Here is a 112,509-nt window from a genome sequence, read left to right as displayed (position 1 = left end):
CCTTAGGGGCCTTTTACACAAAGTTATTTCCTTCAAATAATCGTTCAATTGTGCAAAAATTAAGGAAAATCATTCAGCATAAACACGGCCAATGATTGAACGGAGAACGATAATTCCTTTGCTTAGTGTTCATCATTCATTTTATAAATCGTTTGTCACTTGCGTGTAAAAGGCGAGCGTTCAGTTGTTCACTCACCATTTCCAGACTTCCCTGATGGACAGAACCATCTGTCATTAAAAAAAGGAAAGGATTGAAAGCAAATGACTCATTCGCTCATTCAGCGATTAATTGCTCCCTGTTAAATGATCCTCAAAGGGAGGCTTCATTCGCACGAGCGCATATACGGTGCATTTTTACGGCTGACCGACATACGCGACCATCTGAGACATTGGTCTCCAATGCATTCGTTCACACGGGCGAATATACGGCGCGTAAAAATGTTGCACTGTAAAAAATGGAACATACGCAACCGAAATACGGCAGCAGCAAATATACGGTGGGTAAAAAGGGAGGTCTGGTTCTTTTGACCGATATACGGCGGTGACTCCCATAGACTCCTATGGGAGCTGGGGGAAAAAAGGAGGGGGAGGCAGTTTAACAGCGTCCAATGCTGCAAAAAGCTTACAGGTGCCTCGATATAGGCATTGGGAGGCTTCCCGAGGATTTATGCCGACCAATGGTTTTCCGGGGTGTGACTATTTTTCGCTAAAAACATTGCTCAAGGTCGTGTGAATGGACGAGAAAACGCTAATTATCTCAGGCCGTGATAGTGAAAAATCGTCCATTCATGCGAATTTACAGCGCCAAGAGAACATAAAAACAGATACGCTCGTGTGAAAGAGCCCGGAACCTGTCGTCATGTTTGAGCCCTATAAACTATGTTATGGGACTCAAAGGTATCGGAACGGGGAGTCTAAAGTGCTTCATACTCACTGGGTGCCCCTGTTCCTGCACCATGTCCCTGTGAAGTTGGCGTGCGCAGACAATATGACTATTCAAACAGCGCTGTGTGCACGCTGATATATATCACAAATCTTAAAGATGACACACTACGTTACTTTAATGGGGTTTTCCAGAGAAATACTATTGATGACGTATCCTCAGAACAGTGTATCCAGAGAAGAAAGTACTGTGGCAGCAGTAGTACTAGTAGTATGGTGTGAGTGGAAGAGTAAAGAAACTTATTTAAATTGCATCACTGCCTGCTGCCACAGTACCTTCTTCTCTGGATACATTGTGCTGGGATCCAGCGATCCGGATCCCTTACTGAGGAGTGCAAAAGGTTGGTCCCACCCTGTGGGTATGGTGGAGTTGTGCTGTCCTGAACTTCTTTTACGTATCCTCAGAACAGGTTATCAGTAGTTGATCAGCTGGGGTCCATTGCTCGGGCCTCGGCTGATAGGGTGCCCGCCGTCAGCACCGCAGTACAAAGAGGTCGGAGCGGAAGCTGCTGGCGCTTGTGACTGCAGGCGCAACTCCCACTGATTTTAATGAGACCCTATCCTGCAATTACAAGTAGCAGCCACTACACAGGGGCCGGAGCAGCAGCTTCCACTCCATAGCCCTATATGTAGTGGATAGGAGAGCAATAGTATTTATCGGGAAAAACCCTTTTCAATCACCAAGCACCAACTATATGTAATTTGGAGATTCATGATATCCCTCTGTTTTATTTATTCCATGTGTAATGAAGAACTATATTTGGTGTTGAATAACTCTCTTTAGATAACTCCAGTTATTGCACCTTGGATTTAGTAAAGCTATTGGGCCAGTTTCAGATGAGCGTCTTACGGGCACATTACTGCGTCCATAATACAGGCATGTATTCCGGGCCGAACGTGGGGTTTACTGACCATAACGCAGATCATCATAAGGACCTATGGCCAGGGTGGGGGATGAGGACCCCCGGGAGACTGTGATAAAATAAAATAATGCTAATTCATACATTTGTTTCAGGTATACACGCCTGTCCAGTTCTGAGCGACAGTAGCAGGCCATTACGGTATGATTCTCTGATATTGAATACTTCTGACACTTACAGAAACAACATAGCACACCAGCTAAACTTTTCCCCGTATTCCTGACCCCCACTGGCCTCTACATACAGACAGATATTTCCATAATTGTCTGAGAAGGGACAAACCCTTTACTTCTCCACTACTTTATCACCAGGAAAACTTTAATCAGTATGGAATATATTTTTAATTTTCCATGTACTAACCCGAACTCAGAGCATCATAGGTCACTGTTGTACTCTGAGCTCGGAATTATTAGACCCATGATCAGCCCAGAACACTCATCTGTACTGAATGCATCCATGATATGCTAAGGTGGTGAATAGTTCATCCATCTTATGACAGGTTTATTTGGGGGTGTACAAGAAGGATAAATACTATGAGATACTGTTACCACTCCCTATCTTTATTGGCCTATAATAGCCATATATGTTAGATATTTATTCTACAAAGTGAAAGCCTGCTAAAGATTAACTGTGTATTAGATATATCCCTCTGGTGTAAAGGTTAACTCGATTGTTCACTCAATACAAAGGCACAAAACTGTACAACACGATAACTACTATAATACTACCTCCTATGTACAGGGCCATAACTACTATAATACTGCCCGCTATGTACAAGACTATAACTACTATAATACTGCCCCCTATGTACAAGACTATAACTACTATAATACTGCCCCCTATGTACAAAAATATAAGTACTATAATACTGCTCCCTATGTACAAGAATATAACTACTATAATACTGCCCCCTATGTACAAGAATATAACTACTATAATACTGCCCCTATGTATAAGAATATAACTACTATAATACTGCACCCTATGTACTAGAATATAACTACTGTAATACTGCTCCTATGGACAAGAATATAACTACTATAATACTGCCCCCTATGTACAAGAATATAACTACTATAATACTGCCCCCTATGTACAAGAATATAACTACTATAATACTGCCTCCCTATGTACAAGAATATAACTACTATAATACTGCCCCCTATGTACAAGAATATAACTACTATAATACTGCCTCCCTATGTACAAGAATATAACTACTATAATACTGCTCCCTATGTACAAGAATATAACTACTATAATACTGCCCCCTATGTACAAGAATATAACTACTATAATACTGCCCCCTATGTACAAGAATATAACTACTATAATACTGCCTCCTACGTACAAGAATATAACTACTATAATACTGCCCCCTATGTACAAAAATATAAATACTATAATAGTGCTCCCTATGTACAAGAATATAACTACTATAATACTGCTCCTATGTACCAGAATATAACTACTATAATACTGCCCCTATGTACAAGAATATAACTACTATAATACTGCCTCCTACGTACAAGAATATAACTACTATAATACTGCCCCCTATGTACAAAAATATAAATACTATAATACTGCTCCCTATGTACAAGAATATAACTACTATAATACTGCTCCTATGTACCAGAATATAACTACTATAATACTGCCCCTATGTACAAGAATATAACTACTATAATACTGCCCCTATGTACAAGAATATAACTACTATAATACTGCTCCTATGGACAAGAATATAACTACTATAATACTGCCCCGCTATGTACAAGAATATAACTACTATAATACTACCTCCTATGTACAAGAATATAACTACTATAATACTGCCCCCTATGTACAAGAATATAACTACTATAATACTGCCCCCAATGTACAAGAATATAACTACTATAATACTGTCCCCTATGTACAAGAATATAACTACTATAATACTGCCTCCTATGTACAAGTATATAACTACTATAATACTGCCCCCTATGTACAAGTATATAACTACTATAATACTGCCTCCTATGTACAAGAAAATAACTACTATAATACTGCCCCCTATGTACAAGAATATAACTACTATAATACTGCCCCCAATGTACAAGAATATAACTACTATAATACTGTCCCCTATGTACAAGAATATAACTACTATTATACTGCCCCCTATGTACAAGAATATAACTACTATAATACTGCCCCCTATGTACAAGAATATAACTACTATAATACTGCCTCCTATGTACAAGAATATAACTACGATAATACTGCCCCCTATGTACAAGAATATAACTACGATAATACTGCCCCCTATGTACAAGAATATAACTACTATTATACTGCCCCCTATGTACAAGAATATAACTACTATAATACTGCCCCCTATGTACAAGAATATAACTACTATAATACTGCCCCCTATGTACAAGAATATAACTACTATAATACAGCCCCCTATGTACAAGAATATAACTACTATAATACTGCCTCCAATGTACAAGAATATAACTACTATAATACTGCCCCCTACGTACAAGAATATAACTGCTATAATACTGCCCCCTATGTACAAGAATATAACTACTATAATACTGCCCCCTATGTACAAGAATATAACTACTATAATACTGCCCCCTATGTACAAGAATATAACTGCTATAATACTGCCCCCTACGTACAAGAATATAACTACTATAATACTGCCCCCTATGTACAAGAATATAACTACTATAATACAGCCCCCTATGTACAAGAATATAACTACTATAATACTGCCCCCTATGTACAAGAATATAACTACTATAATACTGCCTCCTATGTACAAGAATATAACTACTATAATACTGCCCCCTATGTACAAGAATATAACTACTATAATACTGCCTCCTATGTACAAGAATATAACTAGTATAATACTGCCCCCTATGTACAGGAATAAAGAACTGAGCAATCCTTTCCTCCTTTTGGAATGTATTACCAGTGACAGGATTACATTGGGTGATGTACAATGTATGTGAGTCACATAATTGTGAACATAAGGATCAAACACAGTGTAGCCCATCCTAGAATATAAATATGCAGACATGACTAATGTAAATCCTTAGCGTTTATGGTGACTGCAGTGATCAGGTAATGCAACCTGGAGATTGGGCTGGAAATGAATCTTTGATTCATTTTCGATGTTTCTTGTGAGCAGTTAACATGCAGTGCTTCCCCAGGTGAAATGATGTATTACACTGTTTCCTTTACCATCAGTATTGAACTGGCCTCTCTTTATTGTGCATATATTGATTAGATGCTATTATATTGCATAGAGAAGGCCTGAATTGTACAAATAGTTGTGCTATCTAGAGACCTTTGGCTGCTTTCTTATTTATTATATGGTTTCTACACCAATATAGAAGGGGATTCTTTACTGTAAGAGCAGTGAAACAATGGAACTCTCTGCCTGAGGACGTGGTGATGGCGAACTCACGTAATGTTCAAAAGGGGCTCGGATGTCTTTCTTGAGCGCAACATTTCTAGCAGGGCAAATTTTGGACATTTTTCTACTCTTCGACCCTCTAGTGGACAAAATACGCCCCTACAGCAGCCGTCCTGCCAGAATATAAACATGTATGTATGTATACACATACAGACGCACATCCTTGTAAAAAAAAAAATCCTGTCCCTAGAAGAAGTTGTCGTTTTGCTGCAAAACTCAGCATGCAGTTCCATCTCAGGCAGATATGCAAATGATTACAGTTGTTGCATAATTAGATGAACGGTCTTGTCTTGTGAGACTCTAGAAACACTTCCACCCTTGGCCTAAAACAAGGCTACTACGGTAATTTCACACGAGAGAGTGTGATATTGGACTGTGAAATTCGGCCAGATATTGTGCTTGGGAATGTGTGATTTCTCCGCGGAGGCGTGGCGTTTTTGTGTTAAGAACGCCTTGCATTACTTCATGGAAGTAGAGATCCTCGCCAGTATTTCGCCATTGTTTCCAATGAGAAATATAGTACACCGTGCAATGCTTTGCTGGTCCCATTAAAAATAATGGAGGCGTTCTGAGGGAATGCCCAAAGATAGGACATGCCGCAATGCGAGAAAAAATAAAAACCGCTCATGTGTATGACCCCATGGGTTCATGCACAAATCTCGCACAATTTTCTTGGCTGTGTGAAAGTGGCCTTAGAGGCTCCTTGTGTGTAGTGACCTCTTCTTCCACTTGTGTGGAGCTTGTTGACCACTAGACTCCTCTACGACGCAGAGAAGAGATTTCACCCCGTTACCAGTCTGAGGGGGGCGCATTATTGTGATGGGAGAAGCTGGATGGTCATGAATTGCCCACCATTTTGGCCATTCTGACCAGACTCTTAGGAGGTGTTGGGACCAGTAGATGTTTGAGGGCACACAAGGCGACCGGGCTCAGGACCCCCGACAGACCACCAGTTCGTCCAACAAACACAAGTGGCTCCAACTGTTTCATTGTCCGCCATCCAGAGACAGGTGGCGCCATCGTTACTGGCCCCTAAATCTGTCAGAACCATTTCCAGGCGCTTGCCTGAAGGACATTTGGTCTCATGGTGCCCATTACATGTACGGCCTTTGACACCCACCCTCAATCGCCTCCATTCGCAGTGGTGTCATGAACAACGAAACTGGAATGCTGCGTGGTGAAACCGGGTTGTCTTCAGCAATGAATCCAGGTTTAGTTTGATCATTGATGATGGCCATGTTAGTATCTAAAGACCTTGAGGTGAGCGTCTCAGTTCTGCCTTTGCTGTATCCAAGCTAGAGGCGATACAACAGCATACTAGAGCCTCCATGCCCATCCGTATTACATCTTGTATCCAAGATAGAGGCAGCCCAACAGGGTACTAGAGCCTCCATGCCCGCCTGTATCACATCTTGTACCCAAGCTAGAGGCGGTACAACAGGGTAATAGAGCCTCCAAGCCTATCCGTATTATATCTTGTATCCAAGATAGAGGCAGTACAACAGGGTACTAGAGCCTCCATGCCAGCCTGTATCACATCTTGTATCCAAGCTAGAGGTCGTACAACAGGGTAGTAAAGCTTCCATGCCCATCCGTTTTACATCTTGTATCCAAGCTAGTGGCAGTACAACAGGGTACTAGAACCTCAATACCCGCTTGTATCACATCTTGTATCCAAGTTAGAGGTGGTACAACAGGGTACTAGAGTCTCCATGCCCCCTACATCACATCTTGTATCCAAGCTAGAGGCAGTACAACAGGGTACTAGAGCCTCCATATCCACCTGTATCACATCTTGTATCCATACTAGAGGTGGTTCAACAGCGTACTAGAGTCTCCATGCCCCCTGCATCACATCTTGTATCCAAGCTAGAGGCGGTACAACAGGGTACTAGAGCCTCCGTGCCCGCCTGTATCACATCTTGTATCCAAGCTAGAGGCAATACAACAGGGTACTAGAGCCTCATGCCCACCCGTATCACATCTTGTATTCAAGCTAGAGGCGGTACAACAGGGTACTAGAGCCTCCATGCCCGCCTGTATCACATCTTGTATCCAAGCTAGAGGCAGTACAACAGATACTAGAGCCTCATGCACGCCCGTATCACATCTTGTGTCCAAGCTAGAGGCGGTACAACAGGATACTAGAGCCTCATGCCCGCCCGTATCACATCTTGTATCAAAGTTAGAGGTGGTACAACACGGTGCTAGAGCCTCCATGCCCCACGTATCACATCTTGTGTCCAAGCTAGAGACAGTACAAAAGGGTACTAGAGCCTCCGTGCCTGCCCGTATCACATCTTGTATACAAGCTAGAGGCGGTACAACAGGGTACTAGAGCCTCCATGCCCGCCTGTATCACATCTTGTATCCAAGCTAGAGGCAATACAACAGGGTACTAGAGCCTCATGCCCACCCGTATCACATCTTGTATACAAGCTAGAGGTGGTACAACAGGGTACTAGAGCCTCATGCCCGCAAGTATCACATCTTGTATCCAAGCTAGAGGCGGTACAACAGGGTACTAAAGCCTCATGCCCGCCCATATCACATCTTGTATCCAAGCTAGAGGTGGTACAACAAGGTATTAGAGCCTCATGCCTGCCAGTATCACATCTTGTATCCAAGCTAGAGGCGGTACAACAAGGTATTAGAGCCTCATGCCTGCCCGTATCACATCTTGTATCAAAGTTAGAGGCGGTACAACACGGTTCTAGGGCCTCCATGCCCCACGTATCACATCTTGTGTCCAAGCTAGAGGTGGTACAACAAGGTACTAGAGCCTCCATGCCCAACGTATCACATCTTATATCCAAGCTAGAGGTGGTACAACAAGGTACTAGAGCCTCCATGCCCCACGTATCACATCTTGTGTCTAAGCTAGAGACGGTACAACAGGGTACTAGAGCCTCCATGCCCATATGTATCACATCTTGTATCCAAGCTGGGGGCAGTACAACAAGGTACTAGAGCCTCCATGCCCCACGTATCACATCTTGTGTCCAAGCTAGAGGTGGTACAACAGGGTACTAGAGCCTCCATGCCTGCCCGTATCACATCTTGTATCCAAGCTAGAGGTGGTACAACAGGGTACTAGAGCCTCCATACCCACCTGTATCACATCTTATATGCAAGCTAGAGGTGGTACAACAGGGTACTAGAGCCTCCATACCCACCTGTATCACATCTTATATGCAAGCTAGAGGTGGTACAACAGGGTACTAGAGCCTCCCTTTAGGTGTTCAGTTTTCTGGAACAATTTTGCTCTGATAATGTAATCACTTATAACAATCACACAGAAAGTTTCATTCAATTCTGACAACTTCTAGGGGAGGGATTGTTTTTCTTCAATGAGTATGTATGCGTGTGTATATACATATATATGCACCATAGAGGTATGTTCACATGCTGTGGAAATGCTGTGGATACTCTGTTGCAAAATCCACAGCAGTCAAAATTTGCACCAATGCAGATCTGCAGCTGATTTCGGCCCGCCGCTCCTATCACCTTGCAATCAGCAGCCCCTTACTGCAGTGCAATCAGCAGCCCTCACATCTGTTACCCATCAACCGCTACTAAGTGCCACGGCTACAAGTCAGGTGATGCAAAAGTGGCATCACCTAACAGCGGTTTGGCACTAACTGGAGGGCGCGCTGAGAGCGCAAGCATTGCAAGATGAGGGGAGCGCTGTATCTGCCAAAATCAGCTGCAGATCTGCAGCTGATTTCAAGTAAAAATTAGCACCCATGTTGTGAATTTTGACTCTGTTTTGGATGCAGATGTGCTGTGGAATTTTCAACTGCAGACATTCCGCAGCATTTCCGCCCTGCAAATTTTGGTGAGTAATTCGCAGCAGCGATTTTCAATCTTGGACTCTTGGTAAGAAAGAAAAATCACTCATGCAAATTAACTCATTATAACTAATTGCAATTGGACAGAACTCGCGCATGAAAATCGTTAGCGTGAACAAGTGTAGGCGTATTTACATTCGCACGTGCGCAGCGTTTAATCGCCGGAAAGAACGTTTTTCGGCGATCATGACCAGAGCTAGAAAGCATATTATCGTGTGTCATTACGTATTATCTTTTCGGCCATCGAATATGCGTTGGCGCGTATTTCGGTCGCATATGTTCCGTTTTTTTGGGGGGTTGCCGTTTTTACGTGCCGTAAAATCGCCCGTGCGAATGAATACATTGGAAACCAACGCCTCAGATGGTCACGTATATATGATTGGGCGCACAAACGCGCCGCTTATGCGCTCGTGTGAACGCACCCTAAGGCCTCCGACCCACTCACTTATTTGGGACTGTGTGCTGTCCGTGTTAATTCAAGGACAGTACATGCACCCATTATAGCCTATGGCACCAGCACACTGCGGTTTTTATGCAGAAAGAGTAATCGAATGTCCTATTCTTGTCTGTATCATGGACGAGAATAAGGACATGCATGAATGGGCAGCCCATATATTGGGCAGCACATGGACAGGTGCCTGATGCATGTTGTGCCCGGGCCTCTTGGACGCAGCTTGGACCCGCAGCAAGTGTTTCAGAGGCCTTATACAGCCTCTTTCCATAATATAGTGCACCACTCTTATTTAACCCCCCTTTTCTTATATAGCGCCCTTCTCCAATAAAGCACCCCCATCCCCTGCATAATACAGCCTGCCACTCTTATGTAGCCCCTCTCTTATACAGCCCCCGTATATAGTAGAGCCCTTCTGACTCATGAAGCCCCCTCCCTATGTTAGTCGATGACCGCCGAAGAGCTGAATTCTGGTCCCGACAGTGTTAACAAGGGGGAGCATTATGAGCGGTGCACAAGATATATTCTGTCAGCAGCACAAATTGCTTGGCAGTCAGAAAATCAATAAACATCCCAGTGACAACACTGAAATGAGAGTTATTTTCTCTGATCACTATCTTCACGGCCAATATGTAGTTAGGGCAAACAAAATATATCTGGACATGTTGTGGCAGCTGATATCAGGCAAAGAAGTCCGCTCCACCTGCTGCTAATATAGTCATAGATCAGGAGGCTGCGGGACACATCGCTAATGTCTCTTTCCAAAATGTAGGAAAATGGGAAATCTTGATTAATTTCATATCTCTAAGGGAGTTTTTCTTTTCTGATACAAAGCACCAAATTCTCTGCTACATGAAAAGATACAATATTTGCTGCCTGCAGCCACCACTAGAGGGAGCTCCCTGCATAGTCATTTATCATTGAATTTTACGTGAACTATATCAATCAATTCTTAATGAGCGCCCTCTAATGGTGACTGCAGACAGAATTATTTTCATTTACCACTCCGTATCAGGAAAGTGGCGTTCTGACCATGGACCATGCAAGCATGCCCCCTTTTATTTATATGGACAATTAAGTTTAATATGGGCTAATTGGTGCATAATACGACCAAAATGTGTGCGCAAAAAATGCAGGTGTCCAAACGCATTGAAATCAACGGGTTCTATTTACTGCGTATCGGGCATGCAAAATTTGAGGCTATATACACAGGCAGATTTTCACATGGACCAGCGGTCGTATGAAAACCAACTGCAGCATGTCCCATTTTCATCCATATCAGGGCTGAGAAATGGACATGCATTGTTCATTGCCCGCAGGGGTCAGACAGCACACAGATGGGTGTCAGCAGCTTAGTAGAAGGTTAACATAGAAAAAAGCACCTTCTGTCCAAGAAACTGAAGGTCGGTGATGTCTGGAGCACAAATAGCAGAGCTTTAAAGAGAAGAAGGCCGAACTCAGTGAGTTCTAGCTTTAAGTCAGATGGTACCCTACGGGGAAGTATATTTGGCCCCCCCATCATAAAAAAATGCATATAGAGTATGTTGTACTGATAGGCAGTCAACCTGCATTCTGTTTGTACAGAAAGCAGCGACATAACAGCATACCCACATCCGAACAGCTCCAGGAATAGATATTGTAACAGAACCAAGCTCACAGCATAAATGCAGCATCAGAATCAAGATCTGTACCATACATAGATAAATTACCAGAACCAAGCTCAGTATGTAAATACAATACTATAACCAAGCCCAGTGAGGGTGGCATGTAGCTAAGGCCGGCCATGCACCCAGTGAGGGTTGCATGTAGCTAAGGCCAGCCATGCACCCAGTGGCTAAATATTAGGATTTATGGTACAGGCACAATTTTATATTTTAATCTGGAGGAATTTACCAAAGGGTCCTGCAGAGTTATTATCAAACCTCTCCTGCTTGTACACGGCCATTTTTCATATTTAGAAATCATTAGTTATGCAATTACTCAATATAACTTAAAGTGTTTCCCAAAGTGTAACGTCCCATTTAAACAGTACAATACGCAAGGGCATCTAGTTAACTTGTTAGGGGCTTCTAGTTTTGTCTTGTGCAACTACAAATCACAGAATTGCAGACCAGCTAATCCTGAAAAGATCTGCAGAAAATCTTTCATCTTTGAATGAAGAAAGTTCTACACATTGTCCACTAGATGTCAGCACAGAGCCATGAATGGAGTCACTGCTGCGCCTCGTCCAGCCTTCTGTATGATAGAGGAAAACCTGATATTCATTTTGTATGAAAACTCCAAAAAAATAAAGACATGGAGGTAGTCGGATCATTTATGGGTGCCGCACTGCCGGCATATGTTCACACCAGCAGAGTATATAGAAAGGATGGGGCCTGCGAAAACTTATGGTGCCCAGTTTTGCCATTTCAGAACAGGAGGGTGTCTGTTGCCCATTCCATGCCCTTTATAATGACCCATAGAGAACAATAGGCCCTTTCACGTGTAATATGCAGCAAATTAGAACATTCTGTGAGTGAAACAGCGCAAGACGATATATCTGATTGCCTGCTAATTACCATGTATCACACGCACGTACATCGTACACGTAATAAGCTGTAAACTTACGCTGGTGTGAGCCCGTCCTAAGGATCATTATAGACAAGCCGATTATTGTTTGAACAAGTGAATGAGCGCATGACGTCATCGCCGTCTCGTTCGCCTTCATGCAGCCTGTTGATGCATCGTTGGCTCGTTCAAAGGCGAATCATTCAGTCTTTCGCATTCCCTGTATAAGTGAATGAGAGGGACCGAATGAGCGCTGTTTAAACCGAATGATAAGTGAATGATGATTTTTATGCCTGCATATAATGAACTATTATCGTTCGCCATTCGGCCATTGGTTTGCGATTTGACCAAACGATCATCACTTTTGCTCTTTTGAACAGTAATTATTCCATCTAAATGTACCTTAAGCGAATGAGAAGGACTGAATGAGTGCTATTTAAACTGAATGATAAGTGAATGAGCCAACAAGATTGGATTATTAAAATAATGTGTATGTTCATTGGACTTAAATATGTTGAAGGGACAGTCAACTACGTGTATATGGAGAACTTTAAACAGGTAACGTAGTTGTGGAGAAGGGGGCGTCACTCAGAACCTTTGGAGAGCTGGGTAATGATCTGTATGGATGCTTCCACCCATCCACATTCAGAAAGACTTCAGAATACCAAGTGACAGGTCTGTATATAATATGAAGTGTTGGGAAATAAAATTGGGTGGAGTTTCCCTTTAAGTGAACTTTTTGTATATTAAAAGCCCCGCGGCTCCTAGGGAAATATTCACTTGTTTCCTTTGAGGGTTTTTGTGCAGAAAACATGGAAGAAACTGCTCATTTACATAAGAGAAAACACTTAACCTGCTCAACTGGTGGAGAAATGTATTCAAGGCAGAATTAAACATGCAAATGTATGCGTAATGTATGCAGAAATATGCATCAGAGATGTAAAAGTATGCAAATGCTTCCAGTCCCCGCTGCTCACTGTCTCTCAGTCATAAGGACAAGACTTGGTGGAAATGACTGCAGCAGCGGAGTATGAGGGCCACGAGGATGATGAGCATCTTTAAGGAAATGATAAGAGCCTTCCCCTAAAGGTTTCAGAGGCTCCCACAGCCGTCCCACGGAGTGCTGCCCGACTATCGCTTCAAGTAAATGGTGGCGGGACGGGAAGGGGATCATTCCGGGCCGCCCGCCTCCATTCACAGTATACAGGAGTTGCTGAAACATTGAGTGGCTCCTACTTAGACGGACGGACAGATCAGTGATTTTTCACTCAGTGCCCTGTTGGTGGCCACATGTACCCGGGACAATTATTGCCCAAATTCAATGTTTCCATTGCCCTGTGTAAAGTACCCTTAAAATATGAAACTTTTCCACTAAATAGTCTTCAAGTCGCTATTATAAGTTGGATAACAACCAATGAAAATATAGCTACAGATCCAACAGAAGTTGTCACTCGGCCTCCCAAGGATACTCATATGTGTCTTTCTATGGCATTTATGTGCCACCTAGTTAGCTGTGAAGTGGGGTTCAGGAAGCTATCAACTAGACACACTTGGGAAACTGAGTGGGAACTAATATAGCTGTCGATATACCAATTATCCATCTGTCGCTGCATAACTAAGCAGTAATCAGTGTGACAATACTAACAGGGACAGTACCGTTTCCCCAAAAATAAGAAATTCCCAAAAATAAGTCCTACCCTAATTTTTTTCGAGGATTTTTGGGGAGACTTAAAATATAAGCCCTACCTAGAAAATAAGCCCTAGCTGCATTACATTAAAAAAAGGAGTACATTACCTAGCAGGCACATTTCAAGTCCCTCCCGCTGTTCTCTGGAGCTCTGATGTGCTTCTTGCAGTCCTCGGCCAACAACAGAAGATCACTTCCTGGTTATGGGATTCATAAATCCCACCTCCAGGAAGTGATGGCTCTGATTGGTTCATCGAGAGCTGTATTGATTGGCTGAGCAGCGGTCGAAGAACCAATCACAGCCATTGTGTTGTGGAGGCGGGACTTATGAATTGGCCAATCAATGCTACGGCTCAGTATGTCGGAGCTCCAGAGAGCAGCGAGAGGGACCTCGCTAGGTAAGGGCGCCCACCCACTGGCGTTTTTTTTACCTGCGTTTGCGTTTTGCGTTTTTCCTGCACAGGCATAGAGATAACATGTGTTCCTGTCCACTGGCGTTTTTTTTTCGGTCCGTTGCGATTTTTAACATAGGAGCTGTCAGTTGCATATGTGTCCTTATTTTTCTCTTAATGCACCCATGAATGGCAATGGAAATTAACGGAAAAGCCGCGAAAACGGCGCGAAAACGCCGCAAAAAACGCGCGGAAAAATCGCGGAAAACGCTGCGTTTTTCACGCACGGAAATCGCAAACGCCAGTGGGTGGGCGCCCTTACTATGATAAGACATCACCTGAAAATAAGACCTAGCGGCTCTATTGGGGCAAAAATATAAGACAGGGTCTTATTTTCGGGGTATCACGACAATAAAAGCCATATTGGTTGTCACCCAACTTTTTTAGAACCTGAGTCTCTCTTAGTCCCGCTGCTGTGACTGAAGTAAGGAAATCTGAGTTGAAGTGCCGTCCTCCTGCTACCATACATGCATGGAGCCGTTGTTGAACTTGTGTTCATTCCAAGGACTCTCAACACGGATCAGTGGCTGCATCACCCATAGACAACAGTGGATGACTTCCTGGATGATCGGCCCCATCGTAGCAGAAGGAGGCCACTTCCAGGACACTTTCCTTTAGTCATAGCAGCGGCACTTATAGAGACGCAAAAAGTGGGTTTCTGCTTCTCACATGCTACTCTTCAACTTTGCAGTTGGGTTTTACTCTCTATCTCTTACAGGGGCCACAACACTAAATTGAAATCCATGTCCCGGGGCCCCCAGGTGCCTGTGCGCTATACCATCGTGTAGTGTATCCATGCCTACTTATTCAAGTACTCTATTGTTATATCGGTATAGGACACCAGTACTGGGATATAGCGCTGGATCCGGCTTTTTGACTCCACCCTGTATAGAGGTTGTCACCCAGCTTTGGACTAAGTAGAAAGGTACAATCTCTATAGGCAGCTGTAATGGTTGCCACCCAACTATCCCAGACTCCTGTATGGCAAATCTGCCTAGGTATGAAGTGATACATTTAACACTGGTCTGTCGCTATATATCTAAGCAGAAAGCTGGGTCACAATTCCTATAGGAACTATAATGGCAGCTATATTAGTTGTCACTAGAGATGAGCGAGCGTACTCGGATAAGCACTACTCGCTCGAGTAATTTGCTTTATCCGAGTATCGCTGTGCTCGGGTCTGAAGATTCGGGTGCCGCTGCGGCTGACAGGTGAGTCGCAGCGGGGAGCAGGGGAGAGCGGGCGGGAGAGAGGGAGAGAAAGATCTTACCTCCGTTCCTCCCCGCTCTCCCCTGCAGCTCCCCACTCCGTGCCGGCACCCGAATCTTCAGACCCGAGCACAGCCATACTCGGATAAAGCAAATTACTCGAGCGAGTAGTGCTTTTCCGAGTACGCTCGCTCATCTCTAGTTGTCACCCAGCTTTCCCAGACACTGCAACAACAAATATGCCTAGCAATACTATAAGATTGGGGTCACACGGGGCGGGTTTGCCGCAGAATTTCCCTGCAGAGTTTCGCTGCAGCCGCTAATCCCTAGATTAGCCAGCCATGTGGACAAGACACGGGGTCGGCGAATCCGTCGCAGCAAAGCCAGCAGAGGCCTGGGCGGGTTCCCGGGACGCAGCATGTCCATTCTTTTTTTTCTGCCGTGGTCGCGCTCTTCTCTATGGAAGCGCCGGCCGCAACAGAAAAACATGCGGCGAAGCTGCTCCAAAACCTGCAGCTAAGTGTTGTTGGTTCTGAAGCTGTGCTTTCCCGGCGGAAATCTCGCGTTTTTTCACTGCGGCAAAACTGCGAGATTTCCGCCCAGAATACAACCTGTGTGACCCCAGCCTTAAGGTGCTTTCCAAAGGGCAGAATTATCCTGCATATTCAGCACCAAAATCTGCAGCTCTGTGAGCGGATTTCGATGCAGGAGTGAAATGGCTTAAATCAGTTTGCGATTCTACATCAAAATCCATAATGAGACTTGCGGGTGTGGATTTCGCAGTGATGGAGTAAACTGCGGATTTCGGGGCAAAATGCTAAATAATTCCGTCCCGAGTGAAAGCACCCTAATGCCCCCTCCTTCCAGCCTCAAGTCACTTCCTCAGGAACCTACCAAAGAAATTAAGAAATTGCATAAGTAGCAATCCCCTAATATAGTGTTATTACAGGAGTCATATATTACACTGCACCACATGTGAGTATAGTAGAAAGATATTAGGGAATTGCTTGTTATGCTATTCCCTAATTTGCATGTCTATCAATTTCATTAACTTTGTTGCACCCAAGAAAAAATGTGAATTTTTATAAAAATCCTGTTATAAAACTCTAATTTCTGTCCCATGTCCTTGTTTATATCCGCGCTATATATCCGCCGCACAGTGTGACCTCATTATAGAGGAGATAACTGATTACAAATGTAGAGGTCGCTGTGATTGCTGCGCGTTATCACCAGGCTGACACATTACGGGACGCAGGGCGCTTGTTATCTGCTTGTATGGTGGGGGAAGGGGCTCTGCCTCTATTTATATCAAATAATGCTTCTCCAGCCGACTATGCTGTTCTGAGACCACAACAGACCCAAACTCATATCACACGGCTTTGTGTGGCCACAATACAGGGTCTGATAACTGACACGATATTTCCAGTCACTACTAATACTACCACCAGTGATGGAGTAATTATCCAGAGATCTACAGGACTGTGCAAAAGTTTTAGGCAGGTGGGGAAAAGATGCTGCAAAGTAAAAGTTTTTTCAAAAGCAGAAGGTGTCTGATTGGCTTCAAATTGTATTCAGCAGCCGGACAACAAAGCCAAACATCCAGCTAATGTAATCTATATACAAGAATATAACTACTATAATACTGCCTCCTATGTACAAGAATATAACTACTGTAATACTGCCCCCTATGTACAAGAATATAACTGCTATAATACTACTCCTATGTACAAGAATATAACTACTATAACACTGCTCCCTATGTACAAGAATATAACTACTATAATACTGCCTCCTATGTACAAGAATATAACTACTATAATATGCCCCCATGTACAAGAATATAACTACTATAATACTGCTCCCTATGTACAAGAATATAACTACTATAATACTGCCCCTATGTACAAGAATATAACTACTATAATACTGCCCCCTATGTACAAGAATATAATACTATAATACTGCCCCCTATATACAAGAATATAACTACCATAATACTGCCCCCTATGTACAAGAATATAACTACTATAATACTGCCCCTATGTACAAGAATATAACTACTATAATACTGCTCCTATGCAAAAGAATATAACTACTATAATACTGCCCCCTATATACAAGAATATAATACTATAATACTGCCCCCTATATACAAGAATATAACTACCATAATACTGCCCCCTATGTACAAGAATATAAATACTATAATACTGCCCCTATGTACAAGAATATAACTACTATAATACTGCTCCTATGCAAAAGAATATAACTACTATAATACTGCCCCCTATATACAAGAATATAACTACTATAATACTGCTCCTTTGTAAAAGAATATAACTACTATAATACTGCCCGCTATATACAAGAATATAACTTCTAGAGATGAGCGAACGTAGTCGTTTCGAGTAATTACTCGATCGAGTACCACTATTTTCGAGTACTTCAGTACTCGGGTGAAAAGATTCGGGGGGCGCCGGGGGGCGGGTGGGGGCCGTTGCGGCGCGGGGAGTAGCAGCAGGGAACAGGAGGGAGCCCTCTCTCTCTCCCTCTCCCCCCCACTCCCCACTGCAGCCCCCCACTCAGCCACGGCGCCCCCCGAATCTTTTTGCCCGAGTACGGAAGTACTCGAAAATCGCGGTACTCGGGCGAAAAAAGGGCGTGGCCGAGTATGCTCGCTCATCTCTAATAACTACTATAATACTGCCCCTATGTACAAGAATATAACTACTATAATACTGCTCCTATGTACAAGAATATAACTACTATAATACTGCTCTTATGTACAAGAATATAACTACTATAATACTGCTCCTATGTACAAGAATATAACTACTATAATACTGCCCCCTATGTACAAGAATATAACTTCTATAATACTGCCTCCTATGTACAAGAATATAACTACTATAATACTGCCCCCTACGTACAAGAATATAACTACTATAATACTGCTCCTATGTACAAGAATATAACTACTATAATACTGCCTCCTATGTACAAGAATATAACGACTATAATACTGCCTCCTATGTACAAGAATATAACTACTATAATACTGCCTCCTATGTACAAGAATATAACTACTATAATACTGCCCCCTATGTACAAGAATATAACTACTATAATACTGCCTCCTATGTACAAGAATATAACTACTATAATACTGCCTCCTATGTACAAGAATATAACTACTATAATACTGCTCCTATGTACAAGAATATAACTACTATACAACTGCCACCCATGTACAAGAATATAACTACTATAATACTGCCCCCTATGTACAAGAATATAACTACTATAATACTGCCCCTATATACAAGAATATAACTACTATAATACTGCCCCCTATATACAAGAATATAACTACTAGAGATGAGCGAACGTACTCGTTTATATACTGCCTCCTATGTACAAGAATATAACTACTATAATACTGCCTCCTATGTACAAGAATATAACTACTATAATACTGCCTCCTATGTACAAGAATATAACTACTATAATACTGCTCCCCTATATACAAGAATATAACTACTATAATACTGCCCCTATGTACAAGAATATAACTACTATAATACTGCCCCCTATATACAAGAATATAACTACTATAATACTGCCCCCTATATACAAGAATATAACTACTATAATACTGCCCCCTATGTACAAGAATATAACTACTATAATACTGCTCCTTTGTAAAAGAATATAACTACTATAATACTGCCCCCTATATACAAGAATATAACTTCTAGAGATGAGCGAACGTAGTCGTTGCGAGTAATTACTCGATCGAGTACCACTATTTTCGAGTACTTCAGTACTCGGGTGAAAAGATTCGGGGGGCGCCGGGGGGCGGGTGGGGGCCGTGGCGGCGCGGGGGGTAGCAGCAGGGAACAGGAGGGAGCCCTCTCTCTCTCCCTCTCCCCCCCACTCCCCGCTGCAACCCCCCACTCAGCCACGGCGCCCCCTGAATCTTTTTGCCCGAGTACGGAAGTACTCGAAAATCGCGGTACTCGGGCGAAAAAGGGGCGTGGCCGAGTACGCTCGCTCATCTCTAATAACTACTATAATACTGCCCCCTATGTACAAGAATATAACTACTACAATACTGCTCCTATGTACAAGAATATAACTACTATAATACTGCTCCTATGTACAAGAATATAACTACTATAATACTGCTCCCTATGTACAAGAATATAACTACTATAATACTGCTCCTATGTACAAGAATATAACTACTATAATACTGCTCCTATGTACAAGAATATAACTACTATAATACTGCCCCCTATGTACTAGAATATAACTTCTATAATACTGCCTCCTATGTACAAGAATATAACTACTATAATACTGCTCCTATGTACAAGAATATAACTACTATAATACTGCTCCTATGTACAAGAATATAACTACTATAATACTGCCCCCTACGTACAAGAATATAACTACTATACTACTGCTCCTATGTACAAGAATATAACTACTATAATACTGCCTCCTATGTACAAGAATATATCTTCTATAATACTGCCTCCTATGGACAAGAATATAACTACTATAATACTGCCCCCTATGTACAAGAATATAACTACTATAATACTGCCTCCTATGTACAAGAATATAACTACTATAATACTGCTCCTATGTACAAGAATATAACTACTATACAACTGCCACCCATGTACAACAATATAACTACTATAATACTGCCCCCTATGTACAAGAATATAACTACTATAATACTGCCCCCTATGTACAAGAATATAACTCCTATAATACTGCCTCCTATGTACAAGACTATACTATAATACTGACCCTATGTACAGGAATATAACTACCTTAATACTGACCCCTATGTATAATACTACCAACTATCTTCAGTGTAAAACAGAACAAAGAGTCCTGGAAGTGATTATATGGCCCAACAGAGTCCTGATCTCAACATCTTCCAGTCTGTCTGGGATAACAGGAAGAGACAGAAGGATTTTAGCAAGATTTCATTCACAGAAGATCTATGGTTAGTTCTCCGAGATGTTTAGGAGAACCTTCCTGCCGAGTTCCTTCAAAAACTGTGTGCAAGTGTGCCTAGTTGAAATGATGTTGTTTTGAAGACAATGACTGGTCACACCAAATATTAATTTGATTTATATTTCTTTTTTGTTACTTCACTTTCCATTTTGTTATTCGACAAAAAACATTAATAGTTCATTGTCCTGCTGCAGAATTCATTTTGAAGCCAATCAGATGCCTTTGATTTTTCTAAAATCTTTCCATACCTGCCTATAACGTTTGCACTTCCGCATATGGATGAAACTACTAATGTACTGCCTCCTATGTACAAGAATATAACTACTATAATACTGCCTCCTATGTACAAGTATATAACTACTATAATACTACCTCCTATGTACAAGTATATAACTACTATAATACTGCCCCCTATGTACAAGAATATAACTACTATAATACTGCCCCCTATGTACAAGAATATAACTACTATAATACTGCCCCTATGTACAAGAATATAACTACTATAATACTACCTCCTATGTACAAGAATATAACTACTATAATACTGCCCCCTATATACAAGAATATAACTACTAGAGATGAGCGAAAGTACTCGTTTATATACTGCCTCCTATGTACAAGACTATAACTACTATAATACTGCCTCCTATGTACAAGAATATAACTACTATAATACTGCTCCCCTATGTACAAGAATATAACTACTATAATACTGCCCCTATGTACAAGAATATAACTACTATAATACTGCCCCCTATATACAAGAATATAACTACTATAATACAGCTCCTTTGTAAAAGAATATAACTACTATAATACTGCCCCCTATATACAAGAATATAACTTCTAGAGATGAGCGAACGTAGTCGTTTCGAGTAATTACTGGATCGAGTACCACTATTTTCGAGTACTTCAGTACTCGGGTGAAAAGATTCGGGGGGCGCCGGGGGGCGGGTGGGGGTTGTGGCGGCGCGGGGGGTAGCAGCAGGGAACAGGAGGGAGCCCTCTCTCTCTCCCTCTCCCCCCCACTCCCCGCTGCAACCCTCCACTCAGCCACGGCGCCCCCCGAATCTTTTTGCCCGAGTACGGAAGTACTCGAAAATCGCGGTAGTCGGGCGAAAAAGGGGCGTGGCCGAGTATGCTCGCTCATCTCTAATAACTACTATAATACTGCCCCTATGTACAAGAATATAACTACCATAATACTGCTCCTATGTACAAGAATATAACTACTATAATACTGCTCTTATGTACAAGAATATAACTACTATAATACTGCTCCTATGTACAAGAATATAACTACTATAATACTGCCCCCTATGTACAAGAATATAACTTCTATAATACTGCCTCCTATGTACAAGAATATAACTACTATAATACTGCCCCCTACGTACAAGAATATAACTACTATAATACTGCTCCTATGTACAAGAATATAACTACTATAATATTGCCCCCTATGTACAAGAATATAACTACTATAATACTGCCCCCTATGTACAAGAATATAACTACTATAATACTGCCCCCTATGTACAAGAATATAACTACTATAATACTGCCTCCTATGTATAAGAATATAACTACTATAATACTGCTCCTATGTACAAGAATATAACTACTATACAACTGCCACCCATGTACAAGAATATAACTACTATAATACTGCCCCCTATGTACAAGAATATAACTACTATAATACTGCCCCTATATACAAGAATATAACTACTATAATACTGCCCCCTATATACAAGAATATAACTACTAGAGATGAGCGAACGTACTCGTTTATATACTGCCTCCTATGTACAAGAATATAACTACTATAATACTGCCTCCTATGTACAAGAATATAACTACTATAATACTGCTCCCCTATGTACAAGAATATAACTACTATAATACTGCCCCTATGTACAAGAATATAACTACTATAATACTGCCCCCTATATACAAGAATATAACTACTATAATACTGCCCCCTATATACAAGAATATAACTACTATAATACTGCCCCCTATGTACAAGAATATAACTACTATAATACTGCTCCTATGTACAAGACTATAACTACTATAATACTGCCTCCTATGTACAAGAATATAACTACTATAATGCTGCCTCCTATGTACAAGAATATAACTACTATAATACTGCTCCCCTATGTACAAGAATATAACCACTATAATACTGCCCCTATGTACAAGAATATAACTACTATAATACTGCCCCCTATATACAAGAATATAACTACTATAATACTGCCCCCTATGTACAAGAATATAACTACTATAATACTGCTCCTTTGTAAAAGAATATAACTACTATAATACTGCCCCCTATATACAAGAATATAACTTCTAGAGATGAGCGAACGTAGTCGTTTCGAGTAATTACTCGATCGAGTACCACTATTTTCGAGTACTTCAGTACTCGGGTGAAAAGATTCGGGGGGCGCCGGGGGGCGGGTGGGGGTTGTGGCGGCGCGGGGGGTAGCAGCAGGGAACAGGAGGGAGCCCTCTCTCTCTCCCTCTCCCCCCCACTCCCCGCTGCAACCCCCCACTCAGCCACGGCGCCCCCCGAATCTTTTTGCCCGAGTACGGAAGTACTCGAAAATCGCAGTACTCGGGCGAAAAAGGGGCGTGGCCGAGTATGCTCGCTCATCTCTAATAACTACTATAATACTGCCCTATGTACAAGAATATAACTACTATAATACTGCTCCTATGTACAAGAATATAACTACTATAATACTGCCCCTATGTACAAGAATATAACTTCTATAATACTGCCTCCTATGTACAAGAATATAACTACTATAATACTGCCCCCTACGTACAAGAATATAACTACTATAATACTGCTCCTATGTACAAGAATATAACTACTATAATACTGCCTCCTATGTACAAGAATATAACGACTATAGTACTGCCTCCTATGTACAAGAATATAACTACTATAATACTGCCTCCTATGTACAAGAATATAACTACTATAATACTGCCCCCTATGTACAAGAATATAACTACTATAATACTGCCTCCTATGTACAAGAATATAACTACTATAATACTGCTCCTATGTACAAGAATATAACTACTATACAACTGCCACCCATGTACAAGAATATAACTACTATAATACTGCCCCCTATGGACAAGAATATAACTACTATAATACTGCCCCTATATACAAGAATATAACTACTATAATACTGCCCCCTATATACAAGAATATAGCTACTAGAGATGAGCGAACGTACTCGTTTATATACTGCCTCCTATGTACCAGAATATAACTACTATAATACTGCCTCCTATGTACAAGAATATAACTACTATAATACTGCTCCCCTATGTACAAGAATATAACTACTATAATACTGCCCCTATGTACAAGAATATAACTACTATAATACTGCCCCCTATATACAAGAATATAACTACTATAATACTGCCCCCTATATACAAGAATATAACTACTATAATACTGCCCCCTATGTACAAGAATATAACTACTATAATACTGCTCCTTTGTAAAAGAATATAACTACTATAATACTGCCCCCTATATACAAGAATATAACTTCTAGAGATGAGCGAACGTAGTCGTTGCGAGTAATTACTTGATCAAGTACCACTATTTTCGAGTACTTCAGTACTCGGGTGAAAAGATTCGGGGGGCGCCGGGGGGCGGGTGGGGGCCGTGGCGGCGCGGGGGGTAGCAGCAGGGAACAGGAGGGAGCCCTCTCTCTCTCCCTCTCCCCCCCACTCCCCGCTGCAACCCCCCACTCAGCCACGGCGCCCCCTGAATCTTTTTGCCCGAGTACGGAAGTACTCGAAAATCGCGGTACTCGGGTGAAAAAGGGGCGTGGCCGAATACGCTCGCTCATCTCTAATAACTACTATAATACTGCCCCCTATGTACAAGAATATAACTACTATAATACTGCTCCTATGTACAAGAATATAACTACTATAATACTGCTCCTATGTACAAGAATATAACTACTATAATACTGCCCCCTATGTACAAGAATATAACTACTATAATACTGCTCCTATGTACAAGAATATAACTACTATAATACTGCTTCTTATGTACAAGAATATAACTACTGTAATACTGCCCCCTATGTACAAGAATATAACTACTATAATACTGCTCCTATGTACAAGAATATAACTACTATAATATTGCTCCTATGTACAAGAATATAACTACTATAATACTGCTCCTATGTACAACAATATAACTACTATAATACTGCCCCCTATGTAGAAGAATATAACTTCTATAATACTGCCTCCTATGTACAAGAATATAACTACTATAATACTGCCCCCTACGTACAAGAATATAACTACTATAATACTGCCTCCTATGTACAAGAATATAACTACTATAATACTGCCCCCTATGTACAAGAATATAACTACTATAATACTGCCCCCTATGTACAAGAATATAACTACTATAATACTGCCCCCTATGTTCAAGAATATAACTACTATAATACTGCCTCCTATGTACAAGAATATAACTACTATAATACTGCTCCTATGTACAAGAATATAACTTCTATAATACTGCCTCCTATGGACAAGAATATAACTACTATAATACTGCCCCCTATGTACAAGAATATAACTACTATAATACTGCTCCTATGTACAAGAATATAACTACTATAATACTGCTCCTATGTACAAGAATATAACTACTATAATACTGCTCCTATGTACAACAATATAACTACTATAATACTGCCCCCTATGTAGAAGAATATAACTTCTATAATACTGCCTCCTATGTACAAGAATATAACTACTATAATACTGCCCCCTACGTACAAGAATATAACTACTATAATACTGCCTCCTATGTACAAGAATATAACTACTATAATACTGCCCCCTATGTACAAGAATATAACTACTATAATACTGCCCCCTATGTACAAGAATATAACTACTATAATACTGCCCCCTATGTTCAAGAATATAACTACTATAATACTGCCTCCTATGTACAAGAATATAACTACTATAATACTGCTCCTATGTACAAGAATATAACTTCTATAATACTGCCTCCTATGGACAAGAATATAACTACTATAATACTGCCCCCTATGTACAAGAATATAACTACTATAATACTGCCTCCTATGTACAAGAATATAACTACTATAATACTGCTCCTATGTACAAGAATATAACTACTATACAACTGCCACCCATGTACAACAATATAACTACTATAATACTGCCCCCTATGTACAAGAATATAACTACTATAATACTGCCCCCTATGTACAAGAATATAACTACTATAATACTGCCTCCTATGTACAAGACTATACTATAATACTGCCCCTACGTACAAGAATATAACTACTATAATACTGCCTCCTATGTACAAGAATATAACTACTATAATACTGCCCCCTATGTACAAGAATATAACTACTATAATACTGCCCCCTATGTACAAGAATATAACTACTATAATACTGCCCCCTATGTTCAAGAATATAACTACTATAATACTGCCTCCTATGTACAAGAATATAACTACTATAATACTGCTCCTATGTACAAGAATATAACTTCTATAATACTGCCTCCTATGGACAAGAATATAACTACTATAATACTGCCCCCTATGTACAAGAATATAACTACTATAATACTGCCTCCTATGTACAAGAATATAACTACTATAATACTGCTCCTATGTACAAGAATATAACTACTATACAACTGCCACCCATGTACAACAATATAACTACTATAATACTGCCCCCTATGTACAAGAATATAACTACTATAATACTGCCCCCTATGTACAAGAATATAACTACTATAATACTGCCTCCTATGTACAAGACTATACTATAATACTGACCCTATGTACAGGAATATAACTACCTTAATACTGACCCCTATGTATAATACTACCAACTATCTTCAGTGTAAAACAGAACAAAGAGTCCTGGAAGTGATTATATGGCCCAACAGAGTCCTGATCTCAACATCTTCCAGTCTGTCTGGGATAACAGGAAGAGACAGAAGGATTTTAGCAAGATTTCATTCACAGAAGATCTATGGTTAGTTCTCCGAGATGTTTAGGAGAACCTTCCTGCCGAGTTCCTTCAAAAACTGTGTGCAAGTGTGCCTAGTTGAAATGATGTTGTTTTGAAGACAATGACTGGTCACACCAAATATTAATTTGATTTATATTTCTTTTTTGTTACTTCACTTTCCATTTTGTTATTCGACAAAAAACATTAATAGTTCATTGTCCTGCTGCAGAATTCATTTTGAAGCCAATCAGATGCCTTTGATTTTTCTAAAATCTTTCCATACCTGCCTATAACGTTTGCACTTCTGCATATGGATGAAACTACTAATGTACTGCCTCCTATGTACAAGAATATAACTACTATAATACTGCCCCCTATGTACAAGAATATAACTACTATAATACTGCCTCCTATGTACAAGAATATAACTACTATAATACTGCCTCCTATATACAAGAATATAACTACTAGAGATGAGCGAACGTACTCGTTTATATACTGCCTCCTATGTACAAGAATATAACTACTATAATACTGCCCCTATGTACAAGAATATAACTACTATAATACTGCCCCCTATATACAAGAATATAACTACTATAATACTGCCCCCTATGTACAAGAATATAACTACTATAATACTGCTCCTTTGTAAAAGAATATAACTACTGTAATACTGCCCCCTATATACAAGAATATAACTTTCAGAGATGAGCGAACTTAGTCGTTTCGAGTAATTACTCGATCGAGTACCACTATTTTCGAGTACTTCAGTACTCGGATGAAAAGATTGGGGGGCGCTGGGGCGCGGGTGGGGGCCGTGGCGGCGCGGGGGGTAGCAGCAGGGAACAGGAGGGAGCCCTCTCTCTCTCCCTCTCCCCCCCACTCCCCGCTGCAACCCCCCACTCAGCCACGGCACCCCCCGAATCTTTTTGCCCGAGTACGGAAGTACTCGAAAATCGCGGTACTCGGGCGAAAAAGGGGCGTGGCCGAGTACGCTCGCTCATCTCTAATAACTACTATAATACTGCCCCTATGTACAAGAATATAACTACTATAATACTGTCCCCTATGTACAAGAATATAAATACTATAATACTGCCCCTATGTACAAGAATATAACTGCTATAATACTGCCCCCTACGTACAAGAATATAACTACTATAATACTGCTCCTATGTACAAGAATATAACTACTATAATACTGCTCCTATGTACAAGAATATAACTACTATAATACTGCCTGCTATGTACAAGAATATAACTACTATAATACTGCCCCTATGTACAAGAATATAACTACTATAATACTGTCCCCTATGTACAGGAATATAACTACTATAATACTGCTCCTATGGACAAGAATATAGCTACTATAATACTGCCTCCTATGGACAAGAATATAACTACTATAATACTGCCTCCTATGTACAAGAATATAACTACTATAATACTGCCCCTTATGTACAAGAATATAACTACTATAATACTGCCCCCTATGTACAAGAATATAACTACTATAATACTGCCTCCTATGTACAAGAATATAACTACTATAATACTGCCCCCTATGTACAAGAATATAACTACTATAATACTGCCTCCTATGTACAATAATATAACTACTATAATACTGCCCCCTATGTAGAAGAATATAACTACTATAATACTGCCCCGTTTGTACAAGAATATAACTACTATAATACTGCCCGCTATGTACAAGAATATAACTACTATAATACTGCCCCCTATGTACAAGAATATAACTACTATAATACTGTCCCCTATGTACAAGAATATAACTACTATAATACTGTCCCCTATGTACCAGAATATAACTACTATAATACTGCCCCCTATCTACAAGAATATAACTACTATAATACTGCCTGCTATGTACAAGAATATAACTACTATAATACTGTCCCCTATGTACAAGAGCAGGTTGGACTTTTTGGACCTTCGATATATATTCTCATGTCCTTGCAGTTGTTGGTCGACCATCTGACCACCAATGAGCCTATACACCTCTGGACCTGTTAATTTCCTGGCATTGTCTGTGTTGGGTATGGACTGACATAGTGTCTGCCCCTTCCCCCTCCTGTGGTCTCCCATGCCTGGCATTCCTTGTGAGGACTCATAACAGCAGCCAATGCATGCCTGCTACTAATTTTAGAAGACTCTGTAAAAGTTTGGTGTGAGTCGTCTCCTCGCCCTCCCTCCGTGCTCCAGCACATCTCCTCAAGGGTCTTCACAGACGACCAGGTAAATGTTCTTCTTTCATGATCTGCTTATGTTTCTGAATGTCACCCTGAGCTCTAAGGTGCCAGTTCCTGAGAATACGTGGACTTTAATGCTGTTATATCAAGACCTTGTCCGCGTCCTTCTTGCTTGGTTAGCTTGACCACCTGTCTCCTGCTTTCAGAAGCTTGTCACATCCAGCTGGGTCATCACCAGCTATGCTTCCTCGACTCAGTCCCAAAACGCAGACTGGATTCAGTTGATATCGCTCTTATACCTTTATGAGCTTGGCGCGATGCCCACACCTACTGTTCGAAATTGGCACTAGGCTTTGGTGGAAGGTTTTAAGAGCGGCTTCTGAGATCTGGAGAACTGTAGAAGCTCTTATAGCAATTAGTAACGTATATTCAGGACTATAAGATCATAGTGTAGCACTTTGTCGACTTTTTGACCGCTGTTTATGTGCTTTGGTTACTGCTGCTTTTTTCTTTTGCCTTGTTTAATCCTAGGAAATAATGCGGAGTATTAATCTGTCAATCCTAACGTTTTGTTTTGGGAACTGTTGGAGAGAACTGTTGGAACATGGTGCGAATTACGGGAGCATTATAATATATATGGGGGGAGGGCGTAAGACTTCTGACTCACGCTGTATCGTACTATTATTGTTACTGTTACTATTAGGTTTGTAATGTATAAAATGTATTATCAATCAGATATTTCATATTCCCGATTATTGAACCCTACTCTCGTACGATCCGTTGGGATTGTTTACATACTTCTCCATGGATGTGATATACGCCCGGAGGTGACGATGTATGCATTCCGTCAAAGGAGCCCTGGTTTACATAGCCTTTATTACAGGTGTCCTTATTTATCCTGCATCTATATTTTTATGGTATTCAATGATTACTTTATATTTTTTGTTAAAGGGGTTTTCTGGGACATTTAAAAAGTTATACGGCCTTAAAATAAAATAAAAAAAATTTATATTCACTTATCAGGTATTGGATATAACAGAGTAGGTCTGCCCACCCTTATCTGTATAAATACCTACCTGTGCTGCCATAACCATGTTCACTATTTATGGCATAGGGATCCTATTTCTATTCTATACTTCCAATGTTTTGGTATATTTCCCCTTGACTGGTGTTATATCACTTTCTCTGCCCTCTGACGATTGCCTGTGTAGCACCCACAGGCCGGCGGGTCCACAGAGTGGGGCCGCATATCAGTTTTGTCAGCAGCGGTGGCTCTGTTTTTACCCCTCGCACATACCGCGGCTGCGGAGAAACGCTGCAGTGTTAACGGATGTCTGTGTTTTGCGTTGGGTGCAACCTGCGAAGTCAGCAGGGTTGTTTGTCAACTTCGTGACGCTAGGCCGTATGTAAGCCAAAACCTACTCCAGACAATTTAATTATAAAATGGGAAACACTCCCTCCTGAGGTGTAGTGTGGTACCTCAGTGCAGACGTTGTAGGTGGTGGGAAGGGACTCCAGGAGACAGGATTTAATGGTAAAATAATGGGACATTTTATTGGCAGAGCGAGAGATCTTCACTTTGAAGTAGTTATACAGATTGCATTACATTTACTTGAGACAGAATTACACTTGGTTACTAGGATCATTCCTTTCTACATTTGAAAGACATGAGTTGGTATGCACCTATGTCCATCTTGCTTTACACGCCAGCTTTGCTTTCTGGGACTGACTATAATGGTTTCTTTCATTCTTTATCCAATTTCTGGTTTGCAATTCCTTCTTTCTAACCTCCCTCAGGCTAAACCTCTCTCCTGCTGACTTTCTGTCCTTTGAACATAAACGAGCTTTAATACTCACACTTATTCCACTTCCCACCACACTGGCTTTTTTCTTCTCCTTTCTTCCCTCTTCATTTAGATCCTGACTTCTCCTCTGCCTAGATCTTTTCTCCTTTAAAATCCACCCGCTCTCTCCATTTATACAATCACTCTAGCCCAACCTGTGTGGAAGACTCATTTCCCAATCACAGGCCCTCTTTACCCTTGTTACCTGACTAACCACTCCCCATGCTGTTGTTAGGTGACCTGAAACCCAAAGAGGATGGGGGAACCTGTCAGTGAACAAGACAGAGCTGTGAATAGAAAAGCATATTAAGAGCATAAAACTTAACTTTGGACACACACAATACTAAACATATTTTAACCATCAAATAACCACAGAAGTGCTGCAGTGACCCTAGTCCAGGGCTCTACACCTGGTACGAGATCTGGCTTGTAATTGTAGATGTAATGGTTGGCATGTATATACAATATGCTTATTTATTTAGTTCAGGTAGTTACATCCTGCCCACTTGGTTAATTCATGCGGCTGTCTTCTTAAGGTGATTTCACATCTGTGGTGGAATCACCATTTGGAGGTTCTGTTGCAGTTTTGGTTCCAGTAAAATGCCGGGCAGCTGAGCGGAAATCGAATGAGCCCCATTATAATCTATGGGGTTCGTTTTCTGCTGTTCGGTTCTGTCACAAAACGGACCTGTTCAGCTGTGGGTGTTTTTCTCCTTTCCTGCTCCCTGAATGCAGCAGGAAAACTGAACCTCCAACGCAGATGAGAAAGCAGCCTTACTTATTGCGGGTACAGATTTTCCCTTTTTCCCAGGGACATGAGTGGAAGACTCCGACTCCCTCCTCAGTTTAGGAAAATACTTGAAATATATGATCACAATGAGGGGCAAAGGATCAGACATAAGAAAAAAAATGGGAATAATCATCAGGTGATGCACCCAAATGCAGGTGCAAACTGCCCTAAGCTCCTTATGAACCAAGTAGAAGACTCAAACTCCCTTCTTGGTATCAAGGGGAAACATTAAACAATAACTCATGGCAGAGGGCAAAACTCAGCCAAACAAACTGTACTAAAAATACCTCTGTTAGGATACATTCACACAGTGTTACGTTGTGCTGCTGGGACCTGTAGTACTAAGGTTTCTTGTAGCACAGCTCCACAGGTTTGGTATGATAGCTGGCTGGGTGTGGAGATCTCCTACTAGCCAATCCCCCGGGTCTTTGCTCACATATAAACCTAGTTTCTGTCTGTGTCTGTCTGGTGTTTAGGGTGAGCAGTCATGTTACTTCAGCTTGCTGTGCGACTTGTGTCCTGTTGTCTGTCCTGTACAGCTTGCTGTGTGACTTGTGTCCCGTTGAATATCCTGTGCAGCTTGCTGTGTGACTTGTGTCCTGCTGTCTGTCCTGTACAGCTTGCTGTGTGACTTGTGTCCCGTTGAATATCCTGTACAGCTTGCTGTGTGACTTGTGTCCTGTTGTATATCCTGTACAGCTTGCTGTGTGACTTGTGTCCTGTTGTCTGGCCTGCACAGCTTGCTGTGTGACTTGTGTCCTGTTGTCTGTCCTGTACAGCTTGCTGTGTGACTTGTGTCCCGTTGAATATCCTGTACAGCTTGCTGTGTGACTTGTGTCCTGTTGCCTGGCCTGCACAGCTTGCTGTGTGACTTGTGTCCTGTTTTCTATCCTGTACAGCTTGCTGTGTGACTTGTGTCCTGTTGTATATCCTGTACAGCTTGCTGTGTGACTTGTGTCCTGTTGTCTGGCCTGCACAGCTTGCTGTGTGACTTGTGTCCTGTTTTCTATCCTGTACAGCTTGCTGTGTGACTTGTGTCCTGTTATCTGTGCTGGTGCAGTTTGGTGCAGTTTTGTATTGGAACCGAACTGCCCCGTGTGAATGTGTATTTCGGTTTGCGAATATGCAGCATATTGATGGGCCAAAATACGCTGTTGCCTTGAGTTTTTCTGCCTTTCGGCCGTCTTAATATTTGCGTGCGTAAAAAAGAAGCACAAGCTCCCATTGATTTTGTGCGTAAATACGCAGAGGATATACGGGTTTCCTGCCTATTAGCGCACACCGATTGATTTCAATAGGCTATTACGATGCGTAATATGCACCAAGATAGGTCGCATGAAAAATATGCAGCTATGAAGGAACCCATTGAAATCAATGGGCTATATTTGCTGAATATTAACGTATATAAAAAAATACATGTGTAATACGCTGCGTATTTAAGCTTGTGCGGAATTAGTCTGTACTCCGCACCATAATGTAGTAAATTCTGCGCCAAAATCCACACAGTTGCCTGTAGATTTTGATGCAGAATTAAAAATGGCTTAAATCTGCCTGCAATTCCACATCAAAGTCTGTAGTTAACACTGCAGATTTTGGCGCATAATTCTATAGCAGCAGCAGCTGACGCCGCGTTTTGCTGTGCGTCCTGACGGAATAATTTGCTTCTACACGGGCTGATAATAAGCTTATGGGGACGAATGATTGCTATTATGATCGTTCTTCCCCATAGGCTGTCTGCACATCTACCTGTTCACGCCCAATAAGCGGCCCATGTAAAAGGACCGTAAGTTTGGTATTAGCTAAGCAACGATTCCTTAACATAGGGTGCGTTTACACGTCACAGATTTTGGTGCAGAATTGCAGTAGATTTCACCTTTGCAGTTGAAATCTGCAGCAGATCTGTGAGGTGTGAACACACCCATACCCATAAGCCTCTCAGTAGCCAAGCCAGGATCCTACTTGGCTTGTATAAAGAGTCTAACTTTGGCTTGAAGGAATGCTGCCTTCCAATAGGTGGCAATGTGAAGGCATGATTCAATCTCCCTTATTTGCATATTACCCAGAGGAGCATGAATGGCCTTTTGAGTCTCCTCACTCACCATCTAGGTGCTCTCCCTAAGTTCCCACTGATGAGGAGCAAAACCCCTGAAAAGCTGTCAGTGTATGGATTCTGGCTTGATTTTCAAATCATTGATTTGAAGGAAAGCTGCCATCCAGTAGGTGGCGCTGCAAAGGTATTGTTTTATCTTCCTTATTTGCATATTACCCAGAGGAGCATGCATGGCCTTAGAAGTCTCCTCACACACATTCTTGGTGCTCTCCCTAAGGAGAGATGTTTCCCATCCTGACCCACATCCATAATGTTATTACTGGAATTGCACATGGCGGCCTGCTGTAAACAACTGCAAAGCTTAACCCATAGATAAAAATGCAGAACCTCCCCCCCCCCCCCCCCCATGTATAAATGGTACCTAGGGAGGAATTACTATTTGGGTAATTAGTGTCATCTAAAAAGTGGCATAAAGTTTATCCGTCACTTTAAAATGGAAAAAAAACCCCTAAACTGAGGATTTCATGGCGGCTGGCGGCTCCATAAGTGCTGTTAGTAATTACATACCTGAATAAATGTGGTTTATATAGAGGTAGAGAGCGGGATCAGCGGCAGATCAGGATGAGATCGCTGCCTGGAAACACCAGAGCCCCTAGCAACCTGTACTTAGAGGCAGCGTGCCTGAAATGTACAGGGTAAAAATAACCATTGCTGCTCCCGTGACTCTCGCCGCGCCATTTACTGCAATGACTGGATTATGATAGATAATAGTATTTTTAATATATTTTTTATATTCATCAGGGTAAGGCCTCTCTCACACGAGCGTTTTATAAAACGCCACCTGAAAATCGCGACCATCTCATGGATTCCAATGCATTTGTTCAGATGGGCGATTTTTCGGTGCGTAAAATCGGCCAACCGGAAAAGATAGCATATAAGGTGCGCATTCCGGTCAGCCGTTTTTACGCGACGTCAGAAAAGATAGGACGTGTCCAATCTTTTGCGGGAATACACCGGCCGTTCCCATAGACTCCTATGGGAGCCTATGACAGCCATCAGAAAAGGGAAGGGAGAGGGAGTTTAGCAGCAGCTCCATCCCCCTTCGCTTGCCTGCAGCTCCCATAGGCTAGGGAGGAAGGGGGAGGAAATGTAGCGTGGCAAGCGCTGTTAAAGTCCCCCCCCCTCCCCTGGCTGGCAGCTCCCATATGCTTTTATGGGAGCTTCTATTGACACTATCTGCTGGCAAGGGAAGGGGCAAGGTCTTTCCCTCGGCCACAAAATTCCAGGCTGCATCGTATGTACGCCACAGCCCAGCCGTGTGAATGGGCAAGAAAATGGGAGATTTAGCCGCAACCATGTCGTGACATTCTCCCGTTTATGCGATGTTCGGCTGTAATACAGGGGGTCAAAAATCGCAACGCATTTGTGTAAAAGAGGCCTAAGGCCTTATTCACATGACTGCTATTGTAGCTGTGACCATCTGAAGTATTTGGGCGTGAATGGACAAGAAAACGCCAATTAAGATTGGGACTCGATTGCGGCTATTCTTTCACGTGTTTTTTGGCCGTGATCTGGCGAGTGTAAAAACGCACTTGGCCGTGTGAAAGAGGCCTTAAGAGCCATTTACACAAAGCGTTTGCCTGCAAGCAATTGCCTCTAATAAAGGTGCTCATTATGACTTAAATTCGTCTGCATACATAGCAGATCACTACCAGAAACTGCCCGCAGATGCTTCTGTAAAGCCTCGTTCACATGGCTGTAAGCATTTTTACCATGTGCGCTGTAAAGTCGCATCAATGAATAACTGCCGTGATCAAGTCTCAAACTTTAAAATTGGTGACTGAAAAGCAGGCTGCCATAAACAGCAGTGCATTCTGCTAACAGTGCCTGCAAGGGGTACTGGTGCAATATGTCTCCACCGGGACTACGGGGTGGAGACATGGGTGGCCCTTGCTCAGTGACAGGAAACGGGCAGGTTAGCTGTGGATTGGTTGCTCCCCACACACAGTATGTCCGGTCCCCGCTGTTTTCCCCCATGATTGTGTGCACGCAGCATCCTCAGCACTTATGTCGCCCAGCTTATTGCTGCAATCACTGCAGCTGACTGCTGGCTCGTCTTTTTTGCTGGAGGTTGTAAGTAAGGCATTCCTCCGGCCCCAGCTCTGCAGGCTTCTCTAGCCCCATAAAGTTGTTTTAGAGACTTTGAGAAAAGCTGTATTTCCGGCCCCCTCTCTGCTGACTCCAACACCCCGACAAGGTCTGGTTTCTGGCTTATAGGCAAGTGCAGTTTTTGGTGCAGAATCCAGGGCCGAGATATTCCGCAACTCTGTTGCGGAGTAGTCCGTCTTGTGTTAAAGGTCTCTTAGGGCTAATTTGAGGGATTTGGGGGCTGTGGAGTTACTGCACTGCAAAACGCTGCAGCCAGCTATGAAAAACCGCGAAAAATAGCTGCAACTCGGTCACGGCTATTCTTCATTCACGCGATCATAAGCTCTGATAGCCGTGATTTTTTTAATGCGGCTATCAAAGTGTTAAAATGATGTTCATCTGAAAGAGGCCATATAGGGCTTCTGCCAAGATAGACACTTATCACCTATTCATAGCATACTGTAGGTGATCAAAGTCTGATCAGTGCTGAGACCCCCACTGATGCTAAGAATTGGGGTCCCTTTTGCCCCTCTCCACTATAGGCTCGCTGCATCCACCCACAGTGACCTGGAGATTGACTGAAGCGGTGTTCATGCGTGCACAGTAAGGCTCCATTCAACCTCAGTAGGGCTGATGGACATAGATAATTTTTTGTACTCCGCTATTTCTGTCAGCCCCATTAAAATGAATGGAGCGGTGCTGCACATGGTCGCCTCTCCATCCAGTCTGATGTCACTGTAGCGAGGAGGCTGTAACGAGACAAGAGGGACACAGGTCCCCCATTTTTGGATTGGTGGGGGTCTCAGCGGTAAGACCCCACCGATAAGAATATCCTGAGAATATCCCTTTAAGACACCGCAGTTTGACGCAGGAAGATATTTCTGATATATTGACCCTAATGATGTTGAGAGAGTATTATTTTTCTATTGGGGTCTTTAATGCTGCACTAGTGCCCCCGCATTACCATATTGCTTCTTGTATTCCCCCCAGCATTGTGAAATGATGACATTCGCTTCGCCTCCAGCTCGCTGTCTGCATTGGCGGCAGTTATAGCAAACGCCTGTGCTCAGCAGTCCTCCGCTAACCATTACCAGGGGCCGCATTACATTGCTATTCACATTCTGCCTGCAATCTAGTGCCAGGAATGCTTTCCTTTGGGGGAGATTCGCTCTGCCGCTCGGCGTTGCGTCTGCTCTGACAAGTATTTATGAATCCTCTCTGCCCTGTTTTCCTCTGACATTCCCTCTATGGTCGTTCGGCATACACAGAACGAGGCCCTCAACTTATAAGAACAGCTTGACTTAACATCCCAGAGCTGGAAATGAGTCCCTGCAATGTGTCACTTTGAAAACCATCCTTTCTGTCTCTCCAATGGCTCTTCAGATGTCTCGACAAAGCACGGCCTCTCGCTGGAATGGCGCCGATCGCCTGTTAAAAGCCCTGCGGCAGAAGAAGGCCCAGGAAATACGTGGCGCCACCGCTGAATATCTCATGACCGGCTTGGGGTTGAAATGTAACGGAACTTCAAACTGAAAAATAAAAAGCCGTGTCTGGTCTGCGTAAGAGGAGCCGAAGCGCGGCGAGGCACCTGCGGGGACCGGCTGGAGCTCACTCCGCACGAGCGAGATTGTTAATGGAAATGAACAGTATTAAATGACAAAACAGAAAGAAGAGAAGTTGGCGCAGCGGCAATCGGAGGAATTAGAAAATACAGGGCTCGTTAAGAAATACAAAAAAACGAAGGGGAGGGTACACAGAGGTGTTCGCGGGAAGGCGAGGAAAACCGTGAAGAGCACTGACTGTTCTTAATGTCCCATTAGGCTTTGATCACATGGTCATTGCGAGCCTCTGCTGTAGTGATATTACTACTGTCAAACTGACTAAATGTTGAGGGAAGCCGTTATACGTCAATGCGGTCTATCAGGCGCAACTTGGAACCGACGCAGAATGAATTCGGCACAGAGTAAGGGGTTAAACAAAAGCCTCGACTCCAAAGCCTGAGGTCCAATGCACACGGGTGGATTTTTTGTGCGGCGGGGGTCTGGCCAGGGATTCCGCAGCAATGTCTGTCCATAGCATGCAATGTAAAATGATTCTTCCACACACATGAGCGGAAATCACTTGCGATTTCCGCTCGCAGAGGAAGAATCGCCGCATGCTCTATTTTCATGCAGGACCGCACGGGCAGGTTCCATTGCAGTCGATGGAGGCCGTTCGACCAGCAGCGATTTCAAAATGTCAATTTAGAAATCGCTGCAGATCTGCATCATTGCTGGCATGATGGCATGGCATACTCTGCACTGCGCATGTTGGTGCCGGCCGGCACATCCGCAGCTTACCGAAGACCAATCTGGACAGGTACGCGGAGGGTCACCGGCCAGAAGAGGGTCTGATTCCGCTGTGAGATCCCACATGCAGAATCCTCCCACTCCCGACCCTGAACACTGCTGCAGGATCTCTTGGGTCGATAGGAGCGGTGACTCTTATGCATAAAACCGTAAGTGAGACTGGCCTCAGCTGAGACTTTAGGTGTGTACACCAAGAGGAACAGGAATAGCTGTCCAGTAGGCCTGCTGCACCAAACCCTCCTGGCATTGAGAGTGCGAGTTGTGAGAGACATCTGGCACACTTCATATCTCGGAACGAAGACACTGCAGTACATGGGAAATAGGAAACAATTGTATATGTCTTCAGCGGGAGAGACTGTGTGTTGTGCTTTGAACTCAGCATTCTATTTCTACCATACCAGCCCTTGAAAAGCAGATATTGCTTAGAGGGCATTGCTGCGTTCTGGTTGATACTGCATTGTGTCTAGATCATCTAGGGGGAACATTCAATTCTTTATATAATACTCCTCCATTGTTCGCTTTTATTTTTGAGTTCCTAAATAACTACTATATACTCTGGTTACTCCATCTGCTGCATCATATCCTGAATCTTGTTTCACCATATCTTGAACAGTGAGAAAGTATTGCCATTAGCATAATAATCATCAATAACCTTCATCGATTACTATCATTATCATCCTCAAACATCGATCATCATCAGCAATTAGGCTGTGTTCCCACACTGCTAAAGATGCTTGGGGCTGACACCCCGCCCACCAGTGGCCGCCAATGGTCACACAATCGGTCTTGTCGGCAAGATTGTGCGCTATCGACAGACACAACCAGGAGGGGTTTCAGTCGCAAACGCAGCCTTACCATGACCAATTATTGTCCTCCACCATCCTCAGTTACCATCATTAGTTAATTATCAATCATCATTATTATTCTATTATCATTATCATGCTCAATCATTAATTATAATCATCAATTCCCATCATCTATTATCATCCTTAATCATCAGTTACCTTCATTGATCATCGGTTAATATAAATTATACTGTAATTTATTGATAATTCATAATTGTATTTGTAATTAATTATCAATACCACCTTAATCATCATCAGCAGGGGCAATGTAATAATTAGCATCAGCCATTTTTAGGCTGCCTGAATATACTGCGGGTTATCTGCGGTAACCACATGCGGATCGCTGCTAATTCCCAGGCTGCATCAAGACTTGCCAGTTGAAACAATACCAAGTCTAGGAGCATTCCAGCAATTACAGATGATCCGCATGCAGTTATCCGCAGCACCCTCATAAACCTCAAACAATATCAGTACAATCACCATAATTACCGGCAATCATCACTCTCAATCATCATCAAATTTCATTTGCAATCATCAATATAATCAATTATTAATACAATGGCGCATTAGAGAGCAACATTTTTGCCCGTATTTTCCCACCCCCTAGGTGTCTCCACACACTTTTTGGATGCTGTCCTTAATGAGAGACAACAGCCCTCTTAATCCACATCATGGGCCTCTTACCAGCCAAGCCAGAAACCTACTGCACACTGATAAAGGGCGAAACACCCCGAAACAGCTTTCTGTGTATGGTTTTTCTGGCTTGGTTTCCTATTCCCAATCGTTGTTTTACAGACTTGTTAAAGAGTCATACATTGATTTGAAGAAATGCTGCCATCCAATAGGTGGCGCTGCAGAGGCACTGTTCCATTTTCCTTATTTGCATGAATTACCCAGGGGAACATGCATGGCCTTATAGGTCTCCTCACTCTCCTCTCAGGTGTCTTCTCACACCTCTTCTGGGTGCTCTTCTTGGGGAGAGATGATGCCCTCTTCCCCGACCCACTTACCCCTTAGTGTCAACACACACTTTTTGGGTGCTCTCCTTAAGGAGAGATAACATCCCTCTTGACCCCTCCCTGTATTTACAAATGCATTGTAAAGACAAAACACATTTTGCATTGCAAGTCACTGAGAATAATTAACATTTATTAAAAACGTAAAACAAATTTGCATTTTTAAAAAACGCATACGTTTTTACATACATTTTTCAAAGAGCGTGTAGCGTTTATGGCGCCAAGTTTGGTATGGAACCACAGGTGTAGTTACCATGCAGGTCTACGGAGTAGTTAGGTGGAAGCCAGAGGTCAGTATCAGGTGGTCTAAGGTTCGCAGTACAGTGAAGGAGGCGGGTATCGTTGTTTGGAGGAAAGCCAGAGTTCAGTATGAGGTGGTCTCAGGTTCGCTTGTTGTGGAGGAGGAGAGAAGCCTGATCAAAGCTGAAGCCTAATTAGGAACAGAGGTGGGGTCAGGACAGGGGCTGGGTTTGCAGGAACAAGTCAGAGAGTCAGGTGGGGATTGGATGGCTCAGTAGTGAGAGTTGCTGACTGGAGTGCAGGAGGTCCCTGGTTGGATTCCTGGTAGTGTCCTTTGGTACATTTGTAAATACAGACCAAAATGCTCCTGCGTAGCAACCTTACTTTTAGTAATTATTACCATGATTCGCTTGTTTCTGGGCAAAGCTAATAATTGCTTAGTGCTAACAAAGGTGATAATCAATGACAAAACTGGTGCTTACGATTGATTATCAATTGTGATGCCATACGGTGAGTTCCCAGAGGCCCGTATGGCCGAGTTCACCTGCACATTTCCAATTTACTGTTCTGTCATAGGACCAGAAAACTATTAATGATAGAATGGCGAATCCATCATATGATTAACACCAGGGGGGCTGGATGGACCCTGTTGACTATAATAGGGTCTGTCAAGGCTCCGCCATGCCAGGGGGGCACAACATGCAACCCACAATGCCATTCTGTGCTGCCCCAATCATCTGGACACACAAATATCTATGCGTGGCTGCCCAGATGTTTCTATGTCAAGGTGAAAAGGAGTGTCACATAGCAGGGCAACAGGAATGGACAAATACGAAGGGTGCACTGTATAGCCATATCTGGGTCCCCTATATATTAGGACAAGTACTAAGGGTGCACTGTGTAGTTGTTACGTTCGCTCGGTGCACTAAAGCGCCACTCCTCAGAACGGGCGCAAGTGTGCATTTTAAAACTGCAATCACACACATAGTATTGCACTGACAAATTGCACCTCTCCAGGTAAAAGATGGAAGGAACCCTGTCCCTTACTAATCAGGGAAAGTGGGGAATCCCTGCCTAAAAGCGGGGTGCTCGTCCCAATAAGGTTGGCCCCACTGTCTTCATCTGGGACCTAGCTATCTGTGATCAGGAGCCTGGAGAGATGCACTATACAGTGAACACACATAGGACACAACACTGTTCACACACAATGAACACAGAACAGGACTGCACATACAGCACATCTGGCCACTTGTACAGACACACAAAACACGTCGCTGTTCACACCAACACATAATGTAATGCAAACCACATAGAACAAGACTGCACATAAAGCACATGTCTGGCCACCTGCACAGACCTATACAACATATAACAGGAACCCCACCCAGAGCTCACATGCATAAAGATGGACAACCATAGCTAGTCCAAGTGTCTTCACACCAGGGAAATAGAGAGCCATGCCAGGCTGACATAGGGAACAGTGTCAAGCATCACCCATCTGACGCACACATAGGACATCAGACGTCTGGGGGCCACGCCTGCCCAGGGACAGGGAGAAACCTGTTGGTCAGCTACACCAGTGTGGTCACCATACCACACACTACACAATGCATGCACCCCAGACCGCAAGGAGGGGAGGGACAGCAGGTGTCCAGACCGTCTTCAGGGAAGGAGAGAGGAACACTACATACAAGCATGCAAACATACTAGCTGTGAGTGGGCTCAACACAGAGTAAAGCACTAAAATGGCCAACAATCTCTCACAAGAGTTGCTGGTATTTATCTGCTTCAGACAAAGGGGATTGGCTGGTGGAGAATACCACACCCAGCCCAATTAACTCCTACCTGAGAGAGTGTGCACAAGGAAGCCTGTGGAACCACATGTCCCAGATGCACAAACTTAACAATAGTCATGTCTGGGTCGCCTATATATTAGGACAAGTACTAAGGGTGCACTATGTAGCCATGTCTGGGTCTCCTATATATTAGGACAAGTACTAATGGTGTCCTGTGTAGTTATGTCTGGGCCCCTATATATTAGGACAAGTACTAAGGGTGCACTGTGTAGTCATGTCTGGGTCCCTATATATTAGGACAAGTACTAAGGGTGCACTGTGTAGTCATGTCTGGGTCCCTATATATTAGGACAAGTACTAAGGGTGCATTGTGTAGTCATGTCTGGGTCCCTATATATTAGGACAAGTACTAAGGGTGCACTGTGTAGTCATGTCTGGGTCCCTATATATTAGGACAAGTACTAAGGGTGCACTGTGTAGTCATGTCTGGGTCCCTATATATTAGGACAAGTACTAAGGGTGCATTGTGTAGTCATGTCTTGGTATCCTATATATTAGGAAATTATAGTACCAGTGTCTGTGTTGTGTTTTTGCACCTATGTTGCTGCTCTACACTATTTTTTGTTGACACACAGCACATTCTACACACTGCTCTGCTACATGGTTCATCCATTATGATCCCCACATATCACACACACAACTCTACTACATCCATCCTGACCCCACACATTACACACACAGCAGATGACACACACAGCTCTGCTGCATCCTGATTCCCACACATCAGACACACAGCTTTACTACATCCATCCTGATTCACATACGACACACACAGCTCTACTCTACTCTACATCCATCCTGATTCATACACATGACACACACAGCTCTGCTACATCCACATCCATCCTGATTTCCACACATCACCAGACTCTTGGATACAGTGATGAGCCCTTGGTCATGTGATCCCTGACTCCACCCACACAGGTGATCACATGATGGTGATGTCATCACAGGTCCTGGTAGTAGCTGCTGTTGGTTTATCCAGTATACAGTACTTTTTACCAAACTGCACAATGGCTCCTCCCAGAGCAGTGATGTCACCACAGGTCCTTCAGCCCACCGGATCTCTGTGGTGATGGTAGGTCGGTGTCTTCTGTCAGGACCGCTGAGTTGTGTCTGAGATAATAACGGCTTAGTTGTATTTTCATTTTGTTATTTTTTTGTCCTCCCTTTTTCAAGAGCCCTAACTGTGTTGTTCTTCTGTCGGTCAGGTTCTGTGTTTTATAAGTGTCGTAGGACCTTCGATGACATCACCAGAGGTGGAGCATCAGAAGCACTCACATACTAACTGACAAGTGGTCGATAGTAGTTTAACAAGTACTAAGGGTGCACTGTGTAGCCATATCTGGGTCTTATATATATTAGGAGAATAACGTTTTTTGACCTGTTTGGCACTCCAAAAATGAGTATATGGGTTAGAGACATTATATATACATGCAGCAGTCTACATTGTAGTTTATAGGACTTATGAAATGCCAGACCGTGACCTCATCATCTACAATGGAGAGTACCAATTGCATTATCTCCTCTTCTGTGCAGTGCTGATTGCGGGGGAAGATGACCCCTATTCTCCCATCAGGTGGGAGTCCTGGAAGTGGAACTTACTTCTTTTTATTATGGTATATACTTAGGATATACCATGAATGTTTCAGATTGTAATACCCTGGTGGCCCTTGCAAGCGGTTCAGTATGGTAATGCGGCCCTCAGACTAGAAAAAGTTGTGTACCCTTGCGCCATGGTGTTAGCCATTTGGTTGGGAAGAGTGATGTACGCTGCAATGTGTATTCTTCCCATCAACGTTCGATGCAAATGTGAGCTCGGCATAATGCTGACTCCTCAGGATTGGGTATCAATTTCACATTTGTGGGGGATCAGCTGTTTGGAGGGGCTGTAGCAGTTTGGTGAGCAGTGTGGCATCTTTATTGTATTCTGAGCACAGTGCCATACACTGTGCAGTATCCTGGTATTGCAGCTCAATCCTATTCATTTGAATGGGACTAAGCTGCAGAGAAGTCATGTGACTAATGAATGTGACATAACAGGCCAGAGAAGAGGCTGAAGTGCTCTCCATGGCTCATTCAACTAGTTGGAAGGGGGTCAACTTCCTTCACAATCACTTAAAAGCTCATGAGCCGCAGTTCAAAATCTGTAATCGGACCCCCATCTACCATGTATCATTTATAATACTGCTGACTTCTTACGTGATGGAGGGATCTTTGGGTCCCCCTTAAAGCATCAGCAGCTGGCGCAATTGATTCCTCTGCACCCGTGTAATACATACATATTATCCTGGAAACCTTGGCAGTGTCATACAGTCTGTATTACAGCAGCATCACAGAACTGTCAATGGTATTACTGATCCAAATCTACATTTTTGTAGAACACTATAGTGATCTGAGATTGGTCCAGCCAAACTGTTGAAGGAAGGGAGAGAGCAATAGCTGAGGAGCTGTTTGAATTGAATCCTATGACTACACTTCGACCAACCTAGAAAAACAATGAAAAATAATCTATTAAAGAAGTTCTATCAAAAGCAGCTGTGCAGTACCCCCTATGACCACAAGATGGCAGTGTCATTCATGTGATCATTCAATAAGTGGTGGTCAGAATATTCTGGGTTACTATAGACTACATCTCCTGTTTCTTGCTGCTCGTGTTGTGATTTTTTTTACCCCCTGCAGTCGCATCAGAGTCATGTTTGTGGCCTCCAGCAATTATGAACCTGAGCATGCTGGGAGTTGTAGTCTCACGACCTCTGCAGAGCCACAGGTAGGAGACCACTGGTGTACATTATGGTTACCTTTCAGCTTCTTCCAATGTTTTATTAATTTCTCTTTTCAGTGAGCCGCCATGGCGTCCGGACAAGACCAAGACAATGAGCAAGTGGTCCCTGATAAGGGTGACGAGGATGATGATGTTCTGGCCGTTCAAGCCCGCTACCTGCGCAGTCCATCCCCCACTAAGTGAGTAATATATACATGTTTGTGGCTGCAATTTAAGATTCAGCCTTATTAACAACTAACATGAAAAATCTAGCAAGGCGTAGCGACCATGGAGAATCTATGGTAATGGCACGACCCAGTGGGCATCTTCACCGTGTTGTGATTTCTACTGGGCAAGCTTCGAGCAGAAAGTCAAATGGGTTAACCAGGCAGCGCCCGCCGGCATACACTGAGGTCAGATATATAGATAAATCTGTATGGGAAGCCACACCCCCTACCAACAACTCCCACCCATTATTTAATTTTTTTTTAAACAAGTGGCGCAGAATGAAGAAAAGTAGCAAATTTTTGTGCAAAGACTGGCTTGCGCAAAAACTTTTGAGTTTTTTTTTACGCCAGAAACTGGCGTATAAATGAGCCCCAGTATATTGTGATATGTGGGACTTTATGCTGATTGAAACAGTACCTTTAATTTTCTGGCACACAGGCTCCTATGGAAATATATGGCCCTAATAACCATTCTTTTTGAATCACCCTGTATAGCAATGAACCTTCATCACTGATACGTTCTGCAATTCTCTCCTATTCCTTGCTTGTTATGTGTAAGACCTCTGCTTGCTGTCACTAAGAGCGACCTAATTCATCTAATGTATGGATATGCCATACATGTTGGAAATACCCCCTTAAGCCAGATTTACACAAGCGTATGGTAACCTGTCCATAGTATGAGCGTGTTACAGATGACATTACAACCGTATGTCATCAGTATTTGCTTCTGTATTTACTGTCATTGGTTTTATATCGCGCTGGATAAATGCTGATCCCTATTTACCCTATAGAAAATATCAAAGGAAGCAAAAACGGACAAAAATAGTGTATTTTTCGCTTTTAAAAAACGGCCATGAAAAATTTGGCCATGTAAATAGATACATAGATTTATATCAGCTCCACATTACGGACCTAATATGGAGCAGAAATATACTTGTCTGAAGGCGGCCTTAACCCTTTTCAATCCAATTTACATCCTGGTTTTCCTGGGGGGCTTGCTCTTTTTCTGCCATTATACAACGGCGCTATCTGCTGGCTAAAGCCAATACTGCATGAGGTGACACGTTGGATAGGCTCTGACAGCAGAGAGGCTGGCAATATATAGTAAGGGAACCCCGACGGACGTCTTCCAACATCGGAGCCATACAGCCTTAAATCATAATGTCTTCAGAGGTCAGACAGTGGATTGGAAAGGGTTAATCTCATTGTGTGCAAAACTGTAGTTGACACGAGTGGTTTCATGCTGCAGATTCCTCTAAGGATCAGTAGTATACCGGAGCCCGGGGTGGGGGGCTCGGCAGAGTCTGGATTTCATATTAAAACCAAGACAGCTCAATAGGGAAAAAGAGAGATAAGGAAAATGAAAATTTATGTCACCGTCCATTTCAGACAGAAAACTCTCATTCTCAGTTTAATGCTGCAGCCCTGAGAATGTTTTTCATTTTCTCCCTGCCATAAAGCGCTTCCCCCGATACCTTCCACGTAAAATATTTAATTATTTGTCTTATTATGAAGCAGAAGCTGTGTCTTAAGACCTCATTCCAGTTTTCTCATGTCTTCAAGGGGAAAGGGTTGTCCAAATAAGTCACCCCTTTTTGATCAGCTGTTATAAATGCTGCCTGCTAACCCTTTTCAATCCAGTGTCCGCCTTGGTTCAACATTAAAGGGGTTGTCCCGCGCCGAAACGGGTTTTTTTTTTTTCAACCCCCCCCCCCGTTCGGCGCGAGACAACCCCGATGCAGGGAAGTAAAGAAAGTTTACCGGAGCGCTTACCTTAATCACCGCGCTCCGGTGACTTCAATACTTACCGCTGAAGATGGCCGCCGGGATCCTCTGTCTTCGTGGACCGCAGCTCTTCTGTGCGGTCCACTGCCGATTCCAGCCTCCTGATTGGCTGGAATCGGCACGTGACGGGGCGGAGCTACACGGAGCCGCTCTCTGGCACGAGCGGCTCCATAGAAGACTGCTGAAGACCCGGACTGCGCAAGCGCGGCTAATTTGGCCATCGGAGGCCAAAAATTAGTCGGCACCATGGAGACGAGGACGCTAGCAACGGAGCAGGTAAGTAAAAAACTTTTTATAACTTCTGTATGGCTCATAATTAATGCACAATGTATATTACAAAGTGCATTATTATGGCCATACAGAAGTGTATAGACCCACTTGCTGCCGCGGGACAACCCCTTTAAGATTTCCCTCCATAGCTCCGATGTCCGACGCGTGTTTCTAACACTATGCAGGACAGAGCTCCGATGTTAGAGGCTGTTCTGCATATGTATGCTACAGTATACAGGGCAGCGATCCGATGTAACATACATATGCAGAACAGACTCCAACATCGGAGAGCTGTCCTGCATAACTTTAGAAACATGTGTCGGCCCTTGTTTCGATATTGGAGCTATGCTTGGAAATCTTAATGTCAGACAAAAGGATGAAACTCAATTGCAAAGAGTTAATTTTCAAAAAATTGCTAATAAAATCATCATGACAGTACATTTTTATGTGTTTCTGTTAAGTAATTCCACGGAATCCACAACAGGCTTTCCCATCCAAAATAAATATGGGCTGGGGAGCGTGCGGGTGGCAGGAAAATTGGGTTGGGAAGGGTTAATTCTGTATAATATGGCAGATACTGAATTGATTGTAGTATAATGACTCATGGCAAGTTGTCTAGAGCGATAGCAGGACTTCCTCTTACAGGGGGTCCTGAGCATGGGGTCTCCTTTAAAGGGATTTTCTGTGACTAAGATATTAATGATCTATCCTCCTCACCTCAAGATAAGTCCTTACTATCTGATTGGTGGGGGTTCGCACTTGGGAAACCCGACGATTATCTGTTCACTGGGCTGGTATGTTCAAGCACTTCCCTGATTTCTGCAGGGAGTAGCCAACTCCATTCCCACTCCGGAGGAGCTGGAGGACAAAGAACTGCCCCAAAAGGACGAATATACACTCAATCACTAACGTGGAGAACAAAAAGTAAGAAGTAAAACAAAACTAAGGAGGGGAATGGGGAAAAATGCACCCTAAGATTCTAATACAAGAAAAACCCTACCTAAAAAGCGAGGTAATCGTTCTGACGAGGATAGACCCACTTACAGAACCTGGGGAAACCTAGACTGTCCCTAGGTGGTGACGAGGAGGGTGATAATAGACAGATGTAAATCATGATTACCGCAAAAGTCCAGAGATGAAAATGCTAACCAATAAGTACTAACACTGCAAGCTTATCTGATGGAGGTTTACACCAGGAGAATGCGGCACCCTCTGGGAGGAGGGGCTGGAAGAAATATACTATAATAATGGATGATTGGCTGGCTGGGGTAACCACCTCCCCACCAGCCAATCAAACCCCACATAGGCAGATGTATGTTAATGTCGGTGTCAGTGCCGAATGACAGAACACATGCGACGGCGCCGCAATCGTGCACAACCTTCAGATTGTGGCCGGCATCACAACAGGTGAAGCTTGATATTGCAGACCAAGTTCCCATTAATTTCAATCAGCTCAGTGCAAAAGCGCACTGGCCCAGAGAACAACTGATTGCTGATAATCTCTGGTGATGACTTCACTGTTTAGCAGGCACAGCGCCGTACATTCCCTAGTGGCTGTGTATGGTATAGCAACTCAATCTCATTCACTTGAACGGGATAAAACTGAGCTGTTCTTAGGCCATATGACCAATGAACATGATACTACAGGCCTGAGAAGAGGCTGCGGTGCTCATCTGACTGCTGAAGCCTCTTCAAACAGCTGTAGGTCTGGGTCCAAATAGCAGAACCCCACTGGTCGGATATTGATGACTTATTTTGGCCATCAATATTGGAATCCTGGAAAACCCCTTTAATGATGCCCATTCTTTTTCTCTTGAGAACTTATCTGACCTCCAAAATGAAATGAACATCTGATGATGGCTACTTTCTCATTCCGAATTTTGGATTAGCTCATTTGCATCAGTGTGATTTGTAGGTCTTTGTAGGGTAAGATGCGCATTAGTAATACAATGTCTACATATACACATAAATGGTTTTACCTCATTTTTATAGATCACTTCAGTGTTTGGTTGATCTAGGAGTCAACCAACCTGCAGTGATCGCTGGGATAAATCTTGTCCGGTGACACATTTTCTCTACAGTGACAGCTAAAGGGAAAATGTAGAATGACTTGGTGGTGTTCATGCAAATATATGGCCTCTTACTTAGCAGCACTACCTTTGACATCCGTATGATCTAATAGTATATATAGAACAGCATGGTCTTTATAATAAGCACAGAGCTATTGAAAAGGTCAATGCTCTGGAAGACCTCTGGCATTCTTGCATTACATGAAGCCTATTGATTTTAATGGATGCCATATAATGCTTTTTTTCCACCTGCAGTGTGCTGAGCAGCGGGCGCTGGAAAACTGGCTGGCTATACCCCTTTAATAAAACATGCATATTATAAGCTGGAAACCCTACATCATTTATGTGGTGGTTCAGGGGGCAGTATTAGTTATACCTGCATGATATACAAGGAGAGACAGGGAGGCAGTACTGTCTGTGCCTACATCCTTTACCAGATGAGATACTGAGGCAGTGTCTTCTGTACCTATATCATTAACAGGAGGAGGCAGGGATACAGTACTACCTGTGCCTACATTGTTTACATGGCAAGACAGGCCGGCAGTGCTATCTGTGCATATATCATTTACATGGAAAGTCAGGAAGGCAGTACTTTGTGTCTGCATCACTTACAAGGAGAGACAGTGAGGTAGTTCTAGTGTATGTGTACTTACATCATTTACAGGAAGAGACAAGATGGCAGTACTATCTGTGCCTATATTATTTACAGGGAGGGACAGGAATGCAGTAATATATATTACATATATCACTTACAGGGAGGCATTTCTATCTGTATCTACAGAATTTACATGGAGAGACAAGGAAGCAGTATTATCTAAATGTTCATAATTTAAATGAAAAGTCAGACAGGCAGTACTCTCTGTGCCTACATCATTTACAGGGAGAAACAGGGAGGCAATAATATGTGTCTGTATCATTTACATGGAAAGTCAAGGAGGTAGCACTATCTGTGCCTACGTCATTTACAGGGAGAACCAGGGAGGCAGTAGTGTCCAGGAAGAGACATGACGGCAGTACTATCTGTACCTACATCATTTACAGGGTGAAACAGGGAGACAATAATGTGTGTCTACATCATTTATATGAAAAGACAGGGAGGTAGTATTATCTGTGCATATACCATTTACATGGAAAGACAAGGAGGTAAATAATTCTAAGAGACTTACACAACATTTACCATTTACTTCTACTCAACTGTGAGTCAAAACTCTCATAGTATGATTCCTACACTATGACTCAATGGTGGGCAAGATCTTGTGGTTGGAAGCAGGGAGTAGACATGTCAAAATCCCATTAAGGAGAAGCTCTGGCCATACAGAAGCATCTTGTCTGCCATGGTCTCCATCCTTGTTCTGGAGTCAGCGTTTATTGCTGCAGATTATGGCAGTCACTAGTACTGATTGCTTAACATCAAGTGGAAATGTTCCTAGTTCACATAATTCACAAGTAAAGGTTACCGCGACTATTATGTCTGCACTGAAGTTTTATGTGAGAAGGTGGAAGATACAATTGAATCATAAAGCATCGCTGCAGGCATTCTACTTGAAGGTTGGTGTTTTTGAAACTGCAGGAAGCTCATATAGTATTCAATCTGGGTTACACTGCCTCCTAGTGAGTGGAAACGAGAAATGCCAATACAAATTCCAATCTTCATTGCTCATTAGTGTCAAATCCCAGTTTGCAGCCTTCAGTACAGATACAGCATGTAGATCTTTTGTATACATCATGTATGTTATAGATAAGGTAGCACTTAAAGGATCTGAACCAAAATAGACTTTTGTTACCTACCCATAGGATACGTGCTAAAAGTCGGATTAATGAGGATCTCACTGCTGAGACCCCCACAAGTCTTGAGTCCCACTCACTGCACCCTCCCACAGTGACGTGGAGATTGAATGGAGCGGTGGTCGCACATGCTCAGTGCTGCACCTATCATTTCAATAAGGCGGACAGAAATAGCCGAATACAAGCACTGAGTTATCTCCGGCAGTCCTATTGAAGATGAATGGAGTGCTACTGCCACTCCATTTAAGCTTCTTCTCACTGTGGGGGGTGCATTGAGTCCGCAGTAAGTGAGAGAGGGGGGACTCAGGAGCAGTGGGGGTCTCAGCGGGAGATACACACAGATTAGACTTTTATTACCTATCGTATGGATAGGTAAGAGTCTATTTTCATACATCCCCTTTAAGTTGCGATGTAAAAGTGAAGTGTTAAAATGGACTGAAACATTAATATACCCCCCTAAAAAAATGCATACAGATATATACTGCTATACAGTCCTATTAATTACAGAATAATCCATTTTATGGAATAGTCAACTTCCAGTTTCTTAGCCCCACAGGAAAGCTTTTTCGATTAGAAAGTCCCTGCCTTCATTGCTAAATGATGGATAAATGAATGATTGAGGCTGCAGCAGGTCTCACACAAGTGGAGGCTGGGAGGCATTACTTAAAGGGAGAGACAGGGTGGCAGTACTATCTGTGCCTGTATCTCTTAGAGGGAGGCAGTACTAGCTGTGCCTACATCACATGTAGGGAGAGACAGGGAGGCAGTATTATCTGTGCCTACATCACTTACAGGGAGGCAGTACTATCTATGCCTATATCACTTACTGGAAGAGACTGGGAAGCAGTACTATCTGTGCCTACATCATTTACATGGAAGCAATACTAACTGTGCCTATATCACTTACAGGGAGCCAGTACTATCTCTGCTTAAAGACAGTAGTATCTCTGCCTAAAGACAGGGAGGCACTGTTATCTGTGCTTACATAACTTCGAGGTAGAGACATGGAGGTAGTACTATCTGTACCTTCATCATTTACAGGGAGGTAGTACTGTCTATCTGTACTATATAATTTATGGGGAGATATATGGAGACAGTAATATATACCAACATCATTTACAGGGAGAGACAGGGCGACAGTGGTATCTCTGCCTACATAACTTACATGAACAGGCATGCAGATAGCATTAGCCATGCCTAAATCATTTACATGGAAAGAGCGGGAAGCAGCGGTATACTTGATTCATCATTTCTATGGAGAGGGTAGCGGTACTAGCTTTCTAGCTTGCCCATGGAGATTACATGGCTGTATACTTTATGCACCTACAGGTAATTAATATATATATATATATATATATATATATATATATATATATATATATATATAAAATATATAACTACCACATGTATTTATTGTATTCTTTCACTAAGAAAAAAAGCTATGCAGTACCTCCAGTGTCCACCAAGCAGTGCTGCAAAGACCTTCTATTCAACACTATTTGTACTATGTAATTTGTATACTAGACTGGTATAAAATCTATATATAAACAGGAGGTCACTTTATTTTGGAGTGGGAGATCACAGAAACTCAGTAGTTTGGGCACCAGCAACCATTGTTCATCATATTAAAGTGAACTATCCTTTTAAGAAGAGATTGTGCGGCACAGACACATCTATTTTTAATATAATTATATCAGCAGCGTATGCGAGGAATGAATGAGTCACTGGTGTCAGTCACTGCGCTATTTTAATGCTGCACCTTCATCACCGTTCTGCAATTTTACTACAACAGTCAAAAGAACAAAGCAATTTGCTCAGGGCCAGATATAGAAATTATGTATGCAAATATATGCATATTATTCATAACAAATGTATTCAAATGAGAGTTGTACATGCAAAGTTATGCAACTTAGATATGCAAAAATCTACCTAATTAACCTATTTAACTTATGGTGAGTGGATGGGGAAGTGTTTCATATGCAGAAATATGCTGGTTGGGGCATTTGCATATGCATGCCTGCAAATGTATTTGCATATATAAACACTAGCATAATTTTGCATAGATCGATTCAGAATACTTTCTGTGCTTCACTTTACTTTTACTTTCCTTGACTTATGTTAAGGTTGAATTATGTGATTTTTATTTTAATGACTATCTATCTATCTCATATCTATCTATCTCATATCTGTCCATCTATCTATCATCTTCCTTTCTACCTGTCTGCCAGTTTTAACTACCCCATTTCCCCAAAAATAAGCTCTACCATGAAAATAAGCCCTTCCCTGATTTTTCTGGATTTTCAGGGAGGCTTGAAATATAAGCCCTACCCGGAAAATAAGCCCTAGCTGCGTTACATTAAAAAAAGCAATACATTACCTAGCAGGCTCGGTCTTTGTCCTTCCCGCTGCTCTCCAGAGCTACGGGAAGCATCCTGCAGTCCTTGGCCGCCCACAGAAGATCGCTTTCTGATACATAAAATCCCGCTTCCAGAAAGCGATAGCTCTAATTGGTTCTCGAGCATTGCTCAGCCAATTAATGCAGCTCTCAATGAATCAATGCAATGGCTGTGATTGGTTCATCCAGTGCGGCATTGATTGGCTGAGCAGCATTTGAGAACCAATCAGAGCCATTGCTTCCTGGAGGCGGAATTTATGAATCCTGTAACCAGGAAGTGATCTTCTGTGCACAGCCAAGAAATGCAGGAAGCCTTCCGAAGAGCAGCGGGGGGACAACGCAGACCAAGGCTGCTAGGTAAGTACAATAAGACATCCCCCAAAAGTAAAACCTAGTGCCTCTTTTAAGGCAAAAATTAATATAAGACAGGGTCTTATTTTGGGGGAAACACTGTATTTCTACTGTCAACAAATAGATAAAGATTAGATAGATTAAATAGAATGAGTAGAGGAAATACTATTGATGACCTGTCCTCAGGATCGTTTATCATCAATGGATGATCGCCCGTGGTCTGCCACTTGGGATCCCCTTAATCAGCAGATCAGGCGCCTGCTGTCAGCGCTAAAACACTGCTCCGACGCTTATGTAGTGGCCAGCGCTTGTAACTGCAGGCAGATCTGTCATTACGCTTAATGACAGCTGTGTCTGCAGTTTCAAACACTGACCACTACACAGGTCAGAGCATAAGCTTCCGCTTTGTTTCCCTGTGTGTTGTGGCACTGACAGTGGGTGTCCAATCTGCTAATCAACTGGGATCCCAAGTGGCGGACCCTAGCCAATCAACTATTGATAACCTATCATGAGGACAGGTATTTCCTGGAAAACCCCTTTTAATTTCCTCCTGGGGCTTTTTCACAATTAAAAATGTAAGTTTTGCAATTAATAAATGGGTAGCTAAACTTCTAGAGAGACAAGTAGCCTGGAACCGTGTTAGCACGAAAAATCTATGTGATGGTAAATACTCCTGAAGAAAAAAATACAAAACTATTATAGAAGTATCACTTCTTCTGTGATACTTATCTCTTTTTTATGCAAGAGTATTTATTATAACATAGACAGATACATACAAAGACATATGTTTACTAGAGATGAGCGAACGTACTCGGTAAGGCCGATTTCGCAATCGAGCACCGAGATTTTCGAGTACTTCACTACTCGGGTGAAAAGATTCGTGGGTCGCCGGGGGGCGGGGCGTGGGGTGGTGGAGCGGGGGGTAGCAGCGCGGAACAGGTGGGAGCTCTCTCTCTCTCCCTCTCCCACCCACTCCCCTCTGCAACCCCCCGCTCACCCACGGCGCCCCCCGAATCTTTTCACCCGAGTAGTGAAGTACTCGAAAATCGCGGTGCTCGATTGCGAAATCGGCCTTACCGAGTACGTTCGCTCATCTCTAATGTTTAACAACAATGTCTCCATGTTTGACAGTTTTTTGATATATAGATAGGAGATAGATAGATAGATATAAGATAAATAGATGTTAGATAGATAGATATGAGATAGATAGATAGATATAAGATAAATAGATGTTAGATAGATAGATATAAGATAGATAGATAGATAGATAGATAGATAGATAGATATGAGATAGATAGATAGATAGATAGATAGATATGAGATAGATAGATATGAGATATATAGATAGATAGATAGATAGATAGGAGATAGATGGATAGATATGAGATAGATAGATAGATAGATATGAGATAGATAGATATGAGATAGATAGATATGAGATAGATAGATAGATAGATAGGAGATAGATGGATAGATATGAGATAGATAGATATGAGATAGATAGATATGAGATAGATAGATAGATAGATAGATAGATAGATAGATAGATAGATAGGGGATAGATAGATATGAGATAGATAGATAGATAGAGAGATAGATATGAGATAGATAGATATGTGATAGATAGATAGATAGATATGAGATAGATAGATATGAGATAGATAGAAAGATAGAAGATAGATATGAGATAGATAGAGTAACCAGGAAAAAATACACAATAATATCCCATAGATGTTGCCCTAGTTGGTCTTGAACCCAGGACCACAGTACTGTGGCTCCGCAGTACTAACCATTGAGCCAGCTTTGCATCAGTAGCAGTAAAGTACTGTTATGCACCCATTCTTTAGTGAGGGTCATGTGTGTATTTATGGCATACAGAGTGATTGAATCCTCCATTAGTCTCCCCATCTTCATTGTAAGTCAATCTAATTGAAATACCTGTTCCTCACAGCTGGGGTCATCCATAACCTTTTTTTTATTTGTCCTTCTTTGCCCTTTTTATTAATTCCAAAAAATACATTTATGGACTAGATGGTAAAGCTGCTGCTGCACTAGTGCTTTACAGGGGAAGGCCACAGAGTTATTTATTAAAATACATATTGTAATCACTGCCATTAATCCCTGCTCCCAGTGCTGTCAGTTTAATTTCCCTATTCTTTACTTTCTTATGGTGGTCATACTATGGCAGATGCTTCGTGGTCGATATCCGTATACCCCTTAGGGAAAGATTGGATCAACACAGGGAGATTCTATAATACTTCCTTGTGTGCTTTTGAGCACTTCTGATCACCAGAAGCGCAACATCTCGCCCCCTACGTGGATCTTTTCATGATAAGAGTGCCAGAAAATGTAAAACTGAGGCTGGTTATAAAATGACGTTTCCTCTAATGTGTGGCAACAATCCTCTAGCTCTAGATGCAGTAGATATAATCTATCTATCTATCTATCTATCTATCTATCTATCTATCTATCTATCTATCTATGTCATATGTATCTATCTTATATCTATTTATCTCATATCTATCTATCTAAGAATCTCATATCTATCTATCTATCTATCTATCTATCTATCTATCTATCTATCTATCTATCTAAGAATCTCACATCTATCTATCTATCTATCTATCTCATATCTATCTATCTTATATCTATCTAAAAAATCTAATTTCTCAGGTCCAGAGTGCAAATTCACAATTTTCACAATTTTTTTCATTGTTTAAAGCAATTTTTCAATTAGTTTGGATTTAGTTTTCTGCTTTTCTCTACATAATGATAACTATGTAAAACTTGTTTACTTTTATTCATCACTAATCATGTAAATCAGAACATATCCTACATACATTTCTACAAAAAGTTGACTCCCTCCCTATTTTCAATTTCTTCTATGCCATTATACAGCCAGCGGGCCTTTCAACATTAATTTCTTCAAATATCATCTACTGATCAGTCAGTAAAGAATAAAGCAATGATTTGACCTCTTTTACATATTCTGAAGGTCCGTGATAAAAAAGTTTTCTGTAAATTGTTTCTGCATAGTCCTGAGAACCCGCAGGACCGTCTTCAGTGACTAAAATGTTGCATTTAATATTTTACTTTTTCACTTATTTTTTTTATTCATTTTCATAAAAAAATTCTAAACTCACTTTTTCACATTTTTTAATATAAAATGTTTTAATTTAAATATAACCCCGATCATTACTCTGAAATGGCACAGTGTAATCCAAACACTTCTGCGTTGTCTCTTTTTTTTTCCCTTGACCGGTATTTGACGGAATGCTATTAAGCAGCTGTTATTAGCCGATACAATGTTGCACACAGAGTGGCTGATATAGGACTGGCTGTGGAGAGATGTTTTTCACGCTTTTTATTTTAATAAACTCTAAGTACAGGTTTACGCTAAACATACATAACACTTACCGTACATCTGTACTTGCCATTCCGTATCATGAACCAATTTGTGTTCTTTTTTGGGGACGTACTGTATCTTTATAAATGTTGTGTCCATTCCAGAATTGTTTCTGCCTCTTCTTACATTTTATAGCTGACCGTTTTGTTTGAGCAGAGCAGATAATATTCTTCTGAACCCCTCATACTAAGCATTAAGGATAATAAAGCAGAATAGGTTCTCCTTTTTTGGTTTTTGTATTGTTCTTAGATTTATTCTAGAATTTCTAAAAATAGGTTAAAAAATCTCATTTACAATTTTTAGCACAAAATAGCATTTTTTTTCATCTACATGATTAAACAAAAAACATTTTTTCCCCACAATTTTTACAATTGCTATTTTATTTAGTGTCATATAGCACCATAATAATAATAAAACAGCCCCATGAGAGATTTTAATTTTAATGTTATATATATATAGATATATATAGATAGATAGATATCTATATATATATAACAAAAGGGAAAGCTTTCCTACTGCAGAAGAAAAAAAATTGTGGCATTTTCTGCCCTTTTATTCTCTTCTGAGAAAAGCAGGGCTAAAAACGCAAGATGAGGCGTCCATCTCATAACTCCCAGAATGCTTTGTGAATGACATGAAAAACACAAGGCTTGATGATCCTTCCCTCTCGACCTGTATCCAGATGGCTACCCTGGTATCGATCCGTTGGTAATATATAACATGATGAATGTAGAGGGCTATTTCTGTCACCTTGGATACGGAAACCACCAGCGCTCGCTGATTGAATCCCCTGCCATTATTTTCACTGCAGAAACAGGTTTTTGTTTTTCCTTTTTTCTTTTTAAAATTTATCCTTTTTATATATATTTTTATACTAAAGGTTGCACAAACCGGCGACGGGTCTGGCGGATGTATAATTGGGATTTCTAGAACATCGCTTATTGGGGAAAAGATGATATAAATAAATAAATTACATTAGAAGGGAAGTGATGCTAAAAAAAAAATAACTAAAATTACTGTGAGGTGTAAGCGACAAATGGAGTCCGGTGCTATTTTTTTTATTAACCCTTTGCTGTAAGTAACGGCAAAAAAATACTACATTGAAAAAATTATACATATATGTATATATATATATATATAAATATATATATTGATGTGTGTATATATATATATATATATATATATATATATGTGTGTGTGTGTAAATATATATATATATATATATCAAAGCTTATATATATACATATATATGTGTATGTATGTGTGTGTGTGTATGTGTATATATATATATCAAAGCTTATATATATATATATATATATATATATATATATATACATACATATATATATATGTATGTGTGTGTATGTGTATATATATATATATATATATATATACGTATATATATATATATATATATATATATATATATATATGTATATATATATATATATATATATATATAAGCTTGCAACATACATATATCACATGTTTAAAAAGGCTATAAGCAGGTGTTTACCTAAAACTCGGCATCTGCTTCCTGCACGGTTTCAGCTTTCGATTTTATCATCCGCTGCAGCTGCTTGTGTGGTAGAGAAATACTAAAATGGAAGAAGATTGTGCAAGGTTGGAGCTTGAAGATAGAGAAAACAAGATGACCCTGGTGAAGCATGATAAAGACAGCCATAACGCTGGTTTCACACACACAGACGTTTTCGCAAAAACGCCACGTTTTTGACATTTTGATGCAGCTGTGTTTTTTTTCTAGCAAAAATTAAAAGCGCCGTGCCCGCATGTTTGCTATAGGTCAGTCGTAAACTATGAAATGCCCTAGGGCAAGATTTACTATTCTATATGCGACAGTTTTCTGGCATATTTGCTATGTGTTTCGAGACACTTTCAGACAGTTTTTCCAACTTGGCTGAAAAGGGGTGTGGCCTAAATTGCACCAAATTGCCACAAATTGCATCAAAATGTTGTGTTAATTTGTGGCTTAAACTAAGTCAACTAATAAAAGGTCTAAACTTAGGCCAGATTCACGTTGGTGTATTTACTCAAATATTTGCGTGCACAATATGCAGTGAATAGAACCCATTGATTTCAATTAGTTCGTTCATATGCGCTTATTTTCTGTGCAGATTTCGGTCATATGAAAAAATGCAGCATGCTCTATTTTACTGCACATTTGTGCACAAAAGTTCCCCATTAAAGCCAATGGGTATGCGCAAATGTGCACACAATATGCCAGGGGATGTGTGAAACATGACATAATTGCGCAGGAAAAAGAATAGACTAATTAGCCATTTCAATGGCTGGGAGAATGGGCGCAAAAGGTAACGTAAAATACGCAGAAAAAAAAACATTCGTTCTGCAAAAACACGCTGCTCATGTGCACGCAAAGACGCAGACATTCATGTGAATCTGGCTGTGGATTAGAAAGTCTTAAAATTCAGCAGCTTTATCATTCAGCAGAGCCGCTATGATAGATCTGGCGCATTTTAAGACTATCCAGTCTACGATTGCACGATCTGACTTTTAGAGAGTATTAATAAATAATCACAGTTGTGTTTCCTTCTAGTGGTGATTTTTTCTCACTTTTGGTTTTTTGGTTCTATGGTACTTTTTTTTGGCAAATTGCAACATGCTCTGGGAATTATGTTTTTTTGGATTTTAGATAGACAGATATAAGATAGATAGATATTAGATAAATAGATAGAGAGATAGATAGATAGATAGATAGATAGATAGATAGATAGATAGATAGATAGATAGATAGATAGATAGATAGATAGATAGATAGGAGATAGATATTAGATGGATAGCTATAACAGAGATAGATATTATATAGATTGATATTAGATGGCTAGATAGATATAAGAGAGAGGGATAGATATAAGAGAGATAGATAGATATGAGATAGATAGATAGATAGATAAATAGATATGAGATACAAAGCATAGATAGATATTATATAGATTGATATTAGATGGTTAGATAGATATAAGAGAGAGGGATAGATATAAGAGAGATAGATAGATATGAAATACATAGATAGATAGATAGATAGATATGAGATACATAGATAGATAGATATAAGAGAGATAGATAGATATGAATTACATAGATAGATAGATATGAGATAGATGATAGATAGATATTAGATGGATAGATATAAGAGAGATAGATAGATAGAGAGATAGATAGATGGATAGATAGATGGATAAATAGATAGATAGATAGATACATAGATAGGACATAGATACATATTAGATAGATAGATAGATATTTGGTCGTCGACTTTTCTGATCTCTACACACTATATGTAGTGATACAATTCATCTTTATGTATTATTTTCTGAAACTTGAAGCTTTTACGAGTGATAAACATGAATGGCCGCTGCCACTTTTAACTGTAAAGCAAAGACACGTTGCCATGGTAACTGCTAATGTGACGGAGGGGGGAAAAGTCACCGATGACCACAACACACATTTGATGCTTCCATATATCATCCTGGAGGCCTCTGCTTTCTCCCCTGTCTGTACATTATATGTATCTGTGACACGTGATCCCCGAGGAGGCGATGTACCCCTCCTCTCCGCTGCGGACGGCTCTGGTTCGCTTTGGGACTGCCGCAATGTATAAACAAATCCTTGAAGATGTTGTTGTTTGACAGCTTTGAACCCAGGACCCCAGAGCCAGCCAGTAGAGTTGGGGAAGCCATCTTGGTGCAGTAACTACATGAAGGGAATCAATGATGTAATTATCTGTCATCCTTCATGAAGTTGGGTCAGAGATGTAAAATGACAGATTTAAGGTTGGTTTCACACCTGTGTTGGGGATTCCTCTTTCCTGTTGCATTCAAGGAGCAGGAAAGGGGAATCCCTGCGGCAGAACAGGTTTGTGTCTGGACAGAACCTAACAGTACTGAGCGGACCCTATTGACTGCCCGGTGTGCCCAAAAAGTACAGTAAACACGCTGATACGCATGCAAAAAAGCTGAATACACAGCATAAATAAGTTGCGCCATGGTGTGCACAAAAACCGCAAAGATACCGGGACCACCGGATCGGCACATGCAAGCGGAGTCAGATGGACCCCATTGATTATAATGGAGTAAATCTGGCATGGTGGCCCCAACTGTCCCAGATGAAGTAATGCAGCATGTTGCGCTATTTTATTGGGACTTCATGCCGGATCTCTGAACACAGCTTCCCGCACGTATGTGAAATCTCTTCACACATCTCGCTGTGCGGACCATCCACAATACAGAAAAAAAAGAGGAAATGACAGGTCCGCGCAGATGCCAGCCGGGTATAGGGTCAGATTCCAATGCAGGCTCCCGCATGCAGAATCCGACCAGGTCGTATGCAGCCGGCCTTAAGCTGAACTAATAATGGATACAAACAAGAAGCTTGCCATTTACATTGGGTCTCCGTTGACAAAGAGAGCCCTAAAAACCCCATTTAAATCAATGGGAACATAAATGGAACCCGTGACCAGGTTGATGCTGCCCAAACCACAGACAGCAGGAAGCCTGGACAGGAGTGCAGTGTGTCCGCTGCGTGTACAAGGGCGTATTCACACAGGCGTGTTTGCGCGTGCAATTTGCATAGAATAGAACCCATTGTTTTTAATGGGTTCTTACTTTGCGCACACAGAACAAATAACACAGCATGCTCTATTTTGGTGAGCGTTTGCGCACGAAAGTCGCCAAAGGAGTCTATGGGGGGTGCGCACCCGATACCTGCGTAATTACGCAATATGCAGCGCATTTTAATGTAGAATCAAAACTGCTAGGGGCTAATTAGGCTGTATAGCCTTTTAAATTATTGTGTCCCTTGCCAATGTGAACAAACTCCGTCAGCGCAAAAATACAGTAAAATGCGCAGATACAAAATAGCAGCCCGCCCCTACGATTTGAAGCTCCATTGTAGCTCCCTTTCGAGTCAAACTTGAAAGTATGTTTATTGTGAAGCACGGCAGCATTTCAGGATGAAGCATGGATGGACGCGCTGTTCGCTGCCGTCCCGTCTGCGTGCTGTCCGCATGAGAGTGCCTTTTAAACAAAAATATTTGTTTCTGTTCTTCTATCCCAATGACAGAACAGAAGAAGGAAAACTCCGACTGCGGATGTGAACGGAGGCTTAGATACAGAACGTAGCAGACAATATCGGACATAATAGGTTAGAGATAGCAGCTCAGTAGACGGTATCACAAGGGCTTAGATACCTCAGAGGCAGAGTATAAGTGGTAATTTCCATTATTATGTTGGAGACTATGTAAATACGGACACCAGGGGAGCAGGTATTTTACATTTTTCTACAGAATCCTCTAATCCACTAATTTTCTGAATTGTACAAATATTTGCCCTTCACATTTGTGTTTGCAGCTTATCTATGGTCTCCGACGCATACACGGAAAGCATCTTCATGGAACCAATCCACCTATCATCCTCAGTAGCCGCCAAGAAGATTATAAGTGAAGGTAAAGTCCATTTTACAGGCTGCCATCTCATAGAAAGGAGAAGGATTGTGTTCTGCTCAAACTTGAAAGGAGGAGAGACCATGTAGGAGAGGATGGATAGATGGATAGATAGATAGATAGATAGATAGATAGATAGATAGATAGATAGATAGATAGATAGATAGATAGATAGATAGATAGATAGATAGATATGATGTAGATAGATAGATAGATATGAGAGAAATAGATATTAGATAGATAGATATGAGATATATAGATAGATAGATAGATATTAGATAGATAGATATGAGAGAAATAGATATGAGAGAGATAGATATTAGATAGATAGATATGAGAGAGATAGATATTAGATAGATAGATATTAGATAGATAGATATGAGAGAGATAGATATTAGATAGATAGATATTAGATAGATAGATAGATAGATAGATAGATAGATAGATATGAGAGATGGATGGATATTAGAGATAGATACAGAAAAATGTTTTGCAAAAATGTCTCCATATTCACCAAACTCAACCTTTTTCTGTATTTCACTTTATTACCTCCTTGCACAGGCGTAACTACAGGGGATGCGGGGGGTGCGGTTGCACCTGGGCCCAGGAGCCTTAGGGGGCCCATAAGGCCTCTCCCCCATATAGGGAACCCAGTACTAATAATAAAGCATTATAGTTGGGCGCCCTGTTATAGATTTTGCATTGGGGCCCAGAAGCTTAAAGTTACGCCTCTGCCTCCATGTATCCATTCAAAAGTGAATCCCCCCTCCATCCTGGCAGTTTATACTCAGAGTGACAAATTCTTCCCTGATCTCTTACTTAACAACTGAGTTAGTTTCTCAGGTCACTCGTCCAAACAATGTAATTTACAGCTTGTAACCACTGATACCGCTCTTTGTAAGGAAGGCATGCCATCCATTTTTAAGACCATACACTCTCTTTACTTGGGGTCATGGTTGCCTTGGAAGTTTTCTGCTTCCTCCCTCTTCTTCTGAACTTTCTTCATACTTAATGGTCTTATTATAGGTCTATGGGTTAGACACTAGATACTCCATGGGAAAAGGGAATTCTGTTAACCAAAGACCAGCCCATATTATAACTTGAGTATTCAAAATTCTGCAGGCTTCACAGCAGAAATTCTTACAGCATACCTTGCTTGTTCAGTGTCTGCGTAACATTTTTTTATGGTGCTTTGTCTTCTAGGAAGTGACTTTTATATACACCAGTCATCTATATGTTTGCTGTATATAAAACCAGACATAGAAGCTCAGCTAAGTTGTTAGGACATGTCTTACAAGTTTGCTTACTGTTCCTACTGTATAGCCAGAATAATAATGAGTGCAGCACTGGAGTATAACTCAAGATCAGTACAAGATGGGTAATGCAATGTATGTGCACAGTGACTCCACCAGCAGAATAGTGAGTGCAGCTCTGGAGTATAATGCAGGATGTAACTCAGGATCAGTACATGATAAGTAATGTCATGTATGTATACAGTGACACCACCAGCAGAATAGTGAGTGCAGCTCTAGTGTATAATACAGGATGTAACTCAGGATCCGTACAGGATAAGTAGTGTAATGTATGTACACAGTGACTCCACCAACAGAATAGTGAGTGCAGCTCTGGAGTATAATACAGGATGTAACTCAGCATCCGTACAGGATAAGTAATGTAATGTATGTATTCAGTGACTCCACCAGCAGAATAGTGAGTGCAGCTCTAGAGTATATTACAGGATGTAAATCAGGACCAGTACAGGATAAATAATGTAATGTATGTACACAGTGACTCAAATTCTGATGTAGATTGCATTTGTAAAAAACTACAATATGCAGCTGATTCCGTCCTGACTACAGAGTGTACTCCAATCATTGAAGAACAGTCATTACCGAGTTCAATGTTGCCTGTAGTGATGCCTTCAGGCGGATAGAATGTTATCATATGCAGATGGTTTGGGGCTCTGTATCAGAATAATTGAGCTCTGACCGCTATAATGATTTATTAAGGAATTTATATGCTCGGAATTTTGGACCTTTCCTATTAAAAACATGTTCCTCCAGGGTTGATATTCACTTTAAAGTTGTATTCTTGGAGTCCTCCATTGGTTGGAACCACACAATGGCTATATTTTATTAAAGAGTGGCTGATATAACTCATCCTAAGCTTTCTGGTTCACGCTCACGAAAAATGCTTTGTAGTTTGCCCACAGCATCCACTAACCCAAGAGATAGCAGAATATGGCTGATGAGACTATGAAGGCTCTACACTGAAGGGTGATTCAGGGACTTGTATTTCCAGGTCATTACTTTTTGATTTTAGGGGGAAATGCTCTTAAAAGAATAACCTGACACATCAACTTTAATGCAGTCAAATAAATAGCCGACATTTTCTACTCCACCGGAAAATTCAGAGCAATTTTTTACCTCTGAAGGACTTAAAATCAAAGCCGACATATGCACCCTGTACTGAGCGCTGAGCACCTTTGAAGTCTCCTTCCAGTCCCACTTCTACTTTCACAAAATACTTCTGACACCCTCAGAAGCTCCAACAAAGATTTCACTGGTGAAGAACAGGATCGGGAAGATTCACAGACATCACACCGGCTGTACTTATCAAGTTCATTACTTCCTATTGTATTTTGTGAGAAGTCGGCTCAGCCCCAAGACAGAGGGTAAAGTTGGGAGAATATTAAAAAAATGATAAAATACGAGAATATTTAGATCTTCTGGTATCCTGGGCATTATGGTCCTAAAGTTAGCATTTACCAGACTACAAGACACCCGGAGCTATAGATGGAAGAACAATAGCATGAAGCCCAACGCTACCCTAAAGTTGCCATATGTTCATTCCATTCAACAACCGTCCTGCCAGACACTTTGGGGGAGATTTATTAAGACCGGTGTTTCATACGCCCCTCGGAGCATGGTGCATGTAATATATTAGGTTATCTCAACTGCTCCGTGCATCTACACAGAAAGCTATGCCAGCTAGGATCTGGAGTAGATTCCTGGCACAGATTCTAAATTAATATGTGGGTCCAGGATGCCCATGTCAACTTCTGGCAAGCCACGCCCCCTTCTTAAAATGTCACAAAATTTTTACACAAAATTTTGCAACTTTTTTAAGCCAAAAAAGGATGATACATATTCCCCTTTGGATATATTCACAAGGGCGAGGCGATATCAGTCCGAAAGACTCCCATAGGCTGGGGAGGGAGGGGAAGAGAGCTTAGCACGACTAACTCTGCTAAGCTCCCACCCGGCAGCCGGCAAGGGGGGCAGAGGGGAAGGGAGTTTAGCAGAGCTGAACTCTCTCCCCCCAGCCTACGGTATTCCGGGCTGCTGTGTATAGATGCCACAGCCCTGGCCGTCTGAATGGGTGAGAGAATGGAAGATACATATGTGACTTGATCTTTGCCACAACATATTTCAAATCCACTTCTCATTGGCTTATATACATCGGCGTGTTTTTCTCCCCTTATACAGCCATGATCATCACGGCCATATAACGGTAACGGGACGAAACCCCTGATTTCAGTAGGATTTCAGTGGTTTTACTTTCACTTTTGGGATTCCTCGCCCGTAAATACCATGGCCTAGAAAAGATAGGTCATGCCCTACCTACCCCGCATGCAGCGAATACTTTGTGCCGGGAAGATCGGGCGGCACCTATCTTCCTGCGGGTATTTTGAAACTCCTGCGCTCCGGCACCGAGTTTGAAAAGCCAGCGAGGGAGAAGAAATTTCCCTTGTTCAGGCGCAACTGCACACCGAGCGTAGCTGCATCTACGGCAATGTGTTTTTGCCCTGACTGCGTTGGACAATTTGTATGTGCGTTGGCCAAACTGAACTGGGCGAAATCCACATGTGGATCCGTGTCTGCTACAAATTCAAACCAACGACAGACATCCACGCTGAAAACACGCAGACTTCAGGCTCCTTCACACGGGCCCATTAGCGCGCATAACATTTACGCTCGAAACGCAGAGAATAAAACCCATTGATTTCAATAGGTTTAGTCACATTTTATTTTTTTGCGCAGGCATTCCTCTTGCGCATAAAAGTAGAGCATGCTCCATTTTGTGTGCATTTGCGTAACAAAGGAATCCCTAAAAGTCTATTGGGGTGCGCAAATGTGAACGCAATACGCAAGGGGATGGGCGAAAAACAGTGCAAAACCACAGTGAAAAGAGTACATCTGGACCCGATTAGGCAAAATCGGCTCTTAAATCAGGGCAGAAGGGTGTTGCGCACACATATGAACAGGCCCTGGGTGCGCAAAAAAGTACAGTAGAATACGCAGACACACGCCCAAAAGTGCCTCGTTCGCGGCGCAAGCACGCGCTGCTTAGCGCGAAACCACATATATCCGTGTGAAGGAGCCCTTCTGCTGAGGATTTCCATTGATATCTACAAAGCGGATGAACAGTGTGAACAGGACCTTAGCAGTACAATTTCATTGATGGCTTCCAGGCAGCAACAGTATCTTGTTAATGGATTCCAAAAAAAAGTTTGTTGACTGTTTCCATGTAACGACGGTATCATCTTGAGCATTTTGAGACCGCAAGATTTTTTTCTCTAGACTGCACAGAATGAAAAAAAATGAAGAAGTAAGTGATAGACACCAGCGAAAAGTAATGAATACGAAGATTTGGGATATTGCTCACTGATAAAAAAATATGCTGCAGAGGCGGAGCTTCGTTTTTAACAATCTTCTAAAACTACCCTTATAATTTTTCATATGTTTCATTTTCTAATCACTTTTATGATTTTATTCTCCATCTAAATGTGTTTTTTGGGCCATTTTCCAGGAAATAATATTTAATCCGCTCATTAATCGTCCAACGTTTTGCTTTTTTTTAATGGTTTCTAGTTGTCTTTGCCAAAAAGAAATTCTACAGAGATCATTTCTATATCCAAGATCAGAGCAGGAGGGACAACTTTCAGATAATTCCAAAACAGGACAGGCCTCCTTTATATTAGGACATCTGTAATATGGCCAGGTCATAATTAAAGGGGAACTACACTTACAATAGATGGAGGTAATCACATGTAGGGTTTGCCTTTATTTATACAGGACCATGCATAGGAGCATAGCCAATGTAAAGGTAGCTTTACACGGGACAACTATTGTCTGACTAGTCAGTTGATAGAGTGATTGTAAGAGACAGTTGTTATGTGTAAATATGGTCACCAACAGGGTGACAAGCAAGAATTTGTTCAGTAGTCTGTTTGTTTCAGCTCCCCTAAAAGTAGTCGCTTAATTATAGTTTGATGTAAACTACTAACCAATAACTATGTGTTTGTTTGGTGCGCACCTCCTAACGATTGCCGTTTGGCTCCTGCAGTAGAGAGTGCTAATTGACTCCTGCAACACGAAGACCACTTGCACATATTTATTTTAGGCCAGTCCTCAGGATAAGTCATCACCGGTGCCTGGGCCCCTTGCTGATCTGCTCTTAGCCTAGCTGGTGCAGTCATGGACTGAACTGAATTCTGCAGGAAGCAAGTAGCTCCATTCTTACTTTAGTGGACAAGCTTGGTATTGCAGGCCAAGTTCCCATTTAAATGAATGAAACACAGGCTGCAATACCAAACCTGGCCACTACAGTAAGATCGGAGCTGTCTATTTCCTGCAGAAATCAGCTCAGTGCACAAGCACATCGGCTGGGCAAACAACAGCCAATTGACCCCTGCCAATCTACTAATGATAACTTTTCCTGAGGAATAGGCCATCAGTATTTTACACCCGGACAAGGGGTGTGATTACTTATACCAAAGTTCAGAAGGGAGTCAGCAGGACTTTCTGAGATTGGCTATAACTTTAGCAGCACATCTTATGTCTTCACTTGAGATAGAAAGAAAAATATCTGGCATTATTTATCTCTATTCTAGAACTGAAGACCAAAGAGGTGAAGCTGGACCCCATGAATCCAGAACTTCTGGAGTCAGCCGAGCAGCTTTTTGTGGAGGACCTATATAACCGAGTCAAGGAGAAGATAGATGACAGGAGCTTGTTCAACACCCCATGTGTCATGGATCTACAGAGAGAACTCTTGAAGGACCATATGGAATCTCCACTCAATGAGGTCGATGAAGTCTGGCCTAATGTCTTCATTGCTGAAAAGTGAGTCTTCAGTATATAGTTTGTAGCTAATGGAAAATGGCAGTGCAAAGATCACTAAATCCAGCCTTTGTTTGAAGACTTCCCTCGAAGGAGAACTCATCACCACCTCCTGTGGCAACCTGTTTCACTAATTGATCACCTCACTGTTAAGTGAATAAGCCCCACACAGAATAAACAGCCACAGGTACTTAGTTGACAGGTGTTCACTAACGCGCCAAACACCTCAGACAGGACAATAGTCGGCGCCCATGTAGAGGCGGGCCCGTAATAAATACACTTCTATTATGGCTGATTTGCTGAGGAAACACTTCTCTGCTGCCAATCAGTCCATACACCACTGGAGATGTTATAGCAGGGTTGTGAAGATGGGCATATTTATACACTGAGTCCCAATGAGGGAATATGAAACCATAGCAGTCTTATGCAGTGACAGGAAGAAGGTATTTATGAGCTCCCGGTGCCAAATAACAGGGCGGATGGCCCAAAGACACGGTCACCTCGGGTGAGGCTGAAGTCATGATATCACCCTGGCTCCACCTCCAGATTGCGGCCAGCGTGTCACGACAGATAGATATGAGATAGATAAAAGATCTGCCGAAATAAGATAGATAATAGAAAAATAAAAGACTGACAGATAGATATGAGATAGATAGATAGATATATAGATACATAGATAGATAGATAGATAGATAGATATGAGAATGATAGATAGATAGATAGATATGAGATAGATAGATAGATATATAGATACATAGATAGATAGATATGAGAATGATAGATAGATAGATAGATAGATAGATAGATAGATAGATATGAGATAGATAGATGGATAGATATGAGATAGATAGATAGATACATAGATAGATAAGAGATCTGCCGAAATAAGATAGATAATAAAAAAATAAAGACTGACAGATAGATAGATATGAGATAGATAAATAGATATGAGATAGATAGAAAGATATTAGATAGATATGAGATAGATAGATATGAGATGGATAGATATTGGATAGATAGATAGATATGAGATAGATAGATAGATAGATAGATAGATAGATAGATAGATAGATAGATAGATAGATAGATAGAAAGAAAGATATGAGATAGATAGAAAGATATTAGATAGATATGAGATAGATAGAAAGATATTACATAGATATGAGATAGATAGTTATGGGATAGATAGATATGATATAGAAAGATATATAGTTATGAGATAGATAGCTATTACATAAATAGATAGAACTGAGATAGATATGTGTGATGTCTTTCTCGCATCTGCACACATTGTCCAGTTCCATATGTCAGTCACACAATGTGGAGCCGCTCGGCTCTTAGATGTATCCAGTGTGAGAGGCTGCAGGTCCCTCAGCCGGTAATGATCTCATAACACATTGCAGCAACCTCTGTCCAGCACATTGCCTGCAATAATAATGACGAGGATCCTCCAGTGCAGGGATGTTATCAGTAGCGATGATCAAGAGGCGGCAGGCCCAGCTACAGATAATATTACATGATAAAGTATCAGCTCTTACATTACTAATTGTGGTATTCTATAACCAGGAAGGGGTAATTCTGGAAAGAAGTGATCTACATATTTGGGGTCTTATATAAATGTTATTGCAGGAGGATTTGTATTCTTGCAAGACTGACAGAAACAGGACTTACTGATTTATTTCAGGAGTGTGGCAGTCAACAAAGGACGACTGAAGCGAATGGGTATCACCCACATCTTAAATGCCGGACACAACACCACCGTCTTTACAGGGCCCAATTTTTACACTGGTATGGAAATTCAATATATGGGTGTGGAGGTCGACGACTTTCCAGACTGTGACATCTCCAAATTCTTCCGACCGGCTGCTGAGTTCCTGGATGAAGCATTACTGACCTACAGGGGTAATAATCAGATACTGTATGTTGTTACTAGTTTATGTCCCACTCATGTTTGAGGATTTATTATTACTCTAACGAAAACCAGCTGAAGTTTGCTTACCGCTTGTGACATGCTGCATGCTGCTGTACATAGCGCAGTACATGCAAGTGCCATGCGGTTAGTTTTCTCACCCATTGAAAACAATGGGCAAGATTTCAGTGGACTTGCAGTAAAATAGAACATGCTGCGATCTCTCTAGCTTGCAGCAGGAGACAAAATCACACATGCAAATATTGAAAACAATGGTGTCTAATTCAGTGCGAGTTTTGTGCGTCTCGCAACACACAAAACTTGCGAGAAAGTCGCCCATGTGAATGTACCCTTAGACATGCATCTTAGGCTCTCCATCCTCCTACTCACAATTTGGAATGGCCTATATGATTATAGCTTCTGATAGATGTGATCTTGCCATATTTCCTAAGTGATGCCTGGGCAAGGCATCATGGGACATGTAGTCACCAGAACTACTGCACACTAGAGATGAGTGAGTATACTCGCTAAGGCACATTACTCGAGCGAGTAGTGCCTTAGCCGAGTATCTCCCCGCTCGTCTCTAAAGATTCGGGGGCCGGCGGGGGAGAGCAGGGAAGAACGGAGGGGAGATCTCTCTCTCCCTCTCTCCCCCCCTGTTCCCCCCCGCTCCCCGCCACAACTCGCCTGTCACCCGCGCTGGCCCCCGAATCTTTAGAGACAAGCGGGAAGATACTCGGCTAAGGCACTATTCGCTCGAGTAATGTGTCTTAGCGAGTATACGCGCTCATCTCTACTGCACACTCATTGATCTCTGGCCTTGCAGTCTAGAATCAACATATTTTACACATATACATAAACACTGGGGCTAGGGGCAGGAGTAGAAAAAAAAATAAAGCATGTTCTATTTTCGGCCATATTTAGGAACCAAAATTATGTAAAAACACAGCAAATACGCAGCTCCATTCATATTCTCAGTATATATATATATATATATATATATATATATATATATATATATATATATATATATATATATATATATATATATATATATATATATTGCCAGAATACAGTGGGAAAAAGTGACATCAATTGGGCCTTCATTTTTTTTCTTTTTTGCATGCATGAAATATAGTTGCAGCAGGGATGGAAAAAACATGCATGAAAAATGCATGCTACACACAGATACACATGCAGTAAAAACAGTGCCTTTTCCCACGGACCATAATTGCGTACGCTGAAGTGCATGGGCCCTAAACCAATCAAATGTTGCCTGACATTTGCGTCCACAATTATGGAAGGTGTGGGTTGTTTTAAATCCCACTCTGCAACATATACAACCGTTTTGAAAAATGCAATGCGAGTGGCTAAACAACTTGCAACAATTGCGCAAAGGCTATTAGGTGGTGTAAGCATGCCTAAAAGGCTGTGAAAACGTAAGTGCCATCTTGATACATTTGCATTAATATCTCATTATACTTATGATGTTTATTGAAAAAGTTATAGCCTTAGATTTGCACATAACTCCTCATACAACAGTGAAGAGCACTGACCCCATGTGGCAGGTGCCTAGGAGGGTGGGGGTGCCAAAAAGACACTCTGCATGAAGATCTATTTAGATGCTAAATATTTGTCCCGAGTATAGGAAAGTCTAACAATTACTCTGAATAGGTGAAATGCACGCTGCTCTACACATCACCTTTAAGGGTTAATAGTACTGCACATCACCTTTAAGGGTTAATAGTACTACACATCACCTTTAAGGGTTAATAGTACTACACTATGTTGTCTGAACAAATGTTTGTAAGTTTCTTTCTTTTAATTTACTGCAATTTACAGAATATGAATAATCTATACTCATCAACAATGCACTGCAGCTTTGGATGTGACTGGAGTATGAGACACTAACTAACTCAAGACAAGTACAAGATATGCCAAGCAGGGCAAAATCCTCCATCCTTATTGTATAAGTCCTGAAAACACACAGATAATGCTCATATTTTCCATCATTTTAGTTCCCCTTTAATTGTACGTCTCGATGCTAAATGGCCGTTTCTAACAGCAGTGAAACAATTTTGCCATTCAGTACTCTCCACCACAAAGTGGACATCAGCCCCTTCCCAGTTATAGGGCCCCACAGGCCGGATAAGGGATAAAAATAAGCTGCTGCCACGACAGACCTGACTCCATGATGAATCATCAGGGCTTTAGCGTTATTTTAAGAGTTACAAAAACAAAGCATAAAATATAAGTAGAGTATAATAATACAATTGACAGTCAGATGCTGGTTTTGGTTTTCCACAAATAGTTTGGATTAATGGCTGTATTATGCTTCTCAGCACATACGTACACAAATTACACTCCCTCACCCCGACAACACACCGAAATTATGCCTGCAGTGGAAAAACGTTCTATCTGCTGAAATAAGACAGATGGATAATAGAAAAATAAAAGACTGATAGATAGATATGATATAGATAGATAGATAGGAGATAGATAGATAGATAGATAGATAGATAGATAGATAGATAGATAGATAGATAGATAGATAGATAGGAGATAGATAGATAGATAGATAGATAGATAGGAGATAGATATATAGATAGATTGATAGATAAATAGGAGATAGATAGATAGATAGATTGATAGATAGATAGATATGATATAGATTGATAGATAGATATGAGATAGATAGATAGATAGATAGATAGATAGATATGAGATAGATAGATAGATAGATAGATAGATAGATAGATAGATAGATAGATATGAGATAGATAAATAAATATGAGATAGATAGATAGCTATGAGATAGATAGATAGATAAATATATATGAGATAGATAGATAAATAGATATGAGATAGATAGATGGATAGATAGATATGAGATAAATAGATATGAGATAGATAGATAGATAGATAGATATGGGATAGATAGATATGAGATAGATAGATATGAGATAGATAGATAAATAAATATGAGATAGATAAATAGATATGAGATAGATAAATAGATAGATATGAGATAAATAGATAGATCCCCAAAAATAAGACCTACCCTGATAATAAGCCTAAGCTACACTACATGAAAAAAACAATGAATGAATGGCTGTGATTGGTTCATCGAGCGCTGGATCTGATCGGCTGAGGTGGTGCACGTGAACCAATCAGAACGATCTCTTGCTGGAGGTGGGGTATTAAAGCATGAGATCATCTGTCAGTGCTGACAAGTGTAGGGAAGCCTGCCAGAGCGCCGGAGACCAGTAGCAGGAACCTGCTAGGTGAGTAAAGACTCCCCCTTGAAAATAAGACCCTATGCCACTTTTGGGGCAAAAATTAATATAAGACAGGGTCTTATTTTTGGGAAAACACGATAGCTATGAAATAGATAGATAAATAGATATAAGATAGACAGAGAGATATGAGATAGAGCGATAGAAAGAAAGATAGATAGATATGAGATAGATAGATGGATAGATAGATAGATAGATAGATAGATAGATAGATAGATAGATAGATAGATGTGAGATATATAGATAGATAGATATGAGATAGATATGAGAAAGATATAGATAAATAGATAGAAGAGAGATATGAGATAGAGCGATAGAAAGAAAGATAGATATGAGATAGATAGATAGATGTGAGATATATAGATAGATAGATAGATAGATAGATATGAGATAGATATGAAATAGATAGATGAATAGATATGAGATAGACAGAGAGATATGAGAGAGATATAGATAGATAGATAGATAGATAGATAGATAGATAGATAGATAGATAGATAGATAGATAGATATGAGATAGATAGAAGAGAGATATGAGATAGAGAGATAGAAAGAAAGATAGATAGATATGGGATAGATCAGGGGTGTCAAACTCATTTTCACCAAGGGCCACATCAGGCTTATGGTTGCCTTCAAAGGGCCGATTGTAAAACAGTACGGTTAGGGGTTGTTCACACAAGCGTATTTGCGTACATAATATGCAGTGAATGGAAGCCCCTGATTTCAGTGAGTTCATTCACATGATGTATATTGTCACACATCATTCTGTTACATACTGCGCACCCCAATAGGCCATTGAAGTGACTTGGCCGCGCAAATACGTGGTGAATGCGCAGGAAACCGATGTATTCACTGCATATTTGCGCACTATCTCAGGGGGCCCATCTACGTTCTTTTTGGCGTGCCCAAATAGGCAGGCATAAGCGATTTTTGATAGCACAAATACGCTGTGTATTTGCGCAACTGAAATACCCATGTGAACGAGCCCTAATACTGACCCCCACAGTGGCCCCAGTAGTAACATTACCCCCCAGCAGCCACCATTGTACCCCCCAGCAGCCACCATTGACCCCCCCCCAGTAGCGACCATTAACCCCCCTCTCAGCAGCCACCATTAACCCCTCCCCTCTCAGCAGCCACCATTAACTCCCCCCCCTCTCAGCAGCCACCATTAACCCCTCCCCTCTCAGCAGCCACCATTAACTCCCCCCCTCTCAGCAGCCACCATTAACCCCCCCCCTCTCAGAAGCCACCATTAACCCCCCCCCCCCTCTCAGCAGCCACCATTAACCCCCCCCCTCTCAGCAGCCACCATTAACCCCCCCTCTCAGCAGCCACCATTAACCCCCCCTCTCAGCAGCCACCATTAACCCCCCCTCTCAGCAGCCACCATTAGCTCCCCCCCCCTCTCAGCAGCCACCATTAACCCCCCCCTCTCAGCAGCCACCATTAACCCCCCCCCTCTCAGCAGCCACCATTAACCCCCCCCTCTCAGCAGCCACCATTAACCCCCCCTCTCAGCAGCCACCATTAACCCCCCCTCTCAGCAGCCACCATTAACCCCCCTCCTCTCAGCAGCCACCATTACACCCCTCCCCTCAGCAGCCACCATTAACCCCCCTCCTCTCAGCAGCCACCATTAACCCCCCCCCCCCCCAGCAGCAACCATTTACCCCCCCAGCAGCAACCATTAACCCCCCCAGCAGCAGCAACCATTAACCCCCCCCCAGCAGCAGCAACCATTAACCCCCCCCAGCAGCAACCATTAACCCCCCCCCAGCAGCAACCATTAACCCCCCCCCCTCAGCAGCAACCATTAACCCCCCCCCAGCAGCAACCATTAACCCCCCCCCCAGCAGCAACCATTAACCTCCCCCCAGCAGCAACCATTAACCCCCCCAGCAGCAACCATTAACCCCCCCCAGCAGCAATCATTAACCCCCCCAGCAGCAACCATTAACCCCCCCCCCAGCAGCAACCATTAACCCCCCCCCCCAGCAGCAACCATTACCCCCCCCCCAGCAGCAACCATTACCCCCCCCAGCAGCAACCATTAACCCCCCCCCAGCAGCAACCATTAACCCCCCCCAGCAGCAACCATTAACCCCCCCAGCAGCAAACATTAACCCCCCCCCCAGCAGCAAACATTAACACCCCCCCCAGCAGCAACCATTAACCCCCCCCAGCAACCATTAACCCCCCCCAGCAGCAACCATTAACCCCCCCCCCCCCCAGCAGCAACCATTAACCCCCCCCCCTCAGCAGCAACCATTACCCCCCCCCCAGCAGCAACCATTAACCCCCCCCAGCAGCAACCATTAACCCCCCCCCAGCAGCAACCATTAACCCCCCCCAGCAGCAACCATTAACCCCCCCCCCTCAGCAGCAACCATTAACCCCCCCCCCAGCAGCAACCATTAACCCCCCCCAGCAGCAACCATTAACCCCCCCCCCAGCAGCAACCATTAACCCTCCCCCAGCAGCAACCATCAACCCCCCCCCCCAGCAGCAACCATTAACCCCCCCCAGCAGCAGCCACCATTAGCCCCCCTAAACCACATGCTTACCACCTCCTTGCTGTCTGCGCTGCTTCCCCTCCGCTCGCATATTAACATTTTCCACAGCACTTCTGCCCTATTCAGCAGTTCCAGCAACCTGATTGGTGAATCAGCCAACCCAAACAACCAATCAGGTCGCTGGAATAGCTGAATAGGGCAGAAGTGATGTGGAAAATATTAATATGCCAGCGGGGAGCTGCAGCACCCCAGCTGCTAATTGCTTAGTGGTGAGCAGCGTCGGCACGCCGCGGGCCACATGAAACGAGGCAGCGGGCCGGATTCGGCCCGCGGGCCTTGTGTTTGACATATGTGGGATAGATAGATATTAGATAGATAGATAGATAGATAGATAGATATGGGATAGATAGATAGATATTAGATAGATAGATAGATAGATAGATAGATATTAGATAGATAGATAGATAGATAGATAGATAGATAGATAGATAGATAGATAGATAGATAGAGCATCAAGCTGCTGCAGCTAGAGCTAGCAAATTATTTAAATGCATTAAAGTGGAAATTTTATTAGCTGCCTATTCATAGACTGAATTTATTACGGTGATCAGTAAATGTCTAAACAACTAATGTCAGATTGGCCTCCGCTGTTCCAGTGTTTAGTTTTCATCCCTCCTGAACCTTACTTATATAACTTAGGCCTCCTTCCCACAAGCGTCATTTTGACGCAAAGTAGGAGCATCAAAAAATCACGCCTATTATATCTCTAAGGACCCCCTGCGAGGGGTATGATTTAGCCTTTAATTGTATAAAGCTATATAAAATAAAATTAAAAAATCACATCTACTCCTATGGGAGTCTATAGAAACTGACCAAAGAAGAGAGGGGGAGGGGGTTTAGCAGCAGCTAGCGCTGTTAAACAATGTTTTTCCCCCCATTGATTTCATTGGGGTTTTTGAAAAAATGGAAAGCAAATGGAGAGGCTTCTATTTCTTTCCATTCCGTTGTGATTTTTTATTTTTTTTGGACAGAAAAATAATACCGCAGACTGCGCTATTTTTCTGGAAACGGAAACCCTGAACTGAGCCTTAATACAGGTCTAAAAGCAGCCTAGCAAATACATAGTTTTCTATCATGTCTCCCTTTCCCTTCTTCACAAAGTAAGTTCAATTTCTAAATAAATAGAATTTTAAAAAACATTTCTATTAGAAAAACTCGCTACAGAAAACTGCAAAAAGCATAACGTCTCATTAAAATCAGATACTATATATGACACTAGACTTTGGCACCGTTTTCCGTCAATGTAATAAGCGACATTTGTCTATTGGTCGTCGTAATTTTTTTCTAGTATTATCTTTCTGTTTTCACCATCCAAGAATATAAATCATTTCCTGTCAGAGACCTGACCCACGTCCACTAGAGCGTTCAAAAATAGCATTGTCCTTGTGCTACGGAGCAGCGGCAGCAGCAGAGCCTTGTGAGTTTAGGACATTATGGACAATGAAGGACCCCCGAGCTGATATATCCTGTCAGAAATTCTTAATCCCTGCATTAAAGACTTTCTAAAGATCAAGTGTGGCTATGGTCAATATTTAATGATGTATAGAACATACTGCAAAAGTATGTACACCTCTGGATGAAAACAATTCTCACAGTGAAAAGATAAGTATAGTTCTCCATCTTGGTCTAGCAGAACGTTCATATTAGTCCCTATGGAGAAAGAGGGAGTGGGAGAAGGTGTTAAACATCTCCAGTCTTATTGCTGTATCTCATACGGGGTTTAACAAGTGGAACGCCCATGAATATTCAGTATAGCAATTCTAAAGCCCTCTTCCCCCTGAGTTTGACCAAAGGGTTTGGCCAGTCTCACTGGAACCATAGATCATTGATGGGATCTTCTAACATCAGTCTGATGTGTCTATACCCTCAGGGTAAGAGGTCATCATAGATGTTTATGTAGAGGCATAACTTGAAGCTTTTAGGCCTCAATGTAAAATCTGCAACATGGTCCCCATTTATCACGTGCCATTTATAATGCTGGTGTTTTAATGTGGTAGACGGACTTTGGGCAGTGCCTAGATAAACTGCCACCTTTCCACCTTCTATAGCTACCGTACATCCCTCTATCTAAGGTATAGATTTATGCTGGTCTTATAATCAACATGATGATCACAAACTAAAATGTAGTCACAAAATAATAACTTTTGCTATTCTCTCTTCTTAGGTAAAGTTTTGGTGAACAGTGAGATGGGGATGAGTAGGGCTGCCATCCTGGTCGCAGCTTATTTGATGATTTTCCATCACATGACTATCCTCGAAGCCCTGATGACCTTACGCAAAAAAAGGGCCATCTACCCTAATGATGGTTTTATAATGCAGCTTCGAGAGCTTAATGAGAAATTGCTGGAAGAACGTGAATATTCTGATGGAGGAGACGATGGTGATACCAATAGTCAAGGCTCAGTCATAGAAGCCAAGACCCACTCTATAGTCATGGAAGGATCAGATAGAGAGAGCATTATGGGAGCTAAAGTTCACTCCATTACTGTTGAGGAAGAGGATACGACTAGCATTATGGGAAGTACCATGAGCATGGCGGGAAAATCAAGTGTGGTGTCCAAGCAGCCAACACTCATTGATGAAGATGAGGAGGAGAAGATCTATGAAGAATGGAGGAAAAAACAAGGGCTTCCACCAAGGGAAATGCCAACTAAAGAAAATGGGCAAAGTGTAAGACCTCCAGAAGAAGGAGAAGTGAGTGAAGATCACCTAAGACAGATGATTTATAACTGGCAGAAGGAAAATGCTAAATATCATACACTTGACCCTGGAGATGAAGGAAGTGCTGTGATGAGTGAGAGATGTTATTCACCAAGTGAAATTAGTGATGTGGAAAGTGTCACCTCCCAGGAAATTCGGATGTTGAAGCAACAATTTGAAGCAAGTCGAATGAGCCGAATGAACAGGGAACGTACTGACTCTGTATCAACTGACAGTACCTGGGATATGTGGAACCAGCGTCTTATGGAAATTGAGAAGGAAGCCATAACAAAGAGCGATGAGAAGGATAAAAAATTGGAAAAAGACATCGATGAAGAAAGTCTCTGCTCGGAAGCAAGTTCTTTATTCAACTTTTGCAAAAAGAACAAAAATAAGCTGACTGCTCTGGAAAGGTGGAAAATTAAAAGAATTCAGTTTGGGTTTCACAAGAAAGACTCTGAAGCATCAGATGCCCAAAACAAGGAGGACAATGGCGAGAAAAAAGATGAAGACCAAATTAGTCAATCTGATGTAAACATATCAGCATACCAGGCCTGGAAGATGAAGCATCAGAAGAAAGTAGGCAATGAAAATAAGGAGGAAATTGTGGAACTGGCAAAAGGAGAAGACACTGCAAGTATCAAACGCAAACAAAGGAGGGCCGAGATTTTAGAACGTTCTAAGCAGAACTTAGAAGAAAGTCAATCTATGTGCAGCTGGGATAATGAAAGTTCAATAAATGGTAGCATCCCACTATCTGCTCTTTTCCAGATTGCTCCTTCATCTACTGGTAGTAATGATGCAGCCTCAGTGTTGAGCATGCAGAGCAACAGATCCCGCCAGTCTCAGGCTAAAAGTGCTGCTAGCCAAGCACAAGTTCCTACAGTACTCCCACCAAATTTACCACCTGGGGCAGATACTATTTCCATAGCAGGTATTCAGAATTGGATAGCCAATGTGGTGAATGAAACCATTGCTCAAAAACAGAATGAGATCATGATGATGTCCCGTGCTTCTTCAGCAATGAGTATGGCCTCAGGAGATCTTGGAAGAAGAGCTGATGACGAAAGATCTTCCATGCTTGGTGCAGCAGGAGGTTCATGTCTTTCGGGTTCTGGATTTCAGCACCGTGAGCTTAAAGGCCCAGACTCTGTATTGTCTTATAATTCATCTGCAAATTCAACTACGAATATACCGAGTGCTAAAAGAAAAATTAATCAAACAAGTGTCCCACTCTATGGACTTTATATGGATGAAGTGGATCTAAAAAAGCTCAACCAGAAAGAACATGAAATAAGAGAAGAGTTGACTGAAAAATTGACCCAGTATCGAAAGGAAAAAGTTGTCACTGATAACAAACGAAGCTACCTGTACAAAAAGAAAAAGGCGAAAGGTACAGAAGAGGATGAAGAGGAAGAGAAAGAAAGTGCTCTAAGCTCAAAATTCCAAAGTTCTAAGTTGTCTTCAAACCAAGAATGGAAAAAATCTGAAAAGACGTCCTACCTAGATAATCTCGATCATTTTTCGAGTGCCAACTCTACAAGTTTGGAAACAAATGTAAGTAAATGGCTCAGTGGTGTGAGCACAGAAATAGCCTCGGTATCTCATAAAGAAAAATCTTATGAAAGGTCAAAAAAGTCAGAATATGGACGAGATCTGGACTCTCAAGTCAACGGATACTCCAGGAAGTCATCAGAATGGGAAAAAGAGGGTTCTTCATCATATCAGAGCTACAGAGACACAACCAGAGCCACATCACAATTTTCTATGTCTTCTGAAGAAGATTCAGATAATCTCCGGCATGCTAAGGTCTATGAATCCCATGACTCTGAACCCTACCTCAGTACCAACTCACAAAAAGAAAATGGGTTAGAAGATATTGATTTACCAAGGAGTACACAATCCAGAAGTAACTTAGAAGATCATGAAGATTCTGATATCTCAGATACAATCGACTTAGGCTCCAAAAGAAAATTTGCTGGGAGGTTTAATAAGAATGATGAAGAAGACAAAAGTGACCCCTTAGAAGGTGACAGCTATGGTAGGCAATGGGCAAGGAATAGAAAGACCAAAAAAGAAACAGAAGAAATGGATGATGATGATATTATTGCAGCATGGAGAAGCCGACAAGACGAGATGAAAGCAAGACTAAGGAGGCATAAGGAAGAGGACTGAAACTGCAAAATGTAATCTACATTATCTACAGGTTTTCTATAAAACTTTAACTTGAAAAGCAATGTTTGTGATGGCTGATGCTGAGTTTTCAATTTATAGCTGCTCAGTCCTCCTCTCTTTTTGCTCCATCGTAGCATAATGGCCTTTTATATTGCAATTTGTTGGCAAAAATATGTCCTGCCAAGCAGGGGCGTAACTAAAGGCTCAGGAGCCCTGATGCAAAACGTGAGCTGGGGCCCCCCCTCTATCTGTATCTGTACCCGTACCCATACCTAAACCATGCTGCTAAGAGACATAACTTGAAGCTTCTGGGCCCCAATGCAAAACCTGTAACAGGGCCCCCAACTATAATGCTTTATTCATAGTACTGGGCTCCCTATATGGAGAAGAGAGGCCTTATGGGCCCCCTAAGGCTCCTGGGCCCGGGTGCAACCGCATCCCCTGCACCCTCTATAGTTACGCCCCTGCTGCCAAGCTCTTGGCCCCAGTTTATGTATCACTTAAAAAGTACTTCTAGCTTCATGTAAAGAAGGCATAATCAATGTGTAACTGAAAACTTCTACAATAATCTCATATTCTTTGTGTTTTGGTTTCTAACCATCTTCAAAATCTCTGCTTGCTGTCAAAGAAAGAGAACATTCTTGTTCTTAGTGAGAGGCAGTGAAATGTACATAGCTAGTCCCGCTCTCCGCCAAGAAATGGATACAATTGTATCCAGTCTGGACAATGCTCTTTGAGCTAAACACATCAGCGACAGCTGCACAAATATCTTGTTTGCTACAATGTATCAGTCTGTAGGCTGTTTAGCTCACAGAGCATTATCTAGATTGGATACAACTGTATTCACTGCCGAGAGCAGAACTGGATATGAATAGAAACAAGAGTGTTCTCATTCACTGCATACAAACTAATATCTTGGGAATTTTCAGGCATTGATATATAAAGTATATCAGAAATTTGTAGAACGTTTCATTTATACTGTGATTAAAGGATTTGTAAAAGGGTGACATTTTTTTTTACAAAATAGCTGAAAATGTGTTAAATTAATAATAGGAGCAGTATCACCCCTCCTTTTCCCCGGTGATCCAGCGCTGCAGTTCCTGCAGTCCTCCTGGTCTTTGTTTTTGAACGCTACCACCTGACTGCTGCAGCCAATTAGAGGCTACAGCCGTCATTTGCCATTCACTTGGCATCATGGCTCCCATCATCTGAGCAGTGATGCCAAGAGAACAGCACATCACTACCGTGGCCTCTGATTGCCTTCATTGGTCTGGGGTAGCCGTTCGTAGGCAAAAACCAGGAGGACCGTGGGAGCTGTGGGTCAGTACTGCTACTTTTAGTTTAATTTTATTTTAATGCATTTGTGACCATTTAAAAAAAATTCACACTTGGACTTCTTACTTTAAAGGGAATCTCTTTAAAGGGAATCTGTCAGAGCCATTTATACCATGCAACTAATTTCAGCACTAGAGAGGGCTATGAAAGACATTGGCAAATATACTTTTATTGATGCGCACTATGGTCTAATTAGACATAAATCAACGTTTTAATCAATGTGCAAATAAGGCTGCCAGTACCCAGTGGTTGGTCCCCATCACGGAAAGTGCTAAGACCATCTGCCATAATCTCTGCTACTTGCCTTTCTCTCCATTTTAAAGGGGTTTTCTATTGATGACATCTCCTCGTGATAGTTTATCAATAGTTGATCGTGGGGGTCTGTCGCTTGGGATTCCCGCCAACAAGCTGATCCTCCAGCCCTCTGACAGTGTGGGGGAGCCAGATCTCTGCAATGGTGGTCAGATCCAGAAGTGTAATAGACGGCTTCACTCACATTGAAATCAATGGGAGTGATGCCATCTACTACACTTCTGGTTCTGGTGGCAATGAGGAGCCAAAAGTGTAATGGAAAGCTTTATTCCCATTGATTTCAATTGGTGTAAAACTGTCTATTACACTTCTAGCTTTGACCACCAATGCAGACATTTTGCCCCACTGCACTGACAATGGGGCAGATGATCCAGGACTGCCGTGGATACATGTACAGGTCATCCATAGCAAATTCCTGGAAAACTCCTTTAATTGATGGCTCCTTTGCCCTCTGACATTACTGATTCCAGTGCTGAAATTGCTGTAATTAGCCTGATCCAGTGCTGGACTCATTAAGCTCAGGCCTCTTTCACGTGAACGATTTTGCTGCAGCTAATTTACATGCGTCAAAAAATCATGACTAATAGAGCCAATGATTTCCTGTGAAAAGCTTCAGATGAACGTAGCGGGGAGAGAGCGGTTCCCCTGCAAGGGAGAAGGAGGAATTCCCCTCGTAATGGGGAGAGAGGGGTTCCCCTGCAGGAGAGAAAGAGGAATTTCCCCATAGCAGAGAGAGAGGGGTTCTCCTGCAAGGGAGAAGGAGGAATATCTCCATAGTGGAGAGGGAAGGGTTCTTGTGCAGGGGAGATGGAGGGATATCCCTGCTGCGGAAAGAGAGGGATTCCCCTGCAGGGAATCCCTCCAGCCCTGCTGAGATGAAGGGAAGCCTCAGCAATCAAGGGAAGCCCGCAGGGCTTTCTTTAATCTCCCTCTCTCTCCTCTCAGAGCAGTAGCACTTTTTTCTGCAACTCCCAATCATGTGAATGGCAATTTCAATGAATGAACAATAATCAAGTTCAAGACTTGCTATCGTTCATTCATGCAATTTTTAGCGCAGTTAGACGCAAGTTTTACTTCCGTAAATATCTTTAGCACATCATTGTGTGAATGAGGCCTCAGACTCAGGATCTGCAAGTCAAAACAGAGGAAGAGATGTGGGGCAGGAAATATGGCTGAAATCCTGAGCACTTGCCATGATAGGACTACCTATTAGGTACTTGCAGCTTCATTTGCATGTTGATTAAAACTTTAATTCACGTGTAATTAGACCATGGCGCACATCAATAAAGGTATGTTTGCTGGTGTCCTTCAAACCCCTTCGTGGTGCTGCACTTAGTTGTATGATGTAAATGGCTCTGACAGACTCCCTTTCAGTGATCTTCAAATCATCTTAACCACCCAACAGAATTATGTAAGCCCATTATCAATACATACACATTAGGTCACACTCTGTAGCTGCACGTTGATGAGCCTCTCTGAAGTAATTAACGAGTCCTCAGTACAATTCCTGGTTTTTCTAATTAGCAAATTCTCCATAATGATTTCTGGTTCGGAAGTGAGAAAAAGACTTTCTGCAATAATTTCTACTTTACAGTTCTGTTTCCAAAGATATCCTGCATTATGCTGACTCTTCAGAATACATTATCTACAGGAGTGTTGTACAAGGAGGTCAAGAGGCCCCAAAGTAAAGATAAAAATAAGACTGCTTTCAGGAGCTGCTTGACCCTATCACACTCCTATTCACCTGTGAAAGGAAGTTCTTTTGCCCTCAACTCAGCCTCCATTTTGCTTCATCATGGTCATTGTCTTAAGATCCTTCAACAAGGCGTCAATCAAAAAGTCAAGAAGAATGTGGTAGAAGTGACTGTCATTTTTATCCTAGCTTTTACTGGTTTTCTTCATGTTCTTGTGTTGGGAATAAAATTTACATTTTTATGTCCCCTCTGCCCAACTAAATAAAACCTTTCAGTGCTCATGAATGTTCTTCTCATTACGTGCTATTTCCATAAAAAATGGACAGGAAGTGGCTACCACAGTCAGCCATTTTGAATTTAAGGAGCTGGTGGTATACTGTAGAGTGCATAGGGATTCCCAGGGCTCTGGACCTGCTTGGGTTTTAGAAGACATCTCACCTGCCATTGGGAAAGTCTTGAGACATGTAATTTGCAGAAGCTGTCTGTGTTGCAATACATAGGAGAGAGTAAGCCCCAGAGTAAAGATCAAACATTATGGTGCTGAGTTTCCACCTCAACCCTTTCTGTGACCCTTGAGCCAAATCTGCACCCCCATGTTTCCTACCAACATAGTTTCTCTAGAGTCACCTTTATAGTAGATGTTTGCCACCTAATACCAAAGGGGACAAGATAAAGCAGATCTGGGTCCCTTTTCTGCAAGAGCCCCGAATTAGGATGGGCTGCCACTGTGGAACTTAGATAGGCCCTTGCATGCAGTAGAACTTTCTGGTCATCCACTTCTGTATACAGACTCTTTCCTTGTCCCTCTCTCCATTTTTTGTTACTAACACACTCACATTTTTGTGTATTGTGTGTGCTTAAATCCCTGAATAAATGAAGGCATTCCTTCACTGAAGTAAGAACAACCACTTGACGATCCACATGTACACCGATAGATATGCAAATGCATGCAAACTCCTCCTCTTAAGGTTGCAATTCAGTTCAATAGCGGGCAGAGCCTTAGATACAGTAGCTATAAACTGTAACAAGACAAGATATATATAGATATATATGTATGTGCGCTTTTTCATTGCAAACCAGTGAAGAACACCCAAGAGAATACACATTTAATGACTACAAAGTCTCGGCCAAAACATTTTTTTATCAATTATAAAACACAATGTCCAGAGGCCCTTCTTGCAGGTGACACACATTTTGTGGACTGTCATCGTCCGCCTGAACTTCTGCTTTTCTTATTTTCCGCTGTTTTTGATGTTATATCCCTGACAAGGCCCCTAGATTGCTGTGAACCAGAGCTAGAGAGATCTGATGTTCAATTAGGCGAGAAGGAACTTGCAGTGAAGAAAGGAGAGGGCAGGAGCTCACAGAAGGAGATAACGATCTCTGTCCCCCCTCCCTTCTATCTGGAGTAAGAGGATTAGCTCAACTTTTTCTTTTTCTTTTCTTTTTTTTGTACTGCGGCAGTAATGCAAGGAAATATTTCAGCCCTGTCACAACTGGCAAGAAAACAGTAGGGTGGATGGGGAAAAACTTGCCTGTCCTCCATCTATGCCACCTGCTTATTACTGCGGCAATGTAACTTAGTACCGGAGCAAAGATGGGGACTTTATAACTATTACTATGGGTATTCTATGTGAGTTCTCTATTGTGCAATACAAACATGATATAATATACTGCACGCATATCATTGGGTTGGCATTTGGAGACATTGGCCTTTAAAGAACATTTCATCTTCGTTCTTCTGAATGAGGCTCTTGGCTTTGGATAACTTTCTTCTATGAGATCTATAACCGAGATAGAGTTCCTCCATTGGAGACCCCCATTAATGGGCTGTAGAGACTTTAAATTCTGGTTCTCGTTCTAGAGTAACCCTAGAATTCGATAATCATATGGTTTCGCATTGATTTCAATGGGCATCATTGTAGGGCAAATGAGCATCTCTTATTGGAAGACAAAGAGCTAATTTACCAAACCTTATAGAAAGATCTCTGTTTTGTCTTTACAGAGGACTCTACCAATCATCTAATGACTAAATTTGGCCATACAAATTATATCCAATTTGACTAAACCCACCAATGTTGGTGAGATCCGTCAATGATGTAATGTGCATGATGGCTCATGAGTGTCTGCTGTCAGGGTTCGAATGATAAGGCACCTTGATTTTCCTAATCCTTAATTTGGCCTAGCTCTTAATTTGGATTAGTCATGCTCATGACCATGCAATACTCAGTGGTGTTTATTGAGGAAATAGGAGGTTGTAAGAAAATTAAAGTGTAGCTCCTTAAAGGGGTCCCTTGCCTGCCTCAGAATCACTGCACCCACATAGCTTCAGGTCCTTGAACTAAAGCAGGTGTGGTACCCAAGCTCACCATATTGTGGAATACATTTTGAGGGTCCCATAACTGTGGTATCGTAAAGAAGAATGGAAAAATCTAGATAAATTACCATACAGTATGCCCAAAAGTTCCCAGGAAGAAGTGAGAAGGATAGACCCTTAGCTGCCAGAAATACTTTAGGTGTGGTGGACCACATTGACTGGACTTTCTATTACATGGGTAAGTGCAAGGATGAGAGTAAGAAAAAGTTAAAGAAAAGTTTACCCAGCGGAACAAGAAAATATAAGATGATAATGAAGAAGACATCTGGTGGTAATGTAGAGGAAGAGTGACATCTTTAAAAGTTGGACAAGAGTGACAAAGTCTTAGAAGCTGTAAAGGAACCAGCAAATTGGTAGCTGCTATAGTTTAGCTAGCTGCAGTTTTTGGATACTGAAGATGCTGGGAATAGAAGTTAATGGGGTTTTATGTTTTGAAATGTCTACTCAAGGTCTTAGAGAATGAACCTATATGGACTATATTGACTATGACTGCGATGATTGTTGCTGCCGAGACAGACTCCTTTGAATTAGAGCAACTATTTGATAGACTAATAATGTTAGACTCCCTCTGATGGACCCTCCCTCCATCCGCTCCCACTCAGGATGGTAATAAAACATGTAATATATAAAACTCTTTCAGATGATTGATTGAGAGCGATCACCTGACTATCTCCATTTCTTATTGGTGGCCAATTCTTATGGAAGTCAAAGTTTACCTTCTTATGATCTAATGCCTCCCCGATTATAAGCATCAGTCCCACAATTCGTATATATCCCTAAGGTATATCAATAATGTTCCAATTGAAATCAATGGAACAGATGCACATAGTCATATACTCTAAACCAGTACATTATAATACGCTTATTACAACCACAGTCACGCTAAACCTCCAGTTCCCATAAAGCATGAACAGTATAGAGTATTCTAAAGTAAAACATGCCCATTATATAGTGCTAATTGATGAATTTCCAATTAATGGATAACAGTCCAAGAAGGGTGAACTAACCTCTGTGTAAGCTACACGAGCCCAGGGATTTTTAAATTCATTCTTATGGAAATACTGTTAATCATGCACATATTCTCTGACTCAGGGAAGTTTATGGGCAAGAAGCTGTGACTTTTTAATGACGGAAGAAACCGCTTGATGTTTGTGAAGTGTCGTCGTTAAGAGTTGTAACATTACGTTCTTTAATGTACACGTATAGCGAGAGCACTTATTGACAATTACACTATAAATTTGTGAAGTTACAAGGAATACAATTCATTTTTAGCTAATGGGGGTAATGGATCTGGCAATTGGGATGCCACTATAAGATAACACAATAGCTGGTTCTTTATATGCTGGTAGGCTATAGGGGTTCATACAGAGGCATAACTTGAAGCTTCTGGGCCGCATTGCAAAATCTATAACAGGGCCCCCAACTATAATGCTTTATTCATAGTACTGGGCTCCCTATATGGAGAACTGAAGCCTTATGGGCCACCTAAGGCTCCTGGGCCCGGGTGCAACCGCATCCCCTGCATCCCCTATAGTTACGCCCCTGGGTACATACACTTCAGATAGCTATCGACTGAATGCCTGTTTGGCCAACATTTTAACCTATTCATACAATGGGATGTTCAGGCAAATTAAAGGAACACTCCAGGAAAAATTGATTCACTGTGTCGCACTGTGCCATTTCTAGTGCAGAGTCTGAGATAGCACAGCTGAAACTGGGATTTAAAGAGCACCTGACACTAGACATGATGCACTGTACCAGTTTTTTCTGGTTATTAGCAACATGAAATAATAAACTATCCAATACTCATCTGCAAAATATCCTGTGGCTCCTGTTCTGGAAACTCCTGCTGCAATCAAGTAACGTTCATTTTTCATGTGACCTCTGTAACCAATCACTGGCCATAGCAGTCATGTGACATATATGTGAGTGATGAATTTCATGTGACCACTCCAGGAGCTTCCGAGACTGGAGTGACAGAGTGGACATATGGGACATGCAGGAAGAGAGCTGTTTAGTTGATGCTATTGTGCTTGAAAATGGGGTGGTGACGACCTCCAAATATTTACTTTAGAGCATCCTACACAAAACCTCACAATTTTGACTCAGAGAGCATAATTTCTCCAATCAGCTTTCCTTAGTGCCCATCATGTGACTAAGCAGCTTTGCAGCATCCGCTGACATCATATGCATACTCTCTCTTGCCTCCGGTCTTGTCCATATCTTATGGAATCCGGCTGAATGCAGATTCGGTGGAAAGGCAAACTGGACCATAAATTCTAGCATATCCTGAGGATGCACAGTAACATTTTACAGAGTATCATCTGCGCATTTTCTCTCAATCACTCACTCACAGACAGAAATGCCGTGGGGGAGAAAGTGTAGGGAGTAAACAATAACAGCTGGCAGGAGCACTCGAGAGAGTCGGTTTAACATCGCAGAGAGGTAACAGGTGTATTTATAACACAAAGTAGCTTTGATAGAGCACTTTATTGAAAGGTGGTCCCACCCTCAGAAAACCAGAGTTTTTAAAAGTTTTTCTAAAATATACCAGGTTCTCTTTATTTACTCATTTGCTGCTGTTTGCACTCTGTTTCATGTCTTCAAGTTCTGCTTTTCAGGTGGTCTTCCCCATTTTTCTACTATTTGCAATCAACTTTCACGTGTGGCAAACCTAACATTCTGCCAGTAGTTCCCTGTCCTGTACTTTCTTTTTCCTCACTTCCCATGCTGCATTATGCTGTCTCTGTTATAATTATCAGGGTGTCAGTATCTGAATGACCATCCTTCTGCTGTCCCAGGACGATTGTAAGTGTTGGGTATTAAGAGACATTCTGGTCAAATGTTTAGTTAACCCAATGTAATGTGCACTCAGACAAGCACACACATGCTGTAACAGCAGGAGAGGCAAAGACTATGGAAAATGTGTTTACAAAGTGTCTGCAGTTCTATCAGCCTGTGAATAAAGGGAGCAGCCTATGAAGACAGTCCCTTCTCCACAGCTAAGAAAACATCCCAGCATCCCAGTTACTACAGAAGATCAACAGGCAGTGGATTGCAGAGGAGTTGGAAGTGAGACCCCTAGTGGCAACCATTTCAAACTTGATTTATATTGGTAATGGAAAATATTTTTAATGAAAGTATATTACAAGATTTATGAGATACATACAAGCTATTAGATGAGCAGAAGTTGTGTGAAAAGTTAGTGCCTCCATAACTGAAGCTCAATTACTGCATAAGGGCTCAGTCAGACGGGCGTTTTTTCGCGCGATTTGCGGATCGCATGACGGATGCGCATCCGCAAATCGCGTGACCGGTGCGCGCAAGTCGCCCGCAAATCGCCCGAGAATCTGCTCCTAGCCGCGTTTCATTAGAAACGGGCCGGAGCTGTCCAGCGCATTGCATTCAATGGAGATGGCAATACAGCCGTCTCCATTGAAAGCAATGCGCTGCGGGCGAGCCCGGGATGAATTGTCGGTAAGGGCTTAAATATATAAGCCCTTACCTGCAATGCATCCTAAAATGTGTAAAAATTAAAAAAAATTGTAGACTCACCTTCTGCCTGCAGCCGGAGCTCCGTGCGGCCGTCCTGCAGTGGGTGTGAAGGGGGTGTGAGTCAGACCTGCCCTCTGATTGGCTCAGCGCTGAGCCAATCAGAGGCATGCCTCACTCACACCCATTCATGAATTCATGAATGGATGTGAGTCAGACCTGCCCCTGATTGGCTCAGCGCTGAGAGGCAGCAGTCACTCACCCATTCATGAATTCATGAATGGGTGTGTGAGTGTTTTCAGCCTCTGATTGGTCAGGGCTTTGACCAATCAGTGGCAGATCATTCAGTAGGCGGGGATTTTAAAGCCCCGCCGCTGAATAGTGCCGAGAAGCAGTTCAGGAGAACTGACAGCGGCCGCGGCTGGACTCCGGCTGCAGCGGAAAGGTGAGTAAACAATTTTTTTTTATTTTAACACATTTTAGGATGAATTGCCGGGAAGGGTTTATATATTTAACCCCTTCCCGACAATTCACCCCGCGCACGCCGGCAGCCCATTGCTTTCAATGGAGCGGCTGTATTGCCGCTCCATTGAATTCAATGGGCAAACATCGTTCTTCTCTGCCACAGCTGTTACAGCTGTGGCAGAGAAGAATGATTTGTCTTCTATATGTTCTCAATGGGGTCGGCGCTGCTGCCGCCGGCCCCATTGAGCGCATATACAGAAGAGAACAGGAATCGCAGATCGCAGATAAGTGCGATCTGCGATTTTTTGTTCTATAATTTATCGGACGAGCGCATAAAAAGCGCTCATGTGTCCGATACCATTGCAAAGCAATGGTTTTAAAAAATCGCCGGACGCATGCGCATGCGCAAATCGCGGCTAAAAACGCCCGTCTGACTAAGGCCTAAATGAAAAGTTCTGAAAACCCTTACACATTCTAATGTACTTTGAATTCCTCTACATGTCCAAGATCTCTGTTTACTGTCAGCGAATGGAAACATTGATGCTCAGATCCAGAAGCTAAAAACTTGTACAGATCTAATACTCCACACAGCTGAGGCTTTGTTCACACTGTGGACTTTGCTGCAGTTGCTGATTTAGCGATTATTTAACAACAAATCCACAGCAAATCTGCATCCTAAAAGTTGCCCATTTACTTCAATTTAAATCTATATGCATAAGAAAGAAAAGTGACATTTCACTCCATGACGTGGAATCTATATTGGGAAATTTGTGTGTGGATCTGTGGTAGACTCAAATGAAAATCCGAGGCAGAAATCCACAGTTTAGCCCCAACATTTGAGGCAGAATCTTCGCAGAAAAGTCCGAGGTGGATTCCGCTTTGTGAATGTAGCCTTACAGTTGTATGCAGTGTAGACAATTCTCGGCACCCCCACAGCACAATCACTTAATTCTACTATTGTATATTTGTTATGATCTTGGTTTTGGTATTTTACATGTGTACTAAGGTTGGTTTGGGTTGTGTTTATGTACTGAGTTTGGTTCTGGTGCAGTATTTATATTATGAGTTTGGTTCTGGTGCTGTATTTATATTATGAGTTTGGTTCTGGTGCAGTATTTATATTATGAGTTTGGTTCTGGTGCTGTATTTATATTATGAGTTTAGTTCTGGTGCTGTATTTATATTATGAGCTTGGTTCTGGTGCTGTATTTATATTATGAGTTTGGTTCTGGTGCAGTATTTATATTATGAGTTTGGTTCTGGTGCTGTATTTATATTATGAGCTTGGTTCTGGTGCTGCATTTATGTTATGAGTTTGGTTCTGGTGCTGTATTTATGTTATGAGCTTGGTTCTGGTGCTGCATTTATGTTATGAGTTTGGTTCTGGTGCTGTATTTATTTTTGAGTTTGGTTCCAGTGCTGTATTTATATTATGAGTTTCTGGTGCTGTATTTTATGTACTGAGCTTTGTTCTGGTATTGTATGTTATGAGCTTGGTTCTAGTGCTGTACTTATGTTAGGAGCCTGGATCTGGTGCTGTATTTATGTTATGAGCTTAGTTCTGGTGCTGCATTTATGTCATGAGCTGTTCTGGTGTGGGTATGTTGCTATCTTTCTGCACAAATAGGATACAGATAGACTGACGATCAGTACAATATATCAAGTTTTTCTGTTATGGAGAGGGAGCCAATTTTTTTTTTCACAGGGTGCTATCTAACCTAAGGACAGCACTGTCAATTTTAACACATAAGCGTTTACAGCAGTTGTATCTCCTGTGCGGGGAGCATGCAGCTATATGCAATGCATTGCGTGCTGCTATGTACCGAAAAATCCGCTAAATGCACTATCTTGGCATGAATGTGTGCATAATACGCGCCAAGATAGAAAATGTCATGGTCTTTTTTGCTCATGCATTACGTGCGCTGTGTGTAAGAGGCATAGTAATGTAAAATTTGTTATAGCGTATTACGCTTGCAAAACCTGCATACGTAATACGCGGTAAAAAAACGCTTGTGCCGCTGATTGTCTATAGTGTATATAACTGTAACAAACTTTGAGCTGAGACATTTAACACAACTTCCAAACATAGTTTTGCATAAAATGTCTGCAATATCGCAACTGAACCGCGAAGCGTTCCTATACCAATAAGTTGCTTCGCGCCTGATGACAGACTGTCCTTTATTGGAGTAAAATGACAATGTGACAATTACTGTATATGAGTATTTCATCACTAGTTCACGTTCCGCAAAGAAACAGTTAAACCCTTTTTCTCCAGTGTTGCAGAATTGGTAAAAGTGAAAGTTTTCTCCACGGAACGGACGGGTTTACCATGAGGTAAGCTGCTTAGTTGCTGTGAATTATCGCTCAGCTGTGACTCCATACACTGTGTAATGTTATTTGAGGCTCTTCTGCTCTTAATGGGATGACTGGAAATGTGAAGTATCTGCGGGTATAATACACAGCGACCAGTGCTGGAGAGGTTCACTAAATGTGGGATTTTATGCCAATGTATGAAGAAAAGGACAATTTCGAGGAGTGAATGAGAAGCTTCAGAGGACTTAGCATATAGAACGCTATGGAGACGCTTAAAGAGTATTTCAACCCAAAATGTATTTATACTGGGATACAATCAGCGCCAGCGTCCAGGTATTAGGATAACACTTAGAAGAATTCCTTCCTAAATACATTGTCCATGGTCTCGAAATGTGCAAGCACGTTGCAAAAAAAGGCCTTGAGTTGACCCGTCTCTCCTTTGTCACATACATTTTTAAGAAGGCTGTGTGATAGCCAACATCAGAACCAGAGGCATAGCTAGAAGGGCTGCAGATGTAGCAGTTGCACCCATCTTCTGATCTCTGAGGGGGCCTAGAAAAGCCCCTCTGCCGCATCACACCAGTATTTTAAATGGCACATGAAAAATGGAAGACCTTGTTGCAAAACATTCAGGTGGGCCTAAGAGTCTTAAGTTACTCCTCTGACCACCAACATTACAGCTTTCATTAGGATTCTCACTCAACTTTCCAAGAGCTCCGAATGTAGAAATACGGTCAATAGGACAGGGTCCATGAGGGTGGCAAAGCCCCATAGTCAGTTACAGTTCTCCCTAATGTTTACATGGACACATACTTTTCACACAACATCTGCTCATCTACCAGCCTACAGGTGTATCATCCATCTTGTAATATACTTGCATTAAAATAGTTTTTGTTTTACCCCTGAAAATCAAGTTTGAAGTGCCTACCACTAGGGGTTTGCCTTTTAGCAGTTTTGCAATCCACTACTTGTCACTAGACATTTGACTTTTCTAGTAACAGGGACATGGGGACACTGCTAGTTACAACATGCAATAGAGGGGCAGGCATTCAGATGCTGCCTTGCAGATGATTGGAACAGGGGTATGCATGGCAGCATGAAAGGTGTAGGAGAGGAAGTCCCATCCAGTAGCATACAAGCAGAATGACTGGCTTAGGACATGTGTAGCGAGCTGAAGTGGGGAGAAGTAGCTCGAGTGGGTTTTCTAACTCAGGCCTAGTCCTGGTGGTGGCTACTCTGCGTAGAGCGATGGCAGCGCAGTCAACGGATTACACAAGGATGACTGATGTCAGCAATGGGTAATAGTTTAACGTGACGCCAGTGCCTCTGAGTATGATGGTAACGGTGAAATAAAGAGTCCAGACTGATGAGCTTTAGTAAAACAGGAGGCACACAGTTTTTACTGACTCTTTCCAATAAACAGTAGGTAGCATTCACGTAGCATGTCCAGTAAGCAATGGAAAACTTCCACAGTATTTTACATGGACAAGCAACAACTGTTTTTGCATTTTTTTTTAACTCTCTCTCACTCTTGAGTGGATGAGACGGCCAGACTAAGAAATCTGGTCATTGCATGGGGTGACTATTTGTGGAGGAATGGAGGAACTAGCGTGGGCTTGCCGGAGGGCACACTGACTTCTGATTGGCACGATTGTGAATGACTCACGGTTGCAAGTCCTGTTCTCCTTCCAGTTATGCGGGGTCTGCCCTAACTCAGATACCTTCTGGTAGAGTGGTAAAAGACACTCCTGCGACCAGCTCTGCAACTCACTTCCCCCGGGCACGGCTTGTAACGATCTAGCCTTGGTTGAGCTGGACCTAACATGAGCTCAGACTTGCCTTGAGCTCAGGGTTTAACTTGATTCCTCCAGGGTTCGACTCTTCCTGCTCCTCTTCTTCAACTCCTTTCTCTTTTTCCTCCTCTTCTCCTCTTTTCTCCTTCTCCTCTTCTCCACCCAAGAGCTGACTCTTTATACCAATCCCCCTAACCAATCCTAAGCTGGAGGAAGTTCCCAGTACCCAATCAGGGCTAGGTAGAGATGATTAACAGGACACAGAGTGGGTTAGGGTGAATTGTGTTAGTTCACACTTAGGTTAGATGGAGAAAACACCAGACCTCGACAATACACATAAGTTAATATAATTGACAGCACACACAGACATACAAATACACACACCACATGAGGTGGCTATTAAAGTGCTGTGGTGTTCCCAACTTCGGGCCACTACACGCGCCTGTAAGTGTATTGCAAACAGCAGGGCAGCAGTAAAATGGAAAAATCTACATGGAAAACTGAATTGATATAGCTTAAACTGGGAGCAAACAACAGCAAAGCAGCAGATGATGACGTCCTGGGCTGCTTTACAAGTTTTTTGAAAACTCAGGTACACTTTAAGTGCAGGCCATGAAAACAAAAATTCAAGTAATAAGTGCTCCTCAAGTGCAATTCATTGACCCATACCAAGTACCATGGCTATAAAGGTGGCAAGGGTCCATGACCTTTAAACTGACCCTCCGATCCAGGAGAAATAAAGATGGCCACACCATTTCTCTGCCTGATGCAGACTGTCCATTAGTTTGCATCGGTAGTCTAAGGGCTCACTCACGCAGGGGGGGTGGGGTGGGGACACGCATATTACGCGCTTATTTTTAACACGAGTAATATACGCATTTACTGCATATTTTAAACACCCACAGCCTATAACGGGTTTTATAAGCACGTAATAGGGACTAAAATAGAACATGCTGAGGGTACAGAAACAGCTAAACTGTCTGTTTTCACCCCGTTTCAGTAACTCCTTATCAGTGGATGGGAGTTATGTAGGCAGAATAGCAAAAGGAGCTACACTGTCTCTTTAACTTCCATGTTGCAGAAACTGTATAGCTCCCTGTACTAACACTGTTTCCGTACTTCTGGCCATCAGTGGCCGCTGCATTGGGTTGGGATGGGAGACCCACATTCTGCTGATAGGTGTGGGACTCACATCTATTAGACATTTATGAGAGCACAGAATGTAGCAGAGCTTGGTGAAGTGCAGCATGACAGGGCAGGCAAGGGTTAATAATTTGGTATGATGCTGCTATTGTGTAGGGAGGTTCTTAGTGTAAGGAGTCATGTCCACGGGTGTTTTTTCACCATGCGATGCACGGCCGCGTAATAAATGGTGAATGGAGTCAATGAAAGTCAATGGACTTTCATTGATCCATGCACATGAGCGTGTGGACACTGCGTGTAGAGACGTGCAGGAAATTGATCGCAGCATGCTCTGTTTCTCTGCGTACCACACAGCGTAAGCCCTATTCGTTTATATGCAAGTGCTTTCCATATTCAGTACATTGCGTAAGGCTGGCGATTTTGTACGCAACCCCATTATGCAACAACGCGTAATCTTCAAAAAAAAAGACAGTCACATTGCGCATGACCGCATACGTGAGATACATGGATATACGCACTCGCAACCATACACGGTCTCTGTCTGCTCTCTGCATTTTACCGATACGCCCGTGGACAGGAGGATAGGGGCTAGGTAGATTATAGTTGGGGGGAGGAGAGAAGTGAGAGGGGTCTTTGTTGGAACTCGCAGGGCAGCTTGTTCTCCTGCTACACATTTTCTCCTGCTCCCCAGTTTCTTAGGGTAGTTATGGGAGAACTAGAAGCCCTTGTGACCAGGAAACCCTTCATGGTGCTGCCGGGGTGCAATCCTACCTGCATCACTGTCCCTTCCTCCCCCTGCAGTACCTGATGTGCAGCTGTGGTCGCCTTGGGCCCAGTGAGCACGACCTCCAGAGCGCTTCAGCCCATCTAGCCCTCTTGCCCCACGGCCCGCATCACAATCTGCAGAGCGCGCGGCCCCACCGACGGTGGCCTGTGACGAACCATTAGGGGGCAGGTAGTAACAAATTATCAGACGGCCCACGAAAGTTGACTGGTTTGCAGACCATAAGAGGGCAGATAGGTTTAGCATCTCCATACTTGGACCATGCGGGGATCTTTAGGGAGGCTAGAGGGAGCAGTGCTGCGTCTCCGTCTGTTCTTTTTCAGGTGACCTCCAGCAGTGCAATAGGGAATCCTTCGCCACCGGCAACGCCAGCCGGAGAACAGTGTAGCGGTGTCTCCTCTGTGTTTTTTCCATTGAAGGTTGCTTCAGGTGGAGCGGATCGATCATCTAAATTCATGAGGCGGGTGCTTGGATACCTGGGACAGTTAATGTTGCAACATCACTTGGTGTACCAGGTCCCACGATACAGGCGGTTGGATCAGAGCAGGGATTCATTTGAGCTTCTGGATTAACGGCATCGCCTTCTCCTTGCGGTGAGAGCTATAATTGTGAGTTGGCATCAACACACAATGCATCCAACATCTCACCTCCTGGCAGCCTCTAGTCAGGTTCACATGCAGAAGCATGGTTTTTTGAGTCAGTTCTTAAACACTTTAGGACCAATTTTTTGACAGAGCATTTCATCATTGGGGTCACAGCAGGGGGTCCGTTCAGGGCATGGTTGCTGGGGATAGCGAAGGCGATAGGAGATCGGCAGCGTCCACATCAGAGTTGGATAGTAATGGACAGGAGCTTGTTTGGACATGGGAGTTCAGGCCGACAAAATTGTCGCAGGTAATAAGTCAAGACCGGTGTCGGATGCGGCTAAGAGTAGTTTAAACGTTTGTTTTGAAAACCCGCTGGGAGCTCACTTTAAGCCCAAAGTAAAAGAAAAAATTTGGAAACGTGAAAATATTGACATTTTCACTTTGTTGCCCCTGGAGAGATTTAGCATCGAGCGCTGGGAAAAAGGAAAGGAACATAAAAAAGAGGAGGATGAGGTAAGTTTTAGATTAAATCCATGTGCTTTTGGCTATTGGCTACAAGGATTTGCCACTATGGGTAGCGTTATTGGGGCAAAAAAAGCTGAATGTTGTTCTGGTTTATTTTGCTATCTGGATGCAATCTGGGAAGCTTATCGAATCTACGGAGGTACAGCTTGGTTAAAATACGACAAAAATTTCATCAGAGAATGGCTGTGCAATCATCCTTGCAATGGGATCACAAAGATATCGGACTTTGGATGCAGCTGATGTCCACTCCAAAATCTCAAAGTAGAGCGGGTTTCAGTCCTCATAGTAGCATAGCTGCATCAAATCCCTTTCGCTCCAGTCCCAACAGTCTCAAACAGGATAGGTCGTCGAGGCCATTCAAAAATGTGCATGATGGCTCTTTAAAGAGAGTACCTGTAAGTTGGGTGTAGCATGTATTTACCAGCTCATATGCGCAGGTTGCTGCGGATCCATTCACCCAGGGGCGTAACTATAGAGGGTGCAGGGGATGCGGTTGCACCCGGTCCCAGGAGCCTTAGGGGGCCCATAAGGCCTCTCTTCTCCATATAGGGAACCCAGTACTATGAGCAAAGCATTATAGTTGGGGGCCCTGTTACAGGTTTTGCATTGGGGCCCGAGAGCTTAAAGTTACGCCTCTGCATTCACCCCATCTTCCACGGCTTTAAATGCTCAAGAGTCACAGGGCAAAAAGGAGCTGATAACTCTGATAAAGTGGAAGACTCCAATGAGCCTAAATGCCATGACTCCCTAGCTAGAGAAATATCCAGATCTTGAGAGGGTGAAGTTGTTATACAAGGGTTTTTGGGACGGGTTTAGAATACCTTTTCGAGAAGGAGTGATGGTTTTTGCCAAAAAACTTGCGCTCAGTACATGATTTCCCTAAAGTCGTGAGAGACAAAATAAAAAAGGAGGTTGGTTTAGACTGAATGTTGGTCCCTTTTTGGTGCTTTCTATTAAACACTTGATGGTGTCCCCTCTGGAAGAGATTCCCAAAGTGGCAAAAGAAAAATTTAGGTTAATGCATCATTTCGTTTCCAAAATGAGAATTGGCAAATGATGATATTGATTCCTCACTGTCGTAAGTGTCCTATACGTCTTTTGATATAGCAGTGCATCTATTTAGGACAGCGGGTGAAGGCCCTTTAATGCCTAAGGTCGATATTGAATTGGCTTTGAGGCTGTTACCGGTGCACCCAGATTCCATGCACCTCTTAGGGTGCTGTTTTGATAATTCAAATTGCATTGATAGATGTCTCCCCATGCGGTGTTCAATATGCTGTACATACTTTGAAGCTTTTAGTTCATTTTTAGAATGGGTGATAAAAGAGAAGTTGGGTGTAAAGGGTATAAAAATCATCCAAGGATTACTGTTGTGTAGGCCCAGCGCACCAACATACCTGTGTGATATTGCTACAAACCACTTAGGAAATTTTCAATACTTTTTGGATACCACTAGCTGTGAAAAAAAGGAAAGGACCAACTACGACGCTTTGTTTTTAGGCTTTGAAACTGGTTCAAGGAGGATGGAGTGTCGCTTGCCACAGGCGAATAACTTACCAAGTACGGTACAGGAGGCTTTGGTTAAGTCTAAGATAACCCTTCATTGGTTGGGAAAATTGAACTTCGCCTGCAGAATCCTACCCATGGGTTATGTTTTCTGCAGACGACTAACGCAAACTACTGCTGGAATTAGAGATCCACGACATTTCATATGTTTAAAAAAAATCATAAAGAGGACCCCCGGATGGGGGAAAGTTTTTATCTGACTTTAATGGTAGGACATTGGAGATGGCTTAAGCACAATCCAATCAGGAATTACACCTGTTTATGGATGCACCTGGGTCCATCGATTTTGGGGGCTTTTTTCTTTTTTGGACTTTTGACTTGTGGTCTGCAGGGTGGCAGAAGTCTGGTTTTACAAAGACTTATCTTTTTTAGAGTTGTTTCCCATCTGGGAGGCAGAGGAAATTTTGGGCAATCAATTGGGAAACCAAGCCGTGAATTTTCATTGGGAAAATATGGTGGTGGTGCCTACCCCCCTCCTTTTTTTCTTCCCACCCCCCTACTTCTACTTCTTTAAGTTAGCGTCTTTGGTTTTTGAAGGTGGTCTTCGTCTCTGCTCCTGGCTAAAACAAGATGGTTCCTTTTAAATCGAATGCTAGTAAGCTTGGGCGGCGCGGGGCGGAGCCGGAGATCAACACAAGTTTTAAATATCGGGAATTATCATTAAGTTGTATCTAGAATTGCATACAGATATTTTGTCTGAACGGATATGATTGATGATGAGCTACTGATATGTATAAGGACATCAAAGTATGTAAAGAGATATTTGTAAATGCAAAATCTTTTCATTAAAAAGCGATTTAATAAAAAAAAATATGGCGATGGTGGGTGCAGTTAACCCTTTCCAATCCACTGTCGGACGTCTGAAGACATTCTGATTGAAGGCTGTACAGCTTTGATGTCGGAAGACATCCGGCAGGGTATTCTTACTGTATATTACTGGCCGCTCTCTTGTTGGGGGCCTCTCCAGCATGTCCCATACCACAGTACTGACTCTAGCCAGCAGATGGCGCCATTGTATAATGGCAGAAAGAGAGAACCCCCTAGGAAACCCTGAATCCAAAATTGGATTGCAAAGTGTTAATATATTCAAGCAGCCACCTCCTGTAATGTTACTGCTGCGTAAACTGGTTTTAGTTTGCTTGGGGGGGAATATTTTGTTAAACGCAGTATACAGTCCAGGTATTGTCTTGTCAACAGTTCACTTGTTTCAGGTAATTGGCACCAGGAGCAGAACAGGAATTGATGAAGTTCCCAGAGCATCTGTGGAAAGTGATGTAGTAGTTTGGTTTACATGGGTGCGACGTTCCTTAGCAAGATCGACTTGGGAGGCTTATGCACGGGTTTGGAAGAGTTGGTTTAAGCTAGGAGATTCATGGTTAGCAATGGTGGGAATTTGGAATCTTGTAAACGGTATTTTTTGCTTTTTATTACCCTTGTTTGAAGATCAGGTTTCCGCTTCGGTTGTATATAGGTCACGAGCTGCGTTATCATTTTGATTTAAAATTACAGGACAGAACAGACGTGGCGCAGATATTTCTAATTCGACAGACTGTAAAAGGCTTTCGTTACAGGTTCCAAGGGTCTAGATCAACGTCGTCCTGTTTCTTTTCTATGCTTGAAGTAATTTCTCGCTCAGCATATGAATGTAGATTGTTTAAGTTGGCTTTTTCTTGGGCTTTTTATGGAGCTTTTCAGGTTAGCAAGTCAGTGAGCCCCAGTGAGGTGATACATAGAGGAATTGTAGTTAAAGATGTGTTGCTGTACGATGGGGTACTATAGATAAAAGTGTTCAGTTCAAAAACAGATTGTTTTAAAAAAGGTTTAGTCATTTGGCTAGAGAGGTTGGTTGATGGCATTACGTGCCCGTGAGATATAATGGAACATTTATACTTTGTCCGCTGAACTCAGGAATCAAATGTATAGGACAGCGCTCCAACCCAATAATTATATAAAGATTATGTAGGTAAAATAAAGGCAGGACTTACCCGGTGTCAGTGGGACAGCCCAAAGCCGGGCCACCCACTAAACACCTCCACATCCTGGTTTGCGTATCACCAAATGTGACCAGTAGAAGTCCACGTACTTGTTTCCTTATCCCTGTGCTTAAAGGGAGAGCAAGCCAAGCCTGGTCGAGCCCCTGGATAGGGGTCTGACCACAACACAGAATGTAAAAATGGAAAAAGGGAAAAAAGGCTCGGTGCTCAAGAGGAACAACTCCAATAGGAAAAAGCTGGAGATCAATTAATGATCTTTTAATGTATAAGATGCATACAACGCGTTTCGTCGCATTACTGCGACTTTTTCAAGTACCAGGAACTCCGGAATGGTACTTTTACTACATGAAAACGGATCAGCATTAACACATTATCAGCTCATTATAATTTTCAGGTGATGCATTGGCAAGCTTGGTTGGTCTCCTGCCACAGAGGCTGGCTTAGATGATCGATTCGGTTAAAAGGATTGGAGTTAAAGGGATCCAAACTTTTGAAACTCTATCAGCCCAAATTTTAGAACACATTTAATAACGAGTTAACAAAGTTTTGAAAATTTAGTGGCTTCCCAGTTTGTCATCCATCATATGCTTTTTAGGTCATTCAAAGTGTGTTGTATGGGTCTTCGGCCACTGCTACATTCATTGGACAGAGAGCAGGGCCCATATCAGATCGGAAGGTAGGTATCTGGGGCTGGATAAAAACAGGACAGAACTGTGCCGATTGGGAGTACGAAGCCTTCTTGGGACCAGGTAATGCCATAGTTTCAATATAGTGTGAGGACTTAATGGTGGGTTGGTGGTACGTCACACTTTGCTGGAAGCTAGGGCACCTACCTGGGTCTGGATGGGGTACACTTGACTGATCTTGGCTTAGATATTTTTATGTTTTTACGAAGCTCTAGAGTTTGGTTTTAGGATATGGGCGGGCTCACAGACTTAAGGTTTCAAGTCTGCGGCCTATGGCGGGATCTTGACAGCTGATGTTTTAAGATTAAATGATATATCATCTATACGATGCTATATAATATGTTGAACTTCTTTAAAGGGTAGACCCTGGGAAGCTAGTTTGGAGCTGTTATGCTGTGTTCATGGTATTACCCCTTGGTTTGCCCCACTGTAGCTTAGCTGGTTCATGATGTCATGTGTAATTTATTGGTGTTAATTATTTGGATGGTCAGGTAGGCCTTTAGTTCGGCCCTTACTATGTCATGGCATATCCTGTGGATTAGCCATAAATGTATGAGATAGGTATAGTGCACAAGTTCATTTATGGAAGTTTCTGCAAGGTTCTAATTGATCTATGTAGTTTTGTGCTTATGTGTATTGTCAGTCTGTTCTATGTTGCATGAATATGAAGTGTATTGCCTAGCTGCAGCACTGAATAGGTTACTGTCTGGGTTATGTCTGGAAATGTAACTTTCGTAAGTCATGTGATCTTGTCATATAAATCTGTGAGCAAGATGCATGATTGGAGTTCTTCTTCTTTTGGTAGCTTGTTGGGTTTTGGCTTTTTGGAGCTGTACGGAGTGTCCTGTTGCAGTGTGGCCCACATGTAGGTACCTTCAACCTGCATGTGGTGAAGATGGAAGAAGAGGAGAAGTGGCCTAAAAGTATTTTCCTAGGATGCTTACCCTATTGTGTGTCTGAAGTGAAGTCAGCTGTGCAGAGCTCCAGTACTACAAGTCATGTGAGTGACCGGTAGAGAGTTCATGTGCTCTTATGGAATATCTTGTCCAGGAGCGGTGCTGCATAGATAACGTAGACTGTGGGCCTGGTGTCATCCTGTGTCTGCCTCCCTGTCCTCATCACAGTTTCTACCTGCACTGGTGTGTGTTCTGCATTTACCTTTCACTCTAAGTCTTCCAACTGATGCAAGAGTTTTCAAGTAAAGTTCCCATTGTCGACTGTTCCCGGAAATGGCATGTTTTCACTACTCCCCATGTGCGTGGACTTATTTACACCTGCAGTTTCACCGCGGAGGAAGGAACGGTGGCGTCACCCGTGACATTCGCTGAATCAAGTAAGGAACCGAACCCCTTCAATAGCCTGCTCTCGAGCCCTGAGACTTATTCTGCTGCATAGGACTAGCCCTTTAAGGGATACCTCTACCTAAAAGTTTATTTTGCTAGGTGTACCTTAATTTGTAAATACATCAGAGATATCCTTACTGTGATCTCAGGGATTTGCCTTACATCAGATATGGGTGGACCTGTGTAATCAAACATCCATAGAGCATATTGTGAAATAGCTGTCAGACCATCCAGATGTTGTCTTGTAAATGTGACATAACTATTAATTTTCCTCTTGCACAGCAGTGGTCCTCTCCTTGCTCCAATGAATCCGAATTAATATCTGGTCTCTTCCTTATCATGGAGGCTGCAGAAACTGCGGTTCTGCAGACCTTCTTCTAAGATGATTTATGACTTCCTGGATACTGACTTATCATTGTGCACTGGAGTCTTTTTGGCAGGAAGGGGTCATCCTTAGGCCTTGTTCACATCAGCGTTAGGGGATTCCATTGTCTTGCTCCATTCGGGGAGCAGAAAAATGGCACCCCCTGGCCGAACGGATACATCTTATGATGGAACGGAACGGTGCTGAACGGCCCTCCATTTACTATAATGGAGATTCGTTCAATTTCCAGACAGCAGTCGGGCATTTTACTGCAATTTACAGGATGAAATAGTGCTGCCTGCGTTATTGTGCATCTGTAGTAGGGAATTTGTCTATATGCCCCTAATACGGTGCACAATATGGGGATCTACGTGTTGTGGTCCACATAATTCCACGTGAGGTGTTGTATCAGAGACCAGTTATTTTATCTGAAGTCAGTGTTTTTGATGGAGAACTCAGTCCAAAATACACTATCATACTAAAAGTAATTAAACACCTAAGCAAGTAGCATTTATTTCCATATTATAATACTAGGTGGGCTTCCATTGACCCTAATAACATTAGGCAATAAATCTGCAGCGGCGCATACAGTAGCCATATAATAGTAGATACTTGTTGTACATAAGTGTTTTGCAGAATATATATATGTAATTAAAGTACCATTATATCCATTGATCACAGGTGACCCCCGCTCTGACTGGACCTTCTGTATCTGGCTCAAACCGCCATGACAACTTCTTCTGGCCCCAACTTGTCTCTGTGGAATTCAACACATAAACATCACTCTCCCTATGTTACCTATACCTTTACCCATTTCAGAAATAATGTCCTTCTTTTCCCACTTTCAGAAATAATGTCTCCGTTTGCCACCTTTTATTAATAATGCTGCCTTTTGCCACTTTCAGTAATAATACCCCTTTTCACTAATAATTCCCCTTTCAATAATAATGCCCCCAAAGTCACCATCTAGGTAATTTAAAACAAAACAGCACATACTCACCTCCCCCATCACTCCCCAGTAGCTCTAAGGGGCGCAGGGGAGTGATTAGATAGGTGAGTATGTGCTGTTTTTGTTGTTTTTTTTTAATTTCACACACTACAAATCAAAATCAGGGAGCCTGATTGCTATGTCTAACCCAGCAGCTGTTTTCACCAAATGAAGTGGGCCCCGGGCCCCTGGAAGAACATTTACATGTAACGATTATCGCTTATTTTCATCCGTTTGGATGAATTTTGAGCAATAATCGTTGCTTGTAAAAGGGCCTTTAGACCACATCTAAGGGGGCCTCATAATAAATTGCAGGGTCCCTTGATGTCCTTCCTGTCTCAGTTAGCACCATTACAGCAGTTATCAAAAATATACATTTTCTACAATAGTAGATCCTTGAATAATTAATAAATCACAGTTCACGCACGCGGTACTGCCTAATTGTCATTCCCGAGTTTTCCGGTTGATCTACGCTAGTTGGGTATTGATTTGTGTCCAGTACCAGATAATAGAGCACTTTAGTAGCTGGAAATTATCTGAAATATATTTTGTGACAACTAATGAAAAGCATAATTACTGCACATAGCAAAAAATCAATGCAGATGTCAGAGAGTGTGTAACGCAGCTAATGTTACCCAGAGAGTGCAAAGGAGCATGGGAAAATTTTTGCCTTTTCCGTTATTAGATAAACTTTATAGGTGTAGCCTGCAGTGAGCATCTGTTACATTGTAATCTGACGTCTCCTGTAATTGTAAACCAATAATCAGGTGCTAAGAAAGTTACATTAAAAAAATCACAAAAGGAAAAAAAAAAGCGTTTCCCCACATGTGATAAAGGTTTTAGCACTTTATGGTTGTTTTATAGCTATTCCTGTTTTATGATTATTACTCTGGCAGCCCATGGGCTACACGTGTTCTTAATAACATTTCATGCACAGAACATTGTGCAGATAGAGCTACTTTAGGTTTTGCTTTGTTAAAGTAAGACCCTCCATTGATTAGCATGACCTCCATAGTCAGCAAATCTGCATCTGTGTAATACAGTATGTCTCCATCTCTTTTATTTAGGGTTATCTTATTATGTCTATTGTAGGCAGAAAAAAACTGGAAACCATCAACAAGTTTGTATCCACAGATCTTTTTATGGTTTAGAACAGAACCCAAATAGAACCCTGAGCACAAAGCCTGTACTGTAGTGCACAGAGTGATGTTTCCACTAAAGGCTCAGGAACTCTGGTGCAAAAATTCAGTTCGGGATCTCCCACACATACACACACCGGTATTTGTACCCGTACCCATACCTAAAACGTGCTGCGTACAGCTGCAAAACACAATTACATACATGATCTAGCCCCTTGGCATTAGTTTTCCAAACATAACTTATTTCCAGGACTATGTGAAAATGTGTTTGTAGCCTCTTAGGCTGTGTTGATGTTTTTTGTTGTATTTTTGATCCATATTTTAAAAAAACACATCAAAAAACTTCATGTGGTATTCAAAAAACTAAGTGCGTTTTTAAGAAACTGCATACGCTATTAAAGAAATGCATGTGGATTTAAGCAACACCTGCGTTTTTTTGTTGTTCTTTTAAATGCATACAGGTTTTTGATGCATTTCTTAATTGTGTGTAGAGTATGCAATTATATACAGGAAGATGGAACAATACCTCTGCAGCGCCACCTATTGGATGGCAGAATTCCTTTAAGTCAATTATTTATACAGGTCTTTATAACAATGATTTGGAATTGAAAACCAATACAGAGACAGATCGTGTTTCGGGGTGTTTGCCACTCATCAGTGTGCAGTAGGATTCTGGCTTGGCTACTGAGAGGCCTGTGATGTGGGTCAGGAAAGGTATCATCTCTACTTAAGGAGGTCAACTAGAAGATGTGTGGAAACACCTAGGAGGTGAGTGAGGAGACTTATAAGGCCATTCATGCTCCTCTGGGTAATAAATGCAAATAAAGAAGATTGAACAATAACTCTACCAGCTTCATGATTTTAAGAACAATGTGAAAAAATATATGGCCCCTTGTGTAACGTGTGTGTGAAACAAGACACAACTATCTCCTCCGTTAGGACTGTTTCAACCACTTCCAGTCCCATCCAGGCCTTGGCGATCAATATCAATGAATTTTATTGTGGGTTTTTCTGCAAAAGAAATGACTACCATCCTTGTTGTGGTGGACCAACTCACAAAAATAGACCATTTTATTCCTACCAATGAGATTCCCACTGCTGAACAAACTGCGGAATTAATGATCAAGGAAATATTTAGGCTGAATTGCATTCCTGATAACGTTTCTTATAGAAGGGTTCAGTTTTTCCAAGATTTTGGAAAAGCTTCTGTACTGTTCTGGGGATTACTATCAACTTGTCTTCTACCTTTCATCCCCTGGCCAATGGCCAGACGGAAAGGACCAACCAGACTCTTGAGCAGTACCTCCACTGTTTCATTTCCTAACTCCAGGATGATTGGGTGGACTACTTATCTACAGCAGACTTTGCCTGTTACAACTCCAGACATAGTTCTACGTCTCAAAGTCCCTTTTTTTGCTGACTTTGACTTACATCCAGTGTTCACTCCTAACCTTCCTGCGAATATTACCACCCCTATGGTCACTGACAAGGTAACTACATTATGTGAAACGCAAAAAAAGCTAAAAGAAATACTACCAGAAGCCCAGGAACACTATAAAAACACCTTCCAGGTGGGGGATAAAGTTTGGCCATCTACTAATAACTTAAATATGTATTTGCCCTCTCCCAAATTGGGGTAAAAGTTTATTGGGCCTTTTCAAATTTCCGCAAAGATCTGCCAAGTCGCCTTCCGCCTAAAACCTCTGGCAGACTTAGAGTCCATTCCGTGTTCCATGTGTCCCTCCTCAAGCCATTTGTTAGGTTGCGCTCCTGGAACTTGTACTTCTATGGGTTTCTAGGAGCATACTGCCACAGGTGTGGGATGTTTGAGCTAGTTGGGTGTCGAGTTCTCCAGCCAGCCAATCACCTCCGGTCTGCTACACATACATACCAGCCCCTCAGCTCCCCCACCCCAGTACCTTTGTGTTTGCATCCATGCATGTTGTTCTGTAAGTGTGAACAGCGACATGTTCTGTGTGTGTACAAATGGCTGGAAATGTGGACATGTAGTGTCAACAGTCCTGTCCCATGTGGTATGCATGCCCTTGTGTGTTGGTGTCAATGTGTCCTGTTCTGCTTGGTTCGTTTTCCATTTAGGTACTGAGGTTCCAGTGTGGGGCCGTCCATATTGGTAGGGTGATGACTAGTAAGTTAACTAAGTTTTACAGTATTGTTCCTCAACGCTAGCTAAATCCTAGGATTAACAATGCTTTATACACAGTACAAAATAACAGTCAAAACAGTATAATTTAGTCCTTAAATCAGTACAGTGTAACAGAATGGCCAGTTGTAGAATATTCCCCACAGCTCATCTCTAAGGCCCCCTGTCCACAGTGTTATAGCAGTTATATTCTTGCACAAAGGAGCAGTATTATTGTAGTTATATTCTTGTACATGGGAGACAGTATTATAGTAGTTATATTCTTGTACATAGGGGGCAATATTATAGTAGTTATATTCTTGTACATAGGAGGCGGTATTATGGTAGTTATATTCTTGTACATAGGGGGCAGTATTATAGTAGTTATATTCTTGTACATAGGAGGCAGTATTATAGTAGTTATATTCTTGTACATAGGAGGCAGTATTATAGTAGTTATATTCTTGTACATAGGAGGCAGTATTATAGTAGTTATATTCTTGTACATAGGAGGCAGTATTATAGTAGTTATATTCTTGTACATAGGAGGCAGTATTATAGTAGTTATATTCTTGTACATAGGGGGCAGTATTATAGTATATTCTTGTACATAGGGGGCAGTATTATAGTAGTTATATTCTTGTACATAGGGAGCAGTATTATAGTAGTTATATTCTTGTACATAGGGGGCAGTATTATAGTATATTCTTGTACATAGGGGGCAGTATTATAGTAGTTATATTCTTGTACATAGGGAGCAGTATTATAGTAGTTATATTCTTGTACATAGGGGGCAGTATTATAGTAGTTATATTCTTGCACATAGGAGGCAGTATTATAATAGTTATATTCTTGTACATAGGAGGCAGTATTATAGTAGTTATATACTTGTACATAGGGGCAGTATTATAGTAGTTATATTCTTCTACATAGGAGCAGTATTATAGTAGTTAAATTCTTGTACATAGGGGGCAGTATTATAGTAGTTATATTCTTGTACATAGGAGCAATATTATAGTAGTTATATGCTTGTACATAGGGGGCAGTATTATAGTAGTTATATTCTTGTACATAGGGGGCAGTATTGTAGTAGTTATATTCTTGTACATAGGAGGCAGTATTATAGTAGTTATATTCTTGTACATAGGGGGCAGTATTATAGTAGTTATATTCTTGTACATAGGGGGCAGTATTATAATAGCTATATTCTTGCACATAGGTGGCGATATTATAGTAATTATATTCTTGTACATACATGGCAGAATTATAGTAGCGGTCCTTATATTCTTGTACATAGGGGGCAGTATTATAGTAGTTATATTCTTGTACATAGGAGCAATATTATAGTAGTTATATGCTTGTACATAGGGGGCAGTATTATAGTAGTTATATTCTTGTACATAGGGGGCAGTATTGTTGTAGTTATATTCTTGACATAGGGGGCAGTATTATTGTAGTTATATTCTTGTACATAGGGTAAGCGCTGCGGAATATGTTGGCGCTATACAAATAAAGTTTATTATTATTATAGGGGGCAGTATTATAGTAGTTATATTCTTGTACATAGGGGGCAGTATTATAGTAGTTATATTCTTGTACATAGGGGGCAGTATTATAGTAGTTATATTCTTGTACATAGGAGCAGTATTATAGTAGTTATATTCTTGTACATAGGAGCAGTATTACAGTAGTTATATTCTTGTACATAGGTGGCGATATTATAGTAATTATATTCTTGTACATAGGAGGCAGAATTATAGTAGCGGTAGTTATATTCTTGTACATAAGGGGCATTATTATACTAGTTATATTTTTGTACATATACGTTACAGAAGGGGAAATATAAAAACAAACAATCACTGAAAATGGCCATATACTTATTGACTTAGAAGGGCATATAGCTGCATCCCCTCAACATACAGGTAGCAAACTGCCAAATGAGGGAACCAATTACACCTGTGAAGGACACCGATGAAGCAGCCACTCACACAACCTTCCAATATAGAGAGGGGTGGCTGCTTGGTGTATACTCCCACACAGAGTAGATACATTCTGATACATGTAGTGCAGCAAGTATTATTCACATACAGCGTGGCTTTAAAACGTCAGGGGAGCCCAGGGTGCCAGTACCAATGTGGTTCACTTATTGAGGTGCAGGGCAACCTGCCAAACTATTATGGCGTCATTAATAGGTTGCTGGTCTGCATGGTGCACTACATGTATGAGAATGGTCTGGCACTTTGTATCTACGCTGTGTGGGAGTATACACCAAGCAGACCCCCCCTCTATATTGGGAGGTTGTGTGAGTGGTTATAGTAAGGAGCAAAAACAGGAGCAGGGGAGAGAACTGTCAGTTCTCTGCGGTGAGCCTATCTGACAGATAGGCTCACCGCGGAGAATCGCGGCAAAACGTGGCATGCTGCGAGTCCCGCTAGTGGAGAATCACTATGATTCTCTGCTTGTGGACAGGAGGCTGCGCTTTCCATAGCAAAACTATGGAAAGCGTGCACTGCGTTACCTGCGGCCGGCTTATCGCTGCGGGTAACACAATGCACAATTGCTCGTGGACAGGAGCCCTAAAGGAATAAAGGCCCATTTAGATGCAACGATTATCGCTCAAAAGATGTCGCTCAAGCGACTTTTGAGCGATAACCGTTGTGCCATTTACAGCGCAAGATGATCGCTCAAGATGAGCGATCAGCTTGCTCTGCCAGCGGAGGTTGCAGAAGACAAGCGGGGTGTCCCTGCTTGTCTTCTGCATCCAGCTGTTCCCCGCTCCGACCGCCCGGCTGTTATACAGTCAAGCACTGGGAGCGGAGGATGCAGAAGACAAGCGGGGTATCCTGCCATTGCATCCTTGAGGTGGGATTTATGAATCCCATAACCAGGAAGTGATGTTGTACAAGCGGCGGAGGACTGTGGGAACCTCTGCAGAGCAGCGGGAGGGACCTGGACCGAGCCTGCTAGGTAATGTATTTTTTAAATGTAGTTTAGGGCTTAATTTAGGGGAAAACAGGGTAGAATGACACATAACAGGCTTAGATACAGCAGCTCGACAGACAGTATCATAGATGACAGTATTAGGTAAAATGGTTCAGCGTAACCTAACACATATGATAGGGCACCATATGACTCAGCATATAGTATCAGACAGGATAAACATAGGTACAGCAGCTTAGCAAACGATATCACACATGATGGGCTTAGATACACCATATTACAAGTCTCTTATTACTGTGTTGTTTGGGCAAAATAATAAGCTCACAATTTACTTAGATCGAAATTGTATATTTTAATGGTGAAAAGTTTTGCTGGAAGGACACAAGCGATTTGTTGGAATATTAACCACAAGCGTGAAAATGAAAAAACACTGCCGTCCAGTAACACAGAGGAACTTTCCAGAAGCGGAGTGTGAAGGCTCTGAAGGAGAACAGAAAATTCTTCATTTAGAAAGTGAAAAAAGCAACAGGAAAGTTGTGATTGAAGAAGAAAAAAAAACAGGCTCAGATTGGAAAAGAAGGGGAAAAAAGTTCCCTCCTCTCACACATGACCCTGATCCCGGCGTAATCCGGCTGCATTTTAGAAGATAAGCGCGGACTCTGGGGCGGATTTATTTTTTAATTTACAGGTGTACGTCTGCAGTGTGGTTTCCAGCCGGCGGTGGGCTCTCAGAGTGGGATTGCATTGCAGACGTCTTTTCAGCTTATTGTGTTGGAAGATTTGAAAATGTGCCAAATACATCCAGCAGTCCTGCTGTCTAATCATAAGGTAGAGCACCACACAGGCCGCACTCACCCAGCTCACACTAGATGGCCTTTTCATTTTTGCTTTTAGTTCAAGCAAAGCTCAGCATCTTTATTTTATAAAACCGTCATCCTTTTTAATGGAAAATATAGTGTAGAAAAAAAAATATATTACTAAGGGCTGAGCTGCAATACCGCTCATAACCCATGAGGAGGAGGGGCGCTGGTTCTTAAAGACCCATCTTTCCTTAATCCCACATTTATCACTATAATTTGTCATGCATAAATCAGTGCATGTGAACCTATGAAATTTTGTAATTAGTTTAGTGGTTTTGCAAATCTTGCTTTGAAAGCTTTGCAGCGCCGGACTGGAGGTGG

General features: G+C 42.0%; 1 protein-coding gene and 1 long non-coding RNA gene across 3 annotated transcripts; one reads left to right on the top strand and one right to left on the bottom strand.

Annotated features, from left to right (window-relative positions):
* The first annotated feature begins 28,860 nt into the window (after positions 1–28,860).
* STYXL2 (serine/threonine/tyrosine interacting like 2) lies at positions 28,861–84,974 on the top strand. Of its 2 annotated transcripts, none has more exons than XM_066599382.1 (7): positions 28,861–28,945; positions 44,879–45,000; positions 62,476–62,570; positions 68,464–68,695; positions 70,377–70,594; positions 78,638–81,359; positions 84,590–84,974. In XM_066599382.1, exons 2-6 carry the CDS (start codon positions 44,888–44,890, stop codon positions 81,346–81,348), a joined length of 3,369 nt encoding a protein of 1,122 aa, XP_066455479.1. In that variant the 5' UTR covers positions 28,861–28,945; positions 44,879–44,887; the 3' UTR covers positions 81,349–81,359; positions 84,590–84,974. The 2 variants fall into 2 exon arrangements, with proteins under 2 accessions (XP_066455479.1, XP_066455478.1); XM_066599381.1 differs by lacking the exon at positions 84,590–84,974 and adding an exon at positions 44,719–44,806 and having other exon boundaries at positions 28,911–28,945; positions 78,638–82,833.
* LOC136625293 (uncharacterized) lies at positions 40,050–57,298 on the bottom strand. Its single transcript, XR_010792532.1, has 2 exons — positions 57,100–57,298; positions 40,050–40,370 (listed from the first exon to the last, which is right to left on the bottom strand). It is a non-coding gene; the product is annotated as an uncharacterized lncRNA (long non-coding RNA).
* Positions 84,975–112,509: the final 27,535 nt, after the last annotated feature.

Source organism: Eleutherodactylus coqui, chromosome 4, assembly GCF_035609145.1.
Source record: "Eleutherodactylus coqui strain aEleCoq1 chromosome 4, aEleCoq1.hap1, whole genome shotgun sequence".
NCBI classification, from domain to species: domain Eukaryota; kingdom Metazoa; phylum Chordata; class Amphibia; order Anura; family Eleutherodactylidae; genus Eleutherodactylus; species Eleutherodactylus coqui.
The sequence above is the reverse complement of the archived record's forward strand: the minus strand, read 5'-3'. Positions and strand labels throughout refer to the sequence as shown.

Coding starts and splice junctions, on each gene's coding strand:
- STYXL2 (XM_066599382.1), top strand. CDS start 44,888: ATGGCGTCCGGACAAGACCAAGACAATGAGCAAGTGGTCCCTGATAAG. Junction 62,571..68,463: donor CAAGAAGATTATAAGTGAAG/GTAAAGTCCATT, acceptor TCTCTATTCTAG/AACTGAAGACCAAAGAGGTG. Junction 68,696..70,376: donor AATGTCTTCATTGCTGAAAA/GTGAGTCTTCAG, acceptor GATTTATTTCAG/GAGTGTGGCAGTCAACAAAG.